General features: G+C 45.8%; 1 protein-coding gene and 1 long non-coding RNA gene across 2 annotated transcripts; both read left to right on the forward strand.

Annotated features, from left to right (window-relative positions):
- Positions 1-21,242: 21,242 nt before the first annotated feature.
- On the forward strand, positions 21,243-108,361 carry LOC308578047 (inositol polyphosphate 5-phosphatase OCRL-like; the record flags this gene model as incomplete). Its single annotated transcript, XM_081178333.1, is given in 13 exon segments — positions 21,243-21,248; positions 21,717-21,826; positions 25,896-26,031; positions 26,768-26,878; positions 28,067-28,232; positions 29,087-29,322; positions 29,717-29,740; positions 80,513-80,567; positions 80,570-80,619; positions 81,143-81,227; positions 107,098-107,225; positions 108,040-108,151; positions 108,235-108,361. Coding segments are annotated over 13 exon segments (1,344 nt in total). The 3' UTR covers positions 108,360-108,361.
- Positions 108,362-129,102: 20,741 nt separating this feature from the next.
- Positions 129,103-130,908, forward strand: LOC308577931. The gene is made up of 3 exons (XR_014003778.1): positions 129,103-129,154; positions 129,388-129,467; positions 130,830-130,908. It is a non-coding gene; the product is annotated as an uncharacterized lncRNA (long non-coding RNA).
- The last annotated feature ends 13,271 nt before the right edge of the window (positions 130,909-144,179 follow it).

Consider the following 144,179-nt stretch of genomic DNA (forward strand, 5'->3'; position numbering starts at 1 on the left):
CTTTCTGATAACCTAGAAAGATACCATGCAATCCACGTTTGCCTAACTTGGAGCTTTGTGGTGAATGAACCCACATATCAGAACCAAAAATTTTCATGTGTTTGATGTATGGTTTCTTGCCAAACATCTTCTCATAGGGGGTACAACCAATCGCTGAAGATAACCTGCGATTGTAACTGTAAACAAAACACGAGAGAGATTCGGCCCAATAACTCTCTGGAAGATTAGCATCATGCAGCAAGGTTTTTAACCCTTGAAGCAATGTTTGATTTGCCCTTTCGCAAAGTCCATTCTGCCATGGCGAGCGAGGACTGGACAAATCGTGTTGAATTCCTTTCTCAGTCAGAAAAGCTTCAAACTGCTGAGAAGTGAATTCTCCCCCGCGATCTGTGAAAAGAGTTTTTATCTTGTTACCATGCACATTTTCCAACCAAGCACAGAATTCCTTAAACCTTGCAAAAGCCTCTGATTTCTGCTTGAGATTGTACACATAAATATACCTGGAAAATGCATCAATGAGAACCATGAAGAACCTATTTCCACCCAAAGAGGGCGATAGTGGACCAACTAAATCAGCATGAACAATCTGGTATGGTTCTGTAGCTTGCCTACTAGACACCTTACCTTTCGCAGCCATTTTCACCTTGTTTGCTGCACATGCCTTGCACTTCATGTGGTACCTGCAGGGTTTAATAGTCATACCTTCAACCAAGGCAGGCATTTTAGATACTGCCTCAAAATGCAAATGACCAAATTTCCTGTGAAAATCATGAATACATCCCGCATGCAAACTTTTGTTAGAACCTGCAATGCAACAAGTATCATTCTGCACAACATCATCATAATACAAAACAAACAAATGATCAACATTTTCAGCCGTAGCCTTGACTGGGGATCGTGTGGTCATCCGCCTGGTGAATCGCACCTTCCTGCGGTGTAAAAGACACGAACAGTCGCTTATCGTTGCACATGTGGTGGGTAGCTGCTGAATCAACAACGAAGAAAGATCTAGACGTCTTCTCGACCTTTGCGACGTTTGGAGTGAACCGTGACACCATTGCCTTGTGCTGCTTTGTCCTGGACACCGGACCTTTGCCTTTGCTTTGGCCTTTTCCACGCGATGAACTTCCGCTGCGCTTCTCTGTCTTGGCCCTGGGATATTTGCATTCCCTCTTCATATGGCCTAGACGTCCACACGAGTAGCATTTCACTGCCTTCAAAGCTTTGGCGCCCTCTGGTGGTTCCACTGCACTCTGGGATGACGTCTGTGAAGACTCCCCCTTACCCATGCAGCTAGCACCCCGGCGATCTGCTTCATTCTGGATCACGGCAGTAACATAGGCTACTGTGAGCTGAGCAGTTGGCTGAACAGCAATCTGAGTGGCAACGGACTCCCAACTTGGACCCAAAGAATGTAGTATCATGAAGGAATACACAGCCTCTGGAAAGTTGAGTCCTCTCTGTTGCAACTCGTGTCTCAGATTCTGCATCTCCATCAGATGTGTACGCACATCTCCACCTTCAGAAAGAGCCATGCCATGCAGCTTGGCATAGTAGTTCATTGAGGAACCAGCTTCTGTCCTCAAGTGAGCCTCTCTTAAAGTGTTCCAAATTTCTCTGGCTGTGGTCTTTCCACGCAACAGACAGAGCTCTTCTGGGGATACTATCAACGTAAGCGTTCCCCTCGCTTTGGAATCCTTAGCAGCCCATTGATCTGTAATTGGAGCTGGGGGGTTGTCTGTAATAACATTAAACAGACCTTCTTTCCGCAGAACAGCCTCTGCATAAAGCACCCAGTCCGTATAATTTTTCTTATTGAGCTTAGGAATCCCAAAAGCATCAACCAGCTTTGCATTATCCATCATTGCTGCTTTAATCAAGCTGCGTCTGTGTACAGCTGCTTCCAAAAGCACTTGTAAAAAGTACTTTCGTTTTCCCAGCCACCAAGCCTGCGCGCTTGTGCCTTATTGCCTTTGCCTGTATCGCGGCAAAACGGCTTTAAAAGTTCAAAGTCCAGCCATAAAGACATAAATTAGAAACTGGCAGGCTGCCCGGAGCATGAGCACATACCTCCATCAATCAAACTCGACGCGCAGAGCAGATAACGCGATCCGTTTCTCTGTACCTCTGCCGGCATTCCGACTCGGCTTCTGGAGTCTCCATTCTTCAGTTTGATGTACGTCTTTCTGGGCCCGGAACCAAAATGTTGTAATTGCAGAGTCCTGTGCACAACGGAATGATGAGCAGTACGTGCCACATGCTTAAAGTTGCTTTATTTTCAGTTCAGTATTGAGAAATTACAAACATGCATCTTGCCTCTGCGGGAGCAGAGAAGCAACCGTCCTTCTCCTCGGAACGAAGAACACCGAGAGCAACAGTGAAAAACAGGAAACCAGTGTACGTCACATCCAGTTTCCCATTCCCGTGGGAAAACCCAACAGTGCTCTGACTGTGGAATGTAAACATTGTCTTGTGACAAGCACTTCGCTGCACAGTGAAGAGAGCAGAAACCAACAATGCCAGCACCACAGGTAGAAGAAAGGGAACACCAAAGTTCGGCCGCAGAGATAGTTGATTCAAGGTGGCGAGGTCGGCAAGTGGAGTACTTGGTGGCGTGGGAAGGAGAGCCCTGGTCGGAAAACACGTGGGTGCCCGCAGAGGCAGTTGACGATGAGCATATAGTGGAAGTGTTCCACTGACGGTTCCCAGATAAGCCCCAGCCCTTAGAGCGATTCTGGGAGGAACAATTCGGTACCACAGAGGAGGAAGAGAGTTTCGAAGGGTTTTCAGAATCCGAAGAAGAATCGGATTGGGAGGGTCATTCCTTGGGTGGGAACCTTAGCAGGTGGGAAGAGGTTTTTGCACCCACAGATGAGGAGGACAGCTCATTCCGGGGTTTCCTTGGCTCACCGACCAGAGAAGAGGCTACAATAGAGCCCACAGGTCGGAGGGGGAGTGAAGGGGGCCCTGGGAGGGAGGTGGATGTCAGGGAACTGACATCAGAGGCACGGGAGAAGGAGAGGGCCTCTGATTCTGCAGGAGAAGGTCCCAGCGCTAGGGGGAGACTCAGCTGGGAAGAAGGGGAAGAGAATGAGTGTAACACCAGGGATCCAGGAGAGCAACGGGACAGGGAGGTGCAGGGGCTCCAGGACTCTTCGTTGGAAGTTAGTGAGGAGAGCCCGAGCACCTCGCTTCCCACGCCCACCCTGCGCAGGAGACTCCCGCGCAGTGAGAGGCGGAGACGATTGGGCGTCAAACAACTCTTATGTTGGCAGCGCTTTAAGAAACGCCCACAGTCAGATTCTACGAGTGACTAAGGGCAGCCACGCTGAGATGGGCTGTGCAGTCCGGAGGGTTTAACCAGGCAATCTAATGCTCAAACGGAGCAGGATTACGCACGAGTAACTCCCAACCACTACAGGTGGACTTGGAGAAGGCAAGCAAAATGCGAGGGAGATGGTGAAAGATACAGGAAATTGAATGCAGATTTCCAAAAAATAGCAAGGAGAGACAAGAAAGCCTTCTTAAATGAGCAATGCAAAGAAATAGAGGAAAACAACAGAATGGGAAGAACCAGAGATCTGTTCAAGAAAACTGGAGCTATGAAAGGAACATTTCATACAAAGATTACCATAATAAAGGGCAAAGGTGGAAAGACCCTAACAGAAGCAGAAGACGTCAAGAAGAGGTGGCAAGAATAAACAGAGGAATTATACCAGAAAGATATGGATGGCTCGTACACCCCAAGTAGTGTGGTTGCTGACCTTGAACCTGACATCCTGGAGAGCAAAGTCAAATGGGCCTTAGAAAGCACCGCTAATAACAAGGCCATTGGAAGTGATGATACTCCAGCTGAACTATTAAATTTTGTTAAAGATGATGCTGTTAAGGTGCTACACTCAATATGCCAGCAAGTTTGGAAAACTCAGCAGTGGCCAGAGGATTGGAGAAGATCAGTCTACCTCCTTTAGAGGAAAAGGCCTTGAGGGGAGGACCTGTTGCCTCCACAATCCTTCCTAAACATGCATAAGCTGAGAGGCAATTGTCCGACAAATGTGGTGCTGTGGGGAGGCAGGAACAGTTAAGTATTTTCTAAGTCCCTTTCCCAAAACTTCCCCAAACGGTTCTGAAGCCTCTCTAACCTCAGAAGTCTTTTCCTCTCTCAGGAATTCTGGGATTCGAGGATAACTTCATGGAGAAGGAAAGAAACCTGCAGAATCAGCAAATGAGTGCCCGCCGGGAGCCTCCACCCCCACCGCTGCCACCAAGCAGGCTGTAAGTTGCCTTAGAGGTGTACTGTGCCCTCCCGCCTCCTTGCTTTTAAGGACTACTTGAGTTCTGTTCCCCGTGACAAGGAGAGCATGAGCAAGAAGCAACCCAAAGTGACCAACACTATGCGCAAGCTCTTTGTGCCTTCCACACATACGCAGTCCGGACAGAGAGAGGGACTCATCAAGCACGTCCTCGCCAAGAGAGAGAAGGAATATGTCAACATCCAGAATTTCAGGTCAGATCATGCAAAAGTGCAAACACCAGTGGAACCTGTATCATAGTTGGGGTTGGAGAAAGCGACATCTACATGACAGCTTTATTGTTGGGTGCCAGGGAAAGTCTGTCCTGTTCACTCAGGCCACATGGGTGGGTAATTTAAAGTATGAGTTGTGGTGGGCAATTTTCCTTGATGCCACATACTGAACCGTGGCTTCATATTATGAGCAGGACAGCAGCCTCTCCTCCAGGTTTGCACACCTCTCCCCCACCCCAAGCCTATTTGGAAGCTTCCACTTGTATTTTAAATTAACCACAGTTTGGTGTGTCCAGATCCTATGGTGGTTCATTTTACCAGCTTTGTAAACCCACGATTGGAAGTTGGCTTGTTTCAATGAACCATGGTTAAAATTAAGCGGTTTGTGCAGCTTCAGACATTGTGACAAGATGCAGTTAATCCAAAACTGAAGCAAAACCTTTGGAACTCCTCCTAAAAGCTGTGCTGGAGGACAGGGAGGTGTGACCCCCCCCCCCACACTTGGTGTGGGTCATTCTTATAATGCTAAGCTTACTATTTCAAACAAAGTTTTTGCTTTGGTTATTTCCCCGTGCCGTTAGTAGTACGCAGTGGCCATTTGTTTTTAATGTCTGCTTTTATGATATGTTCATCAGTATGTGGTTAGCAGCTTCAGATGCTACTGTTTTACAGAGGCTGTTTAGCTTGCTCTTTTTACCCCTTTACTAGACAGGCTGTATTTCTGTGCTGTTTTCAGAGTGGGGAATGCCCATTCCTTCATGGCCAGCATGGAAACACAGAATGCTAGCCATTTAGGAGGTTTGCAAAGAGGACAAGGGTGTTACGGGGTAATCTTCTAGCAAACAAGCTTGGCTGGCACAGCAGATCTGAGAGGTGGTTTTCTGCTCCCTGAAAGCCAGCCTGGAAACCAGGTTGCCAGGTGAAGGAAGAATGGAGAGATCAACCAACTCACTTGCCTTCAAAGAATTTCTGGTTGCCTGTGGCTACTGGGATAGTGCTTAGATATCAGGCTGGCTGACACATCTTAAAAAATACAAGGGAAAAGCTTTTTTTCTTTCATTAGCAAAACTCCTTTGGGGCCCAGAATAGCTAAGCTGAGGAAGAAGTGGCTGGTATTACTTGTTTGTTCTTGGTCCTGCCCTTGCCTGCCCTTGCAATCCTACCTGCCACACACTCCTGTTGTCTTTGCATATTTAACCAGCACCTCTGTTCCGATTGGAGTCCTATTCCTGCAGTTCCACATCCTTCTCTTTGGCACTTGGGCATTCGGTTCCAGGAGCTGGACCTGAGCACAGAGGCTTTCTTCTACTTGGACTCGACAAAGGAGCAAGAGTGGCTGACAGCTGTGGAAAAGGCTTTGCATTCCAAATCCAAGTACAAGAAAGTAAGTCCAACCCCACCCATTTCTTCAGCAGCCAGACAGCTGTCAGGAGCTGGAGTGAGGAGGAGGAGGAGGAGGAGGAGGAGGAGGAGGAGGAGGAGGAGGAGGTCAGCAATAAAAAACACCTGGTGTCAGTGGTGTTTTACTCAAAAGAAGCCAAAATTCTTTATTCAAAGAAACCAAAACTGTGCAGGCCTAGTGATCACAGAAACCTTTCCCAACAGGTCTTGCCCCAGTGAGGTAGTTGTGAAGGCTGAAGGTTGCTACCCTCCCACCACTCTCTGAAGTCTCCTCCTCCCACTGGTCCTTCCCAAGCAACCTGAGACTCTGACACCTTGCCTGTCTTTGCTCCCTCCTCTTAATTTCTCTGTGTTCTGGGAGACCAGCAGGGAGGGGAGCAGGATGGGGAGACCCCCCTGGCTTCTTCAGCAGCCTGCCTGAACTCTGCCTCTTGACCCCCGCCTCCAGCCTCCACCTCTGCCTCGGATTCTGGACTGCTGTTTGCCACAGAATCTTCCTGCCCTCCTGCCTCTTCAGTTTCCAACACCTCCTCTTGCTCACAGTCTGCTCCCTCTTCTCCCTCCGATGGCTCAGCGTCGTCGTCGTCCCCACCAGTTCCCTGGGTCTGAGCCTTCTTCCCTTGGGGGATCCCCAGTTGGTGCCACCTACCACTCCTATCTGCATCCAGCCAGCCCATGACAGCAAGAAGGATTAGAAGGATATCTGTGCCCAGATGAGCTCCCTGCCCCCTGACCAGGGTCTGCCGCAGCTGACAATCATGAAACACGAGTGCGTTTCGAGGGCTTGGAGGGAGATAGCCTTGGCTGATGTAACTTGTTGGTCTCTGCTATCTGGAGAAGCAAATTGAGTCACGTTTCTGTAACTTTCCTGCCTGTGTGTAGCTCAAGGGTAAGCAGCATAGTGCTCTCCTAATGTTGATAGACCAAAATTCCCATAATCGCTAAGAATTGGCCTTGCTGACTGGGGCTCATGAGAGTTCCACTTCAGCAACACCAGGAGGGTGCAGTGTCGGCAATCCCTGCTGCTGCAGCTGCACCACTAAGGTTTCTACTAGAGCAGCCAGAAGTGCCCAGCACTGTAGGCTCCTGCTTCATTCAGGGCAGGCAGATACTAAACATCTGTGGAAGTGAGTGCTGGGCTTAATTCATTAATTTCTGTTTATTGTGGGGATTTCTTCCCCAGAGTGGCTTATTTAAAATAATAATCAGAAATGCACCTGAAGATAATTTAAAGAATATAAACAGTACCTTAATAGCAGCAGATCTAAAGAGAGCAATGTTGTAATCTAAATAAGCACATCTTCCTACAAGTGAATAGTAAATTATAGCAAATGTGGGCAACTTCTCCAGCAAAAGCAGAGCAGCCATTTTGCATGGAGAAGGCTGGGAATGATCTCTGCCTGAAAGCTGCTGCCAGTCTATGTAATCAGTCCTGAGCTTGATGGGTCAATGGTAGCTTCCTATGTTCCTGTGTACTGCAGCAGTGTTTGGAGGGCCACAAGTGCCCTACCCATGAATTAAAGAACCATGGGAAATTCTAAAAGTCTTTGCTGAAAGGACATCAAAGCAGGGGCCAGGTGAACCTCTTTGGGAGATTATTCTGAAAGGTAGGGTGCCATTACTGAAAAGGCCCTGCCATACTTGAAAGAGCAGGAGTTCCCGGGCGCATCGGAAGATGGCTGACAATAACATCTCTCCGACCCACACAAGGTAATTTGGAGGCTATGATGGGGGTAATTAGCCTCCTTAACCCCCCCCCAGGATGGTGGGGGGGACTGCCCTTGCCTGCTGTGCCCTACACCACCCCCGAATTTGTGGGGGTGGGGGCACTAGGCACAAAGCCCTCCTGTGGGATTCCGTCACTCCTGGATGCCATCCCTGATCCGCGCCACTAGCTGCAAGAACTTCAAAAGAAACAATTTGAATGAAGCTAATTGCACATATTTCAAGGAAGGAGGGGGAGTAAATACTCCTAACAGAAGAGATCTCTGATAAAACAAGACAAGAATAAATCATGAGAAGATACGCCAAGATACGGTATGGCAAATGACTGATGGGGGAGGGGAAAAAAACTTTCCTTTCTTTCCTTATGTGATTTAACAAGAATCCCCTCCCCTCACGAGTCAGAAATGTCGTTTTAAGGACTCAAGCTGTGGATTTAAGACTGCGTGGAGATAAACTTTCGAACCAAGGCATGTTTTGAGAAGAGCGTGGAATGTACAAGAGCTCTGGAATGACGCAGTTAAAAATGCAGTCTCCATATTGGGAAGTTCTGTCGGAGGTCTTGAGTCTGGGAGGAGAAATAGAGAAATAGAGCTGCTTTTATATTGTGGGTGAAACTCCTCAGAGGGACTTAAGAGCGACAGTTTTACAAGATAATGATGGAAAGAGCAATGTTATCTATGAAGGAGATGATATATGGAAACCATCTCGATTCGAGGATTGGAAGAACGGAAAAATTCACACAGGATTATTATTGGTGTTTATCGGCTTAAGGAGACTATCAGAAGAGATCATAAAGAAAAAAGAGAAAATATATGAACAAGATGTGATGTGGAAACAGCAAGATAAGACTGGATAGAATTATGAACTCTGTTTGGACTGATTTGGTTTGATTTGGACATTAATGCAGTAGCAAGAAGATGATCAGAATCCCCCTTCGGATCTTGAAATATGGGTCCCCCCAACAAAATTTAAAATTCGGCTTTGTAATTCGGAACTTATGTGATGTGATTTAATTTGATTTGATTGGCCGGTTAATAAAAATAATTTTTTTAAAAAAAGAAAGAGCAGGAGTTCCCTGGGAAAGGGCTGCCCCTGCTAAAGATTCTAGTCAGTGGAGAGGCAGTGCAAAAAATGTGGGAATGTTCAGGGATGCAGGAGAGGATATATTGTGAGATTATATCCTTATCCAATTTGTGCTAACAAGTTCCCAAAATATCAGCAGAGCAGGACATTCCCTTTTTAACTTCGCAACGGTAATGTGTGCTCAGGTTCTCTAGAACCTCTATAATAATCACTCTGGTAATTTCCCCTTTGTTCCCTCTTAAAATACAAGACACGACACAGTCTTTTGTAAAAGTATAATAAAGAGTTTACTCACGTTCTGTTCACAATAGGATCCCAGAAGGCAGACAGGCTTAATAAGGTAATATACATTTAGAATCTATCTTATAAGAAGATAGTCCCTTTCTCCTCTCTTGGCTGCGAGCCAAGAGAGCATCTTTAGCAGATGTTACTTCTTTGAAGGAAGATGGCAGAGAGAGAGAGATGGCTGCCCTGCCCTTTGCTTTTATCATTACCTGCACAGGTGAGGCCACACCCACCTCTGGTCACATGTGGAGGAAGTCTGTCCCAGGAAGTTTACCTGCTGGCTGGACAGACATCCCTCCCCATGTTTAAACATGTACACTCTAGGAATGTTGTAATTGACTGCTCCTGTGTTTTACATCCCACATACCCCTTCTCAGGCAATACAACATACACAAAACATAAACAACTTTATTCAACCACCCAGAGTCCCAGCTTGACACATAGATTCTGGAAACTCTCTCTTGGTAGGGGCTTTGTCAGGATGTCAGCAGTCATCTCTTGAGTGCTGCAGTAGGATAGTTCCACTAGTCCATCCTGGATCATCTGGCGTATATAGTGGTATTTCACCCCAATGTGCTTTGTTCTGGCTAGGAACTTCTCACTCTGCGTCAGCTTCATGCAACTCTGATTGTCCTCTAGCAAGCTGACAGGTCCTTTTCTCACCAACCCAAAGTCCTTTATGAGTTGATCAAGCCAGGCGATCTCTCTGCAGGCTTCTGTTGCTGCAACGTATTCTGATTCTGTGGAAGATAATGCTACACAGCTCTGTTTATAACTGCCCCATGAGACAGGTCCATCCCCAAACATAAAAACATGACCACTTGTTGATTTATAATCAGCATTATCCCCAGCCCAATCCACATCAGTATACCCAACCAACTTAGGGTCTCTGGTGGCTGGTAACCTTAATTTACAATTCATGGTACCCTTCAAATACCGCACCACCCTCTTTACACCTGCCCAATCATGCTCAGTGGGAGAATTCACTTTTCTGCTAAGAATCCCCACAGCATTAGCTAAGTCAGGTCTACATGTGGTAAATAAATACAAAAGTTTACCAATCGCCGACCTGTAGTCGTTGTTGTCTGGCAACCGCTTCGAATCCTGCTGATTCTTCAGGATGTCAGTAGCCATCGGTGTAGCAACTGGGTGTGCATCTTGCATCTGCATGTGTTCAATCAGCTCATGGATCCTTTGCTTCTGGCTGAGAAGAAATGAGCCGTCCTCTTCTCTCTCCACTTGGATCCCAAGGTAGTATTGAACATCTCCTAGCTCTTTGACCTCCACCTCTTTGCTAAGGTGTTTTACTATCTGTGTATAGTCTCTCTCACTTGCTGTGGCAATAATCAGGTCATCAACAAATGCTAGGATATATTAAAATTGTCCATTATTTGACTTACTGTACAAGCACTTGTCAGCGTTGCCGTGCTTGTACCCAAGTTGCGTCAGCATGTTATGCAACTTCTGGTTCCAGGCTCTAGCAGCCTGTTTAAGTCCGTAAAGTCCTTTCTGGAGTTTGCACACTAATTGTGCCTCATGTGGTTTTACAAAACCTTTGGGCTGTTTCATATAAATTTCCTCTGAAATCTGCCCATGAAGAAAAGCAGTAGCAATGTCAATGTGTTTCACCCTAATTTGCTTGGAGGCTGCAATGCTCAAAAACATTCTTATGCTGCTGTACCTCACGGTTGGTGCAAAAACTACATCATAATCTTCACCAAAACGCTGTGAAAATCCCTGTGCTACAAGTCTAGCTTTGTAGCGCTGCACTTCTCCTTCTGACCCCTTCTTAACCTTGAAAACCCATTTACTGCCAATGGCCTTCTTACCGGGAGGCAGCTCAGTGAGTGTCCAGGTCTTGTTCTGATGCAGTGCATCCATCTCCTCCTGCGTGGCCTTCCTCCAGAGACTGGCTTCAGCAGCTGGCATCTCCTGTATCTCTTCCCAAGTGGAAGGTTCCTGTAGAAACGCCGACCCTGCAAAGTAGGACAGCCGTAATGGTGGGACACCTCTGTTGGTTCTGGATGAGCGTCTGACCTCTGGTTCTGCGACCGCATCAGCTTCCTCAGCCTCCTCCAACGCAGGCATGTCAGCTTTGCCATGTTCATCAAAATAAACCGCATGATGCGCATTTGTCCTACCAGTTTGTAAGTCCAAAATTCTGTATCCTTTGCCTCCAGAAGCATATCCCATAAGGATACCTGCTTTTGCCCTGGAGTCAAGTTTGTGGCTGTGTTCTTTGGGCACATGGAAGTAACACGGACTTCCAAACACACGTATGTGCGACAAATTTGGAGCTTTCCCATGCCAAAGTTCAAATGGTGTGCGCTCTGCTCCTTTTGTTGGCAGTCTGTTCTGCAAATAGACTGCTGTGTATACTGCTTCCACTCACAGCTTCTGTGGCAAACATGCATCTTTTAGCATGCACCTTGTCATAGCCATAATGGATCTAAACTTTCTTTCTGCTGTGGCATTCTGCTGTGGTGTGTAAGGAATTGTGGTTACGTGTGCAGTTCCTTCCTTGGCCAGGAGAGCCTGCATTTCATTTGAGCAGCACTCACCTCCACTGTCACTCATTAACACAGCTGGAGCTCTTTGGAACTTGTTCTTGAGCATGGCAATGTATTCCTGGAGCTTGTCCACTGTCTCACTCTTCTCTTTGAGGAAATACACAACACAATATTTTGAAAAATCATCCAGAAATATTAAAATATATCTATTCTTTCCCAGTGAGGGAACATTCATGGGTCCACATAAGTCAGTGTGCACTATGTCAAGCACTTTGTTGCTTCTTTGTTCTGCACAACGTGGAAATGAAGGTTTTACAGCCTTCTCAGTAATACAGCTTATGCACTTTGCTGGAGCTTTGTTGCTCTGCTTTACCTGCAAACCTCTTACAAGATCTCCTTTTTGTAGATCCAGAATAACGCTGGTGTCTCTGTGTCCAAGCCTTCTGTGCCATAGGTCCAGATCTGCCTCATCCTTCTGGCTGGAATGTGCCACTTTTGCAGACTGGTTCTCTGAAAGATTAATCTCATATACACCATTTATTAGCTTTGCTTGAGCAAACACTTTGCCATTTTTAGTCACATTACATTCTCCATTTCCAAATGTGATCTGGAAACCTTTCTTGTCTAAAGTGGACACGCTGATTAAACTGAAGCTCAGCTCTGGTACGTACAAAACTCTAGAGATTATGTTCTCAATGCATTCATTGTTTATATTGCATTTCAAGTTCATGGAAACTGCACCTTACTTCTAGTATTTCTCACTGGAGATTCAGCTCTCTCTCTGCATTCCTGTTTTAAATGACTGATCAAGTCTTTAAAGGTTAGACCTTCTCTGTGGTCCATGAGGCTTACAAATGCGTTAAATCTTGGTCCAAGCGATGATAACAAGAATGATATCTTTGTAATATCATCAAAAGCTTTGGGAGTGAGATCAATCCTCTGAATAATCTCAGTAAACTTGTTAATGTGCTCTGTGAATTCCTCTTTTGAATTCATCCTCAATCTGGTTAAATTATACATCAAGCTTCTGTACCAGTTAATGTTAGATTCTCCATATATGTGCTCAATATCTTTTAAGATTTGAGATGCATCATCTCTACTGTTTATTAATGATAGATGCTCATCACGAAATCCACTCAAAATTACGTGTCTGGCTTTGCTTTTCATGCGTCTCCAAGCACTTATCTTGGCTAAATCTTCCTCAGATGATCCTGTAGGCTGAGGGTCTAAAGCTTCCAAAATGTGCTTTGAATCTAGCAATCCTATTAAGCACTGCTTCCAGTGCACAAAATTGTGTTCATTTAGCACAGGCATTCCTAGTCTTGCATCACTATCAAAAGCTGCTCTAGCCATCTTAAAATCCAAAAAATTTAAAAATTTTCAAAATTCAAAATTTCTCAAAATTCTAAAATCAACATCTCAAAAAAACCTCAAAATACAAAGCAATTCTTCACTGCCTTGGGTCACTGTGAACTCAGAGGGAAATGTTGCTTAATCCCCACTGCACAATGGAACAAAGGACCATGTGCTTACGAGGAAGTTCTATCAGAAAAATACTACTCAACTCAAAATCACAATCCAATGCAATCCTTCAAAAATACGCAAAACATATGCAATACTGGGCCCATAACCCTTTGTGGGAATGTTCAGGGATGCAGGAGAGGATATATTGTGAGATTATATGTGGTTATATGTGGTGGTTCAGGATATTGCCCTGTTTATTTCCTATGTCTGGGGTACCCCAGCCTAGGCTAGAGAAACCACTTTCAGACAGTTAGGAGCAAAGTGTAGCTATAACATAGAATGACTGTGACTTCTACAAATGCTTTTTAAGGTTGCAGTTTTGTGCAACCTTAATTAGAAGCAAGTCCCAATTAAGTTGGAGGGTTGCCTTGGAATAAGTAGGACTGCTCTGCAATTTCCCAGTTAGAGGGCTTTCCTAGCTCAGCACACGATCCAGATGTTGTTGGACTCCCATCAGCCCCAGCATAGCTGCTGTCCAGCAATATCTAAAGGTCTATGGTTTCCAGCTCTAGGTTTTGCATCTATCTGGAAAATCTGCGTTGCTCACATGTTCTTATCAGCAGATATTTCCATTAAATCAAATTAAGTTGCTGGTGCTTTTTGTTTTAAATTTTTCTCTCCAAGGTTTGTGTGTTCATAATGTTTACGACCTTTCTCCCACTTGGCATGAGGATCATTGGTATTTTGTGTTGAAACAGAGGCCTGATTGCTGCACCTTATGGTGGATTTAAACTCTGTGAGCGTAGTCATGCCTTAGCCCTTTTAGAAGGATGCTGCTAGGAAGGCAAGGGAGGGCAGCCTCAGACTTCCAACATATGCAAAACCATCATAAAACATTAAAAACTTCCCTAAAGGTTGTATAGTTACTTATCTCCTTGACATCTGACGGGAGGGTGTCCCACAGGGCAGGTGCAACTACTCAGAAGGCCCTCTGCCTGGTTCCCTGTAACTTCGCTTCTCACAGTGAGGAAACCGCCAGAAGGCCCTCGGTGCAGGACCCTGATGCCTGGGCTGAACAATGAGTATGGAGACACTCTTTCAGGGCTGAGGCAATTTAGGGCTTTAAAGTTAGGCCCCAACACTTAGAATTGTGCTCAGAAACGTACTGGGAGCCAACGTAGGATGCAAAAGGATGGTTTTGCAGTTGTTCATAGTGTTGGGGTGTATTCTGGTGGTTGTTAACAGTTTGTATGGATTATTGGTACATATATGTCAGAGCTGCCCGAGGTCCCAGCTCACAAAGGACCAACGCCAGTTCGTTGTTATGTACAAAAGTCTTTATTGAAGTTCAGTTTCTCTTTCACAGCCGCGGCGCGCAGCTCTGCGTCTGAAACTCTAGACCGCCGAAGCTCCGTCTGAGTCTCCTCCCCCCAGACACCAGTTCAAGACCCTAGACTTGCTCCACCTCTTCCTTTGCTCTTTTCTCCTCTGGCTCCGCCTGTCAGCTGGGGTCTCGCTCTTCCTAGACTCATCTGACGCTGAGTCCCCTGAGTCTTCCCCCTGCCTCCGGCGGGCTTTAGGACCTGGTTCCCAATCCGGGTTTTCTGCTGTCCCACGCGCCTGTACATTTGAACTTGGCGCACGCGCCCAGCCGGCAACCTTCCTCCTGACCGTTACACTGCTCCTGTCACTGCTTCCCTCTTCGGGGAGGCTAGCTGGACCTGACCTCCCCTCCGTTCCCCCACTCTCCGATGGAGGTGTGGTCAGCCCAGACTCATCTTCTCTTCCTGCTGGAGGAGACGCTGGCCCTGACACATGGGACTCTTCCCCCCCACTACGCTCTGGTGGGGAAGCTGGTCCTGACCTCCAGCTGCTGCTTTGGGAGTCCCCGCTGGCCCCTTGTTTCTGGTGTGTCTCCCCTGGGACCCCCCTTGCCCTGACCATCGGCGCCTCCTTCTGGGAATCTTCTGATTCGCTGGAGAAGCTCATGGAATCTCTCGGGTCACTGTCGTATTCCCCTACGCTGCCCTCAGATTCTTCCCCTTCGCTCTCCATTTCCTCTCTCCCCTGTAATTCTGCTCCTGAGCCCCTGACATCCATCCCCCCCTCGAAGCCCCCCTTCCCCCTCCCCCTCTTCTGGGGCGGGTTCCGGGTGCTCCAGTGCTGTGGGGGTGAGTGTGGGATAAAGTTCCTTCCCCCTGGTGTGCAGCCGACCAGTTGGATCCGGCCAGCCCGTAATGGGCTCGTCGACGTCGATCTCCTCTGCTTCCATCTCTCTGCATTCGTGTTCGAACCCAAGATCCTCCCCCAACACGTCCATGTCCTTCGCTCCCCGTTACCTCGGGTGATGCGGCGTGCCAGGGCCCCCTTAGCAGTTCCCTGCTCCACCCCACCTCCGGTTGAGTGTCCCACCAATAAGAGCGGTCTGTGGCAGACCCCGAGAGTGATCCCTCCGGGGAGCTTGTGTCTGGCGCCGTTTCCTCAGCTGATGAGAACCCCTGGAACGTGCTGGTTGAAAGTGTGGGTGTGAAAAGCCAGTCGTCGAAATAATCTGCCGGCATAGGTCTGTGCGGGAAGAGTGCATGGAACTCGTCTTTGAGGTAGCGCTCCTCCAAGGCATAGTCCGGCACCCACCTGTTGGCGCTGGCCGGGGTACCTTCCCTGGCGAGGAGATATTCAACTCCCTTTTTCCCCCATCTCGAGTCTAAAATCTCCATGACCTCGTTGAGTGGCGCCGCCCTCGGTGACCCCTCCCCCGTTGGCGACTTTCTAAGTGGGCGAGGTGCGGTCCCTGGCGCCTGAAACCTGTGGGGTTCCTTGTAGGGTGTGAGGACTGACCTATGAAATACCGGGTGCATTCTGGAGCCCTCTGGGAGTGTCAACCGGAAGGCCACTGGGTTGATTTGTGCCTCGACTTGGTAAGGCCCTAGCTGCTTGTGTTTGAGCTTCTTCTTAGCTAACGTTCTGGCTGGCACTGCCTGGGCTGCTAACCAGACCCAGTCCCTCACCTGGATGTCTTCCCCGACTCTCCTGTGCCTGTCTGCCTGCACTTTGTAGGCGTGTTTTGCTAGTTCCAAGGTCCTTCGGAGTTGCTCGTGGAGCTCCTACAACTCTGCTGCCAAGTGTTCTGCTCCCCGTGGCTCCCCCTCCACCTTCGTCTCTAACCCCGGGAAGGTTCTGGGATGCCGCCCATTGTTGGCAAAGAACGGTGTCACCCCTGTAGACTCGTGCTTTGTGTTGTTGTAGGCAAACTCGGCCAGCGGTAGGTAGTCCACCCAGGTCGAGGGCTGTTGATTCGCGTAGCATTGCAGGTACTGCTGCATGATGGCGTTGACCCTCTCCGCTTGTCCGTTGGTCTGCGGGTGTCGTGCCGACGCTAAGTTGATCTTGACGTTCAGGATGCCCAGCAGCTTCTGCCAGAAGCTCGAGACGAATTGGCGACCCCGGTCGGACAGGATGGACCGTGGTAAGCCGTGAACTTTGAACACGTGGTCTATGAACAGTTTGGCAGTCTGTTCCGCTGTGGCCACCTTCGCGCAAGGAATGAAGTGCGCCATCTTGGTGAACAGGTCTACGACCACGAGTACCGCTGTTTTGCCTCGCGAGCTGGGCAGATCTGTGACAAAGTCCAGGGCCACCCTCTCCCATGGTTCGAGCGGCGTCTGTAGCGGTTCCAGCAGTCCCGTCGGCTTCCTGTGCACTGGTTTGGCCCTTTGGCATGTGTCACACCTAGAGACGTAATCCGCGACTTCTCCCCTCATCTGGGGCCACCAAAAGTCTCTGGCCACTAATTCCGCCGTCTTGTCCTTGCCGAAGTGCCCAGCACTGGGCGCATCGTGTAACTGCTGCAGGACTTTCGCTCGGAGGTCGTCTCCAGGCACGTAGAGAGCCCCTTTGCGGGTGAGCAGTCCGTCGCGTATCTGGAACTCGTCGTCCTTCGCTGTGCCCCTTCGCACCTCCTCCATCTTGGATTGTGCGAAGGCATCCGTCTGCAGCGCGCGACGCACTGCGTCCAGGTCCATGGTGGCTGAAGCGCATGCTCACGCTTCCGGTGCGAAAATGTGTTTGGCTGCCACCGGTGCCGCTTCCTCGAGATACTGCGGTTTCCTGGATAGTGCATCTGCCATGACGTTGTTGTCTCCCGGGATGTATTCTATCCGGAAGTCGAAATCCGCAAAGAACTCCGCCCAGCGGATGTGTCTCTGGTTCAGGAACCGCGCCGTGCGCCAGTACTCCAGGTTCTTATGGTCCGTGCGGACCTGCACAGTGTGTCTGGCTCCGATGAGGAAGTGCCGCCAAGCCTTGAAGGCTGCATGAATGGCCAGCAACTCCCTGTCCCAGATGGTGTAGTTCTGTTCCGACTTGCTGAGTTTCCTGGAGTAGAATGCGCAGGGCCTCCAGTTCCCTTGCGGATCTGGCTGCAACAGGACCGCCCCCACCGCTCTGTCTGATGCGTCAGTCTCAACCCTCATTGGTTGGCTGGGGTTTACGTGTAGCAGCTGTTCTTCGGACGCGAAGAGACGCTTGAGTCTCCGAAAAGACTGTTCCGCCTGGTCCGTCCAGGTGAACTTCTTCTTCTTGGAGCTGAGGGTGTCCGTGATAGCCGCCGTCTCCTTCGCGAACCCCTTGATGAACTTGCGGTAAAAGTTGGCGAAGCCGACGAACTTCTGGACCTCCTTCCGATTGCGCGGGCTCTTCCAGTCCAACACCGAGCGGACCTTGGTGCTGTCCATGGCGAGTCCCTTGTCGGACACCTTGTAGCCCAGGAAATCCACCTCCGTCACGTCAAACTGGCACTTCTCCAGTTTGGCGTAAAGTCTGTGCTCCCGTAGTTTCTGCAGGACCTCCTTGACGTCTCCCTCGTGAGCCTCCTGCGATTCCGAGAAGATCAGGATGTCGTCTAGGAAGCATACGCACTTCTTGTAGAGGAGGCCCGCTAACACGTGGTGCATGAAGGCTTGGAAACAATGGGAGCCATTTTGCAGACCAAACGGCATAACTCTATATTCATAGGTGCTTAAAGGCGTAAACATGGCCGTCTTCCACTCATCGCCCTCCCGCATGCGTATAAGGTTGTACGCCCCTCGTAGATCCAACTTGGTGAAGATTCGTCCCTTCCTCACCGTCGCGAGCAGGTCGTCAATCTTGGGCATGGGGAATGCTGTGGGCTTTGTCCTGGAATTGATAATTCTGTAATCAACTACCAGTCTGCGTTGGGGCGTGTCCTTCTTCTTCACGAAAAACACGGGACTGCCCCCCACCGCTTTGGATTCTTGGATGAATCCCCGCTTCAAGTTGTGATCTATGAACTCCCTGAGTTCCTGCAGTTCGTCTTCAGACATGGAATATAGTTTTCCAGTCGGCAGCGTCGCCCCCGGTAGGAGGTCAATCGTGCAGTCGTAGGGCCGGTGGGGAGGCAGCTTGTCCGCTTCCTTCTCGCAGAAGACCTCCAAAAACGCCTTGTACTTGTTGGGCACCGCCTGCACCATGCCTAGGTGTAGCTGCTGTTCATCTTCTTGTCCCTCCTCTTCCTGGCCGGTTCGGATGCAGTGTTCCGCGCAGTAGGAGGAGCAGAAGGTCAATTGCCGCTGGTACCACGCTAATGCCGGGCTGTGCCTATCCAGCCAACTCATGCCCAACACTATGGGCGTGTCCGACAGGTGAGTGACGTTGAAGCTGATGACTTCGCGGTGATTTCCAATTTGCATCACCATAGGTGTTGTTTGCTGTACCACCTGTCCACCCAGCAGCTTCCTGCCATCGACCGTGACGACGTTTAGGGGCATCGTGGCTGGTAGGAGTGCTATGCAATGTTGCCTGATGAAGTCCACTCCCACAAAGTCTGCATTACTACCAGAGTCAATGGTAATAGGGACTTCCAGGGTGAGTCCATTGGGCAGCTGGAGTGATGCGGTGAGTTGCACCACTGGTTTGGGTGGGAGGGGGTCCGTGGGCTGCAAAATCTCTGGGGACTGCTTCACTGACTCGCCTGGCTGGGCCCCAGTGCCTCTGCCTCCAACCAGGCTTCGTTGTTTCCCTGCAGCTGTTCCCCCTGCTGAACTGCTCCTCTTACTGTTGCTGAGGCTGCAGTGTGCTTCTGGATCCTCTGGGGACACTCTTTGGCCATGTGCTGTGCACTGTCGCAGATATAACACTTCCTGCTCCCTCTAGGAGCCTTCGTCTTGACTGCTCCTGGTGTTTGGGCTCTGGTAGCTGTCTGAGCCTTGGCACCACCTATCTCCATCGGCTCTTCTCCCCCCCCCCCCAGTGGAGGCGTGGATTGCGTGCGCCCTGTCTCTCTGGGTATGAAGGGAGGTGGTTTGGCTGGTGTGCGTGCCAGACGACCCTCATCCCTGCTCCAAGGGCGTTCTGCCAGGTGCACCCCTATCATCAGCGCTCTCTGGACGACTTCTGTGGTACTGTTAGGTCTCTCCCCCCTCGCCAGCTCATCTTTCACGGGTCCATTTAGCCCCTCCCAGAACAGATCCCTCACGGCAGCGGAGTCCTTCTCCCAGCCCAGCACATTTACCAACGCAAAAAAGCGGGAGTGATATTGTCTCACCGTGGCTTCCCCCTGCTTCAGCCCGTGCATTTCCCTCCTGGCCACATCCACATTTACCGTTGATTTAAAACAAGTGTCCATAGCCTTGATAAATGCGTTTGAATCCTGGAGGGCGGGATCATTTTCGCGCCATAAATTGCACAGCCACGATTTAGCGTCCCCATGCAGATGAGTGATTATGAACCCCACTTTCTCCTCCTCATCTCTAAAGTCTTTCCGAAGCAAATTGAGCGTGAAAACTATGTCTGCTCTGAAGTTAGGATACTGCTGCAGGTCCCTGTCGAAGTGGGCTACGATGTTGCCCCCCCTCTTCCCGAGGCCAACTCCCTCCGGCTTGGGTCCTGGCAGCCCCTCTTTGCCCAAACGTTCCCATCTGTTTCGCAGATCTCGGCAGAGCGCTTCTGCTTCCTCTTCTCTCTTTTTGGACGCTGCTACTTCTGCGTAAAGCTTCGTGACTGCTTCTTGCAGTTCTGTCACTTTCTCCTCTGTAGTCATCTTTGCCTATCTTCGTGAGCTCGCAAATTTTTTTTTTGTGAGACGGAGCTTACTGTCAGAGCTGCCCGAGGTCCCAGCTCACAAAGGACCAACGCCAGTTCGTTGTTATGTACAAAAGTCTTTATTGAAGTTCAGTTTCTCTTTCACAACCGCGGCGCGCAGCTCTACGTCTGAAACTCTAGACCGCCGAAGCTCCATCTGAGTCTCCTCCCCCCAGACACCAGTTCAAGACCCTAGCCTTGCTCCACCTCTTCCTTTGCTCTTTCCTCCTCTGGCTCCGCCTGTCAGCTGGGGTCTCGCTCTTCCTAGACTCATCTGACGCTGAGTCCCCTGAGTCTTCCCCCTGCCTCCGGCGGGCTTTAGGACCTGGTTCCCAATCCGGCTTTTCTGCTGTCCCACGCGCCTCTACATTTGAACTTGGCGCGCGCGCCCAGCCGGCAACCTTCCTCCTGACCGTTACACTGCTCCTGTCACTGCTTCCCCCTTCGGGGAGGCTAGCTGGACCTGACCTCCCCTCCGTTCCTCCACTCTCCGATGGAGGTGTGGTCAGCCCAGACTCATCTTCTCTTCCTGCTGGAGGAGACGCTGGCCCTGACACATGGGACTCTTCCCCCCCCACTACGCTCTGGTGGGGAAGCTGGTCCTGACCTCCCGCTGCTGCTTTGGGAGTCCCCGCTGGCCCCTTGTTTCTGGTGTGTCTCCCCTGGGACCCCCCTTGCCCTGACCATTGGCGCCTCCTTCTGGGAATCTTCTGATTCGCTGGAGAAGCTCATGGAATCTCTCGGGTCACTGTCGTATTCCCCTACGCTGCCCTCAGATTCTTCCCCTTCGCTCTCCATTTCCTTTCTCCCCTGTACCTCTGCTCCTGAGCCCCTGACAATATAACATTGCATATTGTAGGTATGGCTAAACTGTGGTCTGCCAGATGTTATTGAGCTGCAGTTCCTGTTGGCTCCAGCCATCATGGCCAGTAATCAGGGATGATGGGAATTGTAGTTCTGCAGCATTGTGAGGGCCACGTGTCTGCTGCTCCTGAGTTAGAGGATTTTCCTGTCGTGTGATGAAGCAAAGTAATTTAAGATGACATGGGGCAAAAATGCACAAGCATCCTGTACCTTTAATAATTGTGTATAAGATAGGATTTCAGCAGGTATACCCCCTTTTTTTGCACTTGGCTAACCTACTAGTAGGGATGCGGGTGGCACTGTGGGTTAAACCGCAGAGCCTAGGGCTTGCCGATCAGAAGGTCGGCGGTTCGAATCCCTGCGACGGAGTGAGCTCCCCTTGCTCAGTCCCTGCTCCTGCCAACGTAGCAGTTCGAAAGCATGTCAAAGTGCAAATAGATAAATAGGTACTGCTCCGGCGGGAAGGTAAACGCCGTTTCTGTGTGCTGCTCTGGTTCGCCAGAAGTGGCTTAGTCATGCTGGCCACATGACCCGGAAGCTGTACGCCGGCTCCCTCGGCCAATAAAGCGAGATGAGCGCCACAACCCCAGAGTCGGTCACGACTGGACCTAATGGTCAGGGGTCCCTTTACCTTTAACCTTTAACCTACTAGTACTTCCCCTTGGTCTTCCAGCACAATAGTGGCTGTTAATAGACTCCATTGTCAGGCAACAGGGGGTCTTTTGCTTCTCTGCTGATAAGCGATTTCTTTTTGGCTTTAGCTAAACATTCAGCGTACCCAAAAGACAGCTTTTGCTGATTTCACAAAGGGAGAGATCAAGGTCATCCCGACGTACAAATTCGACTCTAAAACAGATCGCTGGGACTCCAGGTAAGCGCCTGCTTGATAGTTAAGCCTTTGTAAGTAAGTCCTCTAAATCATTCTTCTGCAAGGCTTGTTTGTTTTTCCTAGTCTGCTGAGATGCTAGTAGTGTCCTGCCTTTCCATCCTCTTGAGCAGGCTAGTAAAAAATATATATTTTAAAAATGGCTTTCTGCTAAGCAAGCTGGTGGAGGAGGGATAGAGTTGAGGGCTGGATGGACTTCCTTTCCTCTGCAGCCAGAATGGACACCAAGCAAAGGAGGGAGAGAGAGATCCAGCTCTCCTTCGCCTGCTCACTTTGCTTGCATGGAATTCCAGGTTGCCAAAGGCTGCTAGGCGAGTTGTGAAATGCAAGGCTGTGATATGTTGTCTTCCTCAACCCACCCCTGCTCAAAGTCTCTGTTTTGGCTCCTTTCCCACAAGCAGCCTTTCCCCCACATTTGTCCTGATAACCAGCATCCTCTGTTTCATGGTGTGTATAACCGATGTTGCAGTTCCTTGAAAGGTGCAGCAGGCTGAATGAGAATCCTGTTTGTGTCAAGGAAGTCTGGGAATTAGACTTGGTGCTCTCTCAAAATGAGTCTGCCAGGGCATAAGAACATGAGAGCAGCCCTGCTGGATCAGGCCATTGGTCCATCTGGCCCAGCATCCTGTCCTTACATTGGCCAATGAGATGCCTCTTGGGGAGCCCACAAACAGGACCTGAGTGCAACAGCACGCTCCCCTCCTCCAAGCCATACTGCTTCTCTTGGTGGAGTATGTTCTGTGGCCATTATGGCTAGTAGCCACTGAGCCTCACCATCCATGATTTGGCATATTCTTGTGGTTCTTGACAACTGTCAGAAGCCACCTAGGCCTGCTAGTTTAATTTCTCTTGCTGTGGTACTGGGGAAATCAAAAGGACAGGCGGAACATGTAGTGACGAAGCCGGAAAACGGCAGGCTCCTTTGGGCAGCATTTCAGGTGCCAGAAAGGGTATTTTTACATTTCTTGAAGCTTGGATCACTGAAAAAATAGTGTCTGAACAAGAATAACAGGGCCCATGGAAAGAAGCATATATTACACTTATACCGAAAACTGTGTCTGAAAAGACACAACTTAAGAACTACCGACCCATATCCCTGTTAAATGTGGATTACAAAATATTTGCTGACATTTTGGCTAAAAGGCTAAAAAAAGTACTAGGGGAAGAGATACACAAGGACCAAGCTGGCTTTCTCCCAGGCAGACACTTGTCTGACAACACAAGGAATATAATTAACATTGTGGAGAAGTTGCAAGAGGACATTAACACTAAAGCAGTTTTAATCTTTGTGGACGCCGAGAAAGCCTTTGATAATATTTCTTGGAGCTTTATGAAGAAAAATCTTCAGGGGATGGGGGTCGGTCAAGAGTTTGAAAATGGTATAAGTGCAATTTATTCAGAACAAAAGGCTAAACTAATAGTTAACAATGTGGTGACAGAGGAATTTAAGATAGAGAAAGGGACATGACAAGGCTGCCCAATTTCCCCATTACTTTTTATTTCGGTCCCGGAGATTCTGCTAAATATGATTAGAAGGGACCATTTGATTAAAGGTATAATGGTCGGAGCTAAACAATACAAACTGAAAGCCTTTGCAGATGACTTAGTATTGACATTACAGGAGCCAGAATCTAGTACTAAAAGAGTATTAGAACTGATTCAAGAGTTTGGTCATGTGGCAGGATTTAAGTTGAATAAGTTAAAAACTAAAGTCCTTGAGAAAAATTTAACAACGACTGAGAAAGAGAGATTTCAGAATGAGACAGGTTTAACAGTGGTTAAGAAGGTGAAATACTTGGGGATTAATATGACAGCTAAAAATGGGAACTTATTTAAAGACAATTATGAAAAATGTTGGTCGGAGGTCAAAAAGGATTTAGAAATATGGTCAAATCTGAAGCTTTCCTTGTTGGGTCGAATTGCTGTTATAAAGATGAATGTATTGCCAAGAATGTTGTTTCTGTTCCAATCATTACAAATTTTAGACAAGATGGACTGTTTCAAGAAGTGGCAGAGAGACATTTCTAGATTCGTCTGGCAGGGCAAGAAGCCCAGAATAAAATTTAAAATACTAACTGATGCAAAAGAAAGAGGGGGGTTTGCCCTGCCAGACCTTAAACTCTATTATGAATCAGCAGCTTTCTGCTTCTTGAGAACACAGACATTTTGGACTTAGAAGGCTTCAATAATGTTTTTGGGTGGCATGCATACTTGTGGTACGGCAAGGTTGAAGCGCATAAAGCATTTAAAAACCATATTGTCAGGAAAGCACTGTTTAATGTCTGGACAAGGTATAAAGACTTGAAAATAAAACCCCAAGGTGGTTGTCACCAATGGAGGCAAAGGCCCAGAAAAGGCCCAATATGGAGGCCAAATGGCCAAAATATTGGGAGATTTTGGAGCAAGAAGGAGACAAATTGAAATTGCAGAGCTTTGAGAAACTAAAAGATAGAGTGCGAGATTGGCTTCATTATTACCAAATAAGAGAGGTATATAATTTGGATTAAAAAAATGGCTTCCAGGTGGAAAAATCAAAGTTGGAAACAGAATTGTTAGATCCCAAAACTAATATACTTTCAAGAATGTATAACTTGCTGTTAAAATGGAACACTCAGGATGAAACGGTTAAATCTGCTATGATTAAATGGGCACAAGATGTTGGGCATAACATTATGTTTGCTGACTGGGAACAGTTGTGGAACACTGGTATGAAATTTACGGCATGTAATGCCTTAAGAGAGAATATTATGAAAATGATATATAGGTGGTACATGACACCAGTCAAGCTTGCAAAAATCTATCATTTGCCCGATAATAAATGTTGGAAATGTAAAGAAACTGAAGGTACATTCTTTCACCTTTGGTGGACGTGCCCAAAGATTAAGGCTTTCTGGGAGATGATCTATAATGAAATGAAAAAGGTATTTAAATATACCTTCCTGAAGAAACCAGAGGCCTTCCTCTTGGGCATGGTCGGCCAATTGGTGCCAAAGAAGGACAGAACTTTTTTTATGTATGCAACAACAGCAGCAAGAATATTGATTGCAAAGTATTGGAAGACACAAGATTTACCCACACTGGAAGAATGGCAGATGAAGGTGATGGACTACATGGAACTGGCAGAAATGACTGGCAGAATCCGAGATCAGGGAGAAGAGGTGGTGGAAGAAGACTGGAAGAAATTTAAAGACTACTTGCAGAAATACTGTAAAATCAATGAATGTTAAAGGGATGTTGGATTGAAAATAAGTGGTATTGGTAAAAAGATTAACAAGAATATGTAAATACGGATTGACAATGGTTGAAAATATATAGTTATAATAGGTTAATATATTGAGTAAAGATAAATGATAGAGGGTAAGGATTTGCTGAATTAACCATGTGAACTGGAATACAAAAAAGGGGTGTGTGAGGAGGTCAGGAAACAAGTAAATGAAATATAAGACATGGAAATATTGATTTCTTTTTAACTTTTTTTTTACTTTCTATGTATTTTGTCTTTGTATTTTTGTATCTCTTTTTCTTTTATTATTGTTATTCTTTTTTATTTCTTATTTTTAATTTTGTAACCTTTTATTGTCTGCAAAATTTCAATAAATATCTTTTTTTTATATATAAAAAAAGAATAACAGGGCCCATTGCTTTTGGGAAGGATCATAATTTGGTGGTGTGCCATATGCTTTGTATGCAGAGTCTCAAGTTGAAAGGCACCTCCACCTGAAAAAGGATTGGGCCACAGAGAGCTGCTGCCAGCCAGAGTAGACTTAATTAATTATTTGTGGGGTTGGAAGGGATCATGAGGGTCATCTAGTCCCACCCCCTGCAATGTAGGAATCAAAACTAGGGTAGGTCAGAAATTCATTCTGACCTGGTAGAAGGCAGCTTTTTATTTCCTAACAACTCTCTCCATGAGGCAAAATGCCTGCACACATCTCCAGCTGTTGACCGTGGTCAAGATCACAGGCCGTGTGTGGAGCCAAAGTTTGACTGTGTGAGCCTTGTGTGTTGCCTCAGCCAGTCGAACAGTCCTGGTGTCTCTCCTGCCTCCTTGCAGTGGGAAGTGCCATGTGCCAGCATGGTGTGATCCAATCCTCTGGAGAGGAGGCAGCATGAATCAGCTCAGCTACCGAAGCCACATGGAATTGAAAAGGAGCGACCACAAGCCCGTCAGCTCCCTCTTCCTCACAGGGGTAACACCTGCCCTGGCCAGGGCTATCGTCTATTCAGGGTTTTTAGCTGCCTGCTATGTAGCACCTCCTCGAATCTGGGCAGGCCCTGACCAACAGCCAGGCCCATTTCCACAGAGCTCCTCCTTGGCAAATGACTTCTGGTGCAAGGAGTGGGCAGGTTTTGGCTCTGTTAAATCCCTAGGCTTCCATTCTCCACTCTTCTGAGTACACGCTGCTCCTGCAGGCATGGCAGACCACATGGGCTGAACTGTATACCTTAACCGTTGGCTCCATTCATGCAATGGAGCTTCTGTGGTACTTAGCTTGGAGCATTTGGCTTCAGCCCATTGGCTCTGGAAGTCACAGCCGCTGCCATCCTGGGGAAGCTCTCAGAGTTACAGTGGTGTGGTGTAGTGGTTAAGAGCGGTAGTCATGTAATCTGGGAAACCGGGTTCGTGTCTCCGCTCCTCCACATGCAGCTGCTGGGTGACCTTGGGCCAGTCACACTTCTGTGAAGTCTCTCAGCCCCACTCACCTCACAGAGTGTTTGTTGTGGGGGAGGAAGGGAAAGGAGAATGTTAGCCGCTTTGAGACTCCTTAAAGGGAGTGAAAGGCGGGATATCAAATCCAAACTCTTCTTCTTCTTCTTCTCTTTCAGGGCTGGGAACAGGGGGGTGCATCAGGCCTTTCTGCTCTTAACTCATGCCCCCCCTTTAGTCCATAGCCCCAACAAATGTGCTCTGCCCCCCCCCCATAGGTGAAGGTTGTGGATGACCGACGGTACCGGAAAGTGTTTGAGGATATTGTTCAGTTGATGGACAGGATGGAGAATGAATTCCTTCCCTCCCTGGAGGGAGGTAAAGACGAATAGGATCCTCTCCAGCCCCTTAAAGAGGGTTTGCTGCAAAAAGACCAGGGGGGAAAGAAGCCTGCTTTATAGCATGTCAGGCCCTTGGCCCATCTAGCTCAGTCTTGTTTATACTGTCTCCGAGTGGTTCCCCAGGATTTCCGGGGGATCTCTCCCAGCCCTACCTGGAGATGCTGGGGATAGAACCTAGGACCTTTGCATGCAAGGCAGATGCCCTTCCACTGAGTGGCAGCCTCTTCCTCTTCCTCGCAGGCAAATACTCCAGGGGTAGCCAGCGTGGTGCCCTCCAGATGCTGGACTACAACTCCCATCATCCCCAGCCAACATGGCCAGTGGCAATGGGAAGTTGCAAGTGTGGGAACGTTCAGGGATGAGGAGAGGATATATTGTCTGATTATATCCTTATCTAACTTGTGTTAACAAGTTCCCCAATTTCAGCAGAGTAAAACATTCCCCTTTATTTTAAGTTTGCAACGGCAGCGTTTGCTCAGGCTCGCTAAAGCCTCTGTAATAACTATTCTGGTAATTTCCCCATATTCCCTCATAAAATAGAAGAGACGACACAGTCTTTTACAAAAGTATAAAAAGAGTTTACTCACATTCTGTTCACAATCAGATCCCAGAAGGCAGACTTAGCTTAATGAAGTAACATATACTTGGAATCTATCTCTTAAGAAGACAGTCCCTTTGTCCTCTCTTGGCTGGGAGCCAAGAGGGCTTCTTTGACTCAGTAGATGTTGCTTCTTCGATGCATGTGGTGAAAGAAAGAAGGAAGAGAGAGATGGCTGCCCTGCCCTGTGCTTTTATCATTGCCTGCACAGGTGAGGCCACACCCACCTCTAGTCACATGTAGAGGAAATCTGTCCCAGCCCAGAGGGAAACAGGAAGTTTACCTGCTGACTGGACAAACATCCCTCCCCATGTCTAAACATGTTCACTCTAGGAATGTTGTACTTGACTGCTCTTGTGTTTCACATCCCACAGCAAGTGCAGCAATATCTGGAGAGCCCCACATGGACACTCAAGAACAAATGTGGCCACTGTGAGGTGGCGTTTGGACCTGTTGCATGTGCAGCCCCCTAAATGAGAGCCCGGGGCCAAGGACAAAGTTCCCCCTGGAGCACGTTTCCTTACCATCTGCTGAAGGCAAGCACTCTCTCTCTCCCCCCCCCCCATTTTGCTCTGCAGTTTTCGTTTGAGAATGTGAAGTTCCGGCAGCTGCAGAAGGAGAGGTTCCAGATCACAAACAATGGGCAGGTCACCCTCCATTTCTCCTTTATCCCCAAGCTCAGTGACAGCCAGTATTGTAAGCCATGGCTTTGCGCTGAGCCCTGTGAGGGATACTTTGAGCCCAGTGAGTCTCTCTCTGGAATCATAGAACTGTAGAGTTGGAAAGGGACCCCAAGGGTCATCTAGGGAAGGCTTTTGTTTCCTTTTCATCCCCCCTTTTCTCCTCCTCTTCCCAACCCTCCTCCCTCAAACCTTGGGAGTTTTGTAGAGCAGGGGAGGCTTAACATTTGTGGGCTACATTACCCCATGCTCAAGCCTCCAAGGGCCACACATCAAAGCAGGTGAGCCCAAAGTGTAAAAGTGTGTGACCAGCTTTAAACAAACACACACACACAAATGAATTGAAGCCCAAAAATGCTGAAGGGTCCCAAAAAACCTTTTGGCATTGCAGGGAACCAGTGAGAGCAGTCCGTCAAAAAATAACGTTTTGTTTTTTTTTAAAAAAAGCCTATTTTTACGTTGTGGAGGCACAAAAATATATTGGGGATCATATAGAACTAGCCAAACTTTTTAAAACTCAGTGAAATGTAAACTAAAAAAGAAAGTTTCATGGGGGCGCAAAAATCCTTTAGGAGGCAAATAAGTGCTTTCCCTTTTTATATTCTTTTGTTAGGATCACTTTCTCTTACCCCCCAGTATCCTGTCACCATCTTTTGTGCAGCTGCTGCTTTGGAGGAATAGAGAGGAAAGTGGGGTGGGGGTGGGAATTGAGTAGCTTCTTTTCCTAATTCTTGAAGTTAAGGTTTCCCCCATACACCTGTGAGAACAGGATGCTGCACTACATGGGCCATTGGCCTGATCCAGCAGGCTCCTAGTGTGTCCTTCTGTTCAATTATTCACTATCTTAACTTTTAATTTACAGACAAGCAAACTTGGCTGTGCCAAAGAGTGTATCTACCTGACCTCCTCCCGTTTTAGGTGAGACGGGGGACATTTCCCTGGATGTGTACGTCAGCAAGGACTCTGTGACGCTTCTCAAATCAGGAGAAGATAAGATTGAGGATATCTTTGTCCTTCACCTTGACCGTGGCAAGGACTATTTCCTCACCATCAGTGGGAGCTGCCAATCAAGCTGCTTCAGGACCTCCTTGGAAGCCTTGTGCTGGATGAGGCAGCCGATTCACGAAGTTCCCGTCACCAAACTTATTGACCTGGTAGGGAAAGGGGTTGATTTACCTGGCAGGTTCATTTGCTGAATGTCTAACCTTCCCACTCTGTTTGCCTGCTTGAAAAACAGTTGCTCTTCCACTCAGAAATGTGTGGGCTGCGGGTCCTTTGCTGCATTCAGCTTCAGCTTCTGTAGCTGTGCATTCACTTCCTGTGTGCTGTTCATGTCCTTTGTTTGCGGTGACTGAGTCATCCCAAGTTCTTGTCTTCCCACCTGCCCTTTCGCAGGGCCACTAAATCGTGTGCATTTCCCTGCCATCTGCCCAGATACTGTTCAGCCAATGGGCTGTTTCTTTCTCTTCTCAGGGCCTGTGCCATTAACACACTTTGTTGTCTTTTCCCCACTTTTCTTTTGCTCTTGCCTTCCTCCTCGGATCTCAGGGAGAAGACAGCTTCCTAGAAAAGGTAACAGTTGGTTTGATATCCTCTAGATGTTCTTGTTCTTTCCTTTCCTGGAAGCGAAAGGAAAGTCCAATGCTGTAAAGAAAAATATTGCATAGGAACCTGGAATGTAAGAACCATGAACCTTGGTAAGTTGGATGTGGTCAAAAATGAGATGGCAAGAATAAATATTGACATCCTGGGCATCAGTGAACTAAAATGGATGGGAATGGGCGAATTCAGTTCGGATGACCATCATATCTACTACTGTGGGCAAGAATCCCGTAAAAGAAATGGAGTGGCCCTCATAGTCAACAAAAGAGTGGCGAAAGCTGTACTGGGATGCAATCTCAAAAATGATAGAATGATCTCGATACAAATCCAAGGCAGACCTTTTAACATCACAGCAATCCAAGTTTATGCACCAACCACTGGTGCTGAAGAAACTGAAATTGACCAATTCTATGAAGACTTACAACACCTTATAGAAATGACACCAAAGAAGGATGTTCTTCTCATTATAGGGGATTGGAATGCTAAAGTAGGGAGTCAAGAGATAAAAGAAACAACTGGCAAGTTTGGCCTTGGAGTTCAAAACGAAGCAGGGCAAAGGCTAATAGAGTTCTGCCAAGAGAACAAGCTGGTCATCACAAACACGCTTTTCCAACAACACAAGAGACGACTCTACACATGGACATCACCAGATGGGCGGCATCGAAATCAGATTGATTATATTCTCTGTCATAGGCTTTATGCTGTCAAGCCGGCATAGATAAAACTCTGGGCTCATGGCCAGTTCCAATCTATTTGATTTATTGACAAAGTTCAAAAGTACATCTCCTGTGTTTCAAATCACATCCGACCCTTCCGGCACAGTTTCCGCGTCTGCTTTCTTTTTCCGTTTTTTTACCCAACATGCAAGTCTGCGGAAACCACGCCCCTGACTCCCTCTGTTTACAGAATGACTGGTTCCAGGCTCATCCTCCTCCCTCCCTGCCTCTGGCTCGCTGTCAGACGACAGACTGCTAATGATCTCTTTTGGCTTTCTATAAGTGCTGGTTTCTCCCCTTAAATCTTTCCCCGTTTGCCTCTCCCTGACATCCACCCCCTCCTCAAAGGCCCCTTCCAGCTCAGGAGACCCGACTGTACCCATATCTCTTTCCTCTGGGGTGGTAGGGGAGAAGCCAGCAAAACTACCCTCTTCCTCATCCGTCTCTTTGAACACCCCCCTCCAACCCCCAATTCCTGGTGTTCCCCAGTCTACGCCTTCATCTTCTTCCTCCTCCTCGTCCGATGCTGGGAAACCTTCGAATTCCTCTTCGTCATCTGTTGTTTTGAACACCTGTTGAAAGGACCTACCCTTGCTTTTGGGTTTGTCAGGGGGAAAACTGTGGAACTCCTCCACCAGTTCCTTGTCGGAAATACTGTCTTCCGGGACTCAGGTATTCTCTGATGTCAGGGCCCCTTCCCAAGCCACCAAATATTCCAAATTCCCCCCTCTCCAACGAGAGTCCAGTATTTCCGTAACCTCGTTGCACTGCTCCCTTTCCTCCATTTCGGGTGGTGGGCCTTCCCCTTCCCCACTACCCTGCCTCCTTCCCCCCTCCCTGTAGGGGAACAGCAGTGACCTGTGGAACACCGGGTGGATTCTCATACTCTCTGGCAACCTGAGCTTAAACGCCACCGGATTTATTTGTTGGATAACCTCAAAGGGCCCTACCTTCCTGGGATTGAGTTTCTTGCAGCCCCCTTTCCAAGGCAATCCTTGCGTGGACAACCACACCTTGTCCCCAACCCTGATAACCTCCCCCGATGTTTGTTGGCTTCCTTCTTGTATAACTCCTTAGCCCTTTCCAAATTCAACTGCAGCTGTCTGTGGATCACTTCCATCTCCTCCACAAACTGTTTGGCAGCGGGAACACTCCACGACTCCTCCCCCCTCCTGGGGAAAGCCCTAGGATGACGCCCATGATTGGCAAAGAACGGAGTCATCCCAGTGGATACATTCTCCGCGTTATTGTAAGCAAACTCTGCCAGGGCTAGTTTGTCCACCCAATCGTTCTGTTTCTGACTTACATAACACCGCAAAGACTGCTGTAAAACAGCATTCGCCCTCTCCGCTTGCCCATTGGTCTCGAGGTGCCTAGCCGTCGTAAAGCTCACTTCCACCTGGAGCAGCCCCATGAGTTTGCGCCAAAATCGTGAGGTAAATTGAGCCCCCCGGTCCGAAACCACCCGTGCAGGTACCCAATGCAACCTAAACACATGCTCTACAAACAATTTGGCTGTTTCTTCCGCCGTCACTGCGTGCGAACGGGGCACGAAATGGCACATTTTTATTTTTAAAAAAATATTTTTTATTGTATTTTTTCCAGATAAAGATATACAGTCAGATATACAAAGAAACAAGAACAACAAGAAAAGAAGAAAAAGAAAAATGGATCATTTCCAAGCTTTTTTCAATCTTCTACCGGACTTCCCCATATCTCCCTCACCATGCATTCTTGACAATAAAATTATCAGCAAATTGTAACCTTGTTTCATGCGTTTCTTTTGTACTTTCAAATCACTGCATTTTAAGTTTAAATTACTTATTATCAATTTACTCTAAGGACAAATATAATGTTATTTTAAACATTTAAACATTAGCCCTTTCCTTAATATTACTTAGTTTCATATATCATCCGCTCTCATTGCTGGAGCTAACCTTTCCAAATCATGTGAATTCTTATAATTCATATAACTTATAAAATTTTTGCAAATAGTTCTTAATTTTTTTCCAATCCTCCTTGATTGTTTCTTCTCCCAACTCTCGGATCCTGGCAGTCATCTCAGCCAGCTCCATATAGTCCATCAGTTGCGTTTGCCACTCTTCCAGTGTGGGTAAATCTTGAGTCTTCCAATATTTTGCGATAAGGATTCTTGCTGCTGTAGTTGCGTACATAAAAAACGTTCTGTCCTTCTTTACCACCTTTTGGCCGACAATGCCCAAGAGGAAGGCCTCTGGTTTCTTAGGGAAGGTGTACTTAAACACCTTTTTTAACTCATTATAAATCATTTCCCAGAAGGCCTTCACTTTTGGACAAGTCCACCATAGGTGAAAGAATGTCCCTTCAGCCTCCTTACATTTCCAACATTTATTATCAGACAAATGATATATCTTAGCAAGCTTGACTGGGGTCATGTACCACCTGTATATCATTTTCATAATGTTTTCTTTCAAGGCATTACATGCCGTAAATTTCATACTGGTGGTCCATAACTTTTCCCAGTCTTCAAACATAATGTTGTACCCAATATCTTGAGCCCATTTTACCATGGCTGATTTAACTATCTCATCCTGGGTGTTCCATTTAAGCAGCAAGTTGTACATTCTTGATAATAACTTAGTCTTTGGTTCTAACAGTTCTGTCTCTAGTTTCGATTTTTCCACCTGGAATCCTGTTTTTTATCCAACTTAAACACCTCCTGAATTTGAGCATAATGAAACCAATCTTGCACCTTATTCTTTAGTTTTTCATAGCTCTGTAACCTCCAGTTTTCTCCAATTTTTTCTACTATTTCCCCATATTTCGGCCAGCCGGCCTCCATATTGGGTTTTTTCCGGGCCTTAGCCTCCACTGGTGATAACCACCTCGGTGTCTTACTTTCTAATAAGTCTTTATATTTTGTCCAGACCATGAATATTGCTTTTCTGACAATATGGTTTTTGAACATTTTGTGTGTTTTTACCTTGTCATACCACAAATATGCATGCCATCCTAACGAATTATTAAAACCTTCCAGATCTAGGACATCAGTGTTCTCTAACAACATCCAATCTTTCATCCAGCAGAAGGCTGCAGCTTCATAATATAACCTTAAGTCAATGGCACATTTTGGTCAGGAGATCCACCACCACCATGACTGCGGTCTTACCCTTACATCTGGGCAGATCAGTGATAAAATCCACCCCACCACCTCCCATGGCTTCCCTGGTGTGGGCAACGGTTCCAGCAACCCCGCTGGTGCCGCCCTTTCCCCTTTGGCCCTCTGGCATGTGTCGCACCCTCGCACATATTCCTTTACATCCTCTCTCACCCTTGGCCACCAAAATTCCCGTGTGGCCAGTAGCATGGTATTATGCTGTCCAAAATGCCCTGCTGTGCAGCTGCCGTGGAGTTGCTTGAGAATTCTGCCCCGAAGGTTTTCTCCTGGAACATACAAGGCCCCTTTATGGTACAGTAGCCCCCCTTTCACTTCAAACCCCCCCTTGGCACCCCCTTTTTCTCTTAACTCCCCCATTTTTTGTCTGGCAAAGACATCTTCTCTGAGCAGTTGCATCAGTTCGTCGTCCTTGACTAACGTCCCCCCGCACATCCATTTGCTCTCAGGGAACATCAGTCTTGCCACTGGAGGACCTTCCCCCATCATATACTCGGGTTTCCGAAAGAGCGCATCCGCCCTTGCATTCTGCTCTCCCGGCACATATTGGATCTTGAAGTTGAAGTTGGCAAAGAACTCTGCCCATCTTATCTGTTTCTGGCACAACATCCGCGCCGTACGCCAGTACTCCAAATTTTTGTGGTCAGTGCACACCAAAATTTGGTGCTTTGCCCCAACCAGGAAGTGCTTCCATTGTTTGAAAGCAGCCACGATCGAAAGCAATTCCTTATCATAGATAGTGTAGTTCTGCTCCGATTTGTTCAGCTTCCGCGAAAATAAGGCACACGGTCGCCACTCCGCCTTTCGATCTGGCTGCAGCAGCACCGCCCCTATCGTCCGATCCGACGCAACTGTCTCCACCCGTAGTGGTTGAGCAGGGTTGACGTGGATCAGTTGCTCCTCCGAAGCGAAAGCCCTCTTAAGCTTCTCAAACCCCTCTTGGGCCACCTGCGTCCACTGAAACCTCTTCTTGACACTGGAACAGTCCGTTATGGGCGCCGTCAATTCTGCGAAATTTTTTATGAATTTCCTGTAGAAATTGCTGAAACCCAGGAAACGCTGAACATCTTTCCTGGTTTTGGGACTCTCCCATTCCACCACCGCTTTCACTTTCTCCGGATCCATGGCCAACCCCTGGTCCGACAGTCGGTACCCCAGGAATTTGACTTCCTTTGCGTGGAATTGACATTTCTCCAGCTTGACCCACAAGCGGTGCTCCTTGAGTTTGCTCAGTACCTGACGTACGTCCTTCACGTGCTGTTGTTCGTCTTCTGAGTACACAAGCAAGTCATCCAAAAAGCAAACACAGTTCTTGTAGAGCAAAGGTCCTAGTACGTGGTGCATGAAGGCTTGGAAACAGTGACTTCCACACTGTAAACCGAAGGGCATGACTAAATACTCAAACGCCCCCATGAACATGGTGGTCTTCCACTCATCCCCCTCTCGTACTCGGATAATAATAATAATAATAATAATAATAATAATAAATTTTATTTATATCCCGCCCTCCCCAGCCGAAGCTGGGCTCAGGGCGGCTAACAACAATCAAAATAGTTCAACATTCTAAAACATTCATTATAAAATTAATTAAATCAAATTAAAATCAAATTAATGGCAACCATCAAGCAAAATTTTGTGCAGATTGCCAGAGGAGGGGGTCAGGCTGCGCCCTGACAAAAGGCCTGGTGGAACAGCTCTGTCTTGCAGGCCCTGCGGAAGGATGTCAGGTCCTGCAGGGCCCTAGTCTCTTGTGACAGAGCGTTCCACCAGATTGGAGCCGCGGCCGAGAAGGCCCTGGCTCTAGTTGAGGCCAGCCTAACCTCTCTGAGGCCTGGGATCTTTAGGGTGTTTTTATTTGCAGACCGTAAATTTCTCTGTGGGACATACCAGGAGAGGCGGTCCCGTAGGTACGAGGGTCCTAGGCCGTATAGGGCTTTAAAGGTTAAAACCAGCACCTTAAACCTGATCCTGTACTCCACCAGGAGCCAGTGCAGCTGGTACAGCACCGGATGGATATGATCTCGCAGCGAAGACCCCGTAAGGAGTCTCGCCGCGGCATTCTGCACCCGCTGGAGTTTCTGGGTCAGTCTCAAGGGCAGCCCCACGTAGAGCGAGTTACAATAATCCAGTCTGGAGGTGACCGTCGCATGGATCACAGTGGCTAGGTCAGGGCGAGAGAGATAAGGAGCCAACTGCTTAGCTTGGCGGAGATGAAAAAATGCCGCCTTTGTTATAGCTGTAATCTGCGCCTCCATAGAGAGGGAGGTATCGAAGATTACACCCAAACTCTTCACGGATGATGCTGGCACTAATTGCGCCCCCGCTAGAGATGGGAGTTGCCTCTCCAATCCCATATCGCTCCGTCCCAGCCAGAGGACCTCTGTCTTCGAAGGATTTAACTTCAACTGGCTCCCACGTAACCATCCAGCCACAGCTTCCAGACATCTGGTCAGTGTATCTGGGGCCGAGTCAGGATGGCCATCCATCAACAGATAGAGTTGGGTGTCATCGGCATACTGATGGCAACCCAGCCCAAAACTCCGGACAAGCTGGGCGAGGGGGCGCATAAAGATGTTAAAAAGCATCGGGGAGAGAATCGCACCCTGAGGCACTCCACACACCAAGGAGTGGCGCGATGACAATTCCCCCCCAAGCGCCGCCCTCTGTCCCCGACCGGAGAGAAACGAGCGCAGCCATTGAAGGACTGTGCCCTGGATCCCCACGTCGGCAAGGCGGTGGTCCAGGAGTTCGTGATCGACCATGTCGAAGGCTGCTGACAGGTCTAGAAGAATCAGCAGCCCCGACCCGCCTCGATCCAGCTGCCTGCGGAGATCATCTGTTAGGGCGACCAGAGCCGTCTCAGTCCCATGACCAGCGCGGAAGCCGGACTGGAATGGGTCGAGAGCAGATGTTTCATCCAGAAACCTACCAAGCTGTTCAGCAACCACTCTCTCAATCACCTTACCCAGGAATGGTAGATTTGAAACCGGGCGGTAATTGGATAGATCTAAAGGATCTAATGATGTTTTCTTTAAGAGCGGACGCACCACTGCCTCCTTCAGTTCCCCTAGGAATATCCCAGTGCCAAGGGACAAATTGATGATATCACCCAGGGGGGCCCGCACCTCGTCTGGACACGCTCTAATCAGCCAGGACGGGCACGGGTCAAGAGGACAAGTGGTGGGCTTTCCAGCTTGGAGGAGTCTGTCCACATCGGCTGGGGATATCCGGTCAAAGTGGTCCAATACTGGACCCGAGGACAGTCGAGGGGCCTCCAGTTCCTTCATTGTATCCAAATTGGCAGGGAGGTCATGGCGGAGCAACAGGACCTTCTCCGCAAAAGAGCTCGCAAATGCCTCGCAGCTGTGTGTTGAATTGTTATTTAAATTTGGCTGTCCTTCGAGGGACGTTAAAGACCTAATTATACTAAATAATTGCGCCGGGCGAGAGCTAGCGGAGGCAATGGAGGCCGAGAAGTAGGACTTCTTAGCGGCCTTCACTGCCATCTAGTAGGTTTTCATAAAAACCCTATAAGATGTTCTTGAAGCTCCGTCACGGGCACCCCGCCATACTCTCTCTAGCCATCTGAGGTCCCGCTTCATTTTCCGAAGCTCCTCGGTAAACCAGGGAGCCCGGTTTCTGCGGGGTCGCAGAGGGCGCCTAGGTGCGATCTCATCGATGGCTGCCAGGAGCTGGATATTCCAGCCCTCAACAAGCTCAGTCAATGAGTCGCCAGGGGGAGCAAGGTCCCGCAAGGCCTGACGGAATCTATCAGGGTCCATCAGCCTCCGCGGGCGAGCCCAAATTGGCTCGCCACCTAAGCAGGGTGGGGGTGGAAAATCAATCCTGGCTTTCAGTGCGTAGTGATCAGACCATGGCACCTTCATCGAGGGAGACATGATCACATCTATACCGGCGCCAAAGATCAAATCCAGCGTGTGGCCTGCTTGATGTGTGGGGTCCGAAACAAACTGGGAGAGCCCTAGTGTCGCCATGGAAGACACCAGGTCCAGAGCCTGTGAGGAGGGAGTGGCATCAGCATGGATGTTGAAGTCCCCCAGTACCAATAGGTTGGGGAACTCCAAGGCCCAGCCGGCCACCGCCTCCAAGAGGCCTGACAGGGTGGCTGCTGGTGTGCTAGGTGGCCGGTACACCAGCCAGACAGCCAAGCTATCCTCGGAGCCCCACACTAGGCCAACACATTCAATGCCGGGGATCGATGGAGATGGTAGAGCCCTGAAAGAACAGTCTTCTCAGATTAATAATGCCACCCCTCCCCCCCGGCCCACAGTCCACGACTGGTGGAGGACGGAGAAACCCGGGGGCGCCATCTCTCGTAAGGTAACAGTTTCCCCTTCGCGCACCCAGGTCTCCGTCACACAAGCCAGGTCAACCCCCTGCGAGGTGAAGAAGTCTCGCAGGGTGGCGGTTTTTTTGCCTATAGACCTGGCATTGCACAACACCAGTGACGGAGGTGAGTAATCCTTGCTCACCCTACCTTCGTCCCTCGGGATGGGGCGCAGATTGGAAGGGGTACGAGCATATCCATATCTCGATCCCCTTCGCCTATGACATCTGCCCCCACCGCCGTACCTCCCTCGCCCCACTATGGTAGCAATCCCAAGCCTCAAACCAACCTCCATTTACAGAATAGAAAACAAATCAAATCAAAAACAATTGTACCAACACAACAAATCCCCACCCCACTCAATAGCTAACCCCAAACCAAAATAAAACGGAACAAAATAGAAATACATCAATAAAAACCACCGTTCACGGTGGTACAACAAAGTAAAAAGTAAAAACCCCTATAAAACATTTTAAAATATATAAAAACATTTTAAACATTTGCCGCGGCAACACCAGTGTCCTTAAAACAGTAGCGGTGGCGAGTGTGGGCCCCGCCCCCTAGGCCTGGAGGAGTGTGCCTACAGGAGGGAGCAGCCTTCCTCAACCCCCACGGTGCAGCAGCAGCAGTGGTGTCCTGGTGCCTCATGAGGCCTCTTAAGACAGGAGAGTCCTCCTGGGCAGCAGAACGCAGCAGTCCCTGTGAGTCCTTTCAGGCCCTGCCCCGGGCCAGGTGGTGAGTGGCAGGAAGGAGCAGGGCCCTCAGACACCCACACAGGAGAGTCCTCCTGGGCAGCAGAGTGCAGCAGTCCCTGTGAGTCCTTTCAGGCCCTGCCCCGGGCCAGATGGTGAGTGGCAGGAAGGAGCAGGGCCCTCAGACACCCACACAGGAGAGTCCTCCTGGGCAGCAGACGCAGCAGTCCCTGTGAGTCCTTCAGGCCCCGCCCCGGGCCAGATGGTGAGTGGCAGGAAGGAGCAGGGCCCTCAGACACCCACACAGGAGAGTGTAAGCCCCCCGGAGGTCCAGTTTGGTGAAAATCTTCCCCTTCCGCACCCGTGCCAAAACGTCGTCGATCCTCGGCATTGGGAAAGCCACCGGTTCCGTCAGGCTGTTCAGGGTTCTAAAGTCCACCACAAGTCTCCGTTCTTTAGTCGACTTCTTGCCCACGAAGAACCCTGGGCTCCCCCCTGCCGCCTTGGACTCCCGGATGAACCCCCTTCTTAGGTTTTTCCTCAATAAACTCCTTTAGGTCCTTGAGCTCTCCCTCCGACATGGAATAGGTTTTCCCCACCGGCAACGTGGCCCCCGGGGCCAGGTTGATCTGACAGTCATATGGTCGATATGGCGGCAATGCATCCACCTCTTTCTCGCTGAACACCTCCTGTAGATCCCTGTAACACGACGGAATCTCGCTCGTCCCCGCTCTGCATGCTGCTGCCCTCCTGCCCTCACTTTGTCGAGGTAGCCCTTGAGCCAGGCAGTTCCCCATGCAGTGCGTCGAACCGAACGTCAGGGACCGTTGGTGCCAGGAAACCACCGGATCGTGCAACGCCAACCAGCTCATGTCCAATATCATAGGCGGACCCGCCAGTGTGGCCACGTGAAAGGCGATGACCTCTGAGTGGGTAGTCACACGCATTTGAATTGGAGGTGTTCGATGCGTCACTTCACCTCCCAGCAGTTCTCTTCCATCAATTGTGGTCACTTGCAGCGGAAAATCCAGAGGCCTCAGGTTTAGTTGGTGCTGCGCAGCAAACTCCTTGCTAAAAAAGGACGCTGACGCACCAGAATCAACGAGCGCCAACTCCTCCACCGTCTGTCCATTTGGGAGTTCTAGGACCACCTTCAACATTATGCTTGCTTTGGGGTGCCCAAGCCGAGGACTTTCTGTGTTGCTCCCACCTGGCTGTTGCCCCGGTTCACCACCAGCCAGGCTTCTTCGTTTCCCGAAGGCTGGAGCTCCTATGCCTCTGCCTGCTGGGTGGCCCCCACCATTCCCTGCCAGTTACAATGCTCTGGACACACTCTGGCAAAGTGCCCTGTTTTCTGACACACAAAACATCTTTTTGCCGCTTGCCAGTCTTTTTTCTCCTTCCCGCCAGACCGTTGGGCTTTCAAACTCTCCCGCGCCTGGGCTGTGCCTATTTCCATGGGCTCCGGCTCTTGTTGACGTTCTGAGGCAGCTGCAGGCATCTCAAGAATGCGGTCACCATGGAAACTCCGCTCTCTGCCTTGCTTCCTTTCCCGCCATCTGGCTTCTTGTCTCAAACCCACCCCAAGAGCAGCCTTTGTTAATTCATCCATATTTTTATGTCGTGGCCCCCTTGCAAGCTCGTCCTTAATTTCTGGGTTAAGTCCATTTTTAAACAACGCTTGTACAGGTTCAGTCTCTAAATCCCAACCCAGTTTCTGCACGAGCATAGCAAATTCTGACCAGTAACTGCGTACCGTGGATTTGCCTTGTTTCAAAGCCAGCAGCTCCTCCTGCGTTTTGTCAATTAAACTTTGATCTGCATAGATAAAGTCCATAGCTTGCCAAAATTTGGCCTCATTTCTGAGGGCTTCATTCCCCGAGGCTATTAATGGCCTGATCCAGCTTCTAGCCTCTCCCGCCAGGTGTCTAATGATGTGAGCAACTCTCTGGGCATCGTTCCCAAACTTGGCTGATTCAAGCTCTAAAAAATATCGCATCTTGGTCTTGAAATCCAAGTAACTTTCTGGATCCCCATGGAACCATTCCACCCACACTGGCTTGCCCCCATCTGCCAATAGCCCACCTGGGGTTCCTCTCTGAGCAGCCCTGGCTTCCTCCAGATGGCTCTGCAGGTCGGCCGATCTTTGTTTCAGAGCGACATTTCGCTTTTTCTGCTCCAACACCTCCTTTTCCATTCTGAGGCTTATTCCTTATTTCACCAGCTTTCCAGCAGCAATTTGAGACGCGGCAAGCTGTCATAGGCTTTATGCTGTCAAGCCGGCATAGATAAAACTCTGGGCTCACAGCCAGTTCCAATCTATTTGATTTATTGACAAAGTTCAAAAGTACATCTCCTGTGTTTCAAATCACGTCCGACCCTTCTGGCACAGTTGCCGCGTCTGCTTTCTTTTTCCTTTTTTTTACCCAACATGCAAGTCTGCAGAAACCACGCACCTGAGTCCCTCTGTTTACAGAATGACTGGTTCTAGGCTCATCCTCCTCCCTCCCTGCCTCTGGCTCGCTGTCAGACGACAGACTGCTAATGATCTCTTTCGGCTCTCTATAAGTGCTGGCTTCTCCCCTTAAATCTTTCCCCGTTTGCCTCTCCCTGACATTCTCTGCAGCCAAAGATGGAGAAGCTCTATACAGTCAGCAAAAACAAGACCTGGAGCTGACTGTGGCTCAGATCATCAGCTTCTTATAGCAAAATTCAAGCTTAAACTGAAGAAAGTAGGAAAAACCACTGGGCCGGTAAGATACAATCTAAGTCAAATCCCTTATGAATACACAGTGGAAGTGAGGAACAGGTTTAAGGATTTAGATTTGGTGGACAGAGTGCCTGAAGAACTATGGATGGAGGCTCGTAACATTATACAGGAGGCAGCAACTAAAACCATCCCAATGAAAAGGAAATGCAAGAAAGCAAAGTGGCTGTCCAACGAGGCCTTACAAATAGCGGGGGAGAGAAGGCAAGCAAAATGCGAGGGAGATAGTGAAAGATACAGGAAATTGAATGCAGATTTCCAAAAAAATAGCAAGGAGAGACAAGAAGGCCTTCTTAAACGAGCAATGCAAAGAAATAGAGGAAAACAATAGAATGGGAAAAACCAGAGATCTGTTCAAGAAAATTGGAGATATGAAAGGAACATTTCGTACAAAGATTACCATAATAAGAGACAAAAGTGGAAAGGACCTAACAGAAGCAGAAGACATCAAGAAGAGGTGGCAAGAATACACAGAGGAATTATACCAGAAAGATATGGATGTCTCGTACACCCCAGGTAGTGTGGTTGCTGACCTTGAGCCAGACATCCTGGAGAGTGAAGTCAAATGGGCCTTAGAAAGCACTGCAAATAACAAGGCCAGTGGAAGCGATGATATTCCAGCTGAACTATTTAAAATTTTAAAAGATGATGCTATTAAGGTGCTACACTCAATATGCCAGCAAATTTGGAAAACTCAGCAGTGGCCAGAGGATTGGAGAAGATGAGTCTACATCCCAATCCCAAAGAAGGGCAGTGCCAAAGAATGCTCCAACTACCGCACAATTGCACTCATTTCACACGCTAGCAAGGTTATGCTTAAAATTCTACAAGGCAGGCTTAAGCAGTATGTGGACCGAGAACTCCCAGAAGTGCAAGCTGGATTTCGAAGGGGCAGAGGAACCAGAGACTAAATTTCAAACATGTGCTTGATTATGGAGAAAGCTAGAGAGTTCCAGAAAGACATCTACTTCTGTTTCATTGACTATGCAAAAGCCTTTGACTGTGTTGACCACAGCAAACTATGGCAAGTTCTTAAAGAAATGGGAGTGCGTGATCACCTCATCTATCTCTTGAGAAATCTCTATGTGGGGGAAGAAGCTGTTAGTTTGATTAGCTCCGGCCCATCTGGAGCTGATACAGCAGAGTGTAGTTCCGCAGACGAAAGGATAAGTAGGTATCGTGCTACATGATAATTTTATTTCTCAACTATACCGAGAACACACAAACGTACATTTTGCCTCTGTGAGAGCAGAGAGCAACTCTCTCTCAACAAAGAAACGACAGAACAAAGCAAACAGGAAACCAGTGTACGTCACATCCAGTCTCCCTTTCCCGTGGGAATCCAACAGTAACTTGAACTGTGGAATGTAAACATTGTCTTGTGACATGCATTTGCTGCTCAGTGAGGGAAATAGAAACCAACAGAAGCTACAGTTAGAACTGGATATGGAACAACTGACTGGTTCAAAATTGGGAAAGGAGTACGGCAAGGCTGTATATTGTCTCCCTGCTTATTTAACTTATATGCAGAATTCATCATGCGAAAGGCTGGGCTGGATGAATCCCAAGCCGGAATTAAGATCGCCGGAAGAAATATCAACAACCTCAGATATGCAGATGACACAACCTTGATGGCAGAAAGTGAGGAGGAATTAAAGAACCTTTAAATGAGGGTGAAAGAGGAGAGCGCACACTTCCGGCCAGCGCCAGCGATTAATGGCGGATTCCCCTCCGAGCTCCGGAGGGAGTCTGCTCCGCGAGTTTGGGTCTGACCGCTACAGCGAAGCGGGGACCCACAAAAATCACAGGCGCAGAAGCCTGTGAGCAAGGAGACTCGGCGGGCACTTTTGCGCCCCCCCAAACCGCGAAGGAGCCTTTTTAAAGGCTCCGGAACGGCAGCGGGTGTGTGGCGCGGTGCTGAAAGTCATCACCCAAGCCCGTGGAGCAAAGCCACGTCGCCATTGTCAGAGAGCGCTGATTCCTTCCTGAAATTTGGACTGAAAATAACTACCCGTGAGTAGGATTTAAAGATCTATTGGAATTTAAAGTTAATTTAAAGACGATTTGGCCGGAAATGGGAAAGGCATAAAATAAGGAAGTCTGCCTTTCCGGACTGCAGAAAGTTCAAAGCAAAGAAAGTGCAAAGCTGTAATTTGAGAAGGACTATTTGGATAACGAGTAAACTTGACGAAGATTGACGGAAGAAATATCAACAACCTCAGATATGCAGATGACACAACCTTGATGGCAGAAAGTGAAGAGGAATTAAAGAACCTTTTAATGAGGGTGAAAGAGGAGAGCGCAAAATAAGGTCTGAAGCTCAACATCAAAAAAACGAAGATCATGGCCACTGGGCCCATCACCTCCTGGCAAATAGAAGGGGAAGAAATGGAGGCAGTGAGAGATTTTACCTTCTTGGGCTCCATGATCAGTGCAGATGGTGACAGCAGTCACGAAATTAAAAGACGCCTGCTCCTTGGGAGAAAGGCGATGGCAAACCTAGACAACATCTTAAAAAGCAGAGACATCACCTTGCCAACAAAGGTCCGTATAGTAAAAGCCATGGTTTTCCCAATAGTGATGTATGGAAGTGAGAGCTGGACCATAAAGAAGGCTGATCGCCGAAGAATTGATGCTTTTGAATTATGGTGCTGGAGGAGACTCTTGAGAGTCCCATGGACTGCAAGAAGATCAAACCTCTCCATTCTGAAGGAAATCAGCCCTGAGCGCTCACTGGAAGGACAGATCGTGAAGCTGAGGCTCCAATACTTTGGCCACCTCATGAGAAGAGAAGACTCCCTGGAAAAGACCCTGATGTTGGGAAAGATGGAGGGCACAAGGAGAAGGGGACGACAGAGAATGAGATGGTTGGATGGTGTTCTTGAAGCTGCCAGCATGAATTTGATCAAACTGCGGGAGGCAGTGGAGGACAGAAGTGCCTGGCGTGCTCTGGTCCATGGGGTCACGAAGAGTCGGACACGACTAAACGACTAAACAACAACAAAACTTGACATTAGAATTGAAACCCCCCTCTTGCATGCAGGAGCAGAGGGGGAGGAAGGTGGACTTTTGATACCTGCATGAAAAGGAACTATTGGAAAAACTTTATCCGCTGTTTCAAAGCCCTGGGAACGGACTGCCTGGATAGGGAAGCCGAATAGAGAACTGTCACTTTGTTAAAGGAAATTCTTTGGAATTGATATTTAACTCGACTTTGTGAAAGATACATAATTACTGGACTGTTAAGTTTTTGAAACAAACCTGGGAACTGTTATAGTAGACCCTTTTGGAGATGTTGGGGACTTTATTAAAGAGACAGTTTGTTGCAAAAGTTTTGGAGATCTCTCCCCCAGAGGATCCTGTTGAAACAGTTGCAAAGTGGACTACAATAGCTAAGTCATTGGAAACTTCCACTTGAAAACAATCTACAGACGTGGGAACGACCTTGGCTGGGAATGAGAGTGTTATGGCAGATGAGAGAACTACTAGATCCGGTAAACAATATAAGATTAAAACGTCACACCAGCGAAGGGCTTCGGTCTCAGGCACAGTAACAGCTGCAGCTGGACAGACAAAAACAATAATTATGTCATCTGACCCTGTGGCACAAGCTCTCTGCAAAATAAATGAGTCTTTGGAATTTCTGACAAAACAAGGTGCGGAATCTAGTAAACAACTGGCAGAGGTCTCAGCAAAACTTGATTTGAATACGAAAAGCATTAATGAACTGGGGAAGAAGGTGAATTCAAACACACAGACTATCGAAAAATTACTAGAAGAATCAGCCACAACTTGAAAGATTGCAGAAGAAGCTAAGGCTACTGCAGATGTTACCCAGGAAAAGATATCACCAGTCTATAAAAAGTTAGAAGATCATGAGTTGGCTTTGTCTATGCTTGAATTACAAAGAAAAGAGAGAAATTTGAGAATAAGAGCGGTGCCTGAAAGTGAGAAGGATAACTTGGTGGACTTCCTTACAAAAGAATTTTTGGACTTTTGGCAACAGGAGCTAGAGAAGGAAGAATTTAAGATAGTGGCTGCTTTTAGATTGGGCAGAAGACAAAATAATAATAATAATAATATATTTATTGTCATTGCCCCCTCCGGGGACAACGAAATTACTTGGCTGCTCCATCCACCCAGGTAGGGCACTCCACACAAAATCAAATCAACTATAAAAACACTAATTAAAACAATACAGTATAAAACAGCAAGGAAGGTTAGATGACTTTCAAAGTCCAGGCTTCCCATTCAGGGCCGAGATCGCTCTGGGGAAGAAGCTGTTCTTAAGACGGCTTGTTCTTGTCTTCATCGTCCTGTATCTCCGTCCCGATGACAGGAGCTCGAAGAGACAGTGACCAGGATGCGATGGATCTTTTACTATGTCCAGTGCCTTCCTATGGCACCTTGTGGCATAAATCTGCTCTAAGGTGGAGAGTGGGCAGCCAACAATGCTCTCTGCTGCCTTAACAACTCTGCACAACCCCAACCTGTCCCGGGTAGTACAGCTTCCGTACCACACACATAAGCCATAAGTGAGCACGCTCTCAATGACACAGTGATAGAAGGCAAGCAGCAGTTTCTGCGGAAGATGGTTTTTCCTTAGAATTCTCAAAAAGTACAGTCTCTGCTGCGCCTTCTTCACAAGCCCCCTTGTGTTGACACTCCAGGACAGATCCTCTTGTAATTCAATACCCAAAAATCTGAACGTTGTTACCCTCTCCACACAGACCCCATCAATCAAAAGTGGCTGGACATTGCTCTTCTGTCTCCTGAAGTCCACCACAAGCTCCTTTGTCTTCCTTGTATTTATGAGCAAGTTGTTAGCTCTGCACCACTCTGTCAGCCGCTCCACCTCATCTCTATAGTCCGTTTCACCCTCCCTTTCAGAGATGAGCCCAATCACGGTTGTGTCATCTGCAAATTTGACAACCCTATTACTAGGGTGAGCAGCGACACAATCGTACGTGTAGAGAATATAAAGGAGCGGACTGAGTACGCATCCCTGTGGTGTTCCTGTGTTAGTCCTAAGCATACTAGAGGTATAAGGGCCCAACCGAACCCTCTGGGGGCGGTCTGACAAAAAGTCCAATATCCACCCACAAAGTGATAACGGAAGCCCCAGATCTTCCAGTTTAGACTTCAGACGTTGTGGTAGAATGGTATTAAATGCCGAGCTGAAATCTAAAAAAAGCAGTCTGGCATAACCCCCCCGCTGCTCCAAATGTGCAAGAACGGCATGGAGGGCAATCGCCACAGCGTCCTCTGTCGATCTTTTCATTTTATAAGCAAATTGGAATGTGTCCAGTCCCTCTGGTAGGCAGGCAATGACATAATTTCGTACCAGCTTTTCAAAGCACTTCATGATTATAGGTGTGAGTGCTACTGGACGAAAGTCATTCAGATCTTCCGGGTTAGATTTTTTTGCTATTGGAACGATAGTAGAGGACTTTAGGCAGGATGGAACAATAGCCTGGGCTAGAGATCGATTTAAGATCCCAGTGAAAACTCCTGCTAGTTGATCTGCACAGTCTCTCAATACCCTTCCAGCTACCCCATCTGGCCCTGTGGCCTTCCTTGGGTTGATTCCCTTCAACACCTTCCTCATCTCTTCTTTTTCCACAGAGAGTACTACATTCCTTTGTACTGATGATGGTGATGGTGGTGATGGTGGCAAGGCCTTCACAGGGAGTGGTGGTGGTGGTGGTAAAGCCTCAGCAGGTGTTGCTGCAGGTGTTACTTCAAAACGGGCAAAAAAGGCATTCAAATCCTCTGCGAGGGATGCCCCTCCCTCGTCTGCCAGGGAATCCTTGGATTTATACCCTGTTAATTCTTGTACACCTTGCCACACCTGCCTGGTGTTGTTACTTTGTAGATGATTCTCCAGCTGCTGTCTATACGCCTCCTTTGCTACACGGATACCTCTCTTTAAATCCGCTCTAGCTAAGCTGTACAACGACTTATTTCCACTTCTGAAAGCAGTATTTCTTGCCTTTAGCAACCCCTGGACCTCCCTTGTCATCCAGGGCTTCCTGTTTGGGTAGATCTTTATCCGGCGCCTCCGTGTTACATTTTCAGTGCAGAACCTAATATAGTCCAACACTTGCTCAGTATGAGTCTCTACATCCTGTTGGGCGAATACCTCCCAATCGGTGTCATGAAAACAGTCTTGTAGTTGTTGGGATGCTTCAGCTGGCCATATTGTAATATCCCTCTTTATAGCTGGAGTCTGTTTCCTCAATGGAATATATTCAGGAGTCAGGAGCAGGGACACATGATCAGATTGGCCTAGATGTGCCAGTGGTTCGGCCTTATAGGCCTGTTTGACATTTGTATACAGCCTGTCCAGAGTCCTTTCTCCCCTGGTTGCACACTTTATGTGTTGATAGAATTTAGGTAGGACCACTTTCAAATCTGCCTGGTTGAAATCCCCGCATACAAGAAATGCAGCCTCGGGATACTTGCCTTGTTGTCTGCTGATGGCATCATGCAGAAGACCCATTGCCTCATTGATGTTCGCATCAGGTGCAATGTATACTATAGTTATCAGTACTACTGTAAATTCTCGGGGGAGATATATAGGTCTGCATTTAAGCGTCATAAATTCCACAGTTGGGGAGCAATGACTGGCTATCACAGCGTGGTTTGTGCACCAGCTGTTATTCACGTATGCACACAAACCTCCCCCCCTTCTTTTACCAGAGTCCTCTGTTCTATCATGGCGGAACACTGTATAGCCTGTTAGTTCTATGGCTGAGTCAGGAACAATTGGTGTCAGCCAAGTTTCTGTAAGCAGCAGAAGACAGCATTCACTCACAGTTTTCTCCGTTGCTATCCACAATTTCCACTCCTCCAGCTTATTCACCAAAGATCTCACATTCGCATAGAAAATTCTGGGAAGCGGTAAGTTATAATGTTGTGTCTTCAACCTTAATTGCCTTAATCGCCTTCCTCCTCTGCAGCCTCTCTTCTGTTTACGGTCTCTCCTGTGTCTCTTTACTCCCCAGTTCTTTGAAGTCAAAAAATCTTCCTTGCAGACGCGGAGACACTCACAATTTGTGCAGCACTCACTCCTTAGCCGAATAGATAACATGTCCTGCCGACTATAAACAAGTCTATTTTGGCAGGACAAAAAAGCCAAATTCTGAGTTGAGGAGCAACCAGCCGCTGCATCTACACGCGCCGCCATCTTATCGTACCTTATCGTACAGAAAGAAGCCAAGGGACTGCTTGATAACTTTAAGATCAAAAGAAGAAAGAGACAAAATACTGAAACTGCATTTTCAAAGAACTTTGGAAATTGAAAATTCCTTTGTGGAGATCTTTAAGGACATACCTAAGCATATTTTGGATGCAAGAACTTACTACAAAGACCTGGTTGACCTACTGAGAAAGAACAGAATACCCTTCAGGTGGTAATTTCCTCAAGGCCTATCTTTCAAATATAAGGGAAGGAAAACAAGAATAAAATCAGTGAGTGACAAGGATCAATTTCTACGAGATAACGAGGAAGATCTTCTGAAAGAAGTGGTTGAAGTGGAACCAACCCCAGCAGTAAAAGAAATAATAGACATTGTAAATCTATCATTTGGACTGAAATCACAGACTGACGACGAACAACTACTCGGAGCAGTAGGAGGGGAAAGTAAATAACTGCAAGATGGCTCTGCAACTTCTAAGCTGGAATTGTAACAGTTTGAACCTTCCTCGAAAGAGGAAAAATGTGTTTCATATATTGAAAAAAGAACAATTGGACTTGATTTGTTTACAAGAAACACATGTGACGAGGTTACACAGAAAATTACTTATTAACAAAAGATTAGGACAAGAATTTATTTCATCTGACAAAGTTAAGAAAAGAGGAGTTGTGATTTACGCAAAAGAAAAATTATTACCGAAATTGATGTTTAAAGATGAACAAGGAAGATTTTTGGCAATTGAAATTCAAGTTCAAGGAGAAAAATTTTTGATCGTGGGAATTTATGCACCAAATGAGGGGAAATCTGAATTCTTTAAGAGTTGCATGAGACCTTACTGGATTACTTGGACTACAACTTAATTTTGATGGGGGACATGAACGGAGTAGTATCTACAAATATGGATAAAGCACAAAGACAGGTAGTCTCTAAAGATGGGAGACTACCAAAGACTTTCTTTGAAATGACTGAGAACGTGGACTTGATTGACATTTGGAGAACAAAGAACACTCTCGAATGAGAGGGAACTTTCTTTTCTGAAGCTATGATGACATGGACTAGAATTGACCAAATATGGGTTACTAGTGGGATGGCACCAAAGATAAAGAAAGTGGAAATCTGCCCAAAAACGTGCTCTGACCATAACGCTGTAAAGATGGAGATGAAGTTAACAACAGCTGGTTCCTTCAGATGGAGGATGAATGACACCTTATTTAGAGATGAAGAGGTCTACAAAAAGGCCCAAAAAACTTTGAGAGACTATTTCGAAATAAATTTAAAAACAGACGTTGAAAAAAGAGTAATCTGGGACGCAAGTAAAGCTGTTATGCGAGGATTTTTGATACAACAAAATACAATAAAGAAGAGAAGTCAAAATGAGAAAAAGGATAAGATTTTGGAAAAGATAAAAGAAGGAGAAAAGAAATTGAGATCTAAACCAAAGTCCCTTGAGAGAAATTAAGCTATATCAGATGCAATATATGGAATTGATGAATGAAGAAATAGAATGGAAGATTAAACAAATGAGACAAAGGACATCTGAATCGGCAGATAAATGTGGTAAACTTCTGGCTTGGCAATTGAAGAAAAGACAAAAATTAAATACGGTTACAAGCTTAGAGGTTGAAGGAAAGAATATCTATAAGCCAAATGACATTAGAAACTGCTTCCAGAGTTATTTTAAAAAATTATATTCGCAAGGGCCGCAGAAAGAAGGGGACATAGATGAGTTTCGAAAGAAATATGGATTACAAAAAATTTCTCATCAAAGTAAAATAGATCTGAATCAGAAAATAACTGAACAAGAGATAGAAGGTGCCATTCAAAAAATGCAACTGGGCAAATCTCCAGGACCGGATGGGCTGACTTCCAGATATTACAAAGCTTTGAAGGAGTGGTTATTCCAACCTCTGAAGGAAGTCTGCAATGAAATTTTAGAGGGGAAAAAGGCACCAGAATCGTGGAAAGAAGCTTATATTACACTCATACCGAAAACAGAGACTGAAAAGACTTAGCTTAAGAACTACCGCCCTATATCGTTACTCAATGTGGATTACAAAATTTTTGCAGACATTTTGGCAAAAAGATTGAAAAAAGTACTGGTGGAAGAGATTCATAAGGACCAAGCATGCTTTCTCCCAGGAAGACATTTGTCAGACAACGTGAGGAATATAATAGACATTTTGGAATTATTAGAAGTGAACATAAACACTAAAGCAGTATTGATTTTTGTGGACGCGGAGAAAGCTTTTGACAATATCTCTTGGAGTTTTATGAAGAAGAATCTACATGGGATGGGGGTAGGGCAAGGATTTGAGAATGGTATGGGTGCAATATATTCAGAACAAAAGGCTAAATTAATTGTAAATAATGTGATAACGGAAGAATTTAAAATAGAAAAAGGGACACGACAGGGGTGCCCAATTTCCCCATTACTTTTTATATCAGTCCTGGAGGTTTTGCTAAATAAGATTAGAAGAGACCAGCTGGTTAAAGGGGTACAGGTCAGAGCTAAACAGTATAAATTGAGGGCCTTCGCAGATGACTTGGTACTTACTTTACAAGAGCCAGACACTAGTATGAAAAGGGTTTTAGAATTAATTCAAGAATTTGGTCAAGTTGCAGGATTTAAGTTGAACAAACAAAAAACCAAGGTATTGGAGAAAAATTTAACAGTTACTGAAAGGGAAAGGTTCCAGAATGAAACAGGATTAATTGTGGTTAAGAAGGTGAAATACTTGGGGATTAATATGACATCTAAGAATGTGAATTTATTTAAAGACAATTATGAGAAATGTTGGACAGAAGTAAAAAAAGACCTAGAAATATGGTCAAATTTGAAGCTTTCCTTGTTAGGCTGAATTGCTGTTATTAAGATGAATGTATTGCCGAGAATGTTGTTTTTATTCCAAACATTGCAAATTGTGGATAAGATGGATTGCTTCAAGAGGTGGCAGAAAGATATTTCGAAGTTTGTCTGGCAGGGCAAAAAACCCAGAATAAAACTTAAGATTTTAACTGATGCAAAGGAAAGAGGGGGATTTGCCCTGCCGGACTTAAAACTGTACTATGAATCAGCAGCTTTCTGCTGGATGAAAGAATGGCTACTTCTTGAGAACACAGATATCTTGGATTTGGAAGGTTTTAACAATGTATTCGGATGGCATGCATATATGGTATGACAAGGTTAAAGCCCATAAAGCTTTTAAAAATCATATTGTTAGGAAAGCATTATATAATGTTTGGATTAGATACAAAGACTTGTTGGAAAATAAAACCCCAAGGTGGTTGTCGCCAATGGAGGCAAAAGCCGTGAAAAAGCTCAATATGGAGGCCAAATGGCCAAAATATTGGGAAATTTTGGAACAGGAGGGAGATAAACTGAAATTACAGAGTTATGAGAAATTGAAGGTTAAAGTACGAGATTGGCTCCATTATTACCAAATAATGGAGGTTTACAAACACGACAGGAAAACTGGCTTCCAGGTGGAGAAATCAAAATTAGAAACAGAACTGTTAGAACCCAATACTAAGAATCTCTCAAGAATGTACAACTTGTTGCTGAAATGGAATACACAAGATGAAACAGTTAAATCAGCCATGATTAAGTGGGCACAAGACATCGGTCATAACATTATGTTTGCTGACTGGGAACAGTTGTGGACCACCGGTATAAAATTTACGGCATGTAATGCCTTAAGAGAGAATATTATGAAAATGATTTACAGGTGGTACATGACCCCAGTCAAGCTTGCAAAAATCTACCATTTGCCTACCAAATTCCTACATTTGTTGGAAATGTAAAGAAACTGAAGGTACTTTTTTTCACCTTTGGTGGACGTGCCCGAAGATTAAGGCCTTCTGGGAAATGATATATAATGAAATGAAAAAGGTAATTAAATGTACTTTTCCTAAGAAACCAGAAGCCTTTCTCTTGGGCATTGTCGGCCAATTGGTGTCAAAGAAAGACAGAATTTTTTTTATGTATGCTACAACAGCAGCAAGAATACTCATCGCAAAGTATTGGAAGACACAAGATCTACCCACTTTGGAAGAATGGCAGATGAAGGTGATAGACTATATGGGACTGGCTGAAATGACTGGCAGAATCCGAGACCAGGGGAAAGAGACGGCGGAAGAAGATTGGAAGAAATTTAAAATTTATCTTAAGAAATATTGTAAAATTAATGAGTGTTAAAATGTTGTGGTTATAGAAAGTAAGGGACTACAGCTGTAAAGGATTAAGTAAAAGAAGAGAAAATAAAAAATTGGATAAAATTAAGGGGGAGGATTTGCTGAAATAAATTTGGGAATTGGAAAGCAGAAATGGGAGGTATGGGGAAGTCGGTGAAGTAAGTTTTAAGAAAAAAAAAGGATTCAAAATTATACGTGTTTGTTTGTTTTTGTGTGTGTATGTTTGTATTGTGTATTGTCTGTGTTTTTATAATTTGTGAAAATCCAATAATTTTTTTTAAAAAAAGAAAGAAAGAGGAGAGCGCAAAATATGGTCTGAAGCTCAACATCAAAAAAACGAAGATCATGGCCACTGGGCCCATCACCTCCTGGCAAATAGAAGGGGAAGAAATGGAGGCAGAGAGAGATTTTACTTTCTTGGGCTCCATGATCACTGCAGATGGTGACAGCAGTCACGAAATTAAAAGACGCCTGCTCCTTGGGAGAAAGGCGATGGCAAACCTAGACAGCATCTTAAAAAGCAGAGACATCACCTTGCCAACAAAGGTCCATATAGTTAAAGCCATGGTTATGGAAGTGAGAGCTGGACCATAAAGAAGGCTGATCGCCGAGGAATTGATGCTTTTGCATTATGGTGCTGGAGGAGACTCTTGAGAGTCCCATGGACTGCAAGAAGATCAAACACATCCATTCTTAAGGAAATTAGCCCTGAGTGCTCACTGGAAGGACAGATCGTGAAGCTGAGGCTCCAGTACTTTGGCCACCTCATGAGAAGAGAAGACTCCCTGGAAAAGACCCTGATGTTGGGAAAAATTGAGGGCACAAGGAGAAGGGGACAACAGAGGACAAGATGGTTGGACAGTGTCCTCGAAGCTACAAACATGAGTCTGACCAAACTGCAGAAGGCAGTGGAAGACAGCAGTGCCTGGCGTGCTCTGGTCCATGGGGTCACGAAGAGTCGGACCCGACTAAACGACTAAACAACAAGATGGTCTTGTAGCAGGCTCAAATCAGGTACAGGCAATGCCCCGTTTACACGGGGGTTGCGTTCCGAGGTACCGTGCGTTTAAATGAAATTGCGTATTTTGGGGACAGCATTGGAAAAGCCTGCAAACACCCTCTAAACTTCCGGAAACCCTTTTGAAAGGCCTTTTGAAGACTTCCGGTCAGCGCCAGCGATAAATGGCGGATTTCCCTCCGCGCTCCGGAGGGAGTCTGCTCTGCGGGTTCGGGTCTTGCTGCTACGGCGAAGCGGGGACCCCAAAAAATCACAGGCGGTGAAGCCTGTGAATGAGGAGATTCGGCGGGCACCTTTGCACCCCCCCAAAACCGTGAAGGAGACGGCAGCGGGTGAGTGGCGCGGTGCTGAGAATCGTCACCCAGTCCATGGAGCGAAGCCACGTCGCCATTGTCGGAGAGCGCTGATTCCTTCCTGAAAATTGGACTTAAAAGCAACTACCAGTGAGTAGGTTTTAAAAGACTAAACTGGATTCGGAACAAATTTAAAAGAAATTTGGCACTGAAACGGGAAAGGCATAAAAAGGAAGTCTGCCTTTCCGATCTGCAGACAGATCAAAGCAAAGAGACTGTAAAGCTGTAACTTTGGAAGGGTTGTTTTTTGAAAAAAGAGTAAACCCAGCATCAAAAAGAGCAACCCCCCCTCTTGCCTGCAGGAGCAGAGGGGGAGGAAGATTTACTTTATATACCTGCTTGAAAAGGGGAGAACGAAATTATATCTGCTGCCTTAAACCCTGGGGACGGACTGCCTTGATAGGGAAGCCGATCAGAGGGCTGTCAACTTGCTAAGGGAAAAACTTTTAAAGTGACATTTGAAGTAACTCTGAGAAAAGATACAGTATTGCTGGACTGTTTTGTACTTAAAATAACTCTGAAAGTAATTGAAATGGTGGCCTTTTCTGGGATATTGGAGACTTTTAAAGGAGACATTTTGTTTCTAAAATTGTAAAGTGAAGTTGGAAGTTTCTCCCCCTAGCGGAGACTCTGTTGCAACAGTTACAACCAAGCTACCAGCAGCAGAGCCACTGGAAATTTCCTTTTCAAAACAAATCTATAGGCGTGAGATCGACCTTGGCTTTGCATGAGAGTGTTATGGCAGATGAAAGAACCACTAGGTCTGGCAGACAATACAAGACTAATATTTCACACCAGCGAAGGGCCTCAGTATCTGGAGGTACAGGAGCAGCTGCCGCTGTGCAAATAAAATCAAAAGCCATGTCATCTGACGCCGTGGCACAGGCACTTTGTAAAATTAATGAATCTTTGGAATTTTTAACGAAACAGGGGGCTGAAACAATTAAACAAGGTGCAGAAACTAATAAACAAGTGGCTGAGATTTCAGCAAAAATTGACTTGAACACTACAAGCATCAATGAATTGGGAAAGAAGGTGAACTCAAATACACAGTCCATTGAAAAACTTTTAGAAGAATCGGCCACAACTCGAAAGATTGCAGAGGAAGCCAAGGGTATTGCAATTGCTACCCAGGAGAAGATACCACCAGTCTACAAGAAATTAGAGGACCATGATCTGACTTTATCTATGATTGAACTGCAAAGAAAAGAAAGAAATTTAAGAATTAGAGCAGTACCTGAAAGTGAGAAGGATAATCTGGCGGACTTCCTTACAAAAGAATTTTTGGATTTCTGGCAACAGGGTTTGGAGAAGGAAGAATTTAAGATAGTGACTGCATTTAGACTCTGCACAAGACAAAGTAAGAAGAAGGCAAGAGACTGTTTGATAACTTTAAGATCAAAAGAAGAAAGAGACAAAATTTTGAACTTGCATTACCAAAGAACTTTGGAAATTGAAGACTCCTTCGTGGAGATCTTTAAGGATATACCGAAGCATATTTTGGATGTAAGAACCTACTACAAAGACTTGGCCGTTTTATTGAGAAGAAACAAAATACTCTTCAGGTGGGAATTCCCCCAAGGCCTATCCTTCAAATATAAAGGAAGGAAAATAAGAATAAGGACAGTGAGTGACAAAGACAAGTTTCTGAGAGACCACGAAGAAGATCTTCAGAAAGAAGCGGAATCTGGAGTGGAACCAATTCCATCAGGAAAAGGAATACTAGACATAGCGAACTTATCATTTGGACTGAAACTACCGACAGAAGAAGAACAACTACTTGGAGCAGTAGGGGGGGGGGGAGTAAATAATCCCATCATGGCTCTGCAACTTCTAAGCTGGAACTGTAATGGTTTGAACCTTCCCCGAAAGAGAAAAAATGTCTTTCACATATTGAAAAAAGAACAACTGGACTTGATCTGTTTACAAGAAACACATGTGATGAGGTTACACAGAAAAATACTTATTAACAAAAGATTAGGACAAGAATTTGTCTCATCTGATAAAGTTAAAAAAAGAGGAGTGGTGATTTATGCAAAGGAAAAATTGCTACCGAAATTGATTTTTAAAGATGAACAAGGAATATTCTTGGCAATCGAAATTCAAATTCAAGGAGAAAAATTTTTGATTGTAGGAATTTATGCACCGAATGAGGGGAAATCTGAATTTTTTAAGAAGTTGCATGAGATTCTATTGGATTATTTGGATTACAACTTGATTTTGATGGGAGATATGAATGGAGTAGTATCTACAAATATGGATAAAGCACAAAGACAGGTAGTCACTAAAGATGGAAGATTACCAAAGACCTTTGAAATGACTGATAACATGGACTTGATTGACATTTGGAGAACAAAGAACCCTCTCGAGAGAGAGGGAACCTTCTTCTCTGAAGCTGAAATGACATGGACTAGGATTGACCAAATATGGGTCACTAGAGGGATGGCACCTAAGATAAAGAAAGTGGAAATCTGCCCAAAAACGTGCTCCAACCATAATGCTGTAAGGATGGAGATGAAGTTAACAACAGCTGGTTCCTTCAGATGGAGGATGAATGACACCTTATTTAGAGATGAAGAAGTATACAAAAAGGCCCAAAAGCTTTGAAGGACTATTTCGAAATAAATTTAAAGACCAATGTTGAAAAAAGAGTAATCTGGGATGCAAGTAAAGCTGTTATGCGAGGATTCTTGATACAACAAAATGCAAAAAAGAAGAGAAGCCAAAATGAGAAAAAGGATAAGATCTTGGAAAAAATAAAAGAAGGGGAAAGGAAACTAAGATCTAAACCAAAGTCCCAGGAGATCTTGAGAGAAATTAAGTTATACCAGACACAATATATGGAATTAATGAATCAAGAAATAGAATGGAAAATTAAACAAATGAGACAAAAGACATTTGAAAAAGACATCAGCAGATAAATGTGGTAAATTATTGGCTTGGCAAATGAAGAAAAGACAAAAATTAAATACGGTTACAAATTTAGAAGTGGAAGGAAAGAATATTTATAATTCAAATGAGATTAGAAATTGCTTCCAGAGATATTTTAAACAACTATATTCACAAGGGCCGCAGAAAGAAATGGACATAGACAAATTTCTCAAGAAAAATGGATTACAAAAAATCTCTCATCAAAGTGAAATAGCTTTGAATCAGAAAATAACTGAACAGGAGATAGAAGGTGCCATTCAAAACATGCAATTGGGCAAATCTCCGGGACCGGATGGGCTGACTTCCAGATACTACAGAGCTTTGAAGGAGTGGTTATTACAACCCTTGAAGGAAGTTTGCAATGAAATTTTAGAGGGGAAAAGGCACCAGAATCGTGGAAAGAGGCTTATATTACACTTATACTGAAAACAGAGACTGAAAAGACTCAGCTTAAGAACTACCGCCCTATATCATTACTTAATGTGGATTACAAAATGAGGATGCGGACCATTTGGATCCCTTCCAATCGGGGTTCAGGCCTCATCATGGGACTGAAACTGCCTTGGTCGCACTGGTTGATGATCTCCGGCGAGCTAGGGACAAAGGTGAGAGTTGTTTCCTAGTTCTGCTGGATCTCTCAGCGGCCTTTGATACAATCGACCATAACATCCTTCTGGACCGTCTAGAGGGGTTGGGAGCTGGGGGCACTGTTATACAGTGGTTTCGCTCCTTCCTCCTGGGCCGTGTTCAGAAAGTGGTGGTGGGGGATGAGTGTTCAGACCCTTGGGCCCTCACTTGTGGGGTGCCTCAGGGTTCCGTCCTCTCCCCCATGCTTTTTAACATCTATATGAAGCCGCTGGGAGAGATCATCAGGGGGTTTGGACTGAGTGTCCATCAATATGCAGATGATACCCAGCTCTACCTCTCTTTCAAATCAGAACCAGTGAAGGCGGTGAAGGTCCTGTGTGAGTGCCTGGAGGCGGTTGGAGGATGGATGGTGGCTAATGGATTGAAGTTGAATCCTGACAAGACAGAAGTACTGTTCTTGGGGGACAGGGGGCGGGCTGGTGTGGAGGACTCCCTGGTCCTGAATGGGGTAACTGTGCCCCTGAAGGACCAGGTGCGTAGCCTGGGAGTCATTTTGGACTCACAGCTGTCCATGGAGGCGCAGGTCAATTCTGTATCCAGGGCAGCTGTCTACCAACTCCACCTGGTACGCAGGCTGAGACCCTACCTGCCCGCGGACTGTCTCGCCAGAGTGGTGCATGCTCTAGTTATCTCCCGGTTGGACTACTGCAATGCGCTCTACGTGAGGCTACCTTTGAAGGTGACTCAGAAACTACAGCTAATCCAGAATGCGGCAGCTAGACTGGTGACTGAGGGCGGCCGCCGAGACCACATAACACCGGTCTTGAAAGACCTACATTGGCTCCCAGTACGTTTCCAAGCACAATTCAAAGTGCTGGTGTTGACCTTTAAAGCCCTAAACGGCCTCGGCCCAGTATACCTGAAGGAGCGTCTCCACCCCCATCGTTCTGCCCGGACGCTGAGGTCCAGCGCCGAGGGCCTTCTGGCGGTTCCCTCATTGCGAGAAGCAAAGCTACAGGGAACCAGGCAGAGGGCCTTTTCGGTAGTGGCGCCCGCCCTGTGGAACGCCCTCCCATCAGATGTCAAAACGATAAACAACTACCTGACATTCAGAAGACATCTTAAGGCAGCCCTGTTCAGGGAAGTTTTTAATGTATGATATTTTAGTGTTTTTTTGGTTTTCGTGGAAGCCGCCCAGAGTGGCTGGGGAAGCCCAGCCAGATGGGCAGAGTACAAATAAATTATTATTATTATTATTATTATTATTATTATTATTATTATTATTATTATTATTATTATTTTGGCTAAAAGGTTGAAAAAAGTATTGATGGAAGAGATTCATAAGGACCAAGCAGGCTTTCTCCCAGGAAGACATTTGTCAGACAATGTGAGGAACATAATAGATATTTTGGAAAAACTAGAAGTGAATATAAACACTAAAGCAGTATTGATATTTGTGGATGCGGAGAAAGCTTTTGACAACATTTCTTGGAGTTTTATGAAGAATAATCTACATGGGATGGGGGTAGGCCAAGGCTTCGAGAATGATATAGGTGCAATATACTCTGAGCAAAAGGCTAAACTAATTGTAAATAATGTGGTTACGGAAGAATTTAAAATAGAAAAAGGGACACGACAGGGGTGCCCAATCTCCCTATTGCTTTTTATATCGGTCCTGGAGGTTTTGCTGAACATGATTAGAAGGGACCAGCTGGTTAAAGGTGTACAGGTCGGAGTAAAACAGTACAAATTCAGAGCATTTGCAGATGATTTGGTACTTACATCACAAGAGCCAGACTCTAGTACTAAAAGAGTTTTGGAATTAATTCAAGAGTTTGGTCAAGTCGCAGGATTTAAATTGAATAAACTAAAAACTAAGGTATTAGAGAAAAATTTAACAGCTATTGAAAGGGAGAGGTTCCAGAATGAAACAGGTTTAACTGTGGTCAAGAAAGTGAAATACTTGGGGATTAACATGACAGCTAAAAATGTGAATCTATTTAAAGATAATTATGAGAAATGCTGGGCAGAAGTAAAAAAAGACTTAGAAAAATGGTCAAACTTGAAACTTTCATTGTTAGGCCGTATTGCTGTGATTAAAATGAATGTATTGCCTAGAATGTTGTTTCTATTTCAAACATTGCAAATTGTGGACAAGATGGAGTGTTTCAAGAAGTGGCAGAGAGATATTTCCAGATTTGTCTGGCAGGGCAAGAAACCTAGAATAAAATTTAAGATATTAACTGATGCAAAGGAAAGAGGTGGATTTGCCCTGCCAGACTTAAAACTTTACTATGAATCAGCAGCTTTCTGCTGGTTGAAAGAGTGGCTACTTCTTGAAAATACAGACATTTTGGACTTAGAAGGTTTTAACAATGTTTTTGGATGGCATGCATATTTATGGTATGATAAGTTTAAAGCACATAAAGCATTCAAAAACCATATTGTAAGGAAAGCACTGTTTAATGTTTGGATAAGATATAAGGATTTATTGGAAAACAAAACCCCAAGGTGGTTATCAGCGATGGAAGCGAAAGCTTTGAAACAGCTTAATGTTAGGATATTTCCGTTGCACCTTAAAAGGGAGCAGGCTTTGGGAGTCACAGAGTCTGCGCATGTCCTGTTCACAGGATGTTTATGTTCTGCTATTCCTTTCGATTTCAGCCGGTCAGAGACGCTGACTGAGAACGGTCATGTTTTTCTTTTGTTCTATTCAACGCTAAATAAAGTCTGCTAAATATGCTCTTCTGCGGTGCAGCTTTCTGCCTGTGTTTCTGCTGATAAACATTGTGCACAAGCCTAGAATGTGGCAATCTATTTCTGAGGCTTCGTGTCGTTAACTGCTGGATCTGCCTGACTACGGGAGATTGATGGACGTCCGGCAGCCGGCTTGGGGCCATGATGGACAATATCTCCCTGGCAGTTTCCCAACAACAAGGTTATGGGCCCAGATTCACAGCACCTACAGGAGAGTAAATGCTGCAACAGACTGCGTTTGAGGTACGTGGGAAAAGCGAAAGAAAAGAGGGAGGCTTTTGGCTTTTCTGTTTACCTCGGCAAGGAGCCTTTGGAACTCCGGCAGATTAATGGCCCTGGGAGCCAAGCCAAAGAGTTCGTGATTAATGAGCTGCCAAGATAAGGAGTCTTTGAAGGCATAAGACTCACGGCTAAAGCAAAAGGCTGGAAATGGAGTTTTTCCAAGCTTCTGGAGATGCTTAGTGTCCTAAGTTGCATGGGCAGAATTATGAAACCTGGGCAAAATGGTGTGAAAGTTTGCTGCGTCAGTTTGGGGTATGGCATACCGTATCTGAGCCCCCCCCCCCCGGTTCCTCTGACAGAGAGATGGAAAGCCGATGATTCGAAGGCGATAGACATAATAGTCTTATCCGTATCTCTTGAGGAAATTAAGACGCTGGCTGGCAACACCACTGCACGTGGGATGTGGAATGCTTTGATGAAAGCTCACAAGACAGTAATCCCAGCCCAGATTTTGACTGCATCGGAGGTCCTAGCTGTTTCCCAGAATGCGAGTGAATGCAAGGATGCTGAGGGCACCGGTTGCAAGCTGCAGGGGGAGCTGACCGTCACGTCATCCCAGGCAGCATTCCAGCCTCCAGGGGGAGCCAAGGAGTCGGCAGCTGAGAGCTCTGTTTCTCATGGGAACCAAGGTCATCGCCTTTGCAGAGGCCGGAAAGGCAAAGGTAAACATAGGCAGACGTCTGCAGATGGCCACAAGCAGAGGGAGGGTGAAGAGCCCGCGCCAGGGAAAAACAAGGCTATGTTTGCTGGCACAGCTTCACCAAAGGCTAAAGGCACGTCTGCTGGCCAGGAGCAGAGGGGCAAGCTGCAAAAGCCCACACCGCTGGAAAACAAGGGTTTGCGTGCTGTAAAGACTGCTCCAACAGCCAAAGGCAGATTTATTGTTGATTCAGGTGCGACCCGCCACATCTCGAAGGATCGACACCTGTTTATCTCCTTCAAGCCTCAAGAAGGTGAGATCCACCTGGCTGATGGAAGGACGTTGCAAATTGCAGGAGAAGGGACTGTGAAACTTGCAAGTCTGCACACTACCATCAGTAATGTACTTTTTGTTCCAGGAGCTGCGAACAACTTGCTTAGCGTCTCTCAGCTTACTGGGCGTGGTTTTCAGATTTCCTTCAAGAGGAGCGTCTGTGTCATCAGTAAAGGCAAAGAGGACTATTTGCATGCAAAGTTTATGGATGGTTTGTTCCATATAACTTATGATGACACTGCTGTTGTATCTAATGCTGATTCTTGTTGTGTTGCACAAACTAACAAAGTTCTTCATGCAGGTTGCATTCACGATGCACATCGAAGGTTTTGTCACCTCTCTTGGAAGGCACTGGCCAAGATGCCAGAGGTGGTTGAGGGTTTGAACATCAAACCCTGTAAATTTCACATGAAATGTGTATCTTGTGCAGAGAACAAGGTGAAGGTTGCTCCAAAAGGCAAGGAGTCTAGCAGGCAGGCTTCCAAGCCCTACCAGCTAGTGCATGCGGACCTGGTTGGGCCACTTGCGCCCTCTTTAGGAGGAGCAAGGTACTTCATGATATGATTCTGATTGATTCTTTTTCGAGGTACATTCATGTGTTTTTGCTCGAACAGAAATCGCAAGCGTTTCCGAAGTTTAAGGCATTCTGTGCTTGGTTGGAGAATGTGCACAGTAAACGTATTGCCTGTTTGTTTACCGATCGGGGCGGGGAGTTTACTTCTCAGCAGTTTGAAGCTTTCCTGACTGAGAAGGGAATCCAGCATGACATGTCAACGCCCAGATCGCCATGGATGAATGGGCTTGCAGAGCGGGCAAATCAAACATTGCTGCAAGGAATCAAAACCTTGTTGCATGATGCCAATCTCCCTGATAAGTTTTGGGGGGAAGCTCTGGGGAATTTGGTTTATTCTTTTAATCGCAGATTGTCATCACCCATTGGCTGTACCCCCTATGAGAAGATGTTTGGCAAAAAGCCCAACATCAAGCACATGAGAATCTTTGGTTCTGACATGTGGGTACGAACCCCACAAACCAACAAGCTTGGGAAGCGTGGGGCACATGGTTTGTTCATGGGGTACGAAAAAGTTGCATACAGGGTATGGATGACTAACTCTAAGTCCATTAAGTTCACAAGGAGTGTTGAGTACAATCCTAAGTGGGGGGAAAATGTGGGAATTTTCCAGAGTTACCCAGAGGAGGATGAAGGTGATGTCAAGCAAGCAGCTAAAGCTGAGGAAGCTGCTGAAGATGATGAGGTTGAGGATGATGATAATGATGATGATGATGATCAGAGTTCGGATTCCAGTTCAGTGGGCGGTGCTGCTGCTGGTGTCAGTGACAGTGATGACACAGCAGACTACGAGAGCGCAAAGGCCTCAGTCAGACCATCTGATGCGTCTGACAATGAACTGGAAGAACCACTGTTCACCATTGGTCATTTTTCTCCTAAGAAAGAGGAGATGAGTCCAGAAGACTTGCGTCTAGTACGTAGGTCTGAAAGGGCGACCAAGGGCAGGCCTCCAAAGAGGTATGCTGATGAGTTTGCTAAGACAGCAACTGCTGTTCTTAGTAGCTCAGAGAAGGTGTGGGAACCTTCAAGCTTCAAAGAGGTTCAGGAGTTGACCTCTAAAGATGCTGAGCCTTGGCTTAATGCCATGAAGGCTGAAGTTGATTCCTTGAACAGGAACCAAACTTGGGAACTGGTACCGGTAGTCCCAGGAATGAGACTGGTTGGCAGCAAATGGGTCTTCAAGGTCAAGACAGACCAGAATGGCAAGGTAGTCAGACACAAAGCCAGATTGGTTGCCAGAGGTTTTTCACAGGTACCAGGACAGGATTACCACGAGACCTACTCACCCACAGTCAAATATGAGAGCATTCGACTGATGCTCAAGATCGCTGCGGAGGAGAAACTGCATGTTTCCCATCATGACATTAATACAGCTTTTTTGTACGGGATTCTGAGTGAAGAGCTGTTCATGCTTCCACCTGATGGGATGGAGATACAGAAGGGAATGGTCTGTAAACTGCGGAAATCCTTATATGGTCTTAAGCAGAGTGCCAGGTGTTGGAACACAAAACTCACTGAGACATTGCTTTCTCTAGGTTTTCACCAGGGCAAAGCTGATCCATGTGTGTTTGTCAAGGAGGAGGGGCAAAACAAACTGTATTGTTTATGTTTTGTTGATGATCTTCTGATGTTTTGGAAGAATCAGGCTTTCTACCAAAGCACCCTAGCTCAGCTGAAGGAGCACTTTGACATGAAGGATCTTGGTGAGGTATCCAACTATCTTTCTCTGCAGGTGGAGAGGGACCAAGCAGGTAATTTTCTGGTACACCAAACACAGAAAATTGCTGATGTATTAACCAGGTTGAATTTGGTTGATGCAAACCCAGCAGACACACCGATGGTGACAGGTTACCAGGTAGACAGTACTGCTGAAGCGTTTTCTGACACAACGCTGTACAGATGCATTCTAGGCAAGCTGAATTTCATTGCCAGATGTTCAAGACCTGACATAGCTGTAAGCTGTAATCTGCTTAGCAGACATGCCAACAATCCTACGGTTCAGGATTGGAAAGCTCTGAAGCGCATAGCCCGCTATTTGAAAGGGACTATGCACTACAGGCTGAGGTTCACCAGTCAAAAGACTGGAGGTCTTGAAATCTTTGCAGATGCAAGTTTTGGAAGTGACACCACGGATGGTACAAGCACTTCTGGAGTATGCTACATGTACAACCACTGCCTGTTTGACTGGTTGTGCAAGAAGCAGACAACAGTGAGCCTAAGTTCCTGTGAAGCAGAACTCAATGCTCTGTCATTTTCACTCATGGATTGTGAATGGTTGATGCAACTGTTTAAGGACATCGGGGTTTCTGTGAAATGTCCTATACAAGTGTATCAAGACAATAGATTGTGTTTGGCTTTGCTGAACTCCGAGAGTTGCAAGCAGAGAACCAAGTACTTGCAGATTAAGCTACATCGTGCAAGGGAGTGTATTCAGAAAGGACTCATTCAGGTGTCCTACATGCCAGGAAATGAAATTCCTGCTGATCTGTTGTCTAAGGTTGTTAACAGAGAACAACATAAGGTTTATGTACAAAGGTTGCAATTGGGTTGAACCACAGGTACAACAGGTTACACGGAAAGGGGGAGGATGTTAGGATATTTCCGTTGCGCCTTAAAAGGGAGCAGGCTTTGGGAGTCACAGAGTCTGCGCATGTCCTGTTCACAGGATGTTTATGTTCTGCTATTCCTTTCGATTTCAGCCGGCCAGAGACGCTGACTGAGAACGGTCATGTTTTTCTTTTGTTCTATTCAACACTAAATAAAGTCTGCTAAATATGCTCTTCTGCGGTGCAGCTTTCTGCCTGTGTTTCTGCTGATAAAAATTGTGCACCTGCCTGGAATGTGGCTATCTATTTCTGAGGCTTCGTGTCGCTAACTGCTGGATCTGCCTGTCTACGGGAGATCGATGGATGTTCGGCAGCCGGCTTGGGGCCATGATGGACAATATCTCCCTGGCAGTTTCCCAACAGTTATCACCGATGGAAGCGAAAGCTTTGAAAAAGCTTAATATGGAGGCCAAATGGCCGAAATATTGGGAAATTCTGGAACAAGAAGGAGATAAATTGAAATTGCAGAGTTTTGAAAAATTGAAAGACAAAGTGAGAGATTGGCTCCATTATTATCAGATAATGGAGGTTTATAAATTGGACAGGAAAATTGGCTTCCAGGTGGAAAAGTCAAAATTAGAAACAGAGTTGTTGGAATCCAAAACTAAGAATTTGTCAAAGATGTATAACTTGCGGTTGAAATGGAATACGCAGGATGAAACAGTCAAATCAGCTATGATTAAGTGGGCACAAGATATTGGTCATAACATTATGTTTGCTGACTGGGAACAGTTGTGGACCACCGGTATGAAATTTACGGCATGTAATGCCTTAAAAGAAAATATTATGAAAATGATTTATAGGTGGTACATGACCCCAGTCAAGCTTGCAAAAATCTACCATTTGCCTGATAACAAATGTTGGAAATGTAAAGAGATTGAAGGTACCTTCTTTCACCTTTGGTGGACGTGCCCAAAGATTAAGGTTTTCTGGGAAATGATATATAATGAAATGAAAAAGGTATTTAAATATACCTTTCCTAAGAAACCAGAGGCCTTTCTTCTGGGCATGACCGGCCAATTGGTGTTAAAGAAAGACAGAACATTTTTTATGTATGCTACAACAGCAGCAAGAATACTCATCGCAAAGTATTGGAAGACACAAGATCTACCCACCTTGGAAGAATGGCAGATGAAGGTGATAGACTATATGGGACTGGCAGAAATGACCGGCAGAATCCGAGACCAGGGAAAAGAGCCAGCGGAAGAAGATTGGAAGAAATTTAAGAACTACCTTAAGAAACATTGTAAAATTAATGAATGTTAGAATGATGCTGGTTTAGAAAATAACTGGATTACAGTTGTAAGGATTAAGTTAAAAGAAAAGAAAGGTTAAAAATTAGATAAATTCAAGGGTGAGGGTTTGCTGAATTAAAATTTGAAATTGGAATGCAGAAAGGGGAGGTATGAGGAGGTCGGAGAAGTAGGTTATAAGAAAATAAGGGTTTGAAATTATACTTGTTTTTTTGTGTTTGTTTGTATTGTTGTGTTTGTCTGTATAATTTGTGAAACTTTAATAAATATTTTATTTTAAAAAAATGAAAGGCCTTTTGAAAACCAGCAGCACTTGCCAGACTCCCTGCAAAACTCCTTGCTTCAACTCTCCACAGGCCTGTAAGGTCGGTGCAAAAGTTCCTGGGAGGGAGTCTAGATGCTGTTTCCATGCCACTTTGCCACTTTTGTGCTCTTTGGGGGGACATTTTTGCCCCTTCAATTGCCACTTCCAGCTTTGCGGCAGTGTGCATGTGCCTCAAAGGCACGTAAATGGAGTTGCACTTGTCAACGATCAGCAGGTGCTCCATGCAGTGGCAGCTGGTCCCTTAGGGCAAACCAGGCACTACCCCACCAAGCTCACTTGCCTCTCAGGCAACCCGCACCTGCCTGCCTTCTTACTCAAATCCAGTCCAGGTGGTGGCTCTAGCTCTCTGCTTTTTTCTCTTCCCTAGTCTCAACGTGGCCCTTGTAGAACTCGGAAGAGGAGAACGGAGACAAAACCAGAATTTGCCATCACTGCTTGTAACTGATTTTGCTCTGCTTGACTCTGGGTCCGCTTGCGATTGGCAGCACGGGAGGCAGAAAGCCCAGTCTCATGATGCAGGCGCCAGTCCCCTCTGGCCCCAAGAGCCAGTTTTCTCCTTGTCTCTGTGCTCAGCAACTGCTGCACAGGCTATGCCACTCTTGCTTACTCTTATCACCTGAGCACTGGCATTTGGGAAGCAGCTGTGGCTGCTTTGGGGTGGCTCAGGGAAATGTCACGCCTCTCGAAATCAGATATACTTGGGTGTATTATCATAGCCACAAGGAGACAGTGGTGACTGTCAATTTGGACAGCTGTAGACATTTAGAATCATGGAGGATATGTTTATCAGTGGCTACCGGTCAGGGCTATTTATTGCCACTATTATCATAAACCACATGCTTTTGATTATCAGTTTCTGGGGAACATGATGGACAGAGTGCTATTGTCCACGTGTCCCTATGGACGCCCAAGGGCATGTGGTTGGCCGTTGTGGGAACAAAATGCTGATCTAACCCAGCAAGGCTCCTGTGTTCTTTAGCATGCATCAGCTACTCTTGCACTAAGACTCTGATACAGTATGTGTCATTCCCCACACTAATACACACTCTCTCTCTCTCAAGACAGGGGCGGGGAGTATTGGTGGTGGTGGGGGGGGGGATGAATTGGGTCCTAATCAACAGCTTCCCTGGGGATGAGAGGAAGTGGAGTTGGGATCAAATTCTCCATCCTTGCCAACTCCTTTTAGTGATGGGCTGCTTGCCATTGCTGTGCTCCTAAAGCTCTCTTGCTCCCCCCTCCTCTCTTTCTCTTTCTCTTGAATGTGGTAGCTTGAGATAGAACTAACCACCCTGAACATTTCTGGAGAGGAAGATGGGAAGGAGGCAGGAGGCATGGTTCACCAGCTGCTGTGTGCTGCATTGCCCAGACAAAGTCGTGGGCTGGGGCTCCAGCTGTTGTTCAGTTTCTACCACTGCCTCTGCAACGTGCTCTAGACAAGGGGTGGTGAACATGTGACCCCATCATCTCATCATGCTGGCTGGGGCTGCAGCCCATCAACCTATGAAGGCCCATCCATGTTCTGTTGCTGTTTTTGTTAGGATATTTGGGGCTGTTAGGATATTTCCGTTCCACCTTAAAAGGGAGCAGGCTTTGAGAGTCACAGAGTCTGCGCATGTCCTGTTCACATGATGTTTATGTTCTGCTGTTCCTTTCGATTTCCCCAGCCGGTCAGAGACGCTGACTGAGAACGGTCATGTTTTTCTTTTGTTCTATTCAACGCTAAATAAAGTCTGTAAAATATGCTCTTCTGCGGTGCAACTTTTGGCTGTGTTTTCTGCTGATAAAGAACAGTGTGCACAAGCTCTGGAAAGTGGCAATCTATTTCCAGAACGGCTTCGTGTTGCTAACTGCTGGATCTGCCTGTCTACGGGAGATCGATGGACGTCCGGCAGCCGGCTTGGGCCATGATGGACTATATCTCCCTGGAAGTATCCCAACAACAAGGTTTCGGGCCCAGATTCACAGCACCTACAGGAGAGTAAATGCTGCAACAGACTGCGTTTAAGAGGTACGTGGGAAAAGCGAAAGAAAAGAGGGAGGCTTTTGGCTTTTCTGTTTACATCAACAAGGAGCCTTTGAACTCCGGAAGGCTTAAATGGCCTGGGAGCTGCGCCAAAGAGGCTTCGTGATTAATGGCTGCCAAGATAAGGAGTCTCTGAAGTAAATAAGACTCACGGCTAAAGCAAAAAGCTGGAAATGGAGTTTTTCCAAGCTTCTGAGGCCCCTGTGTGCCCGAAGTTGGATGGGCAGAATTATAAAACCTGGGCAAAATGGTGTGAGAGTTTGCTGCGTCAGTTTGGGGTGTGGCATACCGTTTCTGAGCCCCCTCCGGTTCCTCTGACAGAGAGATGGAAAGCCGATGATTCGAAGGCGATAGACGTAATAGTCTTATCCGTCTCTCTTGAGGAAATTAAGACGCTGGCTGGCAACACCACTGCACATGGCATGTGGAATGCTTTGAAAGCTGCTCATCTGCCAGTCATCCCAGCCCAGAGTTTGACTGCATCGGAGGTCCTGGCTGTTTCCCAGAATGCGAGTGAATGCAGGGATGCTGAGGGCACCGGTTGCAAGCTGCAGGGGGAGCTGACCGTCACGTCATCCCAGGCAGCATTCCAGCCTCCAGGGGGAGCCAAGGAGTCGGCAGCTGAGAGCTCTGTTTCTCATGAGAACCAAGGTCATCGCCTTTGCAGAGGCCGGAAATGCAAAGGTAAACACAGGCAGGTGTCTGCAGATGGCCCGAAGCAGAGGGAGGGTGAAGAGCCCACGCCAGGGAAAAACAAAGCGTTGTTTGCTGGCACAGCTTCACCAAAGGCTAAAGGCACGTCTGGTGGCCAGGAACAGCAGGGGGGCAAGCTGCAAAAGCCCACGCCGGTGGTAAACAAGGGTTTGCTTGCTGTAAAGACTGCTCCAACAGCCAAAGGCAGATTTATTGTTGATTCAGGTGCGAGCCGCCACATCTCGAAGGACCACCACCTGTTTATCTCCTTCACACCTCAAGAAGGTGAGATCCACCTGGCTGATGGAAGGACGTTGCAAATTGCAGGAGAAGGGACTGTGAAACTTGCAAGTCTGCACACTACCATCAGTAATGTACTTTTTGTTCCAGGAGCTGCAAGCAACTTGTTGAGTGTTCCACAGCTTACTGGGTGTGGTTTTCAGATTTCCTTCAAGAGGAGCGTCTATGTCATCAGTAAAGGCAAAGAGGACTATTTGCATGCAAAGTTTATGGATAGTTTGTTCCATATAACTTATGACGACACTGCTGTTGTATCTAATGCTGATTCTTGTTGTGTTGCACAAACTAACAAAGTTCTTCATGCAGGTTGCATTCACGATGCACATCGAAGGTTTTGTCACCTCTCTTGGAAGGCACTGGCCAAGATGCCAGAGGTGGTTGAGGGTTTGAACATCAAACCCTGTAAATTTCACATGAAATGTGTATCTTGTGCAGAGAACAAGGTGAAGGTTGCTCCCAAAGGCAAGGAGTCTAGCAGGCAGGCTTCCAAACCCTACCAGCTAGTGCATGCGGACCTGGTTGGGCCACTTGCGCCCTCTTTAGGAGGAGCAAGGTACTTCATGATTCTGATTGACTCTTTTTCTAGGTACATTCATGTGTTTTTGCTCGAACAGAAATCGCAAGCGTTTCCGAAGTTTAAGGCATTCTGTGCTTGGTTGGAGAATGTGCACGGTAAACATATTGCCTGTTTGTTTACGGATCGGGGCGGGGAATTCACTTCTCAGCAGTTTGAAGCTTTCCTGACTGAGAAGGGAATCCAGCATGACATGTCAACCCCTAGATCGCCATGGATGAATGGGCTTGCGGAGTGGGCAAATCAAACATTGCTGCAAGGAATAAAAACCTTGTTGCATGATACCAATCTCCCTGATAAGTTTTGGGGGGAAGCTCTGGGGAATTTGGTTTACACCTTTAATCGCAGATTGTCATCACCCATTGGCTGTACTCCCTATGAGAAGATGTTTGGCAAAAAGCCCAACGTCAAACACATGAAAATCTTCAGTTCTGACATGTGGGTACACTCCCCACAAAACAACAAGCTTATGAAGCGTGGGGCACATGGTTTGTTCATGGGGTACGAAAAAGGTGCATACAGGGTATGGATGACTAACTCTAAGTCCATTAAGTTCACAAGGAGTGTTGAGTACAATCCCAAGTGGGGGGAAAATGTGGGAATTTTCCAGAGTTACCCAGAGGAGGATGAAGGTGATGTCAAGCAAGCAGCTAAAGCTGAGGAAGCTGCTGAAGATGATGATGATGATGATGATGATGATCAGAGTTCGGATTCCAGTTCAGTGGGCGGCGCTGCTGCTGGTGTCAGTGACAGTGATGACACAGCAGACTACGAGAGCGCAAAGGCCTCAGTCAGACCATCTGATGCGTCTGACAATGAACTGGAAGAACCACTGTTCACCATTGGTCATTTTTCTCCTAAGAAAGAGGAGATGAGTCCAGAAGACTTGCGTCTAGTACGTAGGTCTGAAAGGGCGACCAAGGGCAGGCCTCCAAAGAGGTATGCTGATGAGTTTGCTAAGACAGCAACTGCTGTTCTTAGTAGCTCAGAGAAGGTGTGGGAACCTTCAAGCTTCAAAGAGGTTCAGGAGTTGACCTCTAAAGATGCTGAGCCTTGGCTTAATGCCATGAAGGCTGAAGTTGATTCCTTGAACAGGAACCAAACTTGGGAACTGGTACCGGTAGTCCCAGGAATGAGACTGGTTGGCAGCAAATGGGTCTTCAAGGCCAAGACAGACCAGAATGGCAAGGTAGTCAGACACAAAGCCAGATTGGTTGCCAGAGGTTTTTCACAGGTACCAGGACAGGATTACCACGAGACCTACTCACCCACAGTCAAATATGAGAGCATTCGACTGATGCTCAAGATCGCTGCGGAGGAGAAACTGCATGTTTCCCACCACGACATTAATACAGCTTTTTTGTACGGGATTTTGAACGAGGAGCTGTTTATGCTTCCACCTGATGGGATGGAGATACAGAAGGGAATGGTCTGTAAACTGCGGAAATCCTTATATGGTCTTAAGCAGAGTGCCAGGTGTTGGAACACAAAGCTCACTGAGACATTGCTTTCTCTAGGTTTTCACCAGGGCAAAGCTGATCCATGTGTGTTTGTCAAGGAGGAGGGGCAAAACAAACTGTATTGTTTATGTTTTGTTGATGATCTTCTGATGTTTTGGAAGAATCAGGCTTTCTACCAAAGCACCCTAGCTCAGCTGAAGGAGCACTTTGACATGAAGGATCTTGGTGAGGTATCCAACTATCTTTCTCTGCAGGTGGAGAGGGACCAAGCAGGTAATTTTCTGGTACACCAAACACAGAAAATTGCTGATGTATTAACCAGGTTGAATTTGGTTGATGCAAACCCAGCAGACACACCGATGGTGACAGGTTACCAGGTAGACAGTACTGCTGAAGCGTTTTCTGACACAACGCTGTACAGATGCATTCTAGGCAAGCTGAATTTCATTGCCAGATGTTCAAGACCTGACATAGCTGTAAGCTGTAATCTGCTTAGCAGACATGCCAACAATCCTGCGGTTCAGGATTGGAAAGCTCTGAAGCGCATAGCCCGCTATTTGAAAGGGACTATGCACTACAGGCTGAGGTTCACCAGTCAGAAGACTGGAGGTCTTGAAATCTTTACAGATGCTAGTTTTGGAAGTGACACCACGGATGGTACGGGCACTTCTGGTGTGTGCTACATGTACAACCACTGCCTGTTTGACTGGTTGTGCAAGAAGCAAACAACAGTGAGCCTAAGTTCCTGTGAAGCAGAACTCAATGCTCTGTTATTTTCACTCATGGATTGTGAATGGTTGATGCAACTGTTTAAGGACATCAGGGTGTCTGTGAAATGTCCTGTACAAGTGTATCAAGACAATAGATCATGTTTGGCTTTGCTGAACTCCGAGAGTTGCAAGCAGAGAACCAAGTACTTGCAGATTAAGCTACATCGTGCAAGGGAGTGTATTCAGAAAGGACTTATTCAGGTGTCCTACATGCCAGGAAATGAAATTCCTGCTGATCTGTTGTCTAAGGTTGTTAACAAAGAGCAACTTAAGGTTTACACACAGAGGTTGCAATTGGGTTGAACCACAGGTACTACAGGTTACACGGAAAGGGGGAGGATGTTAGGATATTTCCGTTGCGCCTTAAAAGGGAGCAGGCTTTGAGAGTCACAGAGTCTGCGCATGTCCTGTTCACAGGATGTTTATGTTCTGCTGTTCCTTTCGATTTCCCCAGCCGGTCAGAGACGCTGACTGAGAACGGTCATGTTTTTCTTTTGTTCTATTCAACGCTAAATAAAGTCTGTAAAATATGCTCTTCTGCGGTGCAACTTTTGGCTGTGTTTTCTGCTGATAAAGAACAGTGTGCACAAGCTCTGGAATGTGGCAATCTATTTCCAGAACGGCTTCGTGTCGCTAACTGCTGGATCTGCCTGTCTACGGGAGATCGATGGACGTCCGGCAGCCGGCTTGGGCCATGATGGACTATATCTCCCTGGCAGTATCCCAACAATTTCCTGCCCTTCACGTTCCAACAATTTAAATAAAATGTTAGCCAAACCTCATGCCCACAGCTGCATATTTAGTAAGCTTTTGGGTGAACTGCACATCCAGAGTGGGAGGATTACTAGCTGCATATTAATAAGGGAGGGGGAGCTTGGATTTGGGGTGCAAGCAATTTGTTTTTCGTTTTCCCACTTGAGATGCTTGTTGTGGCTAGGGCCGGGCGATATGTCAATAAAGATATATTTTCAAGTCAGCTTGAAGTCTAGATAGTGAGACTGGTTTCATAATTTCTGACCTGGCAATATATTGCGAATCATGATGTGTGTGTACTATGCAAAAAACACCATGTGGGGCGGAAACTGTGAAGCCAGACTGTTAGGTAGATTTATTGCTTTATTGTTTGGCGCCCAGTCACGCTTCCCCTGGGAGCCTCTGTAGATCGTAAAGCAATTAGCAGATAGCAAAGTTGCACAGCGGTCGTGTGTTTGAAAGGGCAGTAAAACAAGTCCCACACGTTTCTTCTGTCCTAATATCACTTTATTTGCTCAAAAGTAGCATATTTACAATTCATAAAGACCATCAGATTGTAGCTGTAATTTCTCTGCGTCCTTCTCTCTCAGTGTGCAGCTACGCAACAAAGCTGCTTTCACTTTTCACTCAGCTCACAGTATTCCAAGCTGCTTTCGTCACGTCCTGGCTTACTTCCCTTGTAAGCGCCTCCTCTCAGCCTCGAGACACAGAAGGTTAACCCTTCACTACACCCAACACCCCCTCTTGTCTCGCGCCTGAGGGGAGAATCGACCCTTGGTCGTCCCAAACCCAGACCTTCGCAAATCTCCCCATGTCTTTGGAAGGTGAGTGGCTTCGTGAACCCATCAGCTAGGTTCTTGGCAGAGGGACAATACTTCAGCGCAACTAATCCCCCCTGAACACTCTGGCACACATTCCGAAAGCGAATGTCTAGGTTTTTAGTTCTAGCCTTGAACTGACCTGACTCTGCCAAACGCAGGCATGGTTGATTGTCCTCGAAAACACGTATTGGCAGACAATCCACTTCACAGAGTTCCTGCACCAAGCAAGCATAGAACTCTACTTCTCTGCACATCTCTGAAAGAGCACTAAACTCAGCCTCAGTGGATGAGAGCGCTATAAGACTTTGCTTCTTGGACCTCCATCCAACTACTGAGTTCCCAAACTTCACCACTAGGCCAGACACAGACTTGCGATCCTCAAGATTAGCCCAATCCGAGTCCACAAAGCAAGTCAGTTTGACTTCTCCTTGTGCTGGCAACCTAAGACAAAAGTCTTTGGTCTCCTGTAAATACCTCAGAACTCTCTTGATGCCATTCCAGGCTTGCACACTAGGGTTTGATGCCTCCCTGCTGAGCAGATTGACAGCAAACGCTATATCAGGTCTGCTCCACTGGGACAAGTACAACAAACTCCCTAGGGCTGACTGAAACACTTCAGTATTTTCGAACGCAGCACGTTCTACTTGCTGGCTGTCCTTCACAAAATTAGTCTCCATAGGACTTTTCACTCCTGCACAATCACTCATCCTCATTTTCTGAAGCAACTGCTCAATTTTACCTCTCTGGCTGAGCAAAAAGCTTCCATCCTGTGCACGCTCAACATTGACACCTAGATAGGTTTTGACAGCACCAAGCTGTTTAAGCTTGAATCGTTTACCTAGCTCTTTGGCAAACTTCTCCACCTGTTCATCTGTTTCTGAGAAGAATAGCACGTCATCAACCCAAATCAGCAAATACTCTTGTGTTGCTCCTGAACCTCTCAGATAAAAGCAACTATCAGCAACACTTCTCCTGAAACCTAGCTCTTCTAAGGCTTCATTCAGGCACATGTTCCAGTTTCTAGCAGATTGACGTAATCCATAGATGGATTTGTGCAATCTCCACACAACATCCTGCCTTAAGTTCTCAAACCCCGGAGGAGGAATCATGTACAGCTCCTCCTGGAGATCTGTGTTAAGGTAGGCAACATCCACATCAAAGTGGTTTACCTTCCAGCCTCTGTGCTGCACAAGCTAAAAGCGTTCTCAGAGTCTCCGCTCGTGACGTTGGTGAATACACCTCCGTGAAGTGTATTCCCTTCCTCTGCGTAAATCCCCGAGCAACTAACCTGGCTTTATACTGCGGCTCTCCAGCGTCAGTGGGTTTCAAACGGTAAACCCACCTGGAACTCACAGCCTGCTTGCCCGGTGGCAACTCTGTGAGTGAGAACACACCTAGATCTTTCATGGATTTCATCTCTTTGTCCATTGCTCTGTGCCACTTGCCTGCTTCTTCCTCAGGTAAACTCTGAATATCCTCGAAGGATTCAGGTTCACATCTTGCAGAACCTACCCAGACGCCTGAAGCGTCGCACCGATCAGGAGGCCTCCTTGTCCTCACTGATCTCCTCAGTGTGAATCCTGGTGACCCTGCTGCTTCACTGGGTCCAGCTAAATCATCCTCAGTGTCTTCCCCATCTGACCTGCTGCGCCTCTTGGGCCTTACAGCTGGTCCAGCAGGTGAAGAAGGCTCACTCTTTGGCTCAAACTTGACACTTGCCTGAGGAGGTGTTCTAGGTTCCTCCCTCTGAGGGATCCTGAGCTGTCCCTGCCTTGGACTCTGTCGTTCTGGACCATGGTCCCCAGCACCAAGTTCCTCTTCCTCCTCAACGTCTGAGTCATAGAACTGCTGTGGAATCACGTCTGGATTAGCGTGTAGACGCTTCCAACCGGCTTGCTCACAGAACTCAGCGCTATTGCTGATAACCAACCTAGACTGGTCTCCACTTGGGTACGCAAACCGCCAGGCCTTTGAGCCAAGCTCATACCCTACAAAGATCATTCTTTTAGATCTTGGCTCACCTTTCTTGCGTAGAGCCTTTGGAATAAGCACCCAAGCCTCACAACCAAACACACGAAGGTAGTGTACCTTAGGCTTCTTTCCATGCAGTAAGAAATACGGTGTATTTCCTACACTAGAGTTGTACACTCTGTTCTGCGTATGGACCACAAATCTCGAAGCTTCAGACCAATATTTCTGGGGTAGCCCTGCGTCCCACAGGATCGCAGACACAGCTTCCTGACCATCCTGTTCTTTCTCTCTGCCAGCCCATTCTGTTGCAGAGAGTAAGGAGCGGTCAGTCTGTGGCTAATCCCCTTCTCCCTAAAGAAATCCTGTAAAGCAGAACCAGTGAATTCAGAACCTCTGTCACTTTGAAAACCACGAACTTTGGTGGAAAAGGTTACCTCAACTGCGGTGATCCAATCCCTGATCATTTTAGCCGCCTCCCCTTTCGTTTTCAGAGAGAGGGTCCAAGCAGACCTCGAAAAATTATCAATCAAAAGCAGAGAATACCTTGAACCTCCCAGTGATTCAACAGACATGGGTCCACACAAATCTGAATGAATTAATTCAAAGGGTTGTGTGGTCTGCCTCTCTGACTTTGGATATGAGCATGTCACAATTTTTGCCTGTTTACATGCATTGCAATCTAAAAATTTGTCACAAACATTAAATTTGCACCCTTGTGTCAGCTCTGGTGCTTTCTGGAGATATCTCCAATTCAAATGGGCGAAGCGTCGATGCCAAATATGTGAACAACCATGGTGGGGCGCTACATTCACACATTGGCCCTTCGCATCTTCGGTGTCATCCTCTCCTGTGGAAAAAGCCACATTTACAGCAAACAAATTATCTTTAGACTGCACTGTGTACATGTGTTTCCCATCCTTGGAGAATTCACATTTGTCACCTGCAAAAGAAATATGAAAACCATTGATAAGTAGATCATGCACACTTAACAAACAGTTAGTTAAACCGGGCACTGCATAAGCTTTGACTTCATGCTTAAGAAAAGGACAGAAGAAAAGGCCTGTCTCTGTTATCCTTTTTCTGCTTCCATCTGCAATCGTCACATATTTCTCAGTTTTTACTGTCCTGCAATTCCTCAAAAGACTGCTAGATGGCACTAGCGAATTTGTCGCACCAGAGTGTATTATTAGAATCATAGAATCATAGAATCATAGAGTTGGAAGAGACCACAAGGGCCATCGAGTCCAACCCCCTGCCAAGCAGGAAACACCATCAGAGCACTCCTGACATATGGTTGTCAAGCCTCTGCTTAAAGACCTCCAAAGTAGGAGACTCCACCACACTCCTTGGCAGCAAATTCCACTGTCGAACAGCTCTTACTGTCAGGAAGTTCTTCCTAATGTTTAGGTGGAATCTTCTTTCTTGTAGTTTGAATCCATTGCTCCGTGTCCGCTTCTCTTGAGCAGCAGAAAACAACCTTTCTCCCTCCTCCATGTGACATCCTTTTATATATTTGAACATGGCTATCATATCACCCCTTAACCTCCTCTTCTCCAGGCTAAACATGCCCAGCTCCCTTAGCCGTTCCTCATAAGGCATCGTTTCCAGGCCTTTGACCATTTTGGTTGCCCTCCTCTGGACACGTTCCAGTTTGTCAGTGTCCTTCTTGAACTGTGGTGCCCAGAACTGGACACAGTACTCCAGGTGAGGTCTGACCAGAGCAGAATACAGTGGCACTATTACTTCCCTTGATCTAGATGCTATACTCCTATTGATGCAGCCCAGAATTGCATTGGCTTTTTTAGCTGCCGCGTCACACTGTTGGCTCATGTCAAGTTTGTGGTCAACCAAGACTCCTAGATCCTTTCCACATGTACTGCTCTCAAGCCAGGTGTCCCCCATCTTGTATTTGTGCCTCTCATTTTTTTTGCCCAAGTGCAATACTTTACATTTCTCCCTGTTAAAATTCATCTTGTTTGTTTTTGCCCAGTTCTCTAATCTGTCAAGGTCGTTTTGAAGTGTGATCCTGTCCTCTGGGGTGTTAGCCACCCCTCCCAGTTTGGTGTCATCTGCAAATTTGATCAGGATGCCCTTGAGTCCATCATCCAAGTCGTTGATAAAGATGTTGAATAAGACCGGGCCCAAGACAGAACCCTGTGGCACCCCACTAGTCACTCTTCTCCAGGATGAAGAGGAACCATTGATGAGCACTCTTTGGGATCGGTCAGTCAGCCAGTTACAAATCCACTGAGTGGTAGCATAGTCAAGACCGCATTTTACCAGTTTCTTTACAAGAATATCATGGGGCACCTTGTCAAATGCCTTGCTGAAATCAAGGTAGGCTACATCCACTGCATTCCCTTCATCTACCAGGCTTGTAATTCTGTCAAAAAATGAGATCAGGTTAGTCTGACATGACTTATTTTTCAGAAATCCATGCTGACTATTGGTGATCACAGCATTCCTTTCTAGGTGCGCACAGACTGTTTGCTTAATGATCTGCTCCAGAATCTTCCCTGGTATTGATGTCAGACTGACTGGGCGGTAATTATTTGGGTCCTCTCTTTTCCCCTTTTTGAAAATAGGGACAACATTTGCCCTCCTCCAGTCTGCCGGGACTTCGCCTGTTCTCCAGGAATTCTCAAAGATGACTGCCAGTGGTTCTGAGATCACATCTGCCAGTTCTTTTAATACTCTTGGATGCAGTTCAGTGAGATACAGTGAGAAAGTCTTGTTGTTGACATTCCTGGGTCGCCAAGGCAACAATCTTCTCGCTACCCCCCTCCTTGGGGCTTCTGCAGATGTCCTCTCTGGTTGTCACTGCAACAGACTCCCTCTGGCAGGAAGACTTGCCCACGACCTTCACAGCTTCTGTAGATGCAACTCTCTCAGTTGCCATGGAGACTGGACTTGTCTCAGCGTTCCCACACAACTGTGAAGCTCTTATCTCTACTTGCTGCAGGTGGCCAGCCTTGAAGCCTCTAGCTCTTTTCAGCTTCCCAGGCTCCGACTCACGACGTAAACAACTCTTGGCAGCTTTTGGAGAAAGAGGCGTCTCTGAGCTTTCACTGCTCACTGCCCCCCCACTGCTCACGGGGTCTCCAGGACGTTTTCCTGCACCCCCTCTGATGGGTGAAGGGCTCCCAACACTTGGCCTCTCTCCAGGTTTCTCACACAGACACGTTGCAGCATCCACACAGCTCCCAGGCTCAGCAAAAGCACCAGCAGCATTGTTAGCAACAACAACAGCAACAGTCCCTTCGCCCCCCTGTGGGGGCTCCCAGCTCCTCCCAGCTGTGTATCGGCTCTCAAGAATGTGGCCGGCGCCATCTTGCCTCTCCCTTTCGGATGCAGCCACTTCTCGGCCCTTGCTTCCCACTCCAGCTCCACAAGCTTCTTGGAGTGCTAGCCAAGCGGCCTCTGGCTTTCTTGCACCCAGCACAACTAGTACCAGTTGAGCATCCACACTTTCTGCCAAAAAAGCAAGCACACGCTTCTCAACTTCACTTTGCTCTGCAGCTCTCTCAGCCTCTGCTTTCCCAGCTGCATTCTGTGTGGGGTGAATTACATTCCAAAGCTGCTCCCCAACTAACAAAAGCTCTACTTGAAATCTCCACTGCAGCCAATTTTGGCTAGTCAGTTTCTGACATGGCAGTTTAAACTCAAAGCCATGTTCACGGGGCTGAGCCATTGCCTCCCTTCTGTTGGCTTGTCCAAAGGTACTCACTCAGCAGCCAAACTGGGCACTCCGGACGACGTGGCTCCTCAGCTCCCACTCCGTCAGCCTCCTCCGATCTGCCCCCTGCTCTCTTTGAAGCCTTGGCAGTCGATCAAGCTGACGTTCAGCCTTTTAAAATCTTCAAAGCCCTTTCTCACACGCTTCACGTTGACCCATAACCTTTGTTAGGTAGATTGATTGCTTTATTGTTCGGCGTCCAGCACACTTCCCCCTGCGGGCCTCTGCAGGTCGTAAAGCAATTAGCAGAATTGCACAGCGTCCATGTTGAAAGGGCAGTAAAGCAAGTCCCACACGTTTCTTCTGTCCTAATATCACTTTATTTGCTCAAAATTAGCATATTTACAATTCATAAAGACCATCAGATTGTAGCTGCATTTTCTCTGCGTCCTTCTCTCTCAGTGTGCAGCTACGCAACAAAGCTGCTTTCACTTTTCACTCAGCTCACAGCATTCCAAGCTGCTTTCGTCAAGTCTTGGCTTACTTCCCTTGTCTCGCGCCTCCTCTCAGCCTCGAGACACAGAAGGTTAACCCTTCACTACACCCAACACAGAGAATGCTTCTCTAGATTCCTGCAGCCCCTGTGGACTCTGCCGGTTCAGCTTTCCCCTGCCCTCCTGCAGGGGACAGCAAATCACAAGAGAGCAGGCACCAGCAAAAATCACAATGCAGGGAAAACCGTGAAGCCAGCCAATGCCTCTACATAGCTCCATCTTATTTCAGACATTGTGATATATTGGTGTATTGCAATGTTTAGCTAGTGATATATCACAGTGTTGAAAGCCAGCTATCGCCCAGCCCTAGCTGTGGCCTCAGAGGGCAAGACTTGTCCACCCAGCTGGAGCAAGGAAAGAATGCATACAGGCACACATTCTGTCAGGCTCTCATGCCAGTCCCCCTTGTCATTGGACCTCCAGGAGAAGCAGTTTCTGGATATAGTACCCCAGGATGGTGATGACTCCACTGAGCGGCCAAGGAGATCTGGTTTTTGGTGGACCACCTCTTCAAGAATGCCTGCCACCAGGTGAGCTGAGGGGGACTGTACCATTGAAAGGATGGGTGTTGGCTGGAATCCAGTACCAGTTTTGGGGTGTGCAGGTTCCAAACGTCACAATTGATTTATATCTTAGCTACCGACTCGCTCTTACAAACTCCTGCTGTGAGTATAGTGGCACCTTGGTGGAGCGGCAGTGGGTGGGACATCCAGCATATGGTATTCCTTAGAGCGGCTCAGAAAAACCCAAGTGTTCACAACCATTATCTGTCTATCCCTAGCAAAGCGGCTGTCTGAGACTCGCCACTAGAAGAAGCAGGGAATGATTTCACTCTCCCATTGCCCCAAATCATGAGAAGGGTAGTAGGAATGCTACTGTGGAAAGCAGGCGGGATAAAATTCTCAGCCCTTGTGCCAGCTCTCTTGGTGATGGGCTTCTCTCCATTGTTGCATTCCTCAACCTTACATTATGCACCCCAGGGCTGGATTGTTCTTCATGCTATCCAGGATGCACCTCATCCCTTCCTAATGCATGGGTGATACTCTGCTTCAGGAGGACCTCTTCCAGACCCCGGGGACGCAGGACGAGCTGCAGGAGATAATTGAGTGCCTGGACACCAGCATTCCCGAGACGATCCGTATCCTCTTTGGGGGACATTGTTGGGGAGCAGGGCTGCTTGGTGGTTTTCTTTCGCTTTTGGCTGGAGTGGACCTCACTTTTATATACCTGGTGGCTTAGGTTCCTAGGCCACCCCATCCTTAAGGCTCTGGGACGCAGCAAAATGAAATGCCACAGTCAAGTCCAGTCATGCATCCAAACAGCTTAACAGCTTTAACCCCCATTTGAAAACATCAGCCTGGCTAGATAGAGCAGAGGTGGGGAATAATTTTTTTTTTAAAAAAAATATTATTTTTATTCAATTTTTCCAATACAAAATTTATACAATTCATACATCTTTTTTTATATCCGTTCTCTTTTTGACTTCCCTCAACTTGACTGATACTCCTTCCCTTTCTTAATTTCTTACACATTTCTGAAACCTTACTTCCATTATTTTTATAAATTAAGTCTTATTTTGCTCACATTCTGACATTTCTTCTTACAGAGCTTCGTTAAAACTTACAAGCGTTATTTGATTATCACTTAATTTATGCATATACTCTGTAAACTTTTCCCAATCTTCTATAAATCTCTGATCTCGTCGATTTCGGATCCTTCCCGTCAATCTATCAAGTTCTGCGTAGTCAGTCATCTTCATTCTCCATTCGTCTAGTGTAGGTAGCTCCTCTTGCTTCCATTTCTGTGCCATCAATATTCTTGCTGCAGTCACTGCATATAAAAATAACTTCCTTTCTCTCTTATTTATCTCGCTCCCTGTAATACCAAGTAAGAACGTTTCTGGTTTCTTAACAAAAGTGTATTTAAACATTTTCTTCAATTCATTATATATCATTTCCCAAAAGCTTCTTACTTTCTTACATTCCCACCACATATGATAGAATGTACCCTCTTTTTCTTTACATTTCCAACATTTGTTACATCCTTTGTACATCCTTGCTAACTTCACTGGTGTTACATACCATCGATACATCATTTTCATCACATTTTCTTTTATTGTTGTGCATGCGGTGAATCTTAAACCTTCTTTCCATAATTTCTCCCAATCCTCCATCTGTATATTATATCCAAAATCTTTGGCCCAGTCAATCATAACCGATTTTACCTCTTCATCCTTTGTATGCCATTCTAATAATATCTTATACATTTTGGCCACAACTTTAAAATCATTATTTATTACCGTATTTTTTGCTCTATAACACGCACCCGACCATAACACGCACATAGTTTTTAGAGGAGGAAAATCCGTAGGCATGCCACCCGTAGGCATTCCCTCCATAACACGCACAGACATTTTCCCTTACTTTTTAGGAGGAAAAAAGTGAGTGTTATGGTGCAAAAAATATGGTATTTCTTTCTGAAATTTCGACTCTTTATCATCAAAGCCTATTAATGTCAGATCTTTTTTAAACATTTCATTGATTTGAAAATAATGCAGCCAATCATTAGGATATTCCTTAACTACCTCAAACGACTTCAGCCTCCATTTACCTTCTGTTTTTGTTATTAGGTTCTGATATGTTACCCATCCCCCTTTCATATTGATTTTTTTCACACTCAACGCCTCTAGTGGTGACAACCAATATGGAGCTTTTACTTCCAACATATTTTTATACCTTTCCCAAACTTCTATCAAAGACCTTCTTATGATGTGGATTTCGAAACCTTTATGTACTCGCTTTTTATCATACCATAAATAAGCATGCCACCCAAATCTATTATCAAAACCTTCTAAATCTAGCAAATTGGTGTTTTCTAATTTCATCCATTCCTTCAACCAGCAGAGGCAAGATGCTTCATAATATAATTTCAAGTCTGGCAGGGCGAAGCCTCCTCTTTCTTTCGCATCAGTCAGTAGCTTAAACTTTATTCTCGGCTTCTTACCCTGCCATATAAACCTTGAAATTTCTCTTTGCCAATTTTTAAAGATAGCTGCCCCCCTGATTACTGGAACAGTTTGAAATAGAAATAGCATCTTCGGTAGCACATTCATTTTTATTATTGCAATTCTTCCCCAAAATGAGAATTTCATTCTTCCCCACACCTCTAAGTCTTTTTTTTACCTTACTCCAGGTTGGTATGTAGTTGTTCTGATACAAATCAATACTTCTGGGGGTTAACCAAACTCCTAAATATTTAACTTTCTTTACCACTTCTATTTCTAGTTGTTGCTGCACTTTGTTGATAGTTTCTCGATCCATATTTTTACTAATCATTTTTGTCTTTTTCTTATTCAAAATAAATCCCGCCAATTGGCCAAACTGCTCTATTTCATTCAAAACTTCTGTTACCGTATTTGTCGAATTTTCCAAAGTTAATCAGAGGTGGGGAATCTTGACAGGCCCGCAGGCCCCACATCTAGCATCATGCGTGGTGTCAAGGTAAAGACATGGCTGCAAAGGAGCTTCAAGGGTGCGTTCAATTGTTCTTTGGCAAGCAGGATTTGTTGACCGCACTTTTGGAGTTGACCACTAGTATTTGTTGTTTGGATTGAAACCATGCCTGCAGAAGGACATTTCCTCGGCAGATCAGCTTTGCAGGCAGCTTCGTCAAGAGGGGAGGTGTGGGATAATTACATTGGGATGGCTCAGTTGGTAGAGCGTGACACTCTTAATCTCAGGGCTGTGGGTTCAAGGTCCACCTTACGCAAAAAGGGGGAACTTGCAAGGTGGGCCCAGATGTATAAGGACTGTGAGATTTTGATCAGCTCCAGCCCATCTGGAGCTGATACAGGCTCATCTTATATTGAGCCCAAGCAGAGTAGTCACACAACGAAAGGATGAGGAGATATTGTGCTACATGCTAAAGTTTATTTACACTCTATGCTGAGAGGATACAAACATGCACCTTGCCTCTGTGAGAGCAGAGAAGCAACTCCTCTCGACACAAAGAAACCGAGAGAACACTGAAAAACAGGAAACCAGTGTACGTCACATCCAGTCTCCCATTCCGGTGGGAACCCAACAGTAACTCTGACTGTGGAATGTAAACAATTGTCTTGTGACAAGCATTTTGCTGCTCAGTGAGGGAAATAGAAACCAACAGCCTCCCCCTTTCTGTGAACATCACTGGGCAGCATGTTTGTACAATATCAGTACAAACCCAACTTCTGCACATAGGTACAGTGTTGATCCCTTGATACAATCTTGGACAATACATCAGCAGGAATTTCAGTACCTGGCATATAGGACACCGTTACGAGTCCCTTCTGAACACATTCCCTAGCATGTTGCAGTTTCAATTGCAAATGCTTCGTGCTTTGCTTACAATCTTCAGAATTCAGCAAAGCCAAACATGCTTTGTTGTCCTGGTAAACCTGGATTGGACATTTGACAGGAATTTTCATGTCTTTGCACAATTGTAACAACCATTCACAATCCTTAAGTGAATAAGACAGTGCATTCAGTTCAGCTTCACAAGTACTTAAGCTAACTGTTGTTTGCTTCTTGCACGACCAATCAAATAGACCCTGATTGTACATGTAGCAAACTCCAGACATACTTTTCCTGTCTGTAGTGTCACTTCCAAAACTTGCATCTGCAAATATTTCAAGACCACCAGACTTCTGATTGTTAAATCTCAGCCTGTAATGCATAGTGCCTTTCAAATAGCGAGCTATGCGTTTCAGAGCTTTCCAATCCTTAACAGTAGGATTGTTGACTTGTCTGCTTAGCAAATTACAGCTAACAGCAATGTCTGGTCTTGAACATCTGGCAATGAAGTTTAGCTTACCTAGCACACTTCTGTACAGTGTAGTGTCAGAAAATGCTCCTTCAGTGTCGTCTACCTGATAACCTGTTGTCATCGGTGTGTCTACAGGGTTAGCATCCATCAGGTTTAGTTTGCTTAACACATCAGCAATTTTCCGTGACTGGTGTACTAGAATGTTACCATCTTGATCTCTCTCTATTTCCAGAGATAGGTAGTTGTTTACCTCACCAAGATCTTTCATGTCAAAATGCTCTTTCAGTTGAGCTAGGGCGTTATTGTACATTGTGACATCCTTCCAAAAGAACAAAATATCATCAACATAAAACAAGCAATACAGCTTCTTTTGCCCCTCCTCTTTGACAAATACACAAGGATCAGCTTTCCCTTGCTGAAAACCTAGAGAAAACAATACTTCAGTGAATTTTGTGTGCCAGCACCGTGCACTCTGTTTGAGACCATAAAGGGATTTTTTCAGAGAACAAACAAATCCCTGTTTTACCTGTACGCCATCAGGTGGAAGCATATAAAGTGATTCACCTAGAGATCCGTACAAAAATGCTGTATTCACGTCGTGGTGAGAAATGTGTAGATTCTCCTCTGCAGCAAGCTTGAGCATAAGCCTAATGCTCTCATACCTCACGGTGAGTGAGTAGGTCTCGTGATAGTCTTCTCCTGGTACCTGTGAAAAACCTCTGGCTACCAATCTGGCTCTGTGTCTGACTATCTTGCCATTTTGTTCTGTCTTCGCTTTGAAGACCCATTTGCTTCCAAGCAGTTTCATTCCTGGAACTACTGGAACTAGCTCCCATGTTTTGTTCCTCTCTAAGGAATCAAGCTCAGCCTTCATGGCATTTAACCATGGCTCAGCATCCTTTGAATCCAAAACCTGGATTTCTTGGAAACTTGAAGGTTCAAATACCTTCTTGGAGCTTTTGACAGCTGCTACTGCCGTTTTAGCAAATTCATCAGCAAATCTCTTTGGAGGTCTGCCTTTAGTGGCTCTTTGTGACCTGCGAATTAGCTGTAGGTCTTCAACACTCTCCTCTTCCTTCTTAGGAGAAAAGTGGCCTATAGTGAACAATGGTTCCTCCATTTCTCAATCAGAGCCTTCAGAGGGTCGCATAGAGGCTTTCACACTCTTGAAATCCTCTGAATCATCTGATTCAGTCTCAGACTCAGGATCAGGATCTTGATCAGTGGGTGTGGGTTGTTGCGGCAGCTGTGGCTGTTGCTGCCTATCCTCAGTCTCATCACTATCATCAGGATAACATTGGAAAATTCCCACATTCTCGCCCCACTTGGCATTGTACTCAACACTTCTTGTGAGCCTAATTGTCTTAGAGTCAGTCATCATTATTCTGTAAGAACCCTAGAAAGATACCATGCAATCCACGCTTGCCTAACTTGGAGCTTTGTGGTGTGTGAACCCACATGTCAGAACCAAAAATTCTCATGTGTTTGATGTATGGCTTCTTGCTAAACATCTTCTTATAGGGGGTACAACCAATCGATGATGATAATCTCCGATTGTGGTTCGAGGACCCGACCCCCGCGAAGTGAAATGAAGACACAAGGACACGTGATATAAGGTTGATGGGCTAGAAAAGGCCACAACTTTATTGATTACAGCAATGAAAAAGGTATTGGCTTAGGCATTGGATCGAAACAAGTGGGTTTATTCACCAGTAGGTGGAGCCTGTTGATGCTAATCCAACTATAGGCTCACCCCTGCTGTCACCGAGGTTCGTGCCATGGCCTCCCGCCAAGCAGGCATCGGACAGAATACACGACCGCCAGATTCCTTTAGCGGAATACCCCTAAAAATTGAAGGCATAGGCGATGGCCACACCTAGCACTTCGACACACCACAACACATTATTCCAATTCCTAACCGCCAGCCGAGCCAAAGGCTCGCCGCCAATACCCTCAAAGCTGCAACCAATCCCAGATGCTTTTGATGACACTAGCTAACCAAATGTCGTTCCCCAGATCCGATAGGTGGACACCGTCATTCCTGTATAAAGCTTGGTCGCCGATCCGGATACGGTCATGATAAATGACTCGGCCATACATAAAGCGCACCCAACGGGCTACCGCCCGATTTACGAGTTTCCTGGTTCTTTCAATGGCCATACAGCTTTGCGCACCGCGCAAACAGTTCTTTTCGGGAAGGAGGACCAGAACACCGTCGTTCTGGGACACAAGGCTGCAAATGCATTCCAGTCTCTTTTTATGCTCCACAACAAGTCCACACTCCTTCAGTTAGCGAGGTCATTCTCCCCCAAATGAATCACAAGGATGTCGGGAGGGCCGAACTTGGCTACTTTCTCCCACAGCAATGGCATCAGCTCCTCCCAACGCATGCCTCTTCTCGAAAACCAGGAAACTCGAACACCATGTGGAAGGCCAAGACTGGGTGCCAGGCCGCAGCTCACCGCTCGTACACGGGCCCAATGAACTATACTGTGGCCGCAAATCCACACGCTTCTTCTGAGCATAGCTGGGGGTAAAAGACAGAAAAGAAAAGGCAGGTAAGTAGGGTAAAGCGGCAGGTCGCATACTAGCGAATATAAGACTTATAAGCATTGGATTTCCACCGGCCCATTTCTTTGATCCTGTTCGCCGGTAACCCCAGGTGCGCAGCCGTGGTTGCGGCGCCAATCCTAAATGAGTGCGCAGCGTACTCCTGGGAGGATAGACCACAAGCCTGAATAGCCTTGCGAAGTACTCTGGTGAATTGGTGCCTCAACAAGGGTGACCCATCTTCGTGGACCAGAAATGGAACCGGGCCGGGCGGTCTGAGGTAGAGGTCCCGCCTAGTGTCCTTTACCGGGCATGGGCCCTGCTGTGCCGACGCCGTGAGCTTAACTAGGACACCCTTACCAGCCTGATCAGTCTTGGACTGATGTATACGCACTGTCACGGTAGTTTCGGACACCTGCACGTCCTCGCACAGGAGGCCGCGTGTTGAACCTTGTGCACTAACTTCAAACACCACCTCACCAACTCTGAGCGCGCCAAAAAAGGCGATAGCGTATGCTGCGGGAAAGAGACGTGCCTCGAACCTGGACCAGCAAATTGACCTGAGTTTTATGCGTATCTGAGATGACAACCCGTAAGAAATCGGCTTACGGCCCTTGGCCCTGGGAGGTTGTAACCTGCCCCAACCCTCAATGGCTCTACGGATCAAGAAGTCGCTACACGGGTCATGAGCAAATGTAGCTTTTGAAAAGAAGCTGATGGCGGCTACATGTATCTTTAAGGTTTTGGGGGCACATGTATCTTTAAGGTTTTGATGGGAAAGGTATTGCAGAACATCATCCGTGGTGGGTGGCACGCTAGGCGAAAGCCCCAATATCCCTGACCTGAAGCCCATGAAGTCACACCACGCTTTTTTGTAAGATCTGAGGGTGGAGGGTGTGACAGATGCCAATACTCCCTTAATCACTTTGCATCTCCAAGGTTCCCCAGGTGCTCCGGAAAGGGTTCGGGCAACAGTTGAGCTCCAGGCGCTAGCAACCGGAAGCGAGGCATGACCATAGCAGGGACAACACCCTCTCAGAACGAGATGACTGCCTAGCCAGTATGTTTACCACCGCCTGGTTATCAGTTCTGAATCACACCCGGCGATTCCAGAACTCCTCCGTCCAGATATGCACTGCCACTACTATAGGAAAAAACTCAAGAACAGTGAAATCCCGCGTGATAGCCTTGCTCTGCCACCCCGCTGGCCATTGTTGAGAGCACCACCGACCCCTGAAGTACAAGCCAAAACCCAGGGACCCTGCTGCATCTGATTGAATCTGGAAATCTGAGGACCAGTTAAAGGCCTCCTGCCATAAGGATACTCCATTGTAGCAGTTCAGACATGTAATCCCGATCTCTAGGTCAGCCTTGACTGACTTTGGTAATCTGAATTGTTGGTAAAAGGTTTCAAACGCAGAGAAAACACTGACTAGGCCTGTGGTTTGCAGGGCACAGGAGGCTACCCTGACCCATCTTGCACACAGGACCCCCTTGTATTGGGGAGTTCTTGAGGAGGAACAGAAGATTGTGCCTGATGGGTTCTCTTGGAAGCCATTATATTGCCCGCACATTAACCCTTGTACGCTAAACTTTAACAGTGTAAATTGGTCAAGCAGGCCAGGCACTGTTTAGAACCGCCAGCCTGTGCCTTTCCCTTTTAACTTAAGCCTTTATTACAAGAGGGCACTTTAGCCCAGCCGGCCTAGTTCAGTATTGATTAAACCGACAACACTTGGAAAGAAATCAGATTCAAACCACTAAACCCTGATGGTAAATGAAGCTGGGATCAATTGTTTATTATTTATGTATTTTAAAAGGGTCCTCTAGTCCAGCCCCCTGCAAGGCAAGAATCTTTTGCCCAATATGGGGCGTGAACCCACAACCGTGAGATTAAGAGCCTCATGCTCTACTAACTGAGTTATCCCAGCTGCTTCGAATCCATAACAACTCAATAATGAACAGAGTTGTATTACCTTTCTCCCCAAAAGGGACGTAGAATCATAGAATCATAGAATCATAGAATCATAGAGTTGGAAGAGACCACAAGGGCCATCGAGTCCAACCCCCTGCCAAGCAGGAAACACCATCAGAGCACTCCTGACATATGGTTGTCAAGCCTCTGCTTAAAGACCTCCAAAGTAGGAGACTCCACCACACTCCTTGGCAGCAAATTCCACTGTCGAACAGCTCTTACTGTCAGGAAGTTCTTCCTAATGTTTAGGTGGAATCTTCTTTCTTGTAGTTTGGATCCATCTGGAGCAGCAGAAAACAACCTTTCTCCCTCCTCTATGTGACATCCTTTTATATATTTGAACATGGCTATCATATCACCCCTTAACCTCCTCTTCTCCAGGCTAAACATGCCCAGCTCCCTTAGCCGTTCCTCATAAGGCATCGTTTCCAGGCCTTTGACCAATTTGGTTGCCCTCCTCTGGACACGTTCCAGTTTGTCAGTGTCCTTCTTGAATTGTGGTGCCCAGAACTGGACACAGTACTCCAGGTGTGGTCTGACCAGAGCAGAATACAGTGGCACTATTACTTCCCTTGATCTAGATGCTATACTCCTATTGATGCAGCCCAGAATTGCATTGGCTTTTTTAGCTGCCGTGTCACACTGTTGGCTCATGTCAAGTTTGTGGTCAACCAAGACTCCTAGATCCTTTCCACATGTACTGCTCTCAAGCCAGGTGTCACCCATCTTGTATTTGTGCCTCTCATTTTTTTTGCCCAAGTGCAATACTTTACATTTCTCCCTGTTAAAATTCATCTTGTTTGTTTTGGCCCAGTTCTCTAATCTGTCAAGGTCGTTTTGAAGTGTGATCCTGTCCTCTGGGGTGTTAGCCACCCCTCCCAGTTTGGTGTCATCTGCAAATTTGATCAGGATGCCCTTGAGTCCATCATCCAAGTCGTTGATAAAGATGTTGAATAAGACCGGGCCCAAGACAGAACCCTGTGGCACCCCACTAGTCACTCTTCTCCAGGATGAAGAGGAACCATTGATGAGCACCCTTTGGGTTCGGTCAGTCAGCCAGTTACAAATCCACTGAGTGGTAGCATAGTCAAGACCTCATTTTACCAGCTTCTTTACAAGAATATCATGGGGCACCTTGTCAAATGCCTTGCTGAAATCAAGGTAGGCTACATCCACTGCGTTCCCTTCATCTACCAGGCTTGTAATTCTGTCAAAAAACGAGATCAGGTTAGTCTGACATGACTTATTTTTCAGAAATCCATGCTGACTATTGGTGATCACAGCATTCCTTTCTAGGTGCTCACAGACTGTTTGCTTAATGATCTGCTCCAGAATCTTCCCTGCTATTGATGTCAGACTGACTGGGCGGTAATTATTTGGGTCCTCTCTTTTCCCCTTTTTGAAAATAGGGACAACATTTGCCCTCCTCCAGTCTGCCGGGACTTCGCTGTTCTCCAGGAATTCTCAAAGATGACTGCCAGTGGTTCTGAGATCACATCTGCCAGTTCTTTTAATACTCTTGGATGCAGTTCATCTGGCCCTGGAGACTTGAATACATCTAAACTAGCCAAATATTCTTGTACTATCTCCTAATCCGGACTGGCTCTGCCCTGGTGCTTGCACACGCCCTTGTCGGTTGAGAGTCACCAGAGAGTGCTGCTGAGGTGCCGGGAAGGTCATCCCGCTGAGAAGGAGGAGGGCTCTCTGGAAGAACCTGAGAATAGGCTCCACTCTCTGCGATTGTATCAGGAATGGCATCAGGGGATGGGGGTGGGCTGGGATTTTGATCGGGAAAACGTTGCTCCTAATCATCTATAAATGACCTAAATGCCTTGAGAAAATGGGAAATGGGCTTTTGGTTATTATTCCTTCCACGTTGCCCCCGTGATGGATTTCCCGTCGTCTTTCCAGTCACATTGCGTGCTGTTTCTGATGCACGCTTTCTTTAGGGCACCATGAGCTGTGCTGTGCACTAATAAATTGTAGTTGTTATTTATTGCGTTGGGTTGTTATTTATTTATTTATTATTTAGTTATTTTACTTCTTATTTATTTTCCATTTATTGTTATTTATTAATTATTATTGTTGTTATTTATTAATATTTATTTATTTATTACTTTTGTTGTTGTTATTATTTGTTCCATTATTTATTTATTTTATTATTACTATTGTTGTTAAATTGATCAACATTATTATCAGCAATCAATTAATCACTTGATTGTAATGTTAATATGTACTTACTGTATAGCCAATAGCGTCCACAGCAAGGTAGATGAATCCCATATTAAACAATTGTTATTAGTTCAAGTAACCCCCAACGAAATTGTATCTGTGACTTGGTTTTAATATTACTGTTATCAATTGCTCACCGCCACTGGGGCAAATGATTAAGCTGAATGTCAGTGAACTACACTGTTGAAGCTATTTATATATAATAAATTGTATTTGCTTCCTTCCTCCTTTTATTTATATTGTTGCAGGAACAAAGCTATTATTACTTTATTATTGTTGTTATTATTATTTGATTCCAACTTTCAATTATTTAATTACTATTCCTAATTATCTAATTATTTAATTATTAATAATGTTATAGGATAATCAAAATTGTGATGAATTTGATATCACTATTGTTGCTTGATAGGTGCTGGCAAACAATCAACTAAGAGACCACTGTGAAATTATATAGATTATATTATCACTATGCAATTAAATCAATTATACTGTCGCTGTGAAGTAATCAATTACTGAGAAAATATTAAATGATAATATTCTACTATCACTATCAATGTTTCCAAGTATCAGTTGCGGGGGCTATAGCAACAGGCCCCCCAAGCTGCACAACGCTGGAGCAAAGCGAGCAGCAGCAATAGAAAGTCAGGCCGCTCCCACGATAATAAGGGTAAAACGCAAGGAAACTGGCCCTTAAACCTCCCATGAATCAACAAAAGAAGCAATAAATTGCTGGCTTCCCAGGAACAATGCCAAGATTCCTTTTGATATACAAGCAGGAAGCTGTGAATGGCGCTGCTGCCGAGCGATAGTGTAACAATGTAACAATAACAGATGGGTAGCCGTGTTGGTCTGCCATAGTCAAAATAAAAAAATTCCTTCCTGTAGCACCTTAAAGACCAACTAAGTTAGTTCTTGGTATAAGCTTTCGTGTGCATGCACACTTCTTCAGATACACTGAAACAGAAGTTGCCAGATCCTTCTATATATAGAGAAGGTGGGGAGGGGTATTACTCAGAAGGGTGGTGGGAATCGGAGATTGGCAGATAGCTGAGATGAGCCTGATGAGCCTGTTGACGACTCTTAACGACTGTAATAGGTCTTACAGGAAAAGGCAAGGGGTGGGAAGGTGAGAAATGGTTTAGTCATGTATAATGAGATAAGAATCCAATGTCTCTGTTCAGACCAGGTCTCTCCATTGTTTTAAGTTTGGTAATGAGTTGCAATTCAGCAGCTTCTCTTTCCAGTCTATTTCTGAAATTCCTTTGTAGTAAAACAGCTACTTTGAGATCTTGTATAGAATGTATCTTGTATACATAGAATGTATCTTGTATACAAGAAAGAACTGAACAAGATTGTTAAGGAGCTACCCCCACACATCCAAGAACAGATCCTCACCAACACACCAACAGAACCTCGACCAGGAACTTTCTATCTTCTACCTAAAATACACAAACCAGGAAATCCAGGACGCCCCATCATTTCAGGTATTGGCACTATTACAGTGGGTGTCTCCGGTTATATGGACTCTGTTCTGAAACCATATGCCATCAGTGCTCCCAGCTATGTACGTGACACCACAGATTTTCTGAGGAAAATACAATCTTTAAATAACCTTCCCAACAATACTATACTAGCTACTATGGACGTGGAATCCCTGTATACCAACATCCCACACAACGATGGTTTACAAGCTATAAGGAACACCATTTCAGATAAAACCACAGCGGACCTTGCCACCAAACTCTGCCAATTTGTCCTTACCCACAACAACTTCAAATTCGGTGATGACCTGTTCCTTCAGATCAGCGGCACAGCAATGGGCACCCGCATGGCCCCACAGTATGCCAACATCTTCATGGCAGATTTAGAACAACGTTTCCTAAACTCCTACCCACTCAAACCTCTCTTGTACCTGCGATACATTGACGATATTTTTATCATCTGGACACATGGTCAACAGACCCTGGACACCTTTCACCAGAAATTCAATGATTTTCACCCCACAATCAACCTTACAATGAATAATTCTATGCAAGAAATACATTTTTTGGACACTACTATAAAAATACAGGATGGACGCATAGACACCACCTTATACCGTAAACCAACTGACCGACAAACATATCTACATGCCTCTAGCTACCATCCCAAACATACCAAACAGTCCATTGTATATAGCCAGGCACTACGTTACAGCCGCATCTGTTCCAATTCTACAGACAGAGACTCTCACCTAAGAGATCTACAGCAAATCTTTTCAGAACTAAAATACCCAGCAGATGAAGTTAGACAACAGATCAACAGAGCCAGACTGATACCCAGAGAGAACTTGCTGCAAAACAGACCCAAAAAAGAAAATAACAGAACACCACTAGTCATCACATACAGCTCCCAAGTTAAAACAGTTCAACGCATCATCAGAGATCTACAACCTCTCCTGGACAATGACAGTTCTCTTTCTCAAGCTCTGGGAGGAAGACCTTTCATTGCCTACAGACAGCCACCCAATCTTAAACAACTCCTAACCCACAATAATACCACAACCAGACTTAACACGGACACTGGCACCAGAGCCTGCAACAAACCCAGATGCCAACTTTGCTGCCACATACACCCGGACAACACCATTACTGGCCCCAACAACATCACACATACCATCTCGGGACTATTTAATTGCTCATCGTCTAACATTGTGTATGCCATCAAATGCCAACAGTGTCCTTCAGCTCTCTATATTGGACAAACAGGCCAAACCTTACGCCAAAGAATAAACGGACATAAATCTGACATCAAGAATCACAAAACAGAGAAACCAGTAGGAGAACACTTCAATCTCCCAGGACATTCTATACAAGATCTCAAAGTAGCTGTTTTACTACAAAGGAATTTCAGAAATAGACTGGAAAGAGAAGCTGCTGAATTGCAACTCATTACCAAACTTAAAACAATGGAGAGACCTGGTCTGAACAGAGACATTGGATTCTTATCTCATTATACATGACTAAACCATTTCTCACCTTCCCACCCCTTGCCTTTTCCTGTAAGACCTATTACAGTCGTTAAGAGTCGTCAACAGGCTCACCAGGCTCATCTCAGCTATCTGCCAATCTCCGATTCCCACCACCCTTCTGAGTAATACCCCTCCCCACCTTCTCTATATATAGAAGGATCTGGCAACTTCTGTTTCAGTGTATCTGAAGAAGTGTGCATGCACACGAAAGCTTATACCAAGAACTAACTTAGTTGGTCTTTAAGGTGCTACAGGAAGGAATTTTTTTATTTTGATTAATGTAACAATAGCTCGGCAATCACCTAAGCCACAAGGGACAAAGGATAACCCATAGCGTGCAGCTGCAGGAAACGCTGCCTCTTTGCAAATGGGAAGGCTGGAGAACTTAACTATCGCTCGTTAGCTACTATGTTTCTAACAGTGCTTCTATGGCAACACAAGGAGTCCCTGGAAACCAGGAAATAAATCTCGAACTTTTACCCAACGCGAGGGGGCGGGATTGAAACTCAGCAAAAGGAGATGATACCAATTAGGGAGAGAAAGGCTGGCGGTTCAAATGCACAAAGGCCAGCAATTTAAACAGTAAATAAAGAAGCTCCAAGGAGTGCAAATTTAAGAACCAGTAAGAGGGAAGCACCCCAACCCTGCTAAAATTAACGTTTGGAAGAAAGCGTTGCTCCAGGAGAACAAACGCAGCATAAAATTGTTAAAGCAGGAAGGAAAAGTTGCCTCAGAAACACACTGACCACGTGGTCCATACACTCATAGGCAAGTAAAGGAAAAGAATTAAATCCGACCCTCTTTTCGAGCAGGCACTGAAAAGCAAACACGCACACACCAGCAGAACACACACAGCGGCCGACTTGAGGTCGGTATGGGGCTGGGAGAGCAAGCAGGGAACCAATCCGCTGTAAAAGGGCCACGGACTTACGCAGCAAATACAGTGGTTTTAAATGCACCCTGCCAACAATTTAAACAAAATCTCAATGAACCACAAGCAGTAGCGATCCCGCAGACACCACGGGCACCCCCAAACCAATGCACAAACAGTTGTAAAATCAGCTGCTTAATGAGAGCCCCTTAGCAGAGAAACCGCAGTTTAAAGAGACAAATGCAGCCAGAATGCTAAACTGGGGAAGGGAAAAATTGCTGGAGAAACACACTGACCACGCGGGCAATACCCACACACAGACTCAGAACACACCCAGCAGCAGACTTAAAGTCGAACGGTCGATCTTTCAGGCATATGCTCTCAGCACATACACAGTGGTGAACCAAGGAGAAGTGCTGGGGGAAGCAGCTTTTAAGAGAGGCTTCTGCAATCGCTCAGACACCCCAATTAAGTAAAGGAAACCCGCTAAACAATAAATAAAGTAAACATTTGCACCCAAATTCTCCCTCAACAGTGCAGCTATGACAAGAACACCCGCAGACACACAGGAAGCTCCCAGATTCCTCCCCCAAGCAGCGCAGCGATGCTGAAGAGACACACACGCAGAGTGTCCGATTTTTTGTCGGAGGAGCGTTAAGGAGTCCAAAATAGTTAGAACAAACGCCGGATGGGGAGGCAGGGCGAAAACACCCAATCGAGAATTTAGGTTCAAATTAAGTATAAGGAAAGTAGGATGTGTAAGGGGACACACAGAGTGGGTAAATTAACACACACACTCCGCCTGCCCACACAGTGGCGCTCAAAAGGTCGGGCTGCTTCAAAGCGCAGGGTGTAGCAGCGGTGCAGCCGGGAGCGGGAAACTACGGGAAAGTTTCGAAAATCTAAGGCAGAGATGGGGGGTGATGTGAGGATAGGCTGGTCATTTGCATGTTGGCTTGAGTTGTGCTCTGTGTTGAAATAAGTTAAAGAGCAACAGGGTGCTTAGGACGCCTAAGCCTTCTTGTCAGCCCCTATACCTCACAAATAAAACAATCGTAAAGGGAAAAGCAGCAGAAAATAGAAAAGGTAAGGCAAAACTTCTCTGCTAAAGGTCCTATTCGAAGTTAGATCCACGTGGTCGTCACTGCTGGGCAGACGGACGAGATGACGATGAACTGGACGATTGACTCGCGGCGGGACGACGATGAGGAATGATGCCAGGGACGACGATGAGGAATGATGGCGCTGCAGCAAAAGGCTGCTGAACACGCCCCCTCCGTGGCACCTGGTTGGGTGGCCACCGGGGGGCGTGAGCGCCAGCCAGGTGAGCTGGAGGCAGGGGGCAACGCCCCCTGCTGGGCGGCGCTCGGGCTCCCGCCCACAACCACTCCCCTCTCTTTCAGGGAGGAGAGTCCTTATAACTGTAAACAAAACAGGAGAGAGATTCGGCCCAATAACTCTCTGGAAGATTGGCATCATGCAGCATGGTTTTCAGACCTTGAAGCAATGTCTGATTTGCCCTCTCACAAAGTCCGTTCTGCCATGGCGAGCGAGGACTAGACAAATTGTGCTGAATTCCTTTCTCTTTTTTTTGGTTTTACAAAATTTTTTATAGACAATACAAACAAATAAAGAAACAAACAAACATGTATAATTTCGTATCCTTTTTTCATAAACCCCACTTCTCCGACTCCCCCAAACCTCCCCTTTCTACATCCCAATTTCTAAAATTATTTCAGCAAATCCTAAACTTATTTTTATCAAATTTGTCCCTTATTTATTCTTTTCTTTTACTTAATCTTTTGCCGCTGTAATCTCCTTTTTTTCTAAAACCTCAACATTTTAGCATTCATCAATTTTATAATATTTCTTAAGATAAATTTTAAATTTTTTCCAATCTTCATCCGCCGTCTCTTTCCCCTGGTCACGGATTCTGCCGGTCATTTCAGCCAGTGCCATATAGTCTATCACCTTCATCTGCCATTCTTCCAAGGTGGGTAGATCTTGAGTCTTCCAATGCTTTGCGATGAGTATTCTTGCTGCTGTAGTAGCATACATAAAAAAAGTTCTGTCTTTCTTTAACACCAATTGACCGACAATGCCCAAGAGGAAGGCCTCTGGTTTCTTAGGGAAAGTACATTTAAGTACCTTTTTCATTTCATTATATATCATTTCCCAGAAAACCTTAATCTTCGGGCACGTCCACCAAAGGTGATAGAAAGTACCTTCAGTTTCTTTACACTTCCAACACTTATTGTCAGGCAAATGATAGATTTTTGCTAGCTTGACTGGGGTCATGTACCACCTATAGATCATTTTCATAATATTTTCTTTTAAGGCATTACATGCCGTAAATTTTAAACCGGTGGTCCACAACTGTTCCCAGTCAGCAAACATAATATTATGACCAATATCCTGTGCCCACTTAATCATAGCTGATTTAACTGTTTCATCTTGTGTATTCCATTTCTCAGTCAGAAAAGCTTCAAACTGCTGAGAAGTGAATTTCCCCCCGTGATCAGTGAAAAGAGTTTTTATCTTCTTACCATGCACATTTCCCAACCAAACACAGAATTCCTTGAACCTAGGAAATGCCTCTGATTTCTGCTTGAGATTGTACACATAAATATACCTGGAATCAATGAGAACCATGAAGTACCTGTTTCCACCCAAAGAGGGCGATAGTGGACCAACCAAATCAGCATGCACTACCTGGTATGGTTCTGTAGCTTGTCTACTAGACACCTTACCTTTTGCAGCCATTTTCACCTTGTTTGCTGCACATGCCTTACACTTAATGTGGTACATGCAGGGTTTAATAGTCATACCTTCAACCAAGGCAGGCATTTTTTTTTATTTTTTTTTTAAAATTTTATTTAAGAAAAATACACAGTTTACATTATGTTACAAATATATACATACAGAAAAAAAGTCCATCAAAAGGAAAAAAAGTAGAAAAAATAAGAAAGAAAGGAAGAAGGAGAAGAGAAGCGAAAAAGAGAAGAAACAAAAGACGCATATACAATTACAAGTAACAGAACTTCCGTCCAACTCGATCTTGGAGTTACCTATTCTTATATTACTTCTGCAGTATTAATAAAGCAATTATACATCGATGATTTTAACTATCGTCTACTGATAAATTATTTATTCCCTGGGTATTTTCAAAATAAATTAAAAATTTATTCCATTCGTCTTTATATTTACTTATGTTGTTTTGTCTTATTTTTTGTGTTAATCTCGCTAGTTCAATATACTGATATAGCCTCAATTGCCACTCTCCCACCGTAGGTAAGTCAGAGGTTTTCCATTTTTGTGCTATTTGGATCCTCGCCGCAGCCATGGCATATTGGAAAAATGTTTGGTCTATTTTCTTTATTTCTTTACCAATCAGCCCTAAGAGAAACAGCTCGGGGGTTTTAGGGAGGTTATACTTCAAAAAAATTTTCATTTCGTCATGAATTTGCTTCCAGAATTCTTTTATTACATCACAGGTCCACCAAATGTGGAAGAAGGTCCCAACCTTGTCTCTACATCTCCAGCAGATGTTATCAACAGTTTTATACATTTTTCCTAGCTTTGCTGGGGTCAAGTACCAACGGTACACCATTTTCTCTAAATTTTCCCGCAGGGCTATGCAAGCTGTAAATTTTACACCTTTCGTCCAGAGTGTCTGCCATTTGCTATAATCTATATTATGACCGAGGTCTTTCTCCCATTTTACCATAGCCCCCTTCACCCGATCTTCTTTGGTGTCCCATTCCAATAATTGTTTATACATTTTTGAGAGGAGTTTATCATTACTTTCCAGAATTTCGACCTGAAACCTCGATTTTTTTTCATTCATACCCAATCTCTTATGCTCACCCCATAAAGCGTTAATCTGGTGAAAGTGGAACCATTCTTTTATTTTGTCTTTCAGCTCCTCATAGGGCTTCACCCTCCATCCTATTTCTGTCTTTTCTAAAAGATCCTCATACGTGCATCTTTCGTCCGTCATATTTATTTTTTTTATTTTAATAATATTGATTGGAGAGAGCCACCAGGGGATGCCTTTCTCAATCAGTTTTTTATACCTCTTCCACACTTCCAATAATGGGCCTCTGATTATATGATTAGAAAATCCTCTGTGAACCTCCCCTTTCTCTTGCCATAGGTAGGCATGCCACCCGAATCTAATATTAAAACCCTCCAAATCCAAGAGATCTGTATTTCTGAGGGTGGCCCACTCCTTTATCCAACATATACAGGCTGCTTCATAGTATAGCCTAATATTCGGGACTGCGAATCCGCACCTTTCTCTTAAGTCTGTTAGGTATTTAAACTTTACTCTGGCTCTCTTCCCCTGCCAAATAAACTTGGTCAGGGTTTTTTGCCAGTTCTTAAGGAGGGAGGTGCCTTTAATTATCGGAATATTTTGAAAAAGAAATAATAGTCTCGGGAGGATGCACATCTTGATAGCAGACATCCTCCCTGTCCATGAGAGTTTTAATCTATGCCAGGTATCTAAATCCTTTTTAATGTCCTGCCACACCTTACTATAATTGTCTTCAACCAGGTTTATATTTTTAGGTGAGAGCCAGATTCCCAGATATTTTACTTTGTTCACAGTTTTAATACCAATCTTTTCTTCCAGTTGAATTTTCTCCTGTTCATTCATGTTCTTTGTTAGGATTTTTGTTTTCTTCCTGTTTAATCTGAAACCGGACAGCCTACCAAAATCCTCCAAAAGTTCAACCACCCTGCTTGCACTATCTGCTGGATTCTCCACGGACAGAACCAGGTCGTCAGCGTAGGCCTTAAGCTTAAATTCTTTCTTCCCAATTTTTATCCCCCTCACATTCACTGCCTCCCTTATTCTGTTTGCAATTACTTCTAAAACCATTATAAATAACAGGGGGGACAGTGGGCAGCCCTGCCTTGTGCCCTTCTTGATCTTGAACGGTTTCGTCAGATTGTCATTTATAATCAGCCTGGCCTGTTGTTCTGAGTATATTGCCCTGATACCTTTCATGTAAGGACCTTCAATACCTGCCTTTCCCAAACATTGTAATAAGAATTCCCATGAGACATTATCGAAGGCCTTTTCGGCATCTATAAAGATTAGTGCTGCAGGGACATCTATTCTCATATCTAGATATTCAATGATGTTTAATATATGGCGAACATTTTCTTTCTGATGTCTATTTGGGAGGAAGCCCACTTGATCTTTGTGTATATATTTCATTAAGAGCTTCTTAAGTCTGCCGGCCATAATATCAGCAAAGATCTTATAATTGTTATTAAGCAAAGAGATTGGCCTGTAATTTTTTATATCTGTTTTTTCTTTCTCTGTTTTTGGAATCAAAGTTATATAAGCCTCCTTCCACGAGGCCGGGATCTTCCCCCCCCTGAAAGATGTTATTAATCACGTCTTTTAGAACCGGGACTAGATGTTCTTCTAATGTTTTGTAGTATTTTGCGGACAGACCGTCCGGCCCGGGGGCTTTCCCGATCTTCATCCTGCTAATGGCCTCCTTAATCTCATTTACTGTGATCTCCTTATTCAATTGTATTCTATCCTCCTCTAATATATATTTCTTTTCATTTTGTTCCAAATAATTCTTAATCTCTACACTGTTTTCCCCTCCTTTTTCATATAAGACCAGACCATGTCATTACCGAGGAGGCAGGTTTAGTCGTTGTTTGAAGACTATCCCTGCCTCCGGGTCTGGCCTTGACCAGATGGATACTGGAATCAACAGGGGAAACCCACATAACCTGAAGGTGTTGCTGTGTAATGCCAGGTCAATGGTGAATAAAACCACTGCCATCCACGACCTGATTGTGGATGGAGGATTTGACCTGGCTTGTGTGACAGAGACCTGGTTGAATGAGACAGATGGGCCCGTCCTTGCTGCCGCTTGCCCACCAGGTTTCTCTTACGCACAGCAACCCAGGTCATGTGGGCGGGGAGGGGGGGTTGCAGTGATTTTTAGGAAGTCATTAGTCTGCACCAGGCGTCCTATTGGGAAGACCCAGTTCTCTGAGTGCATGTTCTGGAAGTTGGGCAATAGGGGCAGTACAGGATTCCTTTTGGTGTACCGACCTCCCCGCTGCACCAAGGATTCCCTGCCCGAGCTGCTTCAGGTCGTGGCGGATGTTCTCCTGGAGACACCTAGCCTGGTCGTCCTAGGGGATTTTAACATCCACGCCGACATGACCTTACAAGGGGCCGCTCGGGACTTCGTGGAAAGCATGGCCTCCATGGGGCTGTCCCTGAATAAGTTGGGCCCAACTCATAGTCATGGACATGCCTTAGACCTGGTATTCACTTCTAGCGACGTGGGTGATCTGACACTAAGTAAAAATGAAACCAAAGAAGTGCCATGGTCAGATCACTTCCTGGTGCAACTGGACTTCTCCGCGACCCTTCCCCTCTGCAGGGAGGTGGGACCAATTCGGATGGTCCGCCCCCGCCACTTAATGGATCCAAATGGTTTCCAGAGAGTGGTAGGGGATGCTTTATCCCATGTTGATGGCCTTTCAGCTGATTCCCTGGTGGCCCGCTGGAATGCGGAGTTAACCAGGGCTATCGACTGTCTGGCTCCGAAGCGCCCTCTCCGATTGCATGGAGCCCGGACAGCCCCGTGGTTTTCTTCGGAGCTGAGGGCGATGAAACAATCGCTGAGACGGCTAGAGCGTCGGTGGCAGAAAACTCACTCCGAATCTGACCGGACACAGGTTAGAGCTCAACGTCGAGCCTACCAAGTGGCGATAGCGACGGCGAAGAAGACTTTCTTCACCGCCTCTATTGCATCTGCAGAAAATAGTAGCAGGAGACTCTTTCAGGTGGTCCGCAATTTAACGGAACCACCTTTACCATCGGGGCCTTGTAAAGACCCCAAGATCTCCTGCAACGATTTTGCAAAATTTTTTGCAGATAAAATCACTCATATTCGGAAGGAGCTAGACACCACCGTGGGAGCAGGGCTGGGGCGGGAGAGTGCTGGAGCCCTGTCTGGTCAAGTTGCATGGAATCAATTTCAATCCGTTACCCCCGAGGATGTGGACAGGCTGCTTGGACGAGTGAAACCAACCACCTGTCTCCTTGATCCTTGCCCATCCTGGCTTATAAAAGCTAGCCGGGAAGGGCTGGGCGATGGGCTCTGCGGGGTGGTGAATGCTTCCCTCTGTGAGGGAACATTCCCAGACCCGCTGAAAGAGGCGGTCATTAAACCGCTTCTTAAAAAATCATCTTTAGACCCGGCCAGTGTGGCCAACTATCGCCCAGTCTCAAATCTTCCATTCTTGGGCAAGGTGATTGAGCGTGTGGTTGCTGAACAACTCCAGGCACGCCTGGAGGATGCGGACCATTTGGATCCCTTCCAATCAGGGTTCAGGCCTCATCATGGGACTGAAACTGCCTTGGTCGCACTGGTTGATGATCTCCGGCGAGCTAGGGACAAAGGTGAGAGTTGTTTCCTAGTTCTGCTGGACCTCTCAGCGGCCTTTGATACAATCGACCATAACATCCTTCTGGACCGTCTAGAGGGGTTGGGAGCTGGGGGCACTGTTATACAGTGGTTTCGCTCCTTTCTCCTGGGCCGTGTTCAGAAAGTGGTGGTGGGGGATGAGTGTTCAGACCCTTGGGCCCTCACTTGTGGGGTGCCTCAGGGTTCCGTCCTCTCCCCCATGCTTTTTAACATCTATATGAAGCCGCTGGGAGAGATCATCAGGGGGTTTGGACTGGGTGTCCATCAATATGCAGATGATACCCAGCTCTACCTTTCTTTCAAATCAGAACCAGTGAAGGCGGTGAAGGTCCTGTGTGAGTGCCTGGAGGCGGTTGGAGGATGGATGGCGGCTAATGGATTGAAGTTGAATCCTGACAAGACAGAAGTACTGTTTTTGGGGGACAGGAGGCGGGCAGGTGTGGAGGACTCCCTGGTCCTGAATGGGGTAACTGTGCCCCTGAAGGACCAGGTGCGTAGCCTGGGAGTCATTTTGGACTCACAGCTGTCCATGGAGGCGCAGGTCAATTCTGTATCCAGGGCAGCTGTCTACCAACTCCACCTGGTACGCAGGCTGAGACCCTACCTGCCCGCTGACTGTCTGGCCAGAGTGGTGCATGCTCTAGTTATCTCCCGCTTGGACTACTGCAATGCGCTCTACGTGGGGCTACCTTTGAAGGTGACTCGGAAACTACAGCTAATCCAGAATGCGGCAGCTAGACTGGTGACTGGGGGCGGCCGCCGAGACCACATAACACCGGTCTTGAAAGACCTACATTGGCTCCCAGTACGTTTCCGAGCACAATTCAAAGTGTTGGTGTTGACCTTTAAAGCCCTAAACGGCTTCGGCCCAGTATACCTGAAGGAGCGTCTCCACCCCCATCGTTCTGCCCGGACACTGAGGTCCAGCGCCTAGGGCCTTCTGGCGGTTCCCTCATTGCGAGAAGCGAAGCTACAGGGAACCAGGCAGAGGGCCTTTTCGGTGGTGGCGCCCGCCCTGTGGAATGCCCTCCCATTGGATGTCAAGGTGATGGACAACTACCTGACATTCAGAAAACATCTTAAGGCGGCCCTATTCAGGGAAGCTTTTAATGTATGATATTTTAGTGTTTTTTGGTTTCTGTGGAAGCCGCCCAGAGTGGCTGGGGAGGCCCAGCCAGATGGGCGGGGTACAAATAATAAATTATTATTATTATTATTATTATTATTATTATTATTATTATTATTATTATTATTATTATTATTATTATTATTATTATATAGCTTTTCAAAGAATTGAGTAAACCTATTTTCTATTTCCTCTGGGTCTTCTATGATATTATCCTCCAATATTATTTTATTTATCACATTTTGTTTCTTTCTTTTTCTTAGCTGCCAGGCAAGTAACTTCCCCATTTTATTTGCTGACTCAAAATACCTTTGCTTTGTAAATTTAATTTTCCACTCTATCTCCTGATTTAATATTGCTGAGTATTGAGATTGAAGCACCTTGGAGGCTCGATTAGCAGCTTCGTCTGTTGGGTTTTTAATTAGTTTTTTCTCGTAATTTCTCAATTGGGAGAGGATCTCCTCTTTCTTACGCTCCCTTACCTTTCTCCTGTGATTATTTTGTTGTATTAAGAGACCCCTCAGAACCGCCTTACTGGCGTCCCAGACTACATCTAAAGGGGTTTCTTTGTTCAAGTTTAAATCTAAATATTCTTTTAGGGTGCCTTTAATTCTTTCCCTCACCTCTTCACTATCAAATAGATTCTCGCACATCCTCCATCTATATTGTCCCTTCGCTTCATTTTTTATTTCCATATCTAGAGCACAATGATCTGATAATGTCCTAGGGTGAATCTCACATTTCTTAACTCTCAAAGAGAGTGTTCTTGTCATCCAGATCTGATCTATTCTACCCCAGCTCTGATGGGGTTCGGAATAATGAGTAAACTGTTTAGAGGTGGGGTTTTGGTGTCTCCAAATGTCAATTAGGTCTAAATTTTCTTCCATGTCACTAAATGATTTCGGCAGTTTCCCCCTGTTCAATTTTCCCTTCTTCAACCAAGGCAGGCATTTTAGATACTGCCTCAAAATGTAAATGACCAAATTTCCTGTGAAAATCATGAATACATCCTGCATGCAAAACCTTGTTAGAACCTGCAATGCGACAAGTTTCATCCTGCACATCACCATCATAATACAACACAAACAAACGATCAACATATTCAGCATACAATACATAATTGTTTTTCTTTGTGATGGTGCACTTCTTGTTCTTGAAGGAAACGTCAATGTTCCGTTCATTCAGCTGCGCAACGCTGAGTAGATTGTGTGCAGCATCTGGAACGTAGAGAACATCATGTATTGACAAGTCCAAACTGTGAAGAACAACAGTTCCGTAGCCTTGACTGGAGATCGTGTGGTCATCCGCCTGGTGAATCGCACCTTCCTGCGGTGTAAAAGACACGAACAGTCGCTTGTCGTTGCATATGTGTCTGGTGGCTCCTGAATCAATTATGAAGAAAGATCTAGACGTCTTCTGGACCTTTGAAACCTTTGGAGTGAAGCGTGAGACCATTGCCTTGTGCTGCGTTGTCCTGGACCTTTGCCTTTGCCTTTTCCACGCGATGAGCTTTCGCTGCGTTGCTCAGTCTTGGCCCTGGGAAATCTGCATTCCCTCTTCATATGGCCCAGACGTCCACACGAGTAGCATTTCACTGCCTTCAAAGCTTTGGCGCCATCTGGTGGTTCTACTGCATTCTGGGATGACGTCTGTGAAGACTCCCCCTTACCGATGCAGCTAGCACCTCGGCGGTCAGCTTCATTCTGAATCACAGCAGTAACATGCTCTACTGTGATCTGAGCAGTTGGCAAAACAGCAATCTGAGTGGCAACGGACTCCCAACTTGAACCCAAAGAATGTAGTATCATGAAGGAATACACAGCCTCTGGAAAGGTGAGTCCTCTCTGTTGCAGCTCATGTCTCAGATTCTGCATCTCCATCAGATGAGCACGCACATCTGCACCTTCAGCAAGTGCCATATCATGCAGCTTGGCATAGTAGAACAAAGAAGCACCAGCCTCTGTTCTCAAATGAGCGTCTCTTAAAGTGTCCCAAATCTCTCTGGCTGAGGTCTTATCACGCAATAGACAAAGCTCTCCTGGGGATACTAGCAATGTAAGAGTTCCCCTTGCTTTGGAATCCTTAGCTGCCCATTCATCTGTCATCGGAGCTGGGGGGTGTCTGTAATAACTTTAAACAGACCCTCTTTTCGCAGAAGAGCCTCTGCGTACAACACCCATTCCGCGTAATTCTTTCTATTGAGCTTAGGAATCCCACAAGCATCAGCCAGCCTTGCATTAGCTATCTCTGCTGCATTAATCAAGCTGCGTCTGTGTTTACTGCAGCTCCATTCCAAAGCACTTCCGTTTCAAGCCTCTGCCGAGCCTCTGCAGTAGCAAAAAGCTTCTTCGGCTTAAAAGTTGAAAGTCCAGCCTTAAAGCCATTAATTAGGAGCTGGCAGGCTTCCCGGTAGCAAGATCACATACCTCTCATCAATCTTCTTGATGCGCAGAGCAGATAACGCCAATCTGTCCCTCTGTTCCTCTGCCGGCATTCCGATTTCTGGAGTCCATAAGCAAAAATGTGAGATTTTGATCAGCTCCGGCCCATCTGGAGCTGATACAGGCTCATCTTATATTGAGCCCAAGCAGAGTAGTCACACAACGAAAGGATGAGGAGATATTGTGCGACATGCTAAAGTTTATTTACACTCTATGCTGAGAGGATACAAACATGCACCTTGCCTCTGTGAGAGCAGAGAAGCAACTCCTCTCGACACAAAGAAACCGAGAGAACACTGAAAAACAGGAAACCAGTGTACGTCACATCCAGTCTCCCATTCCGGTGGGAACCCAACAGTAACTCTGACTGTGGAATGTAAACAATTGTCTTGTGACAAGCATTTTGCTGCTCAGTGAGGGAAATAGAAACCAACAAGGACAAAGCTTCTTGCTTTGGACCAGCCTGGGAAGGAGGCAGGGTGCAGGTAACAGGATAGAACACTTTCCTTGCCAGGCTGTCAATAGCTGGCAGTAACGACTCGGTGGCCGAAGCTCTGCTCATCTCCCTGGAGGCAGTGCCAGAACCAGTCCTTTGCTATGAACTGTATCAGCGCTGCCTTGAGTGCTCACATGACAGCCACCTCTGTCGCCAGGTCGGCCCCAGAGCCCCATCTCTTCCTGGCTGGTCTGTGGTGTGTACAGAAGCATAGAATCGGAAGGGATTTCCAAAGTCATCTAGTCCAACTGTTGCAGCGAGTAACAGGAAATCCACTAAAACATCCCTGAAAGCCAGTAAACCGGCACACTGGCAGGAGGATTAGGCTGGTCTCGGAAGCCTTGTTAACTGCAGAGGTTGCTGATGTCTCCTTTGATAACCATCCCTCTCGGTTGTGGAGGGGGGTGGGGTGCGCACATGCGGCCTTTTTGCTTTCTGACAAGGAGTTGTAACAATAGCTCACCTGTTTCAGTGAACCTCGCTTCAATTTCCAACACAGGAAGCAGCCATATACTGAATCAGACCCCTGGGCCATCTAGCTCAGTATTGTCAAAATTGACAAGCAGTGGCTCTCAAGGATTTCAGACAAGGGATGTTCCTTACCCTCCTGGGAGATGCTGGGGGTGGAACCTGAGACTTTCTGCATGAAAAGCAGAGCTATGGCCCTTCCCCCAAGATATCTCAGTTGGTACAGCATAAGACTCTTAATCTCAGTGTCATGAGTTCGAGCCCCACCTTAGGCATTGCAGGGGGTTCGATTAGTTAACCCTCGTGGTCCCTTCCGGCTCTACAGTTGTATTATTCCCCAAAGTTCCCAGCAGAGTTCTAGTCCAGTTACCATTTTAGAAAGTCTTTTTTTTATGCCAGGTCTAAACCTGCAAACATAAAAAGTACACCGTGCTAGTGATCCATGCTCCTCCTCTAGCAAAGCTCTGCATTGAAACTCCAAATTGCCCCTCCCTGTCTTGCAGGTGATCTGCCAGTTGCCGTGGTTGCACCAGAATGTGTTCCGCTTCGTGATGGCTTTCCTGCGGGAGCTGCTGAAATACTCTGAGAGCAACAACGTCAGTGCCAACATGCTAGGTAAGGCCTGCCTGTCCTGGCTGGGAGCTGGCCTTCCTCCTGCTCCCGCCTCCTCTCATGCAAATGTTTTCTCTTCCCTGCAGCCACCCTCTTCGCAAGCCTCCTGCTATGGCCTCTGCCCAAAGTTCTGACGAAGCAGAGCCCACAGGAGCGTCAGCGTGCCATCGGCTTCCTCCTGGGCTTCCCGCTGGGGGTGGATGACTACTAAAGGTGCCAAGCGTGACTGGAGACGAAGTTGGGAGGTAAGGGGCAAGCCTCAGCCTCTGTTCTCTGGTACCTGCCCTTCCCCTTGTGCCATCTTGCCATGTGCCAGCTCCCTTCCCTGTGCTTTGCCCTTTCCACCTTTTCCTCTTGACTCCTGACACAGTTGCACACTTGGTTTCCACATGGTTCCAGGGCATTGGCAGCAGGTTAAGGGTGCTTTGGGAGGGACTTTGTTGGAGGACAGTCATTCCCCTGCCCATCCTACCACCACTGCTGCTCTCAGTCCCTGTGCAGTAGTCCACGCTCTCCCCTTCTGCTGCAGCTGAGCATGTGCTACTCTTGGTGGGTACAAGGCATAAGGATTCCTAGCCTGTCCTGGGATTGCAGGACCTCTTTCTCTGCCCCCCCAGCCTTGATGCTCATCAAGAAGGGGCAGGGCAGCCACTGTGGCCCACGTACTCCTTAGCCTGCTCTGTATAGTTCAGCTATCTGTCCCCATTCTGCCAAGTAGAGTTCTAGGGTGTTAATTCTTCATGAAACACTAAACACTGCCTAAAGGGATCAGGGAGGAGGAGGGGGCGCAGGCTGGGCAGCAGGAGGGGAGCTGAGGCAGTGGGTACAGCTGGGTTGGGTTGGGCTCCCTACCCGACCCCAAGTTCTGCAACTTTGTCTTTCTGCTTTTCTGTCCTGGATTCCTGTACTTGGTGCACACACACACTTAATTTATTGGGAAACGGTTGTTTCAAAATAAAATATCCATTGTGCAGAGATTGTTCTGGTGTTTGGAGGGGAGCTACACTTGCCTTTGCTGGTTTCTCCACTGCTCTGAAGCTCAGTCAGACTTTCCAAATGTAGCCGCCTTGGGCCCTCGCAACACACATGAGGGAGAGGCTGTGGAGAGGGGGTGCTGCATGGGGCATCAGGTCGTGCAGATACCATGGAATCTGACTTAGCTCGTCACAACAAGGCTTGCAGGTGCAGAAAGAGGGCTACATTGCTTTCCCAAGGTGTTTCTAAATTGCTTTCCTTCCTCATACTGCTTGCAGCTTGCAAGTTTCAGCCCAGCAGCAGCTGGCTGCGAATTATTGCATAGACTCTTGAGGGGAGGTCTGCCCTCCCCTCTCCCCATTAAGCTATGTCTCCAGGGCTTAGTGGTAGGAGGGAGAACAGAGGAAGAAAAAGAACTGGGCTTGGCTTAAGGGGGGAGGGTGGGGGGTTATGAGAGCATATGTGCACCTGGTGCCAAGGGATAAGGCTGCAGAACTGAGCAGAGCATGCTTAAGAGCAGGAGGAGCTGAGCCCTGCTCCCGCCACCACCACCAACAGCAACTCCTAGATGTCCAGTTGTTCTTCTCAAGGGAGTCCCAAAAATGACCAAAGGAGACTGGAGCTCTGAGAGCAGCTATGGAGACTGCAGAGTCTGGATGGAAGCTCTTTTATTATTTATTTTCATTTGAAGTGGGATGGAGTGGAGGCTAGATGGATCACTTTGAGGGGGGGAGCAGGTGGAGAGCAGTGGAACGGGATTGGGAACTTCCCCCTTCCCCACTGAAATAATCCACCTGGGCACCCTAGGAATTGGCAGGAATTGAGGCGTTGCGAGGCCATTGGCTCAAGGGGGGGGGGCAGATCAAGGTCCATAGAGCACCATGCTTGCAGCCATGTCACTATTGTGACCACGGTCATGCTGGAAAGCAAAACATAAATGGGAATGTTGGGACTGTTCCATGAGAAACAGAGGGACAGTCTATTCACAGTGCAAAGCACCGGAATTAGCTCAGAGTGTAATATGAGCTGTACAGGAAGTACAGGAGGAGTTTGTCTCTCGGCTGTTGGAGTTTGAAGAGAGCAGACGTGTTTTTCTGTAACGCTGCAAAGACAGAAATAAAGACATGTAAATATGTTTCTGTCTATCTCTTTCCCCTGCCGGGGGGGGGGCAGGAAAGAGTGGTGTGTCCTTCTCACGTTGGGGAGGATCGTCGATCGCGACCTTGCCTGGATCCTGCCGGGAAATGCGGACAGGGAGGTCAACCGGAGATTCAAGCCAGGTGCCTGGAGAGTGGCCAGTTTCCTCTGATAACAGCTTGAATCCCGACATCTGGTAGCGTTGGGCCGATGGTTTTGATCCATTTAAGCTGGAAGAGAGGTTGATGGATCGTACTTCATCCTCTGCACCAAGAGGGAAAAACAGCAACGTGCAGCTGGGAGCTACACAGACGGCTGGGCACCGACGAAGGTGTTTACTGAGCAACGGAACCCCTAAGGTATGCTGATTTTATGGCTGTGAAAGTGAACGCGAATTGAAGCATTCTTCGGTTCACTGAGTGTCTGCGTTTGGATGAAACCAGCACTGTGAGAGGCCACATACTTCACTTATCTTGCTATGCCTGGAATGTGCAGTTGCTAAGCAACGATACGTCAGTGCAGTGGAAAGATACTGGCAACACAACGGCAAAGGGGCTGGCACAGAGGGAGCCTGGGAAACAGCGAATGTTTTGTCTACAAAAGCTGCTTTTGGAAAGACTTTCAAACAGCTTGCGTTGAACTGCCAGGTGTGAGGCAGAAACAGAAAATTGACTCTTGGATTTTACAGGCTCGGGAGTGAGAGCTGAGGCTTGGATTCAAAATGGATGCCAAGAAGGGGGAGGCTTACCTTACCCACCTCCACTGACTAATGACAATTATTCCTCATGGTCCGTAAAGATGAAAGCCCTGCTTCAGAATCAGAGGATTTTTGGGGTGATTGAGAACCCCATCCCTGCAGCACCAACGGCAGGTTGGAATTCACAGAATGTGCAAGCCAGGACGGCCATAATTCTGTGTGTCTCAGATGACCAGCTCGTGCATATTCAGAGTTTAGATAACGCGCGAGAGATTTGGCAGACGCTGTGTAGAATACATCAAAGAGATGCTGGTTCTTCAGCGTTGCTGCATTTTGAAAAGCTGACCAATCTGAGGCTTGCGCCTGATGGAGATGTACAAGCGCATTTGACAGAGATGAAATTCTTATGCCAGCAGATGGCGGAATGCAATTTCCCTCTACAGGAAGAGATATTCTGCTTCATGATTATAAACAGCCTTAATCGGACTTATAAAACAGTTACAAATCAACTTGGTTCTCTACCTGCCGCGGATCTCACGGCGGAAAGAGTCTGCGCCGTCGTTCTCAATGAGAGAGATTGACTTACTGCAATAGATGTCAAGGACAGGGGGAGAGAAGCTCGGAGTACTGACACCCCCACTGCTATTGCTAGTGAAGAACAGGCTGTTGCTTTGAACGTTGTGCGTTGTTTCAATTGTGGACAGACTGGGCATCTTCAGAGGAACTGTAAGAAGCCACGTCAACAGAAAGGAGCTAAGGGCAGCTCTGCAAAGCCTGAAGCGTCAGGCAAAAGTCGTACCAAGTCCCAGGTGAAACCTGCAAAAGCTTTGATGTCGAAAGGAGCCACACCAAAAGTGGAGAACGCGTTCATCTTGGACACGGGTTGCACTCAACACATGACGTCGAACAGAAAACTGTTTTCAACGTTTAAGAAGCAAAGCTTCGCTGTGAAACAGGCCAACGGTCAGGAGCTGGAAGCGACCGGGTTTGGAACTGTGTATCTTGAGAGTCTGAACTTGACTATTAACAATGTGTATTTGGTTCCTGATTTAAAGTTCAATCTGCTGAGTGTTTCGCAGATCACAAAGAAAGGACTGACTTTGTCCTATGATAGAGAAAGCTGCAAGATCTTCAAAGATGGAGAACTGTATCTTTCTGCCAGAGAGAAAGATGGACTATATTTGTTGACTTTTGATCAAAGTGATTACATGAAGTGTAATTCATCTGATTCTAACATAATTTCTCTCGCAGGTGTGTCAAAGAACGACAAGAAGGCGACCAAGGTCGACAGGGCATTTCAGCGAGTGTATGCTGATGTGATTGGTCCTCTAGCACCATCTAGAGGCAATGCAAGATATAGTGTGTGTGGATTGTTTCTCTCATTATGTCTGGGTATATGTGTTGGAGAAACCACAAGAAGCCTTAGAAAGGTTTAAAGAGTTTTGTGACAAAGTTAAGAATGTTCATGATGCTAACATTGATTGTCTTTTCACAGATGAAAAGCCAGTTTTTCTTTTACAGGATTTTCAGGATTTCCTGGGTAAGAAAGGGATAAGGCACAAGACTGCTGTTTCTGCAGAAGCATGGAACAGAGGTGTCTGTGTGCAGGTGAACAAAGAATTGCAAAATGGCATGAAGGCGCAATTGCTGAGTTCACATTTGCCACATGAGTTTTGGGCGGAGTCGTTAATGTGTTATTGTCACACGTGGTTGAGAAAGGTTTCAAAAGATTTGGGAAGTTCTCCTTTTGAGAAGCTGTTCCATAGAAAACCTTCTGTTGCCCGTTTTAAGGTTTTTGGGTCTCATGTGAGGACTGAAGCTCCAGGTGGAGTAAAGAATGCCAGAGGCATTTTTGTGGGTTATGAAAAGGGTCTCTACAGAGTAATTTTGTCTGAATCTGGTCAGGTGATTCTCACGAAGTTTCTAGAGAGTGCTGCTGAGCAGGAGAGAGTAGTTGTTCACACATTTCCCACAGAGGACAATTCAGATGATGATGATGATGATGATGATTTTACTGATTACAGTGGTACTCAGAGTGACAGTGATGGCTCACAGAGCTCAGGTGACACAGTCATTGAGAGGAAGTCTCACACAATGGATAGACCTTCACAGATGAAGGATGAACCACTGTTTACTATTGGTACTGGTTCTGAAAAGAGTCCTGAGACTGAGCCAGTGAGCAGAGAGGATCAGCACCTCATACATAGGTCTGAGAGAGTTACAAAGGGTGTACCACCCAAGAGGTATTCAAAAGAGTTTGCTAACTTAGCTGTAGCATGTGTTACTATTGTTAACAACTCAAGACAGGTTGAAGCTGTGCCTAAGTCAGAGACAAAGACACAACAGGGAGTTGCTAAGCGTAACACTACATTCCCTAGCCAAGGAAATGCAGATGCACTCATTCCTTGGAAGTCAGACAACCAGAGAGGTACACTGGGGAAACCAGTGGCGGGTAGTTCCAAGGGTGGAACTGAAACAACAGGGGAGTGTTATATGTATAACAACTGTTTGTTTTCTTCTCTGGATCACACTTTGCTCACAACGCACATTGATTCATATGGGGGAGTATGTTACGATATAGAAGCAATGTGGCCGCGAGCTGCTAGCTGGAAAGCAAAACAAGAGTGGTGTGTCCTTCTCACGTTGGGGAGGATCGCCGATCGTGACCTTGCCTGGATCCTGCCGGGAAATGCAGACAGGGAGGTCAACCGGAGATTCAAGCCGGGTGCCTGGAGAGTGGCCAGTTTCCTCTGATAACAGCTTGAATCCCGACAAAAAGTGCCCCTACGGGGAAATTCTGTAAGCAAAGGTAGCAGGCTTTGAAAAGCTTATGCAGATACACAAGGACACATTGCTGAAAGAAACAAAGGGATTTGGAGTGACCATGAGTGAACAGGTAGTACCAGAATGTACAGAATTGTACCTAGAAAAAGGTTACAATTGGATTACCTTTTTGTAAACAAAAACAACAACAACCCCCAAAATAAAACTCAGAAGCAGCAGGACTCCTTGGGAACTCTTAAAAAAACAAAACACAAAACTGCATATCCCTACCTAGTCACCAAATGTGAGGGGAAACGTAAACAAGCATCTTACACTGCTTTAAATGATAACCAGATTCTACAATTTTTTACCACACCAGAAGTAAAAGCACGGGGCATTAATAAAAAAAAATCATGCAATTCATTTGTAGGCAAGGGAAAGCTTTCTGAAATGTACAAAATCTTACTAAGACACACAATCTGTTGAAATGACAAAGCAGCGGACGAGATTTGGGGACAGTGGTGTGCCGCCTGAGGAAATGTTCCTTTCCATTCACCTTAAGCAAAGATGTGGTGACCTTGTGCATCCATAAATAACTTTCAGAAATGTATTTCATTACTTCCCAAACCTTATCAATGGGCTACCAAATGGCATTTCTTTCTATTTTTGATGAAACTGGGGAAGCAGCTTTAGAAGAAGGGGTAACTGACATTCACTGGCCTGGAAAACACCTGATGCCAATATGATGGCATAGCAGTGTCCGCAAATTGTAGGTGGTGCATTGATGGAGAAACTAAGGCAACAAATGGGGACATGACGCCACCTGTGTTCTAAAGATACATTTCACACTATGTGGGTTTTCTTTATTAAACATGTAAAGATTATGATAGGCTTCTTCAAATGCCCATAGCCTCTTACAAGCAGAGGTTTTAGATTAATTTTCTGTAAACATCTGTAATAAATAGTTGGCACTGAAAATACGACCAAACAATGCAATGCTGGACTCATCCCTCCCGTCAACGTGCCTGGAAAGCACGGGTCCAAGTAGTTTCCGCCTTACTCTGCTCCTTTCTCTGTGAAAGCCTGCTCTTTAGCTTTCACATCGGAGCAAACATCAATCCACCCCCTCCCAAATAAACATTTTTTATGGTCCCCCCTACTCTGTGTGTGCTTTCTTTGGCTCCTGTCTCAATGTGCAGAAATTGAGCACATGAATTTTTCAGCATCGTGAGTTTTCCCCAAAACAGTGCCGAGATAAGGTGTGTTTGTGTGGCTCCACACTTGCAGTTATTGGGGCTTTGGCTAAGAGGAGTGCATGCACTTTCAGCAAGACATAGCTAGCTAGCTAGCTAGCTAGCTAGACAGTTTACATCACTTTGCTACAGTTTAAATTTCTGCATGCCATCTGCTCTTATGGAACAAGTCATCCCCATGCTCCCTCTAGCCCAGTGTTCTCTAGGGTGGCCCACAGAAGCTCTCAAGGGTTTCAGACAAAACATTTGTTCACTTCAGCATATAGAAATGTATGATCTAGAAGGTCACAGGTTCCCCCGTCTTTGGGGTAGAGGTTTGACGTCTGAGACTAGTTCTGCAGTACTCATAAACATTTCACTCTTTAGAGATGAGTAGTCGGCACCATCCGAGTATAGGAGGAGGGGGGTGGGGGTGGAATACAGGGCTGAGAAATAGAAGAATGCGTTCAATCTCCTACACGAAGCCAGAGCCAATTATGAAGATTGACCAGTTGCTTATAGATCAAATGCATGGATCATGCAGCTGCAAAGAGGTCTACCCAGCCGCTCCCACAGGCAACATGGAATTCTTCTGTGCAATTTACTGTGCTGTTGTTGTTAAAGATGTAAGACAAGCCTATATTGCACTTCATTAAAAATGCCAGGTCACTTCACAACAATATACTGATGGACTCAGTAGAATCAGCAATCAATACTGGGGCACGGGCCTTGGCTGGCACCCTGAAATGCACAGCCCTTGCGCCAGTCCTGAGGAGGCTCAAGGCCAGGGGTCAGCAACCTTTTTCAGCCGTGGGCTGCTCCACCATCCCTCAGAGCATGTGGGGGGCCAGACTATATTTTTTGGGGGTGGGGGGAAATGAACGAATTCCTATGCCCCACCAAGAACCCAGAGATGCATTTTAAATGAAAGGACACATTCTACTCATAGAAAAACACATTGATTCCCGGACTCTCCGTGGGCCGGATTGAGAAGACGATTGGGCCGCATCCGGCCCCCGGGCCTTCGGTTGCCTACCCCTGCTCAAGGCAATAACTTTCTGCACTTCACGTTAATGCAGAAGACGACCCAGTTGTGCTCAGATGCTCAAAATTCCCTTTTCACCTTTGAAACGGGAAGTCCGATGCCTGGTCCTGCAACTCCCTGCACTTCACGTTAATGCAGAAGACGGCTCAGTTGTGCTCAGATGCTCAAAATTCCCTTTTCAGACTTTGGGTCGCGGACAGGTGAGGAAGCGCAGAAAACCCGTTAGGGTTTTCTGAGCAACACGGAGGCTTGGGGGAGTCGCAAAGGCACCGCACCCCCCAAAAATCTCAAGGGGGAGACCCTTGGGGGATAGGCTGCCCAGCAGCGTGGGAGCGGTTTTGCCGTTTCTTTGGGGGGTTTTTTTACGGAAGAAACTTGAGGACGACGGGACCGTGAGCGCAAATGGGAGAGCACCGACTCCGTGTTGTGATGCCTCTAGCTTCTGCTGAGAAAGGCGACAAACATCCACAAATATAAAAATGGATTCCCCTGTGTGTCATGATTTAACATACTTAAAAAAATTGGAGATTAAGCGAGGGGAATCCTGGATGTTTTAAGATTTCGGCAGGGAATCTATCCGGTTGAGGACAGAAAATGGCGCAGGTTACAGAGTCGCAGGAATAAGAAAGGAAGTAGCTGCCTGCCTGACTGAGTACAGAACGAAAGTCCATGGCAACTTTGTCAAGGCAAATTTACTGCCAAATACAAAGTAACAAAGAAGACGCCTGTTTGAGATTGGACTCTACTCCCCCCGCTTACTTTGTTTTTCTTTTTCTTTTGGGACATAGTTTCTAATAACTAACCAAACTTAGCGGTTGGGGAGAACAAAGAGAGACAGTAAGAATTCACTGCGAGTGGCACTGAAGGGACGAAATATAAAAAGACAGAAGGGAAAAGACAGAAAGAATTCCATAACGGGCGCTCTGGAAATTTGAACACAGTGAGCTAAAGTATAGTGGGGAGTGCAAAGTTCTCCAAGGAGACCTATAACCCCCACGTATTTCTTTTTTTTTGTATTTTTCCTTCCTCCCCTTTCGCCTTTCTGTTCGGGACTAGTTTCTTTTTCCATGGCTTAATAACTATAGCGATTAATCCCTCTACTCTCTTTGGTGCATGAATATGAGATCCTGAGAGCAACATAACACTAAAAAAAAAGGGGGGGAAGCTTTAAGTAATATTATCGTATCCAAGAACGGTAGATCCTGATTCAAATGGCTCCTTTGGTGCGGGATTTGTACTTTATTCCGCTGGAATAGAACTTGAGAGTAACCTTGAGCATTAGACCTCTCCTTTTTATAGGGGGGCTGTGTTTCTAGCTAGCCAGAGTTGACTCTGAACGTAACATATTTACTCAAGCTCACATTGGACATATACTTACCACTCACGCTTTTGGATTTTGTTGGACATTTTTACAACAATTTAAACAAACAAGAAAACTGTAAAATAAGGGGTGATTCCCCCCCTTTTTTATTTCTGCGGACACTAATTGGACCGGATTGTGTTACCTCTCTATTTTTAATATCCTATCTATGTTGGATTAGGCCGACAAGTGGCTGAAGAATTTAGAGCTGCTCTGGCCTGGACAGATTAACTTCTGTGAAACATTTTGGGAGACAGTTTTGAATCAGAGCGTACCTTTTCCGTATACTTTAAAAGATTGCTGACTTGATCTAGCCCAGTCACCTATTTTAAATTGAAGGGAAAGTCTCTACTTTTGGGTTAATATCCTTACCGGTTCGACATATCTTATTGTTGGGTCAATTCTTTTTATGGTTGGTTAATATCCTTACTGCCTTGGGAAAATATTTATATCTTTGTGTGACAGGACCATTTGATTGAACACAGCGGGATACCTAAAGTAACCAATTGGAAGAAATATTTTGAATTGAATTTTGGGACTGAGGGAGTGGAAGGGAGGACTTAAAGGGCTCATCTAATGATGTTATTTGTCTTCTGGTATATAAAGGATTGATGAATAATTGAAAGTGTAACAAATTAGGTTCGAAAGTCATACCCGCAGATACGGCCCAGGTACTGAGACATTCCGTAAGATTTTAGATATTTTTGGATGTGGCTGAGGAGCATAATTTAACAATTCTCATAGAAGGGACTTCTGAGCTCTATAAAAAGGAAATCTCTGAAAAAGGAAGAAAGAGACTGTGAGCCCTTTAAGGGAGAGAGTTAGCTGTAAAATATATAAAGAGTGAAAATAAGGGTATAATGCTGGGGAAAAATGGGGAAAAGGCAGGGGGGACTCCAGGTGAAAGGAAGACATCCCGACAAGAAGAAATCAAAGATCTAGACTTTCTATGGTTAAAAATTAAGGAGGAATTTAAACAAAGTGAACTGCACATGGAAAATAAATTAGGAGAAGTGCAGGAGATGATAGATAGAAAGATAGAAGGCGCAGTAGGAGAACTTTCCATTAAGACCCAAGACTTATCAGCCAAATCAAAAACAATTGAAGAAACTAATAAAAAAATCCAAAAAGAGATGAGAGAACAGAAAAAGGAGACAGAAAAAATAAAAGAAGAAATGAGAGAGGTGAATAAAAGGCAGGATCAAATGTGGGATAACTTAGCAATGACAGAAATGCGACAGAAACAGCTTCATCTAAAATTCAGGGGAGTAGGAAAAGAAGCGAATGAGAACATAAAAGATAAAATGATTAAGGAGTTAACTAAATGGCTGGAATTGAAAGAAGAAGAGGTGGCATATACGATTGAGAATGTTTTTAGAATAAGAATGAGATCCCAACAAACCAAGTTAAAAAAACCTCTTGGGGACTGTCTAGTAATCTTTAATTCAATTGAGATGAAGAACTTAATACTAAAAACAAGTTACAAAAAAACCCTAACAATTGAAGGCAGACCAATCATTATCTTCAAAGAAATACCAGTTAGACTCTTGCGCAAAAGGGAAGGATATAGACAAATAGTAGGCGTTCTGAAGAGAAATGCCATACAATACAGATGGGAGTTCCCTGAAGGGATTGCCTTCTTTTTTAAAGACAAAAGATTCAAGTTGACAGATACCCAAGAGGTGGAAAAATTCCTGAGAAGGTATGAGAAAGAGCTTGGTAAGGTTGAAGATAGTTCAAGAGAGAGAGAGGGGGAAGCAAAAATGAGAGAAGAGGAAAGAAGGGGAGAGGAAGGGAAAAGGACGAGAAAGAAGACGAAGAAGAAGTAGAAGAGGAAGAAGGCTCCGTGGGGGGTGAAGAAGTAGAAGGGGAAGAATATACAGGGAACAGAAGCTCTAAAACACAATTTTGAAAACTTAAATTGAATAAATAGAATCTAATTATAATAATGTCTTTGAAATTTTTGTCCTGGAATGTGAACGGTTTAAATGAAAAACTTAAAAGGAATAAAATAGAGAAGGTTTTGAGAAACAAGAACTATGATGTGATTTGTTGTCAAGAGACACACGTCGCCAAAAAACATAAACATATATTGATAAATAAAAGGTTGGGAGTTGAATTTATTAACTCAGATGTAAATAAAAAAAGAGGGTTGGTGATTTACGTCAAGGAGAAATGGGAACCTGTATTAATTTGCAAAGATGATGAAGGAAGAATCTTGGGAGTACAACTCACTCACCAAGGGGGAAAATTTAATGTGATAACCGTTTATGCCCCAAACACAAATAAAGCAGAGTTTTTCAAAAAATTGGAGCAAGTATTATTAGAATTAGAAAATCACAAATTAATTCTGCTCGGAGATTTGAATGGAGTACCAATACCAGAACTAGATAGAAGTGAAAAAAAGAGGAAATCGAACCAAGGGAATCTTCCAAAATCATTTAATAACCTCAAGGAAAATCTAGACCTGTTTGATATTTGGAGGCATAAAAACCCAATAACGAAACAATTCACACACTTTTCAGAACCACACCAGAGCTGGGGCAGAATTGATCAGATATGGGTCTCAAGAGAACTATCAATAAGAACAACGAAATGTGAAATACAACCCAGAACCCTTTCGGACCACAGCCCAATAGCTTTGGAAATAAAATTTAAAACACCAGGCCCGTACAGGTGGAGAATGAATGAATATTTATTTGAAAATGATGAGGTGATTGGGAAGGCTAAAAGTACCCTGAAAGACTATTTTAACTTAAACCTAAATAAAGAAACAAAAATTGATATAGTATGAGACGCCAGCAAGGCGGTTTTAAGAGGATTCTTAATTCAACAAAACAATTACAGAAGGAAACTGAGAGAATCAAAGAAAGAAGAAATTATTATTCAATTAAGAGACTGTGAGAAAAAATTAATAATAAACCCCAGGGATGAAAGGACTAAACAAATTTCTAAAATGTTACAAACACAATACTCAGCATTAATAAGCCAAGAAGTAGAAGGGAGAATTAAATCAATGAAGCAAAAATATTTTAAATCTGCAAATAAAACGGGGAGACTACTGGCTTGGCAACTAAGAAAAAGGAAAAAACAAAATGTGATTAACAAAATAAAAACAGAAGAGCAAATACTAGAAGATCCCAATGAAATAAAGGAAAAGTTCCTTCAATTCTATGAAAAGCTGTATAAAAAGGAAGATGAGGACATAGCAGAGATAGAAAAATATCTGGAAAGAAATGGAGGAGAACCTTTGATGGATGAAGAAAAAACCTCAGTTCAATAAATTAATAACAACAGATGAGATTAAGGAGGCAATTAAGAAGATGAAACCAGGGAAAGCACCAGGTCCAGATGGTCTGTCATCTAAGTACTATAAAGTTTTAGAGGAGTATTTGGCCCCGGTGCTATGTGATGTAATGAATAATATTCTACGAGGAGGGAGGATACCCGATTCCTGGAAAGAGGTACACATCATGCTGATACCTAAATTAGACTATGATAAATTGGATATAAGAAATTATAGACCGATATCACTACTCAATAACAACTACAAAATCTTTGCAGAAATAATGGCGAATAGACTTAAGAAATACTTAATAAAATCTATCCATAAAGATCAAGCCAGATTCCTCCCCAACAGGCATTTAAAAGATAACGTAAGGCACATAATAAATATTATTGAATATTTGGAGTTCAAGAATGATATCCCCGCAGCATTAATTTTCATTGACGCCGAAAAGGCTTTTGACAATGTATCCTGGCGGTTTTTACTAAAATGTATGGAGAGAGTAGGGATAGAGGGCCCGTTTATGGAAGGAATAAAAGTGATTTATTCAAGCCAAAGGGCTAAACTAATTATTAATAATAATCTAACTAACTCGTTTGTGATTTCGAAGGGTACGAGACAGGGGTGCCCTCTGTCCCCTCTTTTATTTACTATGGTGCTGGAAGTAATTACAAATAAAATAAGAAAAACATCAGAAATAAGAGGAATCAGAATTGGGGTAAAAGAGTATAAACTAAAGGCCTACGCCGATGACTTGGTAATATCGTTAGAGGATCCAGTAAAAAGTGTCGGTAAAGTTTTAGAGCTACTAGAGGAATTTGGAAAATTGTCTGGCTTTAAGTTAAATAAAGTAAAAACCAAGATGTTGACAAAGAATTTGGCCGAAGACTTAAGAAACCAACTAGAGCTGCAAGCAGGAATCAAGGTGGTGAAAAAGGTGAAATATCTGGGAATATGGGTCTCCACGAAAAATATAAACTTAGTAGAAGATAACTATACTAAGATTTGGAGAGAGATTAAAAAAGACTTAGATGTCTGGAGTAGGATAAAACTTTCCTGGTCAGGAAGAATGGCTGTAATTAAGATGAGTCTGCTGTTTTTGTTTCAGAATATCCCGGTGATTAGAGGTACGGCAATGTTTAAAGATTGGCAGAAAACCCTTTCCAAATTCATTTGGCAGGGCAAAAGAGCAAGAATTAAATTTAAACTACTTACAGATCGAAGAGATAGAGGAGGGTTTGCTGTCCCGAACTTGAAACTTTACTATGAAGCCTCGTGCCTATGTTGGATTAAAGAATGGATTCTCTTGAAAAACACAGATTTGTTAGACTTAGAGGGGTTTAACACCAGATTCGGGTGGCACGCATATCTGTGGCAGAATAAAGAGAGGGTACACAAAGGCTTCTCTAACCACATCATTAGAGGTTCTTTGCTTGAGGTATGGGATAGAAATAAAAGACTTATTGAAAAAGACATCCCCTGGTGGTTATCACCAATTGACATCATAACAATCAAAAAACTAAACATGGAAAGTGAAAGATGGACCTATGAAGACCTCCTGGTAAGATCAGAAAAAGGTTGGAAAATCAGAACATACGAAGAGTTAAAGGATAAATTAACAGGATGGCTACAATTTGCCCTGCCAGACTTAAAACTTTATTATGAGGCAGCAGCTTTCTGCTGGCTGAAAGAATGGCTACTTCTGGAGACTACAGATGTTTTGGATCTTGAAGGGAATGACAATGTATTTGGGTGGCATGCATATCTTTGGTACGGTAAGGTAAAAACGCATAAGGCATTTAAAAACCATATTGTCAGAAAAGCACTGTTTAATGTCTGGATGAGGTATAAAGACTTTTTGGAGAATAAAACTCCAAGGTGGCTATCACCTATGGAGGCGAAAGCCTTGAAAAAACTCAACATGGAAGACAAATGGCCAAAATACTGGGAAATTTTAGAACAGGATGGTGACAAACTGAAATTGCAGAGTTATGACAAGCTTAAGGAGAAGGTGCGGGACTGGCTACATTACTTTCAAATAAGAGAGGTTTATAACTTGGATAAAAAAATTGGTTTCCAGGTGGAAAAATCAAAGTTGGAAACAGAACTGTTAGAACCCAATGTAAAGATACTTTTGAGAATGTATAATCTGCTGTTGAAATGGAATACCGAGGAAGAAACAGTAAAATCGGCAATGATAAAATGGGCACAAGACATAGGTCATAACATTATGTTTGCTGGCTGGGAGAAGTTGCGTGGCGATACCCGCCCCCACCCCAGAGGGAATAAATAAAAAAAAAAGGACACCAGAATTTAGGTTAATGGGCGAAAATGGCCACAACTTTATTGATTACAGGTAAGAGCGGTATTGGCCTTAGGCATTGGCCCTAACAATCTATCCGGTCTAACCGGGGAGGGTTAAGCACCAACAAGGGGAGCCCCCCAGATGTACATCCGTAGGCGCTCCCCAAGGGGTTACCGCTCGGGAGCGCGCTTTAGGCCCTAGCCTCCATAGGTTTCGGACGAGGCGACGCCCCCCGGAGTCCTTTAACGAACTACCCTCCAAGCATTGGGGGAGGTGATGGCGATCCTCCCCCCCGACCTCATTTGCATAACCTTACCCCGGCCAATGCCTAACCGCCAAAACCAAGAGTTGTGACGTTTGCTACGAGGTAGGCGAAAAAATCAAGTGGCTTCAAAATCCAGCCAATTAGCCAAATGGAAAAACTCCTACCAGGCCCCTTGCGGCGACCAGCCAAAGCCCATAGCAAAGTCCGCGTGCCTGCCTAATGGGTGGGTGGGAGGGAAACCGCGGCTGCTGCAACGGGGAGAAAGGGGTGAGCCCGGGCTGCCCCTGACCTTAAGTGCCCTCAGCTAAGCCCCACCCCCCTGCGGCAGCCCATTGGCTGGAGCTGCCCAATGTGAATATGCATGAGAGCCCGGAAACCCCGCGGGGCTGGCGCTAGCCCCGCGAGAGTGTGGTTGGGGGCGTGCGCCCGCAACCCCCCCCCTCCGCAGCTCGGGAGGGGCTTTGTGGACCACCGGGATTAAATTTACGGCATGTAATGCCTTAAGAGAGAATATAATGAAAATGATGTATAGGTGGTACATGACCCCAGTCAAGCTTGCAAAAATATATCATTTGCCCGATAACAAATGTTGGAAATGTAAAGAGATTGAAGGTACATTCTTTCACCTTTGGTGGACGTGCCCAAGGATCAAGGCCTTCTGGGAAATGATATATAATGAACTGAAAAAGGTATTTAAATATACTTTCCCGAAGAAACCAGAGGCCTTCCTCCTGGGCATAGTGGACCAATTAAAGAAGGATAGAACTTTCTTTATGTATGCTACAGCAGCAGCAAGAATTCTCATTGCAAAGCATTGGAAGACACAAGATCTACCCACCTTGGAAGATTGGCAGATGCAACTAATGGACTATATGGAGATGGTGGAAATGACTGGCAGAATCCGAGACCAGGGAGAGGAGACGGTGGAGGAAGATTGGAAGAAATTTAAAATCTATTTGCAGAAATACTGTAAAATTTATGAATGTTAAGGACTTTGAAATGAATTGCAGGGGCTTTAGTAACAAAATAAATTGTAAGATTGGATTAACAATAGATAAATCAATAGGATATGAATTTGCTGAATTAATCTTTAAAAAAGGGATACAAGAACGGGAGACGTGAGGAAGTCGGGAAAATAAGCTAATTGAAGATGAGAAATTAAGAAAGAGGGATTTTTTGTTTTTCGTTACTATATGTGTTTTTATCTTTTTTCTTTTTTTTCTTTTGATATGTTTAATGTTTGTATTTTTGTACTGTATTGTTCTTTTGTGACTTTGTATTTTCTTTGTCTATGTATGTTTTTTATTGTAAAAACCTAATAAAATATTTATTTAAAAAAATAAAGAAAATATTGAAATATACCTTCCCCAAAAAACCTGAAGCTTTCCTCTTGGGAATGGTTGGAGAGGAGATCAAGAAAGAAGACCAAACCATGTTTCAATACGCAATGGTAGCCGCCAGGATATTGCTAGCGCAAAATTGGAAAACCCCTAATATCCCAACTATTAGAGAATGGCAAACTAAATTATTCGAGTATATAGAATTAGCGAAGATGACACAAAAAATCAGGCATCAAAAAAGTGTAAAATTTAATAATGATTGGAATAAATTTATAACATACATAGAAGCAAATTTAGGAGATATTAAAATCACAGTAGGGGTTACATAAAACCTGCGATGTACAGATGTTGTAAAATGATACAGTGGTGCCTCGCAAGACGAAATTAATTCGTTCCGCAAGTCTCTTCGTCTTGCGGTTTTTTCGTCTTGCGATGCACGGTTTCCCATAGGAATGCATTGAAAATCAATTAATGCGTTCCTAGGGAAACCGCCTTCAGACCAGGTCCGGGGACAGTCTGTCCCCGGACCTCTTCTGAAGGCTGGGGGGGGGGGGGGGTACAAGGGCTTTTCTTCCCACCCCCAGCATTTTAAAAAACCCTGGGACAGCGGAGGACTTCTCCGCTGTCCGGGGCGATCTTAAAATGCTGGCGGGCGGCATTTTAAAATCGCCCCGGACAGCGGAGGACTTCTCCGCTGTCCGGGGCGATTTAAAAGCCCCTGGGAAGGCAGGCAGGGGGGACAAAGACTTTCGCACCCTGCCCGCCTTCAGAAGGTGTTCCCGCCCCCCGCCCCGCTTCGGAACAGCATTCCGAAGTGGGGCGGCTGGGGCAGGTGTCCCCGCCCCCCCTCCGCGCTTCGGAACAGCGTTCCGAAGTGGGGCGGCTGGGGCAGGTGTCCCCGCCCCCCCTCCCCGCTTCGGAACAGCATTCCGAAGTGGGGCGGCTGGGGCAGGTGTCCCCGCCCCCCCTCCCCGCTTCGGAACAGCGTTCCGAAGTGGGGCGGCTGGGGCAGGTGTCCCCGCCCCCCCTCCCCGCTTCGGAACAGCATTCCAAAGTGGGGCGGCTGGGGCAGGTGTCCCCGCCCCCCTCCCTGCTTCCGAACAGCGTTCCGAAGTGGGGCGGCTGGGGCAGGTGTTCCCGGCCCCCCTCCCCGCTTCGGAACAGCGTTCCGAAGTGGGGCGGCTGGGGCAGGTGTTCCCGCCCCCCCCTTCGGAACAGCGTTTTAAAATGCTGGGGGTCGGCAGCGCTTCGCTCCCGACCCCCAGCATTTTAAAATCTCCCCGGGACAGAGACTTCTCTGCTGTCCCTTGGAGATTTTAAAATGCTGGGGGTCGGCAGCGAACGCTTCGCTCCCGCCCGCCAGCATTTTAAGATCGCCCGGGGCAGGCGGGGGGAAGGCAGGCGGGGGGGAGCAAAGACTTTTGCCCCCCGCCGGCCTTCAGAAGAGGTCCTCTTCTGAAGGCCAGCTGTGGGCGAAAGTCTTTGCTCCCGACCGCCAGCATTTCCCTATGGGCTTTCGTCTTGCGATGCAAGCCCATAGGGAAATTCGTCTTGCGAAGCGCCTCCAAAACAGAAAACCCTTTCGTCTTGCGGGTTTTCCGTCTTGCGAGACATTCGTCTTGCGGGGTACCACTGTACTGCAGAAAGGTATGGTGGTTATATAGTCCAAAACCAAGATGGAGGGAAGTCAATCAATGTTATATTATGAATTAATGTTGGCAAAATTCCCTTTTCTCCTTTGAATCTTTGGAGGGTCTGTTTCAATTGGCATCGGGACAGCTCACCTAGCAGTGCAGCTGCCTTTATTGCAGAGGCAGGAAGTTTCCTTCCTTTCATATTCTGGATTTCTGTACTTACATAAAAATAATAAAATGGTTTATGCTGTTTTTTAGAAGTCATGAATGAACTCTCACAACTCGTTGATAAGGTAGCTTGCTTGTGTTTTGAGAAATCGTATAAGAGGAGCATTCATAGGAAGTTGCACTTGACAGAGTCAATCTAGCCTAGCACTGCCTACACTGACTGGCAGGAGCGCTGCAGGGTTTTCAAACAGGGGACAGTCCCAGCCCTGTCTGGTGGAGATCCTGGACTGAACCTGGGATCTCCTGCATGCAAAGCAAGGCCTCCCTAAACTTGGGAGGCGTGAGTTCTCTACTGTATTTCAACAAATGCTTGGGTGGCCTCTCTTGAGAAATGTTGCAAGAAAATGTATGAACTGGTTTGTGATAAAAAGTGATTCGTAAAGCTGCAAACAGCAAGTGCCCCAAAGTTAGGGAGAAAACATCGCAACTAAAGAGGGGGCAGATTAGTTCAGGGTCAAGCTGGGTGGGTTGTCAAGGAAACAGTGCCCTGCCCATCTTTGTGACATCTCTTGCTGCTTGTATAAAAGACAGCAGCTACACATACCGTCGTGGGTTAGTTGGGAGGAGTTGGCTGAGACAGAACTGGGACGGAGAAGCAAGCAAGCAAGCGAGGGACCAACAGGGGAGATAGGTGTAGACTTTTCTTTTCTTTTCTTTAACTTTATCATTTCATTTTCATTTGTATATTTTGTGCACATATTTTCCTGTATATTTTAGACAGAGAGGAGTAGCAATAGGGTTAGAGGCAAGGTTCAGAGTTAGTGTTATGTGAGCATTTTAAAGCAGTTTATTTTAAACAGGAGGGGATTTCACCTGAAGAGATGGCCAGCATCGTGAATCTGTAAGTAGGATTTCTTCTGCTTCTTTTTTATGATCTTCTGGGGCGAGGGCTTGGGGTCCCCCACACGGCCAGCATCGCCATGGAATTTATCCCCTTCCTGAACAGCTTAACTTCTCTTCCCACCCCCCTCCCTTTCCCCGCCTTCCCATTGTGAGTGGGCACCTAGGGTACAAATAACCAGAAACCTCATCAAACTATACCTCCACAACTACAACCCCTCGTGGCGACAAATCAACAAATACCCGAGGAGATGCAACAACAGCAAATGCTCCTTTCCTTGTTGATACGATGTCCCACAGCCGAAGTAGTGTGTGAAATGACACGGCTCTACCTGCAACTGTTAGGCTACCCATCTCTCTCTCTCTCTCTCTCTCTCTCTCTCACACACACACACACACACACACACACACACACACACACACATCATTTTGGTTGTAGGCTTCTGTCTCAGGTTTGTGGGAATGTTCAGGGATGCAGGAGAGGATATATTGTCTGATTATATCCTTAACCAACTTGTAAAACATTCCCCTTTATTTTAAGTTTGCAACAGCTGCGTTTGCTCAGGCTCGCTAAAGCCTCTATAATAACTGTTCTGGTATTTTCCCCTTATTCCCTCATAAAATAGAAGAGACGACACAGTCTTTTACAAAAGTATAAAAAGAGTTTACTCACATTCTGTTCACAATCAGATCCCAGAAGGCAAACTTAGCTTAATGAAGTAACATATACTTGGAATCTATCTCTTAAGAAGATGCCAAGAGGGCATCTTTAGCTCAGTAGATGTTGTTTCTTTGATGCATGTGGTATAAGAGAGAGAGATGGCTGCCCTGCCCTGTGCTTTTGTCCTTACCTGCACAGGTGAGGCCATACCCACCTCTAGTCACATGTAGAGGAAGTCTGTCACAGCCCAGAAGGAAACAGGAAGTTTACCTGCTGGCTGGACAAACATCCCTCCCCATGTGTAAACATGTTCACTCTAGGAATGTTGGACTTGACTGCTCTTGTGTTTCACATCCCACAAGGTTTTGAAATGTGTTGGGGAGGGGGGTTTACTGGGTTGTTTTTCACCTTTATTATGCATTTTGTGTTTTTATATTGCGATTTTTATGTTGTAACCAGTGCTTTTTTCTATTAAAAAAATGTTTGGGGTACTCTGATTTTGACTCATTTTATAGTTCAAATCGGGGAAAATAAATGCAGTACAGTAAATGGACAAAAGAGCAAAGATTCACAAAATGTTTAGGGGTATGCGTACCCCTGCATCCCCCCAGAAAAAAAGCACTGGTTGTAACTGAGGCCTGTGGGTATAGGGCGGTATAACAACAACAACAATGTCTGCCCCTCTCCTTCTCTTCTAGGTTCAGGCGACTGAAGGACATGGCAGCCCGCAAGAAGAAGAAGACCCTTCAAAGTCCCCAAGAAGTCCAGGGTTGCTGTGGGCCCACGTGAGCAAATGCTTCCTTTTCATTTTGGAGTGTAAGGAGGGGTGGCCTTAATGCTCTAATACTCAACTGTGGAAAATAAGTGTGGAAAATAAGTAGAAATGAACTAACCAGCCCCCATGTCCTTTTCTTCTTCTCTTGTTGCAGATGGTTCAGAGACTGGCAGGGTCTTGGCATCACCTGTGGTTAGTATTTGAGAAAACAGCACAGTACATACGAAATCCCTCACTCCACCCCCCCCCCCCATCCACCAGTGCTGTTTATACCCCCATTTTGGCGGTCTCAGGTGCAGATAAGCCCTCCTGCCATGAACTGACAGCCTGACTCTTGCCATTTCAGCAACTGGAGAAGGATGAGATGTTCCTCTCCTGAGTGCTGGCCACTTGCTCGGAGGCCTGCGAGAGAGAAAAGCACAGGTTGAGGTACTCGAAAAAGATGGCCGTCAAGGCAATTGCGGTGAGTGAGAGGTTGCATGAGGTATCCAGGGGTGAGGGGGGCAGGAGAGCTGGGGATGGGATTGGGGGGATGCTGGGCAGAAGGAAGGCCTGGTGGAGTCTGACCAAGATAAGGGTTGTGCAGGCATTTGGCATTAAATTGCCAATTCCTGCACTGAGTTTGGGGTTGGAGGAATCCACCTGATGTCCGTAGGGAACTGACGTTTTCCCCCTCCGCCCTCTGTTCTCTATCAGGATCTCATGGGACGGATTGCGTGCTTTACGCAGCCTGAATTGGTCCTTGCTACGGCACTGGAAGCCCTTTACCAACTGAGGTATACCAGGTATTTTGAGCTTGACAAGGAGCTGGCGGGGGGAGGGGAGCAGAATGTGGAAAGGTGCTACCAGACCTTGCCACTTCAGTGAATTAGATTGGAATAATTGCTTACAATTTCTTGGGTTTCTTGCGTTCAAAAAGCTTTATTTATGCAGCAACTATTTACAGGATGAGTGGAGATGTGAGAGAGAAAATAGAAGCTATATTGTCTAGAGATGACTGCGAAATGGCTCAGCTTTTAGGGGTGGGATTAACTAAGACCTAGAGGCTTGCAACAAAGTGCCAGGTAGACTGCCACATAAACAGTGCCCTCGTGTGTTTATTTTAATTTTACCTTTATTCATTTTTACCCTGTAAAATTGATACGCTGCTTGATTGTAAAAAGTGGTTTAAGCTAACACATGCATTCACTAGAAGTTCAAGAGAATGACCGCTCCCCACTTAAAACGGGGGGCGTCCTTTGCGTGGACGCGCGCAGCCCTAGATCTGGAGCGGCCCCATCAGCATAGGCTTGGCTTTGCCTTCCCTCAGGTGGGATACCTGGAGGTCTCTGCCTACCTCAGTCAGTTGTCCAATCCCACCTGGGGGAAGCGTTGCCAAGGAGACCAGGCCAGGTAGGGGAGGGATTACCTGCCCACACAATAGAGGGAGGATCTTACCTGGGAATCCTCACTTGGCTCCAGAGCTTCTCCCACCCTACCCACCCTCAGTTAATGTCTTCTTTTGCAGGTTAACTTTTCTTCATAGGTTTTGCAGGTTAACTTATCTTCACAGGTATGCGGGCGCTGCTACGTTAAGGTCTCTGTTAAAGGGCTGGAAAGGAATTTCCCTGCATTGGCAGGTTTCGCCTTTCCCGTAGCAAAACGTCACAACTTTGGCGGTATCAGGCCTTGGGCGGAATCCTTTAGTCCATCTTCCTCTTTGCGGCAGCGATACCAGGGTTCCCTGTTAAAGGTGTTTCTGAAGGGAGGCTTTGACCGTACACCAAAAGGTCGTCATTGCTCTCCCCTGCGGCGGTGCCATAACGGGGGCGGCTATCTCTGCTTGATCATATGTTCTCCAGAGCCGGCCCATCCCCCCCACACACACACACTGGATAACCCTGAAGCTCCCTAGGTCCCCGGCTGGGGACTGGGGAGGGAGAACGCCCAATGCCTGAGCCAAGGTCTACCCACATTTGAAATTTAATAAAGTTGTGGCCAATTTAATCCCATAGCACGTTGTCTTGAGTCGTTATTCCACGTGACAGGGGGGACCGCTCAGGATCTGGGGACTCCGCCTGTCCACGCAATGAAATGTATTTGATGCCCCCCCCCCCATATGAGACAGAGTCTAAAAACGTTTCCCTCCTTCTCTCCAGCCTCATGAAGCCCAAATTACCACTGAAGCTCCACAGCCTGATTGTGCATGCAGCCTCTGGGGCGGTCATTGAGGTAAAAACTGAGCCCGACAAGCAGGTAAGTTGTTAGCCTTGAAATTTGACTTCTATAGTTGTTTCTTCTTCACACGCTTTAAGCATTGCTCCCATTGCTCAACATCTGATCTCTCTTTCCCCTGCTTGGCGCATCCTCTCCCTTCCTCAACGAACCCATGTGCATGAAAATTGCCATTGCCTGCAGGAATTAGAGGAACGTTTTACTCTGATGCTGGGAGGCCCCAAGCACTAAGATCCTGAACTTGCTGATGAATGTAAGTATATTGATGGCCTCAGTGGCTGTTTGACCTAGAAAGCTTTCATTGAGAAGCCGCCACCTAGCATATACTTTCTCAGCAGTGCACCTCTTGGGCCCTTCCCCTCTTGTAAGGCAAGCTGGCCACATGGAATAGCCAGCAAAGGCCCACTTGCCCAGACAACCAAAGGAGGGCCTTGGATGCAGAGCTACAATTTGGGGCTGGAGGACATTGCCATTTTAGAACAGAAACGGATCTCTCTCTGAGAGTGTAAAGGGCTTCACAGTGGTCTGCCTCTTTCCCCCAGACCAGCCTCCTGATTCTGAGGTCCCCTTTCCTCCCACAGGAACTGAGAGGTTACACAACAAGTGCGATTGCAGCGGAGAGGCAACTGGCAGCCAGTGGCATTAGCTGGCTGATGTCCTATGCAAGAAGGCTCAGCTGCCTGAAGGTAAGTCTCTCACCTTTGGCACCTTCACAGCCCCAAGAGGCTCCCAGAGTGGCTTGTGAAAGGATTCCCACAGGAGGAATCACAGTCTGGTATCAGGCGCACAACACAATGTGTGTCCCTGGGATGCCGGACAAGGCTGGAGACATTTCCTGCCCTCTTCCTTGATCTTACACTTCCACCTCTGCCTAGTAGGCTGCAGGACCCATTGAGGTCGCCTGGGGCAAGGGATTGGGGCCAGGCAATAGAACTCACTCATCCCATGATGGAAGCAAGTCTTCCCTGGCTTGGGTCTGCTTCCATGTTCTCTTGCACCCATTATTTGGGGGGGAGGGTTTAGGATCAGATCAGTCATCTGATCCAGTACTGTCTTTTCTTTTCTCTACAGCATGTTCTCATCCCTCTGGAGCTGGCTCACTTCTGACCCAAAGAAGGTAACACCCACAGCCTGTGGACATGGGACGCACTTTCCAGAGCCCACTCAGTAGCTGCAGCATCCTTGCTTGATGCAGACCTCCTGGGTCATGTGGCTATGAAATCCTGCCACAGCACAAACATGGCTCTTTCTCTCCAGGGCCAAACTGCAGGCTTGGAAGGAGTCGTTGCCACCAAAGACAGGATCCATAAAGCCTCATTGTAAATAGGGTGGAATGGGTGCCAGGTAAATTTGGTGAATCAGTAAATGTGGCATAAATTCATCTCTCTTCTCCTTCATTCTCTTCCAGATGACATAATACTTGATGTCAATTTCGATTATGGGGATAAGACACAAGTTTCAAGGCTCAGCAATGATGGAGTGGCAATTTTTGCTTGCTGTTTCATTGTGTGTTGTTGCTAATTGTGATCATTGCTGTTGTTTCAGAAATCTTTCCTATGCAATATTACTTTTTTATTGCTTTTAAATTGTTGCTTTTTAAATTGTCCTTGTAAAGGAAAGTGTTCTGCTAATGTTGATTGTATTCTGAATTGCTTCAAGAAGCCTCATAGCAATGAATAATATTAAGAGTAATAATTATTTTACCTGCCTTAATTATAATAAAGCATTGACATGCATATTTTAAATTAGTGGTTAAGGTCTTAAACTACACATTTTAATAGTTTCACATCTGTATTATTTACTGTGTTCTAGTTTATAGATTTTGATTTTAACCTACATATATATGAGAGCCAGTGTGGTGTAGTGGTTAAGAGTGGTAGTCTCGTAATCTGGAGAACCGGGTTTGTGTCTCCGCTCCTCCACATGCAGCTGCTGGGAGACCTTGGGCCAGTCACACTTCTCTGAAGTCTCTCAACCCCACTCACCTCATAGAGTGTTTGTTGGGGGGGGGGGAGGGAAAGGAGAATGTTAGCCGCTTTGAGACTCCTTAGGGTAGTGATAAAGCGGGATATCAAATCCAAACTCTTCTTCTTCTTCTACATGTTCTCTATCTCTGTATAAGTCCATATTCTGGTTTGTGACTGTAATAAATTGATTCGTTCATTCAATAAAGCTTCGGTGGTTTTGAAATTCAGTAAATTGTCTCTGCCTCCATTTTTTGGTATTGAGGGAAACGCTCTATAAAATAATCAGAAAACATCAGGGTTGTAGTCAGCATCAGTCCTTTCCACAGCAGACCTATTTAAATTGATGGGCACAAATTACGTGGATGTGTTGATTTTGACGCATCTATTCTGAGTAAAACTCAGTTGACTACTACTCACAGGATATCATGGAATTGTAGAGTTGGAAGGGACCACAAGAGTCATCTAGTCCACTCCCCTGCAATGCAGGAATATTTTCCCCAACGTGGGGCTCAAACCCACGACCCTGAGATGAAGAGTCTCACACTCTACTGACTGAGCTATGGGCAGATATCTTGTTTGATAAATGTGTCCCTTGGAAACATTTTGGTTTTATCCTCTTTGCAGGAGTTGCTATGCCTGATCATTCCATCTAGTTCCGTCGAAAGAGAGGTGGGGGTTGTTTTCTGATTTCTTAATTGTGAATATTTGGGGGGGGGAGGGGAGGCATAGGTGGAAAGGAGATACTCAGATGGACCAGAGTGAAATGGGGGCTTCGGGATGGCTTGGGGAATTCTAAAAGTGTCACATCCAAACCAAAACTCTTGGTTGTTGGATGCCCCTGCCTTCTGTCATCATTTGAGTTTTCCTCTGCTTCCCTTTCAAGCTGCTGTCTGGAAGGAGGCCAAAGCCCACTTAAACATAAGAATGATTATAAGAAAGCATTCATTCAACAGCCAGAGTTGAATGAAGATGATGTGTTAGGATGAGAATGAGATAATTAAACCATTCTGCAACACACACACACACACACACACACACACACACACACTGCAATCCGAACCCCAGTACTGTTATGAGGACAATGGTCACAACCACACAAGAACCATTGCACTAAGAGTCACAGATTCACACAACACATCCTGGGAACCTCTGTTTGTTAAAGATCTAACATCTCTCAGCACCCTTGGCAAACTACAGTTCCCAGGATTCAAAATAGTCTGGGCCCTGCCCCCCAGGCCAGGTGGAAAGGGCCTTGCAGGTAGCAGCCTTCACAACTCACAACCGGGCAAGGCCATCATGATGATACACAGTTCAATAGGGCAAGGTTTCTGGCAGGTAGTCATCTAAAGTCTACCAGATTGTCCACGCAGACCTTGTCGGTCCACTTGCAACCTCTCTAGGTGGAGCAAAGTATTTCATGGTATTGATTGATGCTTTTTCCAGGTACATTCATGTGTTCATGCTCAAGCAGAAATCAGAAGCGTTTCCTAGGTTCATTTTGCTTGGTTGCAAAATGTCCATGGAAAGCAACTGCAAAACCATTGGTTGGCTTTCATTGAGTTCTGTGGACACAGTAAAAAAAAACTGTCATCTGGTTTCTCTCTGGATGTTCGGATTGTTGAACACAGATTTGCTCTCCACCGTAACCGTGTCTCTCAGCATACCACTTTATTTCCCCCCAGATAGGTGGCTACTATTCACTTGTAGGAAGATGTGCTTATTTAGATTACAACACTGCAGTGGGAGCAAAAGCCACCTTTCTTCTCTCAAGAGGGTTAGTCTAGTTTCTGTTGTTACGGAAAAATCCAGGTGGGAGGCTGCTCGGAGCCTGTGGGTCCCTGCGGAACAAGGAAGGAGTCCAGCCACCAACCGGAGCAAATAGCGTAGACCAAAGTTTATTGCGCAACAGGTTCAAAGAAGAATTGAACCCCGAGAACGGGGTGACAATGATTTTTAAAAGTTCGTATCTTATCCCAGCAGACAGTTCGCTAAACATCACCACTCCATCAGAAAAGGGGAGGGTTATACATGATTATCATAGGAGGAATGTGTTGGGGTAACATGCAAATACAGGATATGTCTTGGGAAGTACATTCTAAGCACCTACTGCAAGAGGACAATATAACTTTGGTTTGCATAGTCTGCCGCCTGGGTTTTGCCTAGCGATTGTCACCTACGGGTAAAGTACCTTCCTGTGAGTACGTGACCTCCCGCTTGGGGAATTCTGGCAGGGACCGAGGGGTTCCCAAGTCCTTGGCCAACGAAGCAGACTGGCGGTGGAATGAAGAGAATTGGTGAAACCAGTGTTTTTCTATGAATTTCCCTTTAAAAAAAAAAAAAATTAACCGGCCAATCAAATCAAATTAAATCACATCACATAAATTCTGAATTACAAAGCCGAATTTTAAATTTTGTTTGGGGGACCCATATTTCAAGATTCAAAGGGGGATTCTGATCATCTTCTTGCTACTGCATTAATGTCCAAATCAGTCCAAACAAAGTTCATAATTCTATCCAGTCTTATCTTGCTGTTTCCACATGACATCTTGTTCATATATTTTCTCTTTCTTTATGATCTCTTCTGATAGTCTCCTTAAGCTGATAAACACCAATAATAATCCTGTGTGAATTTTTCCGTTCTTCCAATCCTCAAATCGAGATGGCTTCCATATATCGTCGCCTTCATAGATAACATCGCTCTTTCCATCATTAATTACAGAACTGTCGCTCTTAAGTCCCTCTGAGGAGTTTCACCCACAATATAAGAACAGCTCTATTTCTCCTCCCAGACTCAAGACCTCTGACAAAACTTCCCAATATGGTGACGGCATTTTTAACTGCGTCATTCCAAAGCCCTTATACATTCTACGCTCTTCTTAAAACATGCTTTGGTTCGAAAGTTTATCTCCACACAGCCTTAAATCCACAGCTTAAGTCCTTAAAACGACATTTCTGACTTGTGGTGGGAGGGGATTCTTGTTTAATCACATAAGGAAAGAAAGGAAAGTTTCCCCCCCTCCCCCATCAGTCATTTGTCATACCGAGTCTTGGCATGTCTTCTCATAATCTATGCTTGTTCCTCCGACTCATCTTGTTTTATCAGAGATCTCTTCTGTTAGCAGTCTTTACTCCCCCTCCTTCCTTGAAATATGTGCATTCCTTCATCCAAATTGTTTCTTTTGAAGTTCTTGCAGCTAGTGGCGTGGATCAGGGACGGCGTCCAGGAGCGCCGAAATCCCACAGGAGGGCTTTGTGCCTAGTGCCCCCACCCCCACAAATTTGGGGGTGGTATAGGGCACAGCAGGGAAGGGCAGTCCCCCCCCACCATCCTGGGGGGGGTAGGGAGGCTAATTACTCCCATCATAGCCTCCAAATTACCTCGTGTGGGTCGGAGAGATGTTATTGTCAGCCATCTTCTGATGCGCCCTCTAGTGCCCCCCTGTGATTTTCTATGAATTTCCAAGTGTTTTTAGGCTTTTTTTAATACAGACGGTTCTTTTTGGAAGTGGCCTGGCCTGACATTGCTACATTGTATCTAGCTGGACCATAAAGAAGGCTGATCGCCAAAGAATTGATGCTTTTGAATTCTGGTGCTGGAGGAGACTCTTGAGAGTCCCATGGACTGCAAGAAGATCTTATTATTATTATTATTCAAAGTTATAACAAGACATATTATCCAAAAACATATCCTTATTCCGCCCCATTTTTCCTCCTCCCCCCCACAGAAGCCACCCCACCCCCCGACTTCCCTCAGTTCCAATCTTTGGTTTCTCTAATAATGCTGTTTTCTGCATGTTACAAAGTTGTATAGATCCTCAAACTGTTTAGCTGATTATTATCAGTAAAAAAATTGTGAATGTTTATTCAAAAACTGCCAAGGAGTCCAGTTCTCTTTGTTGCATTTTCAGATACTTTGTGAAAGGTTCCCATTCATCCTTAAAGTCACTGTTATCCTTGTCCCGTAGCTTATATGTCAATTTTGCCAGTTCTGCATAGTCCATCAATTTTTTTTGCCATGGTTCTTTAGTTGGGGTTTCTTCAGTCTTCCATCCTGCAAGAAGATCAAACCTATCTATTCTTAAGGAGTGCTCACTGGAAGGACAGATCGTGAAGCTGAGGCTCCAATACTTTGGCCACCTCATGAGAAGAGAAGACTCCCTGGAAAAGACCCTGATGTTGGGAAAGATTGAGGGCACAAGGAGAATAGAATAGAATAGAATAGAATCATAGAGTTGGAAGAGACCACAAGGGCCATCGAGTCCAACCCTCTGCCAAGCAGGGAACACCATCAGAGCACTCCTGACATATGGTTGTCAAGCCTCTGCTTAAAGACCTCCAAAGTAGGAGACTCCACCACACACCTTGGCAGCAAATTCCACTGTCGAACAGCTCTTACTGTTAGGAAGTTCTTCCTAATGTTTAGGTGGAATCGTCTTTCTTATAGTTTGGATCCATTGCCCCGTGTCCGCTTCTCTGGAGCAGCAGAAAACAACCTTTCTCCCTCCTCTATGTGACATCCTTTTATATATTTGAACATGGCTATCATATCACCCCTTAACCTCCTCTTCTCCAGGCTAAACATGCCCAGCTCCCTTAGCCGTTCCTCATAAGGCATCGTTTCCAGGCCTTTGACCATTTTGGTTGCCCTCCTCTGGACACGTTCCAGTTTGTCAGTGTCCTTCTTGAATTGTGGTGCCCAGAACTGGACACAGTACTCCAGGTGTGGTCTGACCAGAGCAGAATACAGTGGCACTATTACTTCCCTTGATCTAGATGCTATACTCCTACTGATGCAGCCCAGAATTTCATTGGCTTTTTTAGCTGCCGCGTCACACTGTTGGCTCATGTCAAGTTTGTGGTCAGCCAAGACTCTTAGATCCTTTTCACATGTACTGCTCTCAAGCCAGGTGTCCCCCATCTTGTATTTGTGCCTCTCATTTTTTTCCCCCAAGTGCAATACTTTACATTTCTCCCTGTTAAAATTCATCTTGTTTGTTTTTGCCCAGTTCTCTAATCTGTCAAGGTCGTTTTGAAGGGTGATCCTGTCCTCTGGGGTGTTAGCCACCCCTCCCAGTTTGGTGTCATCTGCAAATTTGATCAGGATGCCCTTGAGTCCATCATCCAAGTCGTTGATAAAGATGTTGAATAAGACCGGGCCCAAGACAGAACCCTGTGGCACCCCACTAGTCACTCTTCTCCAGGATGAAGAGGAACGATTGATGAGCACCCTTTGGGTTCGGTCAGTCAGCCAGTTACAAATCCACTGAGTGGTAGCAGAGTCAAGACCGCATTTTACCAGCTTCTTTACAAGAATATCATGGGGCACCTTGTCAAATGCCTTGCTGAAATCAAGGTAGGCTACATCCACTGCGTTCCCTTCATCTACCAGGCTTGTAATTCTGTCAAAAAACAAGATCAGGTTAGTCTGACATGACTTATTTTTCAGAAATCCATGCTGACTATTGGTAATCACAGCATTCCTTAATAGGTGCTCACAGACTGTTTGCTTAATGATCTGCTCCAGAATCTTCCTTGGTATTGATGTCAGACTGACTGGGCGGTAATTATTTGGGTCCTCTCTTTTCCCCTTTTTGAAAATAGGGACAACATTTGCCCTCCTCCAGTCTGCCGGGACTTCGCTGTTCTCCAGGAATTCTCAAAGATGACTGCCAGTGGTTCTGAGATCACATCTGCCAGTTCTTTTAATACTCTTGGATGCAGTTCATCTGGCCCTGGAGACTTGAATACATCTAAACTAGCCAAGTATTCTTGTACTATCTCCTTAGTTATTCTGGGCTGTGTTTCCTTTGCTGAATCATTTGCTCCAAATTCTTCAGGTCGGGCATTGTTTTCTTTATCGGAGAAGACTGAGGCAAAGAAGGCATTGAGGAGTTCAGCCCTTTCTGTGTCCCCTGTTTGCATTTCACCATCTTCTCCTCTGAGTGACCCCACTGTTTCTTTGTTCTTCCTTTTGCTACGAACATACCCATAAAAGCCTTTTTTGTTGCTTTTAACCTCTGTGGCAAGCCTGAGTTCATTCTGTGCTTTAGCTTTTCTGACTTTGTGCTGGCTATTTGTTTGAATTCCTCTTTGGTGGTTTCCCCCCTTTTCCATTTTTTGTACACATCCTTTTTTAATCTTAACTCAGTTAAAAGTTCTTTAGATAGCCACCCTGGCTTCTTTAGGCACCTTCCATGTTTCCGCCTCATTGGTATTGCCTGACGCTGTGCTTTTACTATCTCCCTCTTAACAAACTCCCAGCCATCATGAACTCCCTTTCCTTTTAGTATTACTGTCCATGGGATCTCACCCAGCACTTCCCTAAGTTTTATGAAGTCGGCTTTCTTAAAGTCAAGAAATTGAGTCCTAGTATGCTTGGCTGCTCCTTTCCGCTGTATAGTAAACTTCAGAAGAACATGATCACTCGCGCCTAATGATCCTTCCACTTCTACCCCACTAACAAGGTCATCAACATTGGTTAGGACCAGATCTAAAATGGCTGTTCCTCTTGTTGCTTCTCCCACTTTCTGGACAATGAAGTTGTCTGCAAGGCCAGTGAGGAATCTGTTTGACCTTAAGCTCTTGGCTGAGTTTGACATCCAACAAATATCCGGGTGATTGAAGTCCCCCATTACTACTATCTCCCTTCCGTTTGCATGCTTGGCCATCTGTTCCAGGAAGGCATCATCTATGTCCTCCGTTTGGCTTGGGGATCTATAGTAAACTCCCACAATGAGATCTCTGCTATTCTTCTCTCCCTTAATTTTGACCCAAATGCTCTCACTTTGGCTTTGAGGTTCTAAATCTTGGATCTCTTCACAGGTATACACATCCCTGACATATAACGCCACTCCTCCTCCTTTCTTGTCTGGTCTGTTTCTCTGAAATAGATTGTATCCCCCCATTATTACATTCCAATCGTGGGACTTATCCCACCAGGTTTCAGTGATGCCTATTATGTCATATTTATTTTGCTGTACCAAGAGCTCAAGCTCATCTTGTTTATTTCCCATGCTTTGCGCATTAGTGTACAGACATTGAAGTCCATTAATCATTCCCACGTGTCTCATATTTAAGGATTTTTTCCTCCCACCACTAGGTCTGCGTGCTGTTTGCTCCATTTGGTCTATGACATTTGGATGATCATCTTCATCAATTGATAGACTCCTACCTTCAGGAGCACTGTCTCCCTCCCCCACATTAGTCAGTTTAAAGCCCTCCTGATGAGGTTTCTGAGATTTTTGGCAAAAACATTTCTCCCAACCGTTGTGAGGTGCAGCCCATCGCTTGCCAGAAGTCCATCTTCAAGAAACTGCAGTCCGTGATCTAAGAATCCAAACCATTCCTGTTTACACCATTTGCGAAGCCAGCTGTTCACTTCCACTATTTTCCCCTCTCTCCCTGGGCCACGTCGTTCAACTGGGAGGACAGATGAGATGACAATTTGTGCATTTAGTTGCTTCAATTTCCTGCCAAGAACCTCGGAATCTCTTTTGATCTTCTGGAGGCTATTGCTTGCAGTGTCATTGGTTCCCACATGAACCAAGAGGAAGGGGTATTTGTCAGTGGGTTTTATGATTCCTTGCAGTCGTTCAGTTACATCTTGGATCTTAGACCCGGGGAGACAGCACACTTCCCGAGACATCTTGTCAGGCCCACAGATCACTGCTTCTGTTCCCCTCAGTAGGGAATCCCCTATCACCACTACACGCCTCCTCTTAGGTTTGGTCGGGGTTCTTCCGTGAGCTGTCCGTTCCAAGGTCGCCTGCACGTTCCCTGAGGACTGACTTTGCTGCTCGTCTTCATATACCTGATCGACTGTAATGAGGGAGAGATCCTCAAATGGAGTCTGCTCTTCGTCTTCCATGCTAGGGGAGAGGACCTCAAAGCGATTGTGTATTTCTAAACAATCAGAGCGAACCCTGGGCCTCCTACTTCTTTGAGTCACGTTTCTCCATATATCTGGCTCCTGTGTTGGTGAACTAGCCTCCTTCTCAGGGGAGTCCCCTGTGTCTTCCTTGGTGGGGACGGTGTGCTCTGTTGCTTCCAAGAAGAGCTCCAGCTCTCTAATTCTTTGGAGCGTAGCTACACGTTCCTCCAGTTGCTGGACTTTGTCTTTTAAGAGGGCAATCAACATGCAATTGCTGCAGGTAAAGCTGCCTGCAACCTTTGGCAAGATGGCAAACATTGCGCAGGAATCACAGGCGACTGCAGCTGTTCCCTCCCCCTCCATCCTGAGAACGTGTCGTTGGGGGTGGCTACAGCGGTCCTCCATCATAAAAAGCGTGAAGACAGGACAAATAACTCCCCCCACAAGAAAAAAACCTAGGTCTCCCCCAACAAACGTTTGAGACTAGCTCCCCTAAATCTAAAAGATGGATCAAACTGCTAATCAGCCACAAAGAAACACACACACACAAGAAAACCTTTTTTGCTCCTTCTTCAACTGCTGCCCTGCTAGGTCTGATAAGCTCCTCCCACAGCTAATCCCCTGCCTCAACAGAAACCCTGCCCTCTCTGACCTTTGCACAGGGAGAACAGCTAATCAGCCACAAAGAAACACACACACACAAAAAAACCTTTTTTGCTCCTTCTTCAACTGCTGCCCTGCTAGGTCTCATAAGCTCCTCCCACAGCTAATCCCCTGCCTCAACAGAAACCCTGCCCCCTCTGACCTTTGCACAGGGAGAACAGCTAATCAGCCACAAAGAAACACACAAGAAAACCTTTTTTGCTCCTTCTTCAATTGCTGCCCTGCTAGGTCTGATAAGCTCCTCCCACAGCTAATCCCCTGCCTCAACAGAAACCCTGCCCTCTCTGACCTTTGCACAGGGAGAACAACTAATCAGCCACAAAGAAACACACACACACAAGAAAACCTTTTTTGCTCCTTCTTCAACTGCTGCCCTGCTAGGTCTGAAGGGGACAACAGAGGACGAGATGGTTGGACAGTGTTCTCGAAGCTAGCAGCATGAGTTTGACCAAACTGTGGGAAGCAGTGGAAGATAGGAGTGCCTGGTGTGCTCTGGTCCATGGGGTCACGAAGAGGCGGACATGACTAAACAACTAAACAACATCTAGTTTTGATTGGATTAACAGGGTAACGAGGTTTTGATTGACTCAGTCCGTTGTTCTCGCAGCGGGAGCTGTCATCACCTTGTCAGCGCTCAGTGGAGCGTGCAAAACAGCTGGAGCTGAGCTGCCTCTGCAGAGCCATGGTATTGCTGCGATTGGTTGAAGGGCTACATTCAACGCCATCTGATTGGCTAGAGTGCATCCTCATGCAAATACATTGTCGTGTATAGCATCGGGATACGGGGTCAGAAATGGCGCTTTCTTCTTTGGGTTTTGGACTTTTGTGTGGTGCTAGGTGCAACGTTGTGACGGGGCGAGGGGAGTCCTAGTGTGGCAGGGTTCCCTTGAGATCATCGCCTCGGGCTCTACGTCTCTTACTCGGGAGTAAGACTTCGTTCATATGCCCCCCTCCATTCTGTAATACTATTCATAAGGACTTCATGGAGTGTGCACTCTTGCAGGGTCTGCTTCCAGAAACTACTATTGCAGTTGTATATATTTTGGCAGAAATGGTTTACAAATATGCACGATGGCAAGCAGGCAGACAGGAACAGTTACAAATCAACCTTGGTCCTGCCTAGCCTGGAAGCTGTTTCCAACTAGTGAACTAGAAACCTTTCAGCAACCTTTACAACCATCTTTAAACCCCGAAGTTTGTATTTTCTTTAGCTTTCTCTAGAGAAGGGGCTGTTTTGTATATTGGAGCAGAATAGTGTATTAGCTCTAATGTTTTGTTTAAAGCAAGCCCTTGTTAAGTACCGTCAGCTGAATTGGGCTTGTGCCCAGATCTTAGCACACTAACCGATAAAACAGGTGAGGGTAACCTCTGGCCCTCCAGACGTTGCTGAACTACACTTCTCATCATCCTGCCCATTGGCAATGCTGGCTGGGGCTGAGGAATTTCAAGGAAGCTTTTGACTTGCCCCTACCTACACCTACCTACACACTGAACGAAGGAGCAAGAAAGCAAAAGGCAAGTTAAGAATTCCAGAGTTTTCCAAATGCTATGGCATCTCAGTGGGGCTCCCTTGCCAATTGATGGTAAAGCAAGCCATTGGACAGGCCATCATGCATGAGGATGGTTTTTCAAATGGATTTGAATCACACTTTGACTTTTTTCTAATTCAAGATAGTGCCTCACGAAAGCATGGAGCTTTGCAGAGTCCTTTGGAGACTGTGGAAAAGAGAGAGGCTTGGCACCAGAAGAAATTCATAACTTGCTGAACATCGCACTCAGTGCCAAGCTTGGTAAAGAAAACATGTTTTGGCTTCTCTTTCCCCTTGGCAGTAAAGTATGTCAAAGTAGCTGCATTGCCCTGCCTTCTCCCTTAACAAGAACCTGGGCTGCTTCTTGCTTGTGAGAAATTATAAATAGTGAAGATGTTAAGAATGTTAAGCAGTGTCTTTCAATGTCTTGCAGGCACAGTGATAAGCACTAGGCTACTGAAGAATCTGATTCCCATTTCCGTAACAACAGAGGATTCTCTTATTTCAGCTGTGTCTTGGCTCTGTGCTCGCAAGTGTTCTAGTGACTTTCAGGTAACTTGGAAAGCATGGTAATGATGTCTTCGTTCTGAAGAATGATATTTCCCCCAGTCTGACTTAGTTATCCTGGTGATGATTCAGCTAGATGTTGTACACGCTGACCATATTCCAGAAGGGGTTTGTTGTCTTGGTCTTGCTTTGGCTTACTGAGATCTGTCTTCCCCCTATAGGTGCTCATTCTAAAATGGATAATTGTAACGTTTGACTTCATTGATCAGAAGGAAAATATTAGTGCTCTCTATGGTTTCTTCTTCCGCTTCTTACAATATGAGAAATTGGTAAGATAAAAAGGAATGTGTTATTTTGAAGGAACTCACTTTTATTCTGACATTAACCCAAATCAAACAATAAAGAGTACTTTCCGACCACACAACAGGACACCATGTGAAAAGTGGGGCCTTAAAAATACCTTTCCCATTTCCTTCCTTTTCCTGTTTTGTTACTTCCTAATGGGCGCCAATCGCAGCGCCCCCCGGGTGCATGGCATGTTCAGGCACGCAGGCAGGCAGGCAGCTATCCAATGTCGATCCCGCCCGTTCCTCCCTCCACCCCCCTCAAAGACAGCCGCGCAGGCAGCTATCCGATGGAGGGAGGGAGGGAAATCCTGTTCTGCACAGCTATCAGTTCGGGTGTGATAGTCTTATGTTTGCATACTTATTGGAAAATAAAACTAATTTATTTTAGAGC

Source organism: Podarcis bocagei, assembly GCF_964188305.1.
Source record: "Podarcis bocagei genome assembly, chromosome: W".
Taxonomy (NCBI): Eukaryota; Metazoa; Chordata; class Lepidosauria; order Squamata; family Lacertidae; genus Podarcis; species Podarcis bocagei.